Source organism: Pseudophryne corroboree, chromosome 2 (genome assembly GCF_028390025.1).
Source record: "Pseudophryne corroboree isolate aPseCor3 chromosome 2, aPseCor3.hap2, whole genome shotgun sequence".
Taxonomy (NCBI): domain Eukaryota; kingdom Metazoa; phylum Chordata; class Amphibia; order Anura; family Myobatrachidae; genus Pseudophryne; species Pseudophryne corroboree.
Genome location: NC_086445.1, coordinates 988,661,091 through 988,767,753, shown reverse-complemented (window position 1 = coordinate 988,767,753; position 106,663 = coordinate 988,661,091). Strand labels below are relative to the sequence as shown.

The following is a 106,663-nucleotide window of genomic DNA, read 5'->3' as shown; positions in this document are numbered from 1 at the left end:
GTCCCCCTCTGGGGATAGGGAAAAGTGGGAGTCACCCCCCACTGTGGACAAAGCCCTATCACAGCTGTCCAAAAAGGTAGCGCTTCCGTCCCCTGACACGGCAGCCCTAAAGGAACCTGCGGATCGTAAGCAGGAAAATACATTGAAATCCATTTATGTCACTACGGGTACGCTGCTCAGACCTGCCGTTGCATCAGCGTGGGTGAGTAGCGCTATTGAAAAATGGGCAGATAACTTGTCATCTGAGATAGATACCTTTGACGCTGGGTTATATCAGGGACTACCTAAAGGAAGCTGCAAGGGATATTGGCCTTTTGGGATCAAGGGCCAATGCCATGGCATTCTCAGCTAGGAGAGCATTGTGGATTCATCAATGGAATGCTGATGCTGACTCTAAGAAGGCGGTGGAGTCTCTGCCGTATAAAGGTGGTGTCTTATTTGGTGACGGCCTCGCTGACCTGGTATCATCCTTTTTACCTTATGTTCCTACACAACAAAAGAAACCGCACCACTATCAGATGCAGTCCTTTCGGCCCAATAAATTCAAAAAAGGGCGAGGGTCTTCCTTCCTTGCTTCTAGAGGAAGAGGAAAGGGAAAGAGGTCACCGGCTGTGGCAAGTTCCCAAGAGCAGAAGTCCTCTCCGGCTTCTGCCAAATCCACCGCATGACGCAGGGGCTCCTCTGCGGGAGTCCGCACCGGTGGGGGCACGTCTCAAACTCTTAAGTCAGTTCTGGGCTCGTTCGGCCCTAGACCCATGGGTTTTGGAAATAGTGTCCCAGGGGTACAAGCTAGAGTTTCAAGACGTTCCCCCTCACCGATTTTTCAAATCGGCCTTACCAGCTTCTCCTCCGGACAGGGAGGTGGTATGCGAAGTAATACGGAAATTGTGTAAAAATCATGTCATTGTCAGGGTTCCTTTGTTACAACAGGGAGAAGGCTTCTATTCGAGCCTGTTCATGGTCCCGAAGCCAGACGGCTCAGTCAGACCGATCCTGAACCTCAAATCCCTCAATTTCTACCTACGGAAATTCAAAGTCAAGATGGAATCTCTCCGGGCAGTGATATCCAGTCTGGAGGAAGGGGATTTTATGGTGTCGGTAGACATAAAGGATGCCTATTTGCATGTTCCCATTTTTCCTCCACACCAGGCTTACCTGAGGTTTGCATTGCAGGGTTGCCATTATCAGTTTCAGACCTTGCCGTTTGGTCTGTCCACGGCTCCGAGAATTTTCATCAAAGTAATGGCGGAAATGATGATTCTCCTGCGCAAGCAAGGAGTCACAATTATCCCATACTTGGACGATCTCCTGATAAAAGTGAGGTCCAAGGAACAATTACTGCATAACATTACGCTCTCCCTGACAATTCTGCAACAACATGGTTGGCTCCTAAACTTGCCAAAATCGCAGTTGGTTCCGACGACATGTCTGTCGTTCTTGGGTATGATTCTGAACACGGAATTACAGAGAGTTTTGCTTCCAGTGGAAAAGGCTCTAGAAATTCAGAACCTAGTCAAACAGATTCTGAAACCAGCAAGAGTGTTGATTCATCAATACACTCGGTTGCTGGGGAAGATGGCGGCGGCCTAAGAGGCCATTCAGTTTGGCAGATTCCATGCCAGAGTGTTTCAGTGGGACCTGTTGGACAAATGGTCCAGGTCCCATCTGCACATGCACTGACAGATAATCATGTCTTCCAAGACCAGAATCTCACTCCTGTGGTGGCTGCACAGCTCTCACCTCCTAGAGGGACGCAGGTTCGGGATCCAGGACTGGATCCTGGTGACCACGGATGCGAGTCTTCGTGGCTGGGGTGCAGTCACACAAGGGGAAAATTTCCAGGGAAAATGGTCAAGCCAGGAAGCTTGTCTACACATAAACATTCTGGAATTAAGGGCCATTTACAACGGCCTTCAAGAAGCAGAACATCTTCTTCGCGCTCTGCCCGTCCTGATTCAGTCGGGCAACATAACAGCAGTGGCGTACATAAACCGCCAGGGCAGAACGAAGAGCAGAGCGGCAATGGCAGAGGCCACAAAAGTTTTCCGCTGGGCGGAAAGAGATGTAAGCGCTCTGTCAGCGGTCTTCATTCCAGGTGTGGACAACTGGGAAGCAGACTTCCTCAGCAGACACGATCTCCATCCAGGAGAGTGGGGTCTTCATCAAGAGGTCTTTGCAGAAGTGACAAGTCGTTGGGGAATTCCTCAAATAGACATGATGGCGTCTCGCCTCAACAAGAAACTTCCGAGATATTGTTCCAGGTCGAGGGACCCTCAAGCAATAGCGGTGGATGCCCTAGTGACACCGTGGGTGTTTCAGTTGGTATATGTGTTCCCTCCGATTCCACTCATTCCAAAAGTGTTAAAGATCATAAGAAGAACAAGGGTTCATGCAATCCTCATTGTTCCAGACTGGCCAAGGTGGGCCTGGTATGCAGATCTTCAGGAATTGCACGTAGGAGATCCCTGGCCTCTTCCTCTATGAGAGGATCTGTTACAGCAGGGGTCGTGCGTGTACCAAGACTTACCATGGCTTCGTTTGACGGCTTGGAGGTTGAACGCCGGATCCTAGCCCGAAAGGGTATTCCCAGAGTGAAGTCATTCCCACACTTCTTCACGCTAGAAAATAAGTAACGGCAAAACATTATCACCGTATTTGGAGAAAATATGTGTCTTGGTGTGAATCCAAGAAGGCTCCTACGGAAGAATTTCAGCTGGGCCGTTTTCTCCATTTTCTGCAAGCAGGTGTGGATGCGGGCTTAAAATTAGGCTCAATTGAAGTACAAATTTCAGCCTTGTCAATTTTCTTTCAAAAAGAATTGGCCTCCCTTCCGGAAGTTCAGACTTTCGTGAAAGGCGTGCTGCACATCCAACCTCCCTTTGTGCCCCCGGTGGCACCATGGGATCTTAACGTGGTGTTGCAGTTCCTGCAATCTCATTGGTTTGAACCTTTACGTAAGGTAGAGTTGAAATTCGTCACTTGGAAAGTGATCATGCTGTTGGCCTTGGCCTCTGCAAGGCGGGTGTCTGAATTGGCGGCTTTGTCTCACAAGAGCGCCTATCTGATCTTCCATGAAGATAGAGCAGAGTTGAGAACTCGTCAGCAATTTCTGCCGAAAGTGGTGTCATTGTTTCACATGAACCAACCTATTGTGGTGCCAGTGGCTACTGACGCCTTAGCGGAATCAAAGTCTCTACATGTGGTCAGAGCTTTGAAAATTTATGTAGCCAGAACGGCTCAGATTAGGAAAACGGAGGCTCTGTTTGTCCTGTATGATCCCAACAAGATTGGGGCTGCTGCTTCTAAGCAGACTATTGCACGCTGGATCTGTAATACGATTCAGCAAGCTCATTCTACGGCTGGATTGCCGTTACCGAAATCGGTGACTGCCCATTCTACCAGAAAGGTGGGCTAATCCTGGGCGGCTGCCAGGGGGGTCTCGGCATTACAGCTTTGCCGAGCAGCTACTTGGTCGGGTTCAAACACTTTTGCAAAGTTTTACAAGTTTGATACCCTGGCTAAGGAGGACCTCTTGTTTGGTCAATTGGTGCTGCAGAGTCATCCGCACTCTACCGCCCGTTCTTGAGCTTTGGTATAAACCCCATGGTTCTTGAAGTGTCCCCAGCATCCTCTAGGGTGTAGGAGAAAATAGGATTTTAATACCTACCGGTAAATCCTTTTCTCTTAGTCCGTAGAGGATGCTGGGCACCCGTCCCAGTGCGTACTGTATCTGCAGTCATTGGTTATGGTTACACACGTGTTGTGTGTTGCGTTTATAGTTAGCCTGTTGCTGTCGTTATTCATGCCGTTGCATGCGTTGGGTTAAATGCCATGTTGTACGGCATGCTTGAGGTGTGAGCTGGTATGTATCAAAATAAATCCTTTTTCCTCGAAATGTCCGTCTCCCAGGGCACAGTACCTATAACTGGATTCTGGAGGAGGGGCATAGAGGGAGGAGCCAGTTCACACCCCTTTTAAAGTCTTAAAGTGCCCATGTCTCCTGCGGATCCCGTCTATACCCCATGGTTCTTGAAGTGTCCCCAGCATCCTCTACGGACTAAGAGAAAAGGATTTACCGGTAGGTATTAAAATCCTATTTTTTAATAACTTTGAGCATTAAACAAAGTGTGTGTACATTCACACAAATCATTTATGTTTCATATACACCTTATACACACAGCCTGAAGGTCATTTAACTTTGTTTGTGTACATCGAGCTATCAAAAAACAAAGGTTTCACTATATCAGTCTCACTCAAAAAATTCCTTATTTCGGAATATTCCGTATTTCGGAATATTCCGTGTTTCGGAATATTTGGATATGGGATACTCAACCTGTAATTAGTTACATTTGGGAACCAGCACAGTGATGTGACTGTGAAATATGCTCATCATGCTCCTTTCTGGTTTTTTAGGCAGATAAATCTCACAAATTGTACAAAAGACACCCTTATTTTAGTAGCAATAGTGCCATGTGGAGGAGGAGAGATAAGAGGGTGCGCCCTCTTTTGTCTTTGTCTATCTATTGTTACACAGTCTTGTTTTATGACTTCTAGTGACTTCACCTTGCGTACACCACTCCTCACTTTTCTTTATGGTCATAACTTACACAAATGTTACGAGGAGACTCTTCCAAGGCTGCTGCATCAGCTACTAGATTGGCGTATGCAGGCAGTGCCATCATTCCAAATATTACTCTGGAATTGCAAAGACTTTCTACCCTTGCTATTAAGTGCTCTACTGTTGAAATTCAAGGCTATTTTAAGGAAAGTTGGGTTTTCTGTAACCACAGAAAAGTTTTTAGAAGAAGACAAAATAAAGAGGCAGTTTTCACATCAGCATAGATAACATAATACAGGTTGAGTATCCCTTATTATTTATTTATTTATGAACAGTTTCTTATATAGCGCAGCAAATTCCGTTGCGCTTTATAATTTGAAATAACAAACTGGGTGATAACAGCCATAGAGGTAGGAAGGCCCTGCTCGCAAGCTTGCAATCTATTCCTTATTCAAAATGCTTGGGACCAGAAGTATTTTGGATATCGGATTTTTCTATATTTTGGAATAATTGCATACCATAAAGAGATATCATGGTGATGGGACCCACAAAGGTTTCACTATCTCAGTCTCAGTCAAAAAAATTCCGTATTTCGGAATATTTGGATATGGAATACTCAACCTGTATAGGCCTTCATTCCGAGTAGATCGCTCGCTAGCTACTTTTTGCAGCCGTGCAAACGCATAGTCACCGCCCACGGGGGAGTGTATTTTTCGCTTTGCAAGTTTGCGATCACATGTGCAGCCGAGCGGGACGAAAAAGTTGTCTGCAGTTTCTGAGTAGGTCTGAACTTACTCAGCCGCTGCGATCACTTCAGCCTGTCCGGACCCGTAAAGGACGTCAGACACCCGCCCTGCAAACGCCTGGACACGCCTGCGTTTTCCCTACCACTCCCAGAAAACGCTCAGTTGACACACATAAAAGCCTTCTTTCTGTCAATCTCCTTGCGATCACCCGTGCGAATGGATTCGTCGCTAGAAGCATTGCACAGCAACGATGCTGTTTGTACCCATACAGTGCGCGTGCACATTGCGGTGCATACGCTTGCGCAGTAGTAACCTGATCGCTGCGCTGAAAAAATCGGCAGCGTGCGAACAATTCGGAATGACCCTCATTGGCAGCAGAACAGATTATACAGTATAATATTAGAGATGAGCGGGTTCGGTTTCTCTGAATCCGAACCCGCACGAACTTCATGTTTTTTTCACGGGTACGAGCAGACTCGGATCCTCCCGCCTTGCTCGGTTAACCCGAGCGCGCCCGAACGTCATCATGACGCTGTCGGATTCTCGCGAGACTCGGATTCTATATAAGGAGCCGCGCGTCGCCGCCATTTTCACACGTGCATTGAGATTGATAGGGAGAGGACGTGGCTGGCGTCCTCTCCATTTAGATTAGGGTTGAGAGAGAGAGAGAGAGATTGACCTGAGGCTGTGATACTGTAGAAGAGAGTGCAGAGTTTAGTGACTGACGACCACAGTGACCACCAGACAGTGCAGTTGTTTGTTTTATTTAATATATCCGTTCTCTGCCTGAAAAAAACGATACACACAGTGACTCAGTCACATACCATATCTGTGTGCACTGCTCAGCCCAGTGTGCTGCATCAATGTATATATATATCTGACTGTGCTCAGCTCACACAGCTTATAATTGTGGGGGAGACTGGGGAGCACTGCAGTGCCAGTTATAGGTTATAGCAGGAGCCAGGAGTACATAATATTATATTAAAATTAAACAGTGCACACTTTTGCTGCAGGAGTGCCACTGCCAGTGTGACTAGTGACCAGTGACCTGACCACCAGTATATATAATATTAGTAGTATACTATCTCTTTATCAACCAGTCTATATTAGCAGCAGACACAGTACAGTGCGGTAGTTCACGGCTGTGGCTACCTCTGTGTCGGCACTCGGCAGCCCGTCCATAATTGTATATACCACCTAACCGTGGTTTTTTTTTCTTTCTTTATAGTCATACTAGTTACGAGTATACTATCTCTTTATCAACCAGTCTATATTAGCAGCATACACAGTACAGTGTGGTAGTTCACGGCTGTGGCTACCTCTGTGTCGGCACTCGGCAGCCCGTCCATAATTGTATATACCACCTAACCGTGGTTTTTTTTTCTTTCTTTATACATACATACTAGTTACGAGTATACTATCTCTTTATCAACCAGTCTATATTAGCAGCAGACACAGTACAGTGCGGTAGTTCACGGCTGTGGCTACCTCTGTGTCGGCACTCGGCAGCCCGTACATAATTGTATATACCACCTAACCGTGGTTTTTTTTTCTTTCTTTATACATACATACTAGTTACGAGTATACTATCTCTTTATCAACCAGTCTATATATTAGCAGCAGACACAGTACAGTGCGGTAGTTCACGGCTGTGGCTACCTCTGTGTCGGCACTCGGCAGCCCGTCCATAATTGTATATACCACCTAACCGTGGTTTTTTTTTCTTTCTTTATAGTCATACTAGTTACGAGTATACTATCTCTTTATCAACCAGTCTATATTAGCAGCAGACACAGTACAGTGCGGTAGTTCACGGCTGTGGCTACCTCTGTGTCGGCACTCGGCAGCCCGTCCATAATTGTATATACCACCTAACCGTGGTTTTTTTTTCTTTCTTTATACATACATACTAGTTACGAGTATACTATCTCTTTATCAACCAGTCTATATTAGCAGCAGACACAGTACAGTGCGGTAGTTCACGGCTGTGGCTACCTCTGTGTCGGCACTCGGCAGCCCGTCCATAATTGTATATACCACCTAACCGTGGTTTTTTTTTCTTTCTTTATACATACATACTAGTTACGAGTATATCTATCTCTTTATCAACCAGTCTATATATTAGCAGCAGACACAGTACAGTGCGGTAGTTCACGGCTGTGGCTACCTCTGTGTCGGCACTCGGCAGCCCGTCCATAATTGTATATACCACCTAACCGTGTTTTTTTTTTCTTCTTTATACATACATACTACTACGACATCTCTTTATCAACCAGTCTATATTAGCAGCAGACACAGTACAGTACGGTAGTTCACGGCTGTGGCTACCTCTGTGTCTGCACTCGGCAGGCAGTCCGTCCATAATTGTATACCACCTAACCGTGGTTTATTTTTCTTTCTTCTTTATACATACATAGTTACATAGACATCTCTTTATCAACCAGTCTATATTAGCAGCAGACACAGTACAGTACGGTAGTTCACGGCTGTGGCTACCTCTGTGTCTGCACTCGGCAGGCAGTCCGTCCATAATTGTATACCACCTAACCGTGGTTTTTTTTTCTTTCTTCTTTATACATACATAGTTACATAGACATCTCTTTATCAACCAGTCTATATTAGCAGCAGACACAGTACAGTACGGTAGTTCACGGCTGTGGCTACCTCTGTGTCTGCACTCGGCAGGCAGTCCATAATTGTATACTAGTATCCATCTCCACTGTTTACCTGAGGTGCCTTTTAGTTGTGCCTATTAAAATATGGAGAACAAAAATGTTGAGGTTCCAAAATTAGGGAAAGATCAAGATCCACTTCCACCTCGTGCTGAAGCTGCTGCCACTAGTCATGGCCGAGACGATGAAATGCCAGCAACGTCGTCTGCCAAGGCCGATGCCCAATGTCATAGTACAGAGCATGTCAAATCCAAAACACCAAATATCAGAAAAAAAAGGACTCCAAAACCTAAAATAAAATTGTCGGAGGAGAAGCGTAAACTTGCCAATATGCCATTTACGACACGGAGTGGCAAGGAACGGCTGAGGCCCTGGCCTATGTTCATGGCTAGTGGTTCAGCTTCACATGAGGATGGAAGCACTCAGCCTCTCGCTAGAAAAATGAAAAGACTCAAGCTGGCAAAAGCAGCACAGCAAAGAACTGTGCATTCTTCGAAATCCCAAATCCACAAGGAGAGTCCAATTGTGTCGGTTGCGATGCCTGACCTTCCCAACACTGGACGTGAAGAGCATGCGCCTTCCACCATTTGCACGCCCCCTGCAAGTGCTGGAAGGAGCACCCGCAGTCCAGTTCCTGATAGTCAGATTGAAGATGTCAGTGTTGAAGTACACCAGGATGAGGAGGATATGGGTGTTGCTGGCGCTGGGGAGGAAATTGACCAGGAGGATTCTGATGGTGAGGTGGTTTGTTTAAGTCAGGCACCCGGGGAGACACCTGTTGTCCGTGGGAGGAATATGGCCGTTGACATGCCAGGTGAAAATACCAAAAAAATCAGCTCTTCGGTGTGGAGGTATTTCACCAGAAATGCGGACAACAGGTGTCAAGCCGTGTGTTCCCTTTGTCAAGCTGTAATAAGTAGGGGTAAGGACGTTAACCACCTCGGAACATCCTCCCTTATACGTCACCTGCAGCGCATTCATAATAAGTCAGTGACAAGTTCAAAAACTTTGGGTGACAGCGGAAGCAGTCCACTGACCAGTAAATCCCTTCCTCTTGTAACCAAGCTCACGCAAACCACCCCACCAACTCCCTCAGTGTCAATTTCCTCCTTCCCCAGGAATGCCAATAGTCCTGCAGGCCATGTCACTGGCAATTCTGACGAGTCCTCTCCTGCCTGGGATTCCTCCGATGCATCCTTGCGTGTAACGCCTACTGCTGCTGGCGCTGCTGTTGTTGCTGCTGGGAGTCGATGGTCATCCCAGAGGGGAAGTCGTAAGCCCACTTGTACTACTTCCAGTAAGCAATTGACTGTTCAACAGTCCTTTGCGAGGAAGATGAAATATCACAGCAGTCATCCTGCTGCAAAGCGGATAACTGAGGCCTTGACAACTATGTTGGTGTTAGACGTGCGTCCGGTATCCGCCGTTAGTTCACAGGGAACTAGACAATTTATTGAGGCAGTGTGCCCCCGTTACCAAATACCATCTAGGTTCCACTTCTCTAGGCAGGCGATACCGAGAATGTACACGGACGTCAGAAAAAGACTCACCAGTGTCCTAAAAAATGCAGTTGTACCCAATGTCCACTTAACCACGGACATGTGGACAAGTGGAGCAGGGCAGGGTCAGGACTATATGACTGTGACAGCCCACTGGGTAGATGTATGGACTCCCGCCGCAAGAACAGCAGCGGCGGCACCAGTAGCAGCATCTCGCAAACGCCAACTCTTTCCTAGGCAGGCTACGCTTTGTATCACCGCTTTCCAGAATACGCACACAGCTGAAAACCTCTTACGGCAACTGAGGAAGATCATCGCGGAATGGCTTACCCCAATTGGACTCTCCTGTGGATTTGTGGCATCGGACAACGCCAGCAATATTGTGTGTGCATTAAATATGGGCAAATTCCAGCACGTCCCATGTTTTGCACATACCTTGAATTTGGTGGTGCAGAATTTTTTAAAAAACGACAGGGGCGTGCAAGAGATGCTGTCGGTGGCCAGAAGAATTGCGGGACACTTTCGGCGTACAGGCACCACGTACAGAAGACTGGAGCACCACCAAAAACTACTGAACCTGCCCTGCCATCATCTGAAGCAAGAAGTGGTAACGAGGTGGAATTCAACCCTCTATATGCTTCAGAGGTTGGAGGAGCAGCAAAAGGCCATTCAAGCCTATACAATTGAGCACGATATAGTAGGTGGAATGCACCTGTCTCAGGCGCAGTGGAGAATGATTTCAACGTTGTGCAAGGTTCTGATGCCCTTTGAACTTGCCACACGTGAAGTCAGTTCAGACACTGCCAGCCTGAGTCAGGTCATTCCCCTCATCAGGCTTTTGCAGAAGAAGCTGGAGACATTGAAGGAGGAGCTAACACGGAGCGATTCCGCTAGGCATGTGGGACTTGTGGATGGAGCCCTTAATTCGCTTAACAAGGATTCACGGGTGGTCAATCTGTTGAAATCAGAGCACTACATTTTGGCCACCGTGCTCGATCCTAGATTTAAAGCCTACCTTGGATCTCTCTTTCCGGCAGACACAAGTCTGCTGGGGTTGAAAGACCTGCTGGTGACAAAATTGTCAAGTCAAGCGGAACGCGACCTGTCAACATCTCCTCCTTCACATTCTCCCGCAACTGGGGGTGCGAGGAAAAGGCTCAGAATTCCGAGCCCACCCGCTGGCGGTGATGCAGGGCAGTCTGGAGCGACTGCTGATGCTGACATCTGGTCCGGACTGAAGGACCTGACAACGATTACGGACATGTCGTCTACTGTCACTGCATATGATTCTCTCAACATTGATAGAATGGTGGAGGATTATATGAGTGACCGCATCCAAGTAGGCACGTCACACAGTCCGTACTTATACTGGCAGGAAAAAGAGGCAATTTGGAGGCCCTTGCACAAACTGGCTTTATTCTACCTAAGTTGCCCTCCCACAAGTGTGTACTCCGAAAGAGTGTTTAGTGCCGCCGCTCACCTTGTCAGCAATCGGCGTACGAGGTTACATCCAGAAAATGTGGAGAAGATGATGTTCATTAAAATGAATTATAATCAATTCCTCCGCGGAGACATTGACCAGCAGCAATTGCCTCCACAAAGTACACAGGGAGCTGAGATGGTGGATTCCAGTGGGGACGAATTGATAATCTGTGAGGAGGGGGATGTACACGGTGATATATCGGAGGGTGATGATGAAGTGGACATCTTGCCTCTGTAGAGCCAGTTTGTGCAAGGAGAGATTAATTGCTTCTTTTTTGGGGGGGGTCCAAACCAACCCGTCATATCAGTCACAGTCGTGTGGCAGACCCTGTCACTGAAATGATGGGTTGGTTAAAGTGTGCATGTCCTGTTTTGTTTATACAACATAAGGGTGGGTGGGAGGGCCCAAGGACAATTCCATCTTGCACCTCTTTTTTCTTTTCTTTTTCTTTGCATCATGTGCTGATTGGGGAGGGTTTTTTGGAAGGGACATCCTGCGTGACACTGCAGTGCCACTCCTAAATGGGCCCGGTGTTTGTGTCGGCCACTAGGGTCGCTAATCTTACTCACACAGTCAGCTACCTCATTGCGCCTCTTTTTTTCTTTGCGTCATGTGCTGTTTGGGGAGGGTTTTTTGGAAGGGACATCCTGCGTGACACTGCAGTGCCACTCCTAGATGGGCCCGGTGTTTGTGTCGGCCACTAGGGTCGCTAATCTTACTCACACAGCTACCTCATTGCGCCTCTTTTTTTCTTTGCGTCATGTGCTGTTTGGGGAGGGTTTTTTGGAAGGGACATCCTGCGTGACACTGCAGTGCCACTCCTAGATGGGCCCGGTGTTTGTGTCGGCCACTAGGGTCGCTAATCTTACTCACACAGCTACCTCATTGCGCCTCTTTTTTTCTTTGCGTCATGTGCTGTTTGGGGAGGGTTTTTTGGAAGGGCCATCCTGCGTGACACTGCAGTGCCACTCCTAGATGGGCCCGGTGTTTGTGTCGGCCACTAGGGTCGCTAATCTTACTCACACAGCTACCTCATTGCGCCTCTTTTTTTCTTTGCGTCATGTGCTGTTTGGGGAGGGTTTTTTGGAAGGGACATCCTGCGTGACACTGCAGTGCCACTCCTAGATGGGCCCGGTGTTTGTGTCGGCCACTAGGGTCGCTTATCTTACTCACACAGCGACCTCGGTGCAAATTTTAGGACTAAAAATAATATTGTGAGGTGTGAGGTATTCAGAATAGACTGAAAATGAGTGTAAATTATGGTTTTTGAGGTTAATAATACTTTGGGATCAAAATGACCCCCAAATTCTATGATTTAAGCTGTTTTTTAGTGTTTTTTGAAAAAAACACCCGAATCCAAAACACACCCGAATCCGACAAAAAAAATTCGGTGAGGTTTTGCCAAAACGCGTTCGAACCCAAAACACGGCCGCGGAACCGAACCCAAAACCAAAACACAAAACCCGAAAAATTTCAGGCGCTCATCTCTATATAATATACATAGATTTTTATTTGGAATATCAATGTTATTATTTTAGTATATGCTGATGAATAGTAATCTAATACCCCTTTCACACCGCAGCTTGTACCCGGTAATTTGCCGTTTTTACTGGCTTCCTAAACGGTTCGAGCTGCGATGTGAAAGGGTCACCTTCAATTTACCGTTTACAAAATACTGGTATTTTGAAACGGTAAAAAAGCAGGGTCCTACCCGTTTCAGGCCCGTTTAATTGTGCAGTGTGAAAGGGTCTGAAACGGTATTTGCAAGCCCCAGAAGGTGATAGGCTGTCTCCATGTGTGATCTCACCAGGCAGAAGCAGGAAATAAACATTTAAAATGACAACCACTGTTTTGTATGGGTGAAACGGGTTCAGTGTGAAAGGTACCAAAACGGTAATGAAATGGTAATATATTGGTTACAACATGCGATGTGAAGGGGGTTTAACTGCTCAGACCTGTTTTAAGAACCGTTTCAAAAGCAGGTTTTGCGATGTGAAAGCAGCATAAGCTACATCGGCTTCTTCCAGTCAGTGCTGCTTGCTCTCCAGTGCAGCTCCTTGTTTTATTTCTGCTGGTGTTGGAGTTGCCAATTCTTCATCTGGGTACAATAATGTTGTCATTTACTTTTACTTGAGTCCCCATACCCATAAAGCTCTGCCCCAGGGCCGTAACTGGGGGTGTTTAAGCGGTGCCATCATACAGCGTGCAGGATTCTGGGGGCAGCACCCTTACTGCCCATTGGTTCCTGCATCTGGCTAACAGGATGCTGCAATTCATACTTGCCGGAGAGGAGACGCAGCGATCACTTTGGGGCGGGACCAGACTGTCATGTCAATAGGCCCCACCCAAAACCAGATATTTGCATCTTTTAGCTCTGCCCCCTTTCTGCAGCTGATGTTTTTTATAATTTTATTTTTGTACTGCCCGCTTTAATAGGAAGCGGGCAGGATGCGGGTGTTTGTGGGAGACTCACACACCCTTCCGGGGCTGCGGGGGACTACACTAATCAGTAGTCTCCCACAGCTTTTGGGAGGGTTGGCAAGTATGCTGCAATTGCAACCTGCAGTCAGTATTACTACTGGGTTCTTTGGGTGTTCCAGGCTTGCACCCTACACTCTGTGTACTGTAGCTGCTCTGAGAATCCTCAGGAAGCTCTGGGTAGCTCTGCACTTCCTGGCACTGGTGACCCTGCCCACTCTGATGTCATGTGGTCAGGGGCAGCAGAGGGTGCATTGCTGCTCTGTTACGCTGCTGCTCTGCTTCCCCTTACCTGGTAAACTAGTGAGGTTCTGATGTGGAAGTTTCTGGATACCAGCACTCCGACATATTGCAACTAAAATTATCTGCATGTTGACCATCTATATCTCCTGTAAATAGTTTTCCCCATATAAATAACAATTAAATACTTATTATTATATTATTTATTATATATCAGTAATTTATATGATAGATCCTGATAATATATTCATAGCAGCGGACAGTGCTGTAACTAAACATTTTAGCGCTGAGTGCAGGAAACAGCATCGCCCCCCCCATTATAAAACAGGGCCAATGCGCGCCTTAGGCGCGTGCCACAATATAGGAGCGTGGCTTTATGGGGAAGGGCGTGTCCACATAGATCCCTTTTACACAGTACGGCAGGTAGAGTCCCCTTTTACACATTACAGCAGCATAGTCCCATTTTACACATTACAGCAGCAGAGTCCCGTTTTACACATTATAGCAGCAGAGTCCCGTTTTACACATTATAGCAGCAGAGTCACCCTTACATATTACAGCAACAGAGAGAGAGTGAGTGTGTGTGTGTGTGTGTGTGTGTGTGTTTGTGTGTGTGTGTGTGTGTGTGTGTGTGTGTTTGTGTGTGTGTGTGTGTGTTTGTTTGTGTGCGTCTCAAGTCACCTGTTAGGGGCGATGTGGCATCCAGGACTACCAGGTACAGACACTCATTTACTGGCGCTCACAGTCCCCTCTCCAGTGCTCAGGCTGCGGCGGTATCAGTAGAGGCAGCAACGGCTCCTATACAGGACTAGGAGTCTGAAGGAGCGCTCTCTCTCTCCACTTCAGAGGCAATGGCAGCGGGTCTAACTGGCGGCATCAATAGAGGCAGCGGCGGCTCCTGTACGGGACCAGGCAGCTGAAGGAGCGATCCCTCTCCACTACAGAGGTGGCGTCGACGGGTCTCCCTGGCGGCATCAATAGAGGCAGCGTCTGCTCCTGTACGGGACCAGGTGGCTGAAGGAGCGATCCCTCCCCACTTTAGAGGTGGTGGCGGCGGCGTGTCTCCCCGGTGGCATCAATAGAGGCAGCGGTGGCTCCTATATGGGAAGGAGCAATCCCTCTCCACTTCAGAGGTGGTGGCGGCGGCATGTCTCCCTGGTGGCATCAATAGAGGCAGCGGTGGCTCCTATATGAGAAGGAGCAATCCCTCTCCACTTCAGAGGTGGCGGCGGAGCTCACAGCCAGAATTACCGCACGACGGGTAACACCAAATGGCACCATCCCCGTCCCTTACAGAGGCAGGGGCCGGCAGACAGCGGAAATTTCACTACTCCATCATAAAACAGTCGTAGGTAAGGGTGTGCTGCCAGATGATGCACCTTCACTGCACTTGCGCTGTGAGCAAGGCACCATCGGCACACACCTGGCAGCAGACATCCGATGCATATGAAAAAGTCCTCGGCATGCCACCAAGAAAGAAGCCTGGCCTCGAGTGAAGTGGGCATGGCCTCACAGCCAACCCATTTCTCCACTGTGGTGCCATGCCCAGCTCCTGCACTGTGACAGGCACCTGGCTCCTGCCACTAAGGAGGAGTCAGCATTTTGGTGCCACCCCATGGAGTGTGACACACGGGTGCTGCCCGCACCCCCTTTGTGACGTCACTGTTTACAAACAAAATGTTATTTTCTACCATGCTAAAAATTATTTTTCTTACAATGCAAAATACTGCAGTATCTCTACGGAATATCGCTTCCCATGTGACGGCGGTGTCAAACTAACGTTCCCTTTAATTGTATGCAAGTGCTACCTGGCCTGCATGAATAAACTCTGCCCCTAACAAGCTCTGCAATTGGAGCGCGAATACAAACCAGGCAGAAATGCTGGCAGTGTTTTTTGCAGAACAAACAAAATTGTATCATTAATGTACATGGGCTCTGCAAACTTTTCTTTCCTCGTTTTTGAGTTTTGAAAAAAAAAAATCTGTACCTCGTGTGAATTTTTATGTGCTGTCTCAGACTACTCAATGTGGGATGTGTTCAGCATACATGAGCCACAAACAGAAAAAAAAAAATGCATTCTATGCACTTACTGTATAATGAAATCGGAACGTGACTTTCCAAGAGTTGGTTTTCAAACTTGTGAATAATTACCTGAATCTTTGCTTGTTACAGTAAGTTCTATAGCCGCATGCATGTATGCAAAACTTTTAACAAAAGATGTCACTGGAGAACGCAATTTAAATACGAATGAGAATGATTCCAAGTTGCATGTAATTCGGTTGCAATTCCAGGTGCCTACAGCAATTCACAAATTCTATGCAATTGTCCGCCATTGTTCTGTGCGACTGTACCGCCCCCAGCTGTCCAGCCATGAGGGCACCCGCCATCACTGGTAATGTCGCTTACTACTGGCTTCTGCATGTCCGCAGGAACTGGAAGCCTGACTCACACTTTTCAGTTTATGCTACAAAAATGTTAAATTTAACAAAATGAATAATAAAAAACACCTTTATTTTAACAATAACATTTTTAACTGTGGGCACCCATGGCTAACACCATCCTGAGATGGTGTTAGCTATTGGAGGACAGCAGACTTACCTTTGCATGGGAAAGCATAACAAAAGTTCCCAGTGAAGGCTATTGTGAAGATACCGAGTTCCAAATCACTCAGACACCGTGGTAAATAAAAACCAACAGTGGATTATTGAGCAGAATGGGTTATAATAAACAGTTCAGCACACATTCTATATTCCAATTCCACACAACAATTCCCACCAGAGACTCCTGACAGAACATTACTTCCTAGCCTAAGAGCAGAGAATCTCTTCCAGCAATGCAGAGTCCCAGATAAATCCAATATAATGGGTTCCACAGCAGATACCTGGCAGAATATTACTTCTTAGCCTAGGATCAGTGAATCTTTCCTCAGCTCTCTGGGTAGCTCTACTTATACCCTCAGAACATTGGCGTTTCTATAATGGGTGCAATATGTGTGGTGCACACGGGCCCCTGGGTCCAGGGTGACCCCCAGTGCACACACTACACCCATATTTTAACATTTACCTTTCCGGAGTCCTACGTCGGGCGCTGCAGCTGATGCAAAAATCAACCCCAAATTGGCTGTTGTGCATGCGCAGTGGTGAAAATGGTATCTGGAACATGCTGGACGCCATGTTTCCAGAGACCTGCACATGCGCAGTAGACTTCGGCACAATGTGACTACTACGCCATACAGAGGAGGGCCCCCTTCCTCGGAGTCTGCACCTTGGTTAAAAAGCCCATGCCCTAGAAGCCTCAGATTGCAGGGGTGTGTCTTACTTTATTCTTTGTCTTAGGATCTAAAGGCATTGGAATAGAATACACATTCTAATCAAGGTGATTACATCAGCCAGAGAGCCACCCTGTCTGGCCAGCTTACTGTTGGACAATAGAGAGTACACAAAAGGGACAATGGTACCTCTGAGTGTACACTGTGGTGTAAGAAAACAATAGAAAATGATAGCTAACATAATACATTACCTGCATATACAGTATTCCCAATACCATGGCTGCTTCAAACACAGTATGAGGGATGCAGGGACATGCTATGGGGTATAAACAAACAGACAAACTGAATGTACGGGGACATAGGGATAAAAAGTACATATTTACTTAGGAAATGTGGCATACCTATATTGTCACAGACCTCTCGTTTCCTCACAGGTATCATTTGAGTTAGCTGGCGATAGTTATCCCTAGGAGAGGGCTTTGGTACATAGCATGCCCTAAACCTTGGTAAAACTTCCTGACTTTCATAAATAGACCCCTTAATCTCAAGAATCTTTAGCACTGATCATGAATTCAGGGGCATATTAACGTATGACGTGAATTGTGTACAGCGAACACCCTTCTCCTCTGAGCAGCATTCCCCCCCACCAGGGCCCGTCTAGCTATCTGGCACTTATGGCAAATGCCAGAGGGGCTGATGGTCCAGTCTAGGCCACACAGAGAGCGGGGCTGTCTGAGCAGAGCAGCCTCCTGACACTCTGCTCCGACGCCTGACGTATATATACAGTAGATGGGGGCATGCAGTGAGGCCAGGTCTCGTGGCACTCCTCTTTAGCCATGACCACACCCCCTTTAGCCGTGGTGCGCACAAAGTGATCTGTGCCAGGGCTGTTACACAACCCTAGTCCTTTGCTTTCACTGTACACCGCCATCTTCCCAAAGATGTCACTGGGAAGATGGCGTCGCAGAGGAGGAGGGACCCGCTTCCTAGCGCAAGGTAAGTATAATCTGGATGCAGTGTGTGAAGTGCGGAGCCACCTGGACCCAGACACACGTGTGCACTTCACACCTGCACCCATTAGCATTACATATCTGCAGTTGTAATGTTATTAGCTGCTCTATTTTATTACTTGTATTTTAGTTGGTTTTGTCCTGAATTATAAATGCTAGGCAGGACTGTAACTACCGGCTGTCTGCACATCCATTTCACACATTCCAGAATGAATACACTTGTCATGTATAATTCCCAACACGTGTGATTTCATTCACATTCTGTGCTGCGCTGCACATTCCTGTCTCCTGACTACCTGATGACAAGCAGGTCACAGCCCTGTGATAAAGATGTCTACTGCCGGCATTTATCTCTATGGGAGAGAAAGGTAGATGCTAGAATCAAGTGGGCTAAGGGACCTTTTCCATAAGGGGGAGGAGTTATGACACAAGGGGGAGGAGCTAGGCCAGCGGGATAGTTCCTCTACTATCCACGCCACCAACTATTACCTTTTGTAATCAGGTGGCGAGCGAAGCGAGCCACCGAGCCCGAAGCGTGGCGAGCGAACTTTTCGGGTACCCTGTTCGCCCGTAGCTCCTCCCCCTGGTGACGTGTCTCCTCCCCTAGATACGCCAGAAGGTCCCTTCTCCCACTCCGAAATAGAATCAACCGTGGATCAAGAGAGGGGAGACCCCCAGTGCAGCCTCAGTACAATGACGGATTCCTCAGTAGACTCTGGCACTGCAGAACTGTGCATGCACTGATCTCCAGGAAAATGGCACAGGTGCAGGGGCGTAGCCAGAACTTTGTGGGCCCCATAGCAACATTTTGAAGGACCCCTGTCCCAATGCTTCTAGAGAGACATTTCTCTGCAGCAGTTGTTAATTTTATGCCCTATAATAGTGCCCTAGTTCATTTTCTGACCCATAGTAGAGCCTTATTTAATGTTATGCCCCATAGTAGTGCCCTAGTTTCTTTTATGAATCACAGTAGTGCTTAAGTTCACATTTCAGAGCCCCTAATTCACATTATGCCGCACAGTACCCCCAATTCACATTATGATATATACAGTAGTGCTCCCCATTCATATTGTGCATCATTACAGTGCCCCGGTTCATATTATATAATATTAAAATGCCCTCCAGTTAATTTTATGCCACACTACAATGAGCAGGTTCAGGGGCATACCTAGATATAATGCAGGCCCCAAGAAAAAAGTTTGAAAGGACCCCTACATACCACCCAATAGCGAAAAATGTATATAACACAAGTAACTGTGACAGGGAAGGTGGCCTCTCTCGACTCTGGGCCCCATAGCAGCTGCACTCCCTGCATCTATGGTAGCTACACCCTTTTATATAACACATGTAACTGTGACAGGGAAGGTGGCTCCTCTCAGCTCTGGGCCCCATAGCAGCTGCACTCCCTGCACCTATGGTAGCTACGCCCTTGTATATAACACATGTAACTGTGACAGGGAAGGTGGGCCCCTCTCAGCTCTGGGCCCCATAGCAGCTGCACTCCCTGCACCTATGGTAGTTACACCCTTGTATATGACACATGTAACTATGACAGGGAAGGTGGCCTCTCTCGGCTCTGGGCCCCATAGCAGCTGCACTCCCTGCACCTATGGTAGCTACACCCTTGTATATAACACATGTAACTGTGACAGGGAAGGTGGCCTCTCTCGGCTCTGGGCCCCATAGCAGCTGCACTCCCTGCACCTATGGTAGCTACACCCTTGTATATAACACATGTAACTGTGACAGGGAAGGTGGCCTCTCTCGGCTCTGGGCCTCATAGCAGCTGCACTCCCTGCACCCATGGTATCTATGCCCTTGTATATAACACATGTAACTGTGACAGGGAAGGTGGCCCTTCTCAGCTCTGGGCCCCATAGCAGCTGCACTCCCTGTACCTATGTTAGCTACGCCCTTGCACAGGCACCATTTTTCCTGTGCTCTATGTTCCTGGTGATATCTGCAGCACCGACAGAGAGGTAAGAATTGTGAATGGGTGCAGGGAGTGCCATGTGGGCCACATACTCTGCATCCATTATAGATACACCCATGAGTGTCTTCATTCTTCACATTCTCCCCTTTAGTATGTAAGCTCTCACGAGCAGGGCCCTCTCCCCTCATGTGTTTTGCCTTCCCTACAACCAGTGGCGTATCTATAATGGGTGCACACAGGTCTCTGGGTCCAGGGGGGCTCACCCTGCACCCATTTCTTGAATATTTACACCACCGGAGTTCTACATGGTGGCAGCAGCAATGCACAGATCACTGGGAAAATTCCACAGAGTTTTGCTGATGTGCAGTAGAAAAATTGTCAGAAAAATGGCCACTGCGCCATTTTGCCAGAGACATGCACTTGCGTACTGGACTCTGGTACAGCGCTAGGGTCTCCAAGTGACCTTAGTGCTCAGTGTTCCACTGTGCTGCTGGGCCGGCTAGAGTGTAGGGAGGAGGGGACCCGTGGACGGAGACGGCACACGGGTCCACTCCTCTATTAAGATGCCCCTGCCAACAACTGCCTATCCCTTGGTGTCTGCCGCCCTACTGCTTATTTCAGTGCCAGGTCAGCTGATGCAGAAATATTTATATACCAAGTACTTGTCCTACATTGTCTTGTACTGTAAGTTGCTGTTTTCTTGTTTTGCTTTTTCGTATATGTTATTTGTTAGGCGCTGCGGGACCCTTGTGGCACCATATAAAGAACGGACAATAATATTAATAATAATATAAGGGGCATTAATATCAAACCTTTGTGACAGATAAAGTGGCAAAGTTGCCCATAGCAACAAATAAGCTTCTGTAATATTATAAACTGTGCAAGATAAATGATAACTACAATCTGATTGGTTGATATGGGCAACTAATACACTTCATCTCTCTCTAAGGTATAAAACATCTCGTCTTAAATCCGTAGAGAAAGTATAGATACAGATATATTACGAGCCATAGTGGCACTTGAAGCAAATAAGAAACTGGAAAGTATATTGATGTAATGAGCAAAACATTTATACATGGTTAATAGTGCTGACTGTAAAATACATGTAGCCCATCAATAACAGGTTAGTAATTCAGGGTTAGTTTTGCTTTTACTTTCTTTGTTGGTTTCTGTCAAAGGGAATTCCATTATGTACATACATGGATAGGCTTGGCTAAGAATGCCACGTTCAGGGTTACATTTTCATTTTCCAAGTCTCTTATTTGTGAGACAATCAGACTTTCAAGGTTTGGCCTCCTTCATAGGTATGTGTGACCACTGGTAATGAGAAAGATCCAAGCTGGACATTTTCTGACACCTGCATCAGAGGTGGGATTGGGCCAGCCAAACTACTTTATATTTCCCATAAGCTCATGTTCCATTTACTATTGTATCCTTCTAGTAGAGCTTAGTAGGTGGAAAATTAAGAAACCTCTAGTTCCAGTCTGTTTTGTAGGACATGAGAAGTGGTGGTCCTGGGAAATTTGAATTCCTCAGATGACACACTTACATGTTCCTCCTTGGCAGAAGATCATCAATACCTTTTCACTTGAATGTCTATAGATGTGGATCGATACTTGTAGGTGGTGATCGTGGTATGGCTGTATAGGAGCTGTGGTGTGGTCCATAGATGGTGGATGCAGATGGGGTTCGGTCATTTGTGGATGAGGTAGAATGGTGGCAGAACTATATACGGATCCAGAAGAGAAGTATTGGAGAAGTTCTAGGTGGTGTACAAGGTAATACTGTTAGTTATTGAAATTGAACTTGACTATTTTGATGGTTTGGGTTGTAGATGTAGTATTAGTAATATAATACAGACTTATGAATCTAGCAGAGATGGAAAGGTATGAAATGGTGAATAGTAGTGTTTATCTACAGGTGAGGAAGAACTGCAGCCTGCCGATAGTGTTCAAATAATGGAGTGAACTAAGTTATTTGGGATTTGTAGGGGTACTATTACAAGACAGAGATTATTTGTCAGGGTGATTGGATGATACGAGTAATATTATAAGATAGATTGGACTAAAATGTAATAATGCAATTGTAGAGAATAAATAAATCAATAATATTCAGTGTTTATTAGATGCCAGGAATAATGGTAACCATAGTATTAGAATAATAACAGCAGTAATTGTACGGGGTGAAATTGAACAAAAATGGAAAAATTTAAAATTAATAAAATAATGACAAAGGAGTAAAAAAGTTGGAAAAGAATCTACTTAGGAAGCGAAATGCATTTGCTCCAATTCCTGCACATCTGCTGTCTCACTGAACTTTATTTCTCCTTCCTACAGTACATTTCCACGTAGAACCAGATAGTGGTGTAGGCATTCTACCTTCTACATACTGTACCCTCAAAGTCCATCCCCCAGAACCCTCATTCTCTTCTGTTCAGACACTACTTCTCTCCACATTACTGTTATTGGTGGTCATTCCAAGTTGTTCGTTAGCTGTATTCGTTTGCTGGGGGTAATTCCAAGTTGATCGCAGCAGGATTTTTGATAGCAATTGGGCAAAACCATGTGCACTGCAGGGGAGGCAGATATAACATGTGTAGAGAGAGTAAGATTTGGGTGGGTTATTTTGTTTCTGTGCAGGGTAAATACTGGCTGCTTTATTTTCACACTGCAAATTAGATTGCAGATTGAACACACCCCACCCAAATCTAACTCTCTCTGCACATGTTATATCTGCCTCCCCTGCGGTGCACATGGTTTAGCCCAACTGCTAAAAAATTTCCTGCTGCAATCAACTTAGAATTACCCCCGCTGTGCAGCGATGAGGCAAAAAAATGGCACTTCTGCGCATGGTATGTGGCGCAATAAATAGTGGAAAACTGCTCTAATCAAGCTGGTAACAATCCCCAGGTGCTGCGGGAGGAAGTTACTCTAGACAAGAAATACAAAAGGGATTTTTCCCACGCACTCTGCTGGCTGTTAGTAAGAAGAACTATATACTATGTAATAATAGGAAATTTAGAGCTCTTCGTTACATATGTTTTGCAAAAGATATGATAAGCCTCCAGGCCACTTCACGGCTGCTCTATTACTGGAGGTCCCTATCTAAGCATAGGTCCAGGGCTTGGACCCCACAAAGTCGGCTCAGGCCCGACCACCCCAGGGCAGCACACCATTGAAATACTAAAGTGTTAATATGTGTTAAGAAAGAAGCAGAAGCTATGGGTTAGAAAGTGCTACAAAAATAAGGGTGTTAATAAAATACTCAAAAGAGTAATATTAGTGAAAAAATAGGAGTGTTACATAAGTGCTAAATAAATAATATGGCATGCTACCCCAAGGTGGCCCAGCCCCACCAGACCCGGGGGGTACCACTCCCCAAACCCATACACAGCATAATAATAACATCCACTATGGGTCATACAATTGCTTAATGTATGGCCACATGATAATGGCACATACAGAACATATCCAGATTGAGAGCTAGTTTACCTGGAGGCACCCCTGTATCCTCCAAATGGCACCACAGGACCCAGCATGCCCTCCTAATGCTGGCTCCATCTATGCCTCTCTGAACTGCAATAAATAGTGGAAAACTGCTCTAATCAAGCTGGTAACAATCCCCAGGTGCTGCGGGAGGGGGTTACTCTAGACAAGAAAAACAAAAGGGATTTTTCCCACGCACTCTGCTGGCTGTTAGTAAGAAGAACTATATACTATGTAATAATAGGAAATTTAGAGCTCTTCGTTACATATGTTTTGCAAAAGATATGATAAGCCTCCAGGCCACTTCACGGCTGCTCTATTACTGGAGGTCCCTATCTAAGCATAGGTCCAGGGCTTGGACCCCACAAAGTCGGCTCAGGCCCGACCACCCCAGGGCAGCACACCATTGAATTACTAAAGTGTTAATATGTGTTAAGAAAGAAGCAGAAGCTATGGGTTAGAAAGTGCTACAAAAATAAGGGTGTTAATAAAATACTCAAAAGAGTAATATTAGTGAAAAAAATAGGAGTGTTACATAAGTGCTAAATAAATAATATGGCATGCTACCCCAAGGTGGCCCAGCCCCACCAGACCCGGGGGGTACCACTCCCCAAACCCATACACAGCATAATAATAACATCCACTATGGGTCATACAATTGCTTAATGTATGGCCACATGATAATGGCACATACAGAACATATCCAGATTGAGAGCTAGTTTACCTGGAGGCACCCCTGTATCCTCCAAATGGCACCACAGGACCCAGCATGCCCTCCTAATGCTGGCTCCATCTATGCCTCTCTGAACTGCAATAAATAGTGGAAAACTGCTCTAATCAAGCTGGTAACAATCCCCAGGTGCTGCGGGAGGGGGTTACTCTAGACAAGAAATACAAAAGGGATTTTTCCCACGCACTCTGCTGGCTGTTAGTAAGAAGAACTATATACTATGTAATAATAGGAAATTTAGAGCTCTTCGTTACATATGTTTTGCAAAAGATATGATAAGCCTCCAGGCCACTTCACGGCTGCTCTATTACTGGAGGTCCCTATCTAAGCATAGGTCCAGGGCTTGGACCCCACAAAGTCGGCTCAGGCCCGACCACCCCAGGGCAGCACACCATTGAAATACTAAAGTGTTAATATGTGTTAAGAAAGAAGCAGAAGCTATGGGTTAGAAAGTGCTACAAAAATAAGGGTGTTAATAAAATACTCAAAAGAGTAATATTAGTGAAAAAATAGGAGTGTTACATAAGTGCTAAATAAATAATATGGCATGCTACCCCAAGGTGGCCCAGCCCCACCAGACCCGGGGGGTACCACTCCCCAAACCCATACACAGCATAATAATAACATCCACTATGGGTCATACAATTGCTTAATGTATGGCCACATGATAATGGCACATACAGAACATATCCAGATTGAGAGCTAGTTTACCTGGAGGCACCCCTGTATCCTCCAAATGGCACCACAGGACCCAGCATGCCCTCCTAATGCTGGCTCCATCTATGCCTCTCTGAACTGCAATAAATAGTGGAAAACTGCTCTAATCAAGCTGGTAACAATCCCCAGGTGCTGCGGGAGGGGGTTACTCTAGACAAGAAATACAAAAGGGATTTTTCCCACGCACTCTGCTGGCTGTTAGTAAGAAGAACTATATACTATGTAATAATAGGAAATTTAGAGCTCTTCGTTACATATGTTTTGCAAAAGATATGATAAGCCTCCAGGCCACTTCACGGCTGCTCTATTACTGGAGGTCCCTATCTAAGCATAGGTCCAGGGCTTGGACCCCACAAAGTCGGCTCAGGCCCGACCACCCCAGGGCAGCACACCATTGAAATACTAAAGTGAAATACTCTCTCTGCATATGTTATATCTGCCCCACCTGCAGTGCACATGGTTTTGCCCAACTGCTAACAAATTTGCTGCTACGATCAGGTCCCTTTGTTGGCTCTTATATTTCCTGTCTTTGATCCGCCTACTCTCATAGTAGGTTATATCATCATTGCTATTGACAACTTCATGCCAGAAAACGACTTACATTTACTTTCTGCTTTGGTCTCTCCCAGCAGATTTCATCTCCCACACACTGCAGTGGACACTCCGTTGACCTTGTCTTTCCCCCTCTATAGTTTCTCTAAATTGGCTTCCCCTCTTCACCTTTCACCATGCTTACCCCTGCACTCAAACGGTATCCGTTCAGATGGTCGACCATGTTATGGTCGACAGTCATTAGGTCGACCACTATTGGTCGACATTGACATGGTCGACATGGACACATGGTCGACACATGAAAATGCTCGACACATGAAAGGTCGACACGTGAAAAGGTCGACATTAGTTTTTTTACTTTTTTTTCTTTTGGGGAACTTTTCCATACTTTAAGATCCACGTGGACTACGATTGGAACGGTAATCTCTGCCGAGCGAAGCGAAGGCACCATGCCCGAAGCATGGCGAGCGAAGCGAGCCATGCGAGGGGACGCGGTGCACTAATTGGGGTTCCCAGTCACATTACGCAAAAAACGACACCAAAAAAAGGAAAAAAACTCATGCCGACCTTTTAATGTGTCGATCGTTCATGTGTCGACCATTTTCATGCGTCGACCATGTGTCCATGTCGACCATGTCAATGTCGACCAATAGTGGTCGACCTAATGACTGTCGACCATAACATGGTCGACCATTCATACCGGAACCCACTCAAACACCCATGCACACCACAGCACCAAGAGGAGTGCCAATATTCATTCCTCTACATGCCAATATCATTTGTGTACTCTATTGTTCTAAAAGGACATCAAGGCAAGCCAACCGCTTTTTATGGACTCTCACTAAATTCACATTTTCTCCTTAATATTGGACTAATTGATACCTTGTAGAACCTGTGCAAAAGAGATGCCTGGTGTCTGCCAGGGCTGATCCGCCATCTTGGTCTCAAAACTGAGAAGTGAAATTGTCTCGTTGCCATTATTTCTTTTTACTCAACAAACATATGATAGATACATGGCTGAGTGACTAAGTGCCTAATTCAGACCTGATCGTAGATGTGCTAAATTTAGCACACCTACGATCAGTCACACAGACATGCGAGGGGACGCCCAGCACAGGGCTAGTCCACGCTGCATGTCAAGCCCCACCCCCCCGCACAGCGGCGATGCTTTTTGGTAAGCGAGTTTAGACTTTGGCGCCCCTTGATGGGATCAAATTTTAAAAGGGGTGTGGTCTCACAATAAATGGGTGTGGCCACACAATAGTACCCCCAAGGATACAAGGAGTTAGTGTGTGATTGGGGTGGCAGAGGTGATGGAGATAGTGGGTGACTGAGGAGGTTGGCGTGACAGGGAGACACACACACACACACACACACACACACACACACACGTTACATGGACCAGGGTCACACATACACTGTACAAGGGCACACTGACACACACATACACTGTACAGGGAACCCCCCTCTCCAGGATGAAAAGTACCTCTGGTGTCCTGGAGTGGAACCTTCATGCGGTCAGTGGGATTTGTGACCCTTCCAAATACAGGACATGGCACCCTTGCCAACCTGGCACCATACGCGAATGCATACTTTGCCTAATGAGCCGGCTGCATCTAATTGTTATTACGCATTGCTCCTTCCTCCTGACACTGCTGCCTACTGAGACCTGACACCACTACCGCCTGAGACCTAGCACTGCTGCCCCCAAAACCTGACACTACCACCCCCAGAGACCTAGCACTGCTGCCCCCAAAACCTGACACTACCACCCCCAGAGACCTAGCACTGTTGCCCCCTGAGACCTGACACTATTACCCCTTGAGACCTGGCACTGCTGCCCCCTGAGACCTGACACTAGCATGGGAGAAGAAATCCTCAAGGTTGAATATTAAGTTTCAGTACCTGTGACAGTTCCAAGCAGCAGCAAGAAAGTCCGGGGCAGCAGAAGGAGAACCACGGAGGTCAGCATGGTACCCGTGCATCTGCAGGCTCTCGCCTTCCCAGCTCCACAAGTGAGATGTCCGATTTGGTGCACAGAATGCAGCGGCAATGGGGGCGCCTCCCATGCACTTTCCAAGGACTGATCATGACAGCGGCGCACTCCGCCTGCCCCCTCCTGCTGTCACTTACAACTATGCCCGGTTACATGGGGAATGGCCTGTCACTCGTCGCCATACAGTCCCCCTCATCAGCTGGCGCTCCTCACGCTGGTACCTGGCAGGAGCAGCCACTGCCAGAGCTGGTGGTATGTATGCAGCATGGGCTTCCGGGTAGGCATGATCCACTCCAGGCTGCCTGAGCCCTCCTCACTGTGGCACCTTACTCGGCCGCGTACCCCACGTAACTCCCCCTTCACCCCTTTCCCCCCATAGGCATAAGAGGCAGAGGCCTCTCTGGCTCCACGGCAGCCCAGCACACAGCAGCATGTGCTGAGCTGGGGAGACACAGGATGCCGCTGCTGCACTGACCCAATAATTTGCATGTATCACCAATGTTTTCAGATCTGCGTACGTGCAGAACTCTGTCTGCGTCAAAAGTCGCAGTGCCCCCTAAATTGCATGAAATGCTGCAGCCCTCGGGGGAAGATGGAGGGGCCTGCAATGGGCGCCATCTCTGAAACACCAACCATCCTGAGTAACCTGAGGGTCCGCCATATTCCTCAGCAGTCCTTAGGACTTGAATTACTGCCTTGGGGGGCAGGGGGCGGGAGGGGGGGGGGGTTATATATATAAATATATATATATATATATATATGTATATATATATATATATCATGCATGGTAAAGAGTGGATAAGTCGACACCAGTGGAGAAGCTGCCTATAGCAACCCATCAGCTCTGATGTAGCATCTGTCAAGTACATCAGTGTTTCCCAACCTCAGTCCAGAAGGTACACTAACATACCCATGCTTGAGCACAGATGGTTAAATTAAAATAACTGGGGTGATAATTAAGTCACCCGTGCTCAAAAATGGATATCCTTAAAACTTGGATTGTCAGTGTGCCTTGAGGAATGTGGTTGGGAATCCCTGACGTACAGTACAACCTATAAATGATAGGTAGAGCTGATTGGTTGCTATGGGAAACTAGAGATGAGCGCCGGAAATTTTTCGGGTTTTGTGTTTTGGTTTTGGGTTCGGTTCCGCGGCCGTGTTTTGGGTTCGACCGCGTTTTGGCAAAACCTCACCGAATTTTTTTTGTCGGATTCGGGTGTGTTTTGGATTCGGGTGTTTTTTTCAAAAAACCCTAAAAAACAGCTTAAATCATAGAATTTGGGGGTCATTTTGATCCCAAAGTATTATTAACCTCAAAAACCATAATTTCCACTCATTTTCAGTCTATTCTGAATACCTCACACCTCACAATATTATTTTTAGTCCTAAAATTTGCACCGAGGTCGCTGTGTGAGTAAGATAAGCGACCCTAGTGGCCGACACAAACACCGGGCCCATCTAGGAGTGGCACTGCAGTGTCACGCAGGATGGCCCTTCCAAAAAACACTCCCCAAACAGCACATGACGCAAAGAAAAAAAGAGGCGCAATGAGGTAGCTGTGTGAGTAAGATAAGCGACCCTAGTGGCCGACACAAACACCGGGCCCATCTAGGAGTGGCACTGCAGTGTCACGCAGGATGTCCCTTCCAAAAAACCCTCCCCAAACAGCACATGACGCAAAGAAAAAAAGAGGCGCAATGAGGTAGCTGTGTGAGTAAGATAAGCGACCCTAGTGGCCGACACAAACACCGGGCCCATCTAGGAGTGGCACTGCAGTGTCACGCAGGATGGCCCTTCCAAAAAACACTCCCCAAACAGCACATGACGCAAAGAAAAAAAGAGGCGCAATGAGGTAGCTGACTGTGTGAGTAAGATAAGCGACCCTAGTGGCCGACACAAACACCGGGCCCATCTAGGAGTGGCACTGCAGTGTCACGCAGGATGGCCCTTCCAAAAAACCCTCCCCAAACAGCACATGACGCAAAGAAAAATAAAAGAAAAAAGAGGTGCAAGATGGAATTGTCCTTGGGCCCTCCCACCCACCCTTATGTTGTATAAACAAAACAGGACATGCACACTTTAACCAACCCATCATTTCAGTGACAGGGTCTGTCACACGACTGTGACTGATATGACGGGTTGGTTTGGACCCCCCCCAAAAAAGAAGCAATTAATCTCTCCTTGCACAAACTGGCTCTACAGAGGCAAGATGTCCACCTCATCATCATCCTCCGATATATCACCGTGTACATCCCCCTCCTCACAGATTATCAATTCGTCCCCACTGGAATCCACCATCTCAGCTCCCTGTGTACTTTGTGGAGGCAATTGCTGCTGGTCAATGTCTCCGCGGAGGAATTGATTATAATTCATTTTAATGAACATCATCTTCTCCACATTTTCTGGATGTAACCTCGTACGCCGATTGCTGACAAGGTGAGCGGCGGCACTAAACACTCTTTCGGAGTACACACTTGTGGGAGGGCAACTTAGGTAGAATAAAGCCAGTTTGTGCAAGGGCCTCCAAATTGCCTCTTTTTCCTGCCAGTATAAGTACGGACTGTGTGACGTGCCTACTTGGATGCGGTCACTCATATAATCCTCCACCATTCTTTCAATGTTGAGAGAATCATATGCAGTGACAGTAGACGACATGTCCGTAATCGTTGTCAGGTCCTTCAGTCCGGACCAGATGTCAGCATCAGCAGTTGCTCCAGACTGCCCTGCATCACCGCCAGCGGGTGGGCTCGGAATTCTGAGCCTTTTCCTCGCACCCCCAGTTGCGGGAGAATGTGAAGGAGGAGATGTTGACAGGTCGCGTTCCGCTTGACTTGACAATTTTCTCACCAGCAGGTCTTTCAACCCCAGCAGAGAGATCCAAGGTAGGCTTTAAATCTAGGATCGAGCACGGTGGCCAAAATGTAGTGCTCTGATTTCAACAGATTGACCACCCGTGAATCCTTGTTAAGCGAATTAAGGGCTCCATCCACAAGTCCCACATGCCTAGCGGAATCGCTCCGTGTTAGCTCCTCCTTCAATGTCTCCAGCTTCTTCTGCAAAAGCCTGATGAGGGGAATGACCTGACTCAGGCTGGCAGTGTCTGAACTGACTTCACGTGTGGCAAGTTCAAAGGGCATCAGAACCTTGCACAACGTTGAAATCATTCTCCACTGCGCTTGAGACAGGTGCATTCCACCTCCTATATCGTGCTCAATTGTATAGGCTTGAATGGCCTTTTGCTGCTCCTCCAACCTCTGAAGCATATAGAGGGTTGAATTCCACCTCGTTACCACTTCTTGCTTCAGATGATGGCAGGGCAGGTTCAGTAGTTTTTGGTGGTGCTCCAGTCTTCTGTACGTGGTGCCTGTACGCCGAAAGTGTCCCGCAATTCTTCTGGCCACCGACAGCATCTCTTGCACGCCCCTGTCGTTTTTTAAAAAATTCTGCACCACCAAATTCAAGGTATGTGCAAAACATGGGACGTGCTGGAATTTGCCCATATTTAATGCACACACAATATTGCTGGCGTTGTCCGATGCCACAAATCCACAGGAGAGTCCAATTGGGGTAAGCCATTCCGCGATGATCTTCCTCAGTTGCCGTAAGAGGTTTTCAGCTGTGTGCGTATTCTGGAAAGCGGTGATACAAAGCGTAGCCTGCCTAGGAAAGAGTTGGCGTTTGCGAGATGCTGCTACTGGTGCCGCCGCTGCTGTTCTTGCGGCGGGAGTCCATACATCTACCCAGTGGGCTGTCACAGTCATATAGTCCTGACCCTGCCCTGCTCCACTTGTCCACATGTCCGTGGTTAAGTGGACATCGGGTACAACTGCATTTTTTAGGACACTGGTGAGTCTTTTTCTGACGTCCGTGTACATTCTCGGTATCGCCTGCCTAGAGAAGTGGAACCTAGATGGTATTTGGTAACGGGGGCACACTGCCTCAATAAATTGTCTAGTTCCCTGTGAACTAACGGCGGATACCGGACGCACGTCTAACACCAACATAGTTGTCAAGGCCTCAGTTATCCGCTTTGCAGCAGGATGACTGCTGTGATATTTCATCTTCCTCGCAAAGGACTGTTGAACAGTCAATTGCTTACTGGAAGTAGTACAAGTGGGCTTACGACTTCCCCTCTGGGATGACCATCGACTCCCAGCAGCAACAACAGCAGCGCCAGCAGCAGTAGGCGTTACACGCAAGGATGCATCGGAGGAATCCCAGGCAGGAGAGGAATCATCAGAATTGCCAGTGACATGGCCTGCAGGACTATTGGCATTCCTGGGGAAGGAGGAAAATGACACTGAGGGAGTTGGTGGGGTGGTTTGCGTGAGCTTGGTTACAAGAGGAAGGGATTTACTGGTCAGTGGACTGCTTCCGCTGTCGGCCAATGTTTTTGAACTTGTCACTGACTTATTATGAATGCGCTGCAGGTGACGTATAAGGGAGGATGTTCCGAGGTGGTTAACGTCCTTACCCCTACTTATTACAGCTTGACAAAGGGAACACACGGCTTGACAAATGTTGTCCGCATTTCTGGTGAAATACTTCCACACCGAAGAGCTGATTTTTTTGGTATTTTCACCAGGCATGTCAACGGCCATATTCCTCCCACGGACAACAGGTGTCTCCCCGGGTGCCTGACTTAAACAAACCACCTCACCATCAGAATCCTCCTGGTCAATTTCCTCCCCAGCGCCAGCAACACCCATATCCTCCTCATCCTGGTGTACTTCAACACTGACATCTTCAATCTGACTATCAGGAACTGGACTGCGGGTGCTCCTTCCAGCACTTGCAGGGGGCGTGCAAATGGTGGAAGGCGCATGCTCTTCACGTCCAGTGTTGGGAAGGTCAGGCATCGCAACCGACACTATTGGACTCTCCTTGTGGATTTGGGATTTCGAAGAACGCACAGTTCTTTGCTGTGCTTTTTCCAGCTTGAGTCTTTTCATTTTTCTAGCGAGAGGCTGAGTGCTTCCATCCTCATGTGAAGCTGAACCACTAGCCATGAACATAGGCCAGGGCCTCAGCCGTTCCTTGCCACTCCGTGTGGTAAATGGCATATTGGCAAGTTTACGCTTCTCCTCCGACAATTTTATTTTAGGTTTTGGAGTCCTTTTTTTACTGATATTTGGTGTTTTGGATTTGACATGCTCTGTACTATGACATTGGGCATCGGCCTTGGCAGACGACGTTGCTGGCATTTCATCGTCTCAGCCATGACTAGTGGCAGCAGCTTCAGCACGAGGTGGAAGTGGATCTTGATCTTTCCCTAATTTTGGAACCTCAACATTTTTGTTCTCCATATTTTAATAGGCACAACTAAAAGGCACCTCAGGTAAACAATGGAGATGGATGGATACTAGTATACAATTATGGATGGACTGCCGAGTGCCGACACAGAGGTAGCTACAGCCGTGGACTACCGTACTGTACTGTATCTGCTGCTAATATAGGCTGGTTGATAATGAGATGTAGTATGTATGTATAAAGAAGAAAGAAAAAAAAACACGGGTAGGTGGTATACAATTATGGACGGACTGCCGAGTGCCGACACAGAGGTAGCTACAGCCGTGGACTACCGTACTGTGTCTGCTGCTAATATAGACTGGTTGATAAAGAGATGTAGTATGTATGTATAAAGAAGAAAGAAAAAAAACCACGGGTAGGTGGTATACAATTATGGATGGACTGCCGAGTGCCGACACAGAGGTAGCTACAGCCGTGGACTACCGTACTGTACTGTGTCTGCTGCTAATATAGACTGGTTGATAATGAGATGTAGTATGTATGTATAAAGAAGAAAGAAAAAAAAACCACGGGTAGGTGGTATACAATTATGGACGGACTGCCGAGTGCCGACACAGAGGTAGCTACAGCCGTGGACTACCGTACTGTACTGTGTCTGCTGCTAATATAGACTGGATGATAATGAGATGTAGTATGTATAAAGAAGAAAGAAAAAAAAACCACGGGTAGGTGGTATACAATTATGGATGGACTGCCGAGTGCCGACACAGAGGTAGCTACAGCCGTGGACTACCGTACTGTACTGTGTCTGCTGCTAATATAGACTGGATGATAATGAGATGTAGTATGTATAAAGAAGAAAGAAAAAAAAACCACGGGTAGGTGGTATACAATTGTGGATGGACTGCCGAGTGCCGACACAGAGGTAGCTACAGCCGTGGACTACCGTACTGTACTGTGTCTGCTGCTAATATAGACTGGATGATAATGAGATGTAGTATGTATAAAGAAGAAAGAAAAAAAAAACACGGGTAGGTGGTATACAATTATGGATGGACTGCCGAGTGCCGACACAGAGGTAGCTACAGCCGTGGACTACCGTACTGTACTGTGTCTGCTGCTAATATAGACTGGATGATAATGAGATGTAGTATGTATAAAGAAGAAAGAAAAAAAAAACACGGGTAGGTGGTATACAATTATGGATGGACTGCCGAGTGCCGACACAGAGGTAGCTACAGCCGTGGACTACCGTACTGTACTGTGTCTGCTGCTAATATAGACTGGATGATAATGAGATGTAGTATGTATAAAGAAGAAAGAAAAAAAAAACACGGGTAGGTGGTATACAATTATGGACGGACTGCCGAGTGCCGACACAGAGGTAGCTACAGCCGTGGACTACCGTACTGTACTGTGTCTGCTGCTAATATAGACTGGTTGATAATGAGATGTAGTATGTATAAAGAAGAAAGAAAAAAAAAACCACGGGTAGGTGGTATACAATTATGGATGGACTGCCGAGTGCCGACACAGAGGTAGCTACAGCCGTGAACTACCGTACTGTGTCTGCTGCGACTGGATGATAAATAATGATATAAAATATATATATATATCACTATTGCAGCCGGACAGGTATATATTATATAATGACAGACCTGCTGGACACTGTCTGTCAGCAGAATGAGTTTTTTATAGAATAAAAAAACACCACACAAGTCACACGACGAGTGTTTAACTTTTTCAGGCAATCACAATATAGTATACTATACTGGTGGTCAGTGTGGTCAGGTCACTGGTCAGTCACACTGGCAGTGGCACTCCTGCAGCAAAAGTGTGCACTGTTTAATTTTAATAATATGTACTCCTGGCTCCTGCTATAACCTATAACTGCTCCCCAGTCTCCCCCACAATTAAGCTGTGTGAGCACAGTCAGATATTATACATAGATGATGCAGCACACTGGGCTGAGCACAGATATGGTATGTGACTGAGTCACTGTGTATCGTTTTTTTCAGGCAGAGAACGGATTATATTAAATAAAACTGCACTGGTGGTCACTGGTCAGTGGTCAGTCACTAGTAAACTCTGCACTCTCTATTACTCCTAAGCTCCAGTAAATCAAGTGTCTCTGTCTCAATCTCACTCTCTCTCTTCTAATCTAAATGGAGAGGACGCCAGCCACGTCCTCTCCCTATCAATCTCAATGCACGTGTGAAAATGGCGGCGACGCGCGGCTCCTTATATAGAATCCGAGTCTCGCGATAGAATCCGAGCCTCGCGAGAATCCGACAGCGTCATGATGACGTTCGGGCGCGCTCGGGTTAACCGAGCAAGGCGGGAAGATCCGAGTCGCTCGGATCCGTGTAAAAAAAGCTGAAGTTCGGGCGGGTTCGGATTCCGAGGAACCGAACCCGCTCATCTCTATGGGAAACCTCTCTTTTCACTGCTTAATACATCACCCACTGTATTTTAAATTCATTAAAATATGCATATAACTCTATTCTTCCCTCAGCACTCTACTGTATGATATTTAATTGTTGCACGAATGTTATTTCCTCTAGAAGGCAACAGAAATAAAGCTATTTCTATTCAAATTAACTTAAATAATGTTCACTTAATTAAAAAATCATTTATAAACTTTTTGTTTACAAATGTTTTCTTTTTGAATAACGGCAATACCAGGACTGGTATAGCGGCGGTGCAATGACCATAATAATAATAATTGTAAAAAGGAGAGTTATGGTAGACATACCATTGTTAACTCTCTTTCTGCAAGATACACTGGGTTCCACAGGAAAACATCGGGGTGTAGAGTGGATCTTGATCCAGAGGCACCAAAAGGCTAAAGCTTTGGGCTGTCCCAGGATGCATCGGGGCCTCCTCTGTAACCCCGCCTCCAGGCACTGTGAGCTCAGTTTCATTAACCAGTCCAAAGTAGGAGCAGGTAAGAGAGAAGGCAGATGTTAAGTCACATAGAACTACATTCTCACGAAAGTAGAAGGGACCAGCGGCTAATGCCATACAAACCCATAGAAGCTAGGTGCGTCAGGGTGAGCACCCTGTGGAACCCAGTGTACCTTGCAGAAAGAAAGTTAACAATGGTAAGTTTACCATAACTCTCCTTTTCTACAGCGGGGTACACTGTGTTCCACAGGAAAACATCGGGGATGTCCTAAAGCAGTTCCTCAAGCGAGTATGAGAACCCGTCATCCAAAGGAAGCATCCTGGGAGGCGGAAGTATCAAAGGCATAGAACCTAATGAACGTGTTCACTGAGGACCACATAGCTGCCTTGCACAATTGTTCTGCGTACACGCCACGGCGGGCCACCCAAGAGGGTCCAACAGACAGAGTAGAATGGGCGTTAACAGCAGCAGGAGCTGGGAGTCCAGCCTGCGCTTATGCTTGTGCAATCACCATTCTAATCCATCTGGCCAAGATTTGCTTATTCGCAGGCCAGCCATGTTTGTGGAAACCAAACAGTACAAAAAGGGTATCTGACCTCCTGATAGAGGCAGTCTTCTCCACATATATACGGAGAACCCTTACGACATCCAAAGACCGCTCTTTGGGGGGCAAATCCGAAGAGATAAAGGCCGGGACCACAATCTCTTGGTTAAGGTGAACAGATGACACCACATTATGTAAAGAACCTAGGTGAGTTGTAAGAACTGCCCGGTCATGATGTATTATTAGAAACGGTGGACGACAGGACAAAGCGCCTAGGTCCGACACCCTTCTAGCAGAGGCAATAGCCAACAGAAACAGGACCTTGGCTGTGAGCCATTTAAGGTCCACTGACTCAAGAGGTTCAAATGGAGACTCTTGCAGGGCATTCAGGACAACAGACAGATCCCATGGAGCCACCAAAAGGGACATAGGGAGGCTGAATCCTTAACACACCCTGAGTGAATGTATGAACGTCAGGTAGAGACGCAATTTTTCTCTGAAACCACACCGACAAGGCAGATATGTGAACCTTGAGGGAGGCCAGACGAAGGTCTAAGTCCAGGTCTTGATGCAGGAAAGCCAGGATTCTGGATGCTTTGAATCTGTACACATCATAGTTCTTATCAGCACACCAGGTGAAGAATTCCAAACACTGTAATAGTTCTGGGCAGATGCCGGTTTGCTGGCTTTCAACATAGTTTGGATGACCACCTCAGAGAATCCTTTGGCCCTCAGGAGTGATGCTTCAAGTGCTACGCTGTCAAAGCAAGTCTGGCCAGGTCTGGATAGACACAAGGGCCCTGTACGAGGAGGTCTGGGCACTGAGGAAGTAGAAGAGGACGCTCTGTTGATAGACCCTGCAGGTTTAAGAACCAATGCCTACTGGGACACGCCAGAGCGACTATCAGCAGTATTACTCCTGCTTGCTTGAACTTCCGCAGAAGTGACACTGGAGGGAACACCTACGGCAGCCGAAAGTTCCATGGAATGGCTAGTGCGTCCATGAACGCTGCTTGAGGTTCCCTGGTCCTTGATCCAAAGACCGGTACTTTGTGATTTTGTCGAGACGTCATCAGGTTTACATCTGGTAGGCTTCACATGTACGGGTGTAATACTGGTGACCGGCGGTCTCCTGACCGCCGGTCACCTTACCTACGCCGGGATCCCGGCAGCATACCGACGCCGAGATCCCGGCGGGGAGGGGCGAGTGCAGCAAGCCCCTTGCGGGCTCGCTGCGCTCGCCACGCTGCGGGCTCGGTGGCGACCTGCGGTCGCCACGGGTTCTATTCCCACTCTATGGGTGTCGTGGACACCCACGAGTGGAAATAGTCCCTGTTGGTCGGCATGCCGACCATCGGGATAGTGAGCCGTCGGGCTCACGGAGGAGGTCATGTGACTGTCGGTCAGCTGACCGGCGGTCACATGAATACCACCCCACGTGTACACTAGGAGTTGAAAGACTTCCGGATGAAGACTCCACTCTCCGGCGTGTACTCAGAGGCGTAACTAGGGTAGGGCGAGTGGGGCACGTGCCCTGGGCGCCTTGGCAGGCCCAGGAGAGGCGGCGCTGCCGGCAGCCAGGGCATCATGCCCCACTCGCCCCCGTCACACCGAAATGTGAGGGGAGGAGAGCGCAGCGTCTCTCCCTCTCCTCACCGTCGCTGCCAGCACTAGCAGCGCTGCGTGTGTCCGGTCTCCGGCGGCGTTAGCCAATCAGAGCTTGCGGACCGGCTCCTGATTGGCTGCCGGTCCGCGAGCTCTGATTGGCTAGCAAACTGGCGCCACACAGCCACCGGAGACCTGGAGCGGTGAGGGGAAGGAGAGGCACTGCGCTGCGCTCTCCTCCCCTCTCATATCAGAGGCGAGCCAGTGGAGCCACATGCGGTGAGTGACCGGGGGGGGGGGGGGGAGCACAGTGGGGCATGTATCTGGCACAGTGGGGCATGTATCTGGTACAGTGGGGCAATGTATCTGGCACAGTGGGGCATGTATCTGGCACTGTGGGGTATGTAACTGGCACTGTGGGGCAATGTAACTGGCACTGTGGGGCATGTAACTGGCACTGTGGGGCAATGTAACTGGCACTATGGGGCATGTAACTGGCACAGTGGGGCAATGTAACTGGCACTGTGGGGCATGTATCTGGCACTGTGGGGCATGTATCTGGCACAGTGGGGCATGTATCTGGCACAGTGGTGCAATGTAACTGGCACAGTGGGGCAATGTAACTGGCACAGTGGGGCAATGTAACTGGCACAGTGGGGCATGTATCTGGCACTGTGGGGCATGTATCTGGCACAGTGGGGCATGTATCTGGCACAGTGGGGCAATGTAACTGGCACTGTGGGGCATGTATCTGGCACTGTGGGGCATATAACTGGCACTGTGGGGCAATGTAACTGGCACTGTGGGCCATTTTCAGTGACCACACCCCTTTCTGGTGTGTGTCCACACCCCTTTCTGGTGTGTGGCCACACCCATTTTTTTGACGCACATGCTTCTTTTGGTGTTTTTTTTTTTTTTTTGGGGGGGGCGCCATTTTCCATCTTGCCCTGGGCTCCGAAAACCCTAGCTACGCCTCTGCGTGTACTTCCTGGCAACTGAGGAAGTCCGCTTCCCAGTTTAAGACACCCAGAATGAACACTGCCGATATTGCTGGCAGATGGCATACCACCCATCGAAGGATTTTTGACACTTCCAACATTGCCATGCGGCTTCAAGTGCCGCCTTGATGAATGATGTATGCCACTATGGTAGCGTTGTCTGACCGTACTTAAACAGGCCTGTTCTGTACCAGAGGCAGTTGGGAGGCCCCTGTCACTGCTGCTCTGCTTAGCAGAGCAGTGGAGAATAGATGCTGTGCGCATGCACACGGCGTCTATTCAGTGGAGACAGAGAGAGAGGGGGCATGCCAGCAGCTCACAGAGCGCTCGGTGTGCCCCCTCAGTGACGAAAACAGGGGCGTGAATCGCGATCGCGGGCCCTCCCACGAAGCCACGCCTCTTTTACCTAAGGCCATGCCCCCTTTTCTGGCAGGTGCGTGCTGTGTGCGCGAAGGTGTCCCTCTTCATGAAGTTCTAATGTTGGGAGGTATGGCAATAGGGCTTTTTGAACTTTCAGAAATTTGTCCCTGACTTTTTTTTTTTTATAAATACTGGTCTACGGCATTTTAATGAAGTTAAAATGTTGTTCAATAGTAGCTAAAAGGGCAGACTAGATGGGCCAAGCAATACTTGTGCCGTCAAATTCCAGGTCTCTTCGTTACAAGGTACAGATATGTCTGACTGCAACAACCATATATTTACAGTTTGTCTGAAAGTTATGTTGTGTTCACTCGCCTTTAAAACAGAACCCATCGGGAGATGTCTTTTGAAGTGAAAGACCGGTGACCACTTCATGTTTACTGGCAGGCCAAACACACAGAGGCCTTTGAGGATTTGGTGCATCCGCGCTATTTGATATCCAGCCAGAAGTAAATAGATCAGCGTATAATTCGGCATCGCAGTGTATTCTTTCTATTTCTATTTTTTTGCAGGTTGCTTTGTACTGTTAGTCAAGAGAGAGCTTTTCATGTCCTCCCCGGGGACTCTGACTGGCCTAGTTGTAAGGTTGTCTGGGAATTAACAGTAATGTATCTTAACCGATTACCTATACAGTTTTTTTTAAACAAGAGACACGACCAACGGTGTAAAAATTTCAGATTTTCAGAGATGCCAAATGTTACATTCTGTTTGGAGTAAACTCAGGGTTCTTTCCCCCTCCTGACACATTTTAATGATGAAAAAGTTTCTTTCCAGTTCCACAGTTATAAGACAATTTTGGAACTTTAAAAAAAATAAAAAAATTCTCAATCTTTCTACCAAACAAACGAAAAAAAGAAACATATGTTTTTTTAATTCTTTAAAAGTATTGACAAAGATCTATTATGGCAAATCTGTCAGTCTGTCAGAATAAACTTATTCCGCAGAGTGATGATCACTTCTAGATCGGATTTGTGTGTATTACGTGAGTTTTAATTCAAATGAATACATGGAAACATTCAGATACTGTATAATCACCTCCAACTGTAAAAGCATCAACTTACTGTATTATGCATGGTTCCGGTATGAATGGTCGACCATGTTATGGTCGACAGTCATTAGGTCGACCACTATTGGTCGACATTGACATGGTCGACATTGACACATGGTCGACACATGAAAATAGTCGACACATGAAAGGTCGACATATGAAAAGGTTGACATGAGTTTTTTAACTTTTTTTGGTGTCGTTTTTTGCGTAAAGTGACTGGGAACCCCAATTAGTGCACCGTGTCCGCTCGCCATGCTTCGGGCATGGTGCCTTCGCTTCGCTCGGCACACTTTACCGTTCCAATCGTAGTCCATGTGGATCGTAAAGTATGGAAAAGTTCCCCAAAAGAAAAAAAAGTTTTAAAAATCGTGTCGACCTTTTCATGTGTCGACCTTTCATGTGTCGACCATTTTCATGTGTCGACCATGTTTCCATGTCGACCATGTCAATGTCGACCAATAGTGGTCGACCTAATGACTGTCGACCATAACATGGTCGACCATGTGAACGGATACCATCATGCATAATGATAGGCCACATCAATGTGATGAATACGACACGACTATCACAAACTTGGAGGCAGTTGCGTATTAATATTGGCCAATGTATACAAGCCCCCAAGCCTGAGGGGCACCGTGCAACCCACCCTGTACCCACTATTTGTCTATGGTAAGAAGAAATATATAAATGCAAGAGGATAGATAGAGTAGTCCATATCGCGTCGGTGCACTTTTGGCTCTGCCCCATTCTGCTACCAGGGCTGGACTGGCTCACAAGGGTTCAGGGGAATCCCCCAACGGGCTCCACTGCCTAAGGGCCAGGGTTTAACGTGAGCCGGAATGGAGCGGAACTGCATTCCGTCAGTTCCACTTGGAGATGGAACGCAGTTCCGCCTCCTCCGGCTCACCTCACCCGATGTGTGCCGGTGCCGCAGGGAGATGCCGGGTGCCCGCTTTTACCAGCGGCGTCCAGCTCTCCCCGCACAGTGAGCTCCTGCTTCCGGCTCCCGGCTCTAGTGTGCGCTATGAGAGAGACGTCATGACGTCTCTCTCATAGTGCAGGGAGCCGGACGCCAGGAGGATCACAGCGGTCGGACGCAGGAGCGGGGCTTGGTAAGTATGGTGGTTTTTTTAAGGCACATCTACTGGGGGCAAGCTACAAGGGATAAACTACTGGGGGGGCATTACTACTTGGGGCACACTACTGGGGGCATAACTACAGGGGCTAAGCTACCAGGGGCATTACTATTTGGGGACTAAACTACATTGGGGCTAAACTACACGGGGCATTACTACAGGGGGGCTAAACTACAAGGGGGCAAACTACAGAGGGCATTACTACTGGGGGCATTACTACTTGGGGCAAGCTACATGGGGCTAACTGCTGGGAGCAAGGTACTGGGGGCAAACTACAGGGGTGCATTACTACTGGGGGGCATAACTGCAGGGGCGCATTACTACTGGGGGCATAACTACAGGGGTGCATTACTACTGGGGGCATAACTACAGGGGCACATTACTACTGGGGGCATAACTACAGGGGCATTACTACTGGGGGCAAACTACAGGGGCATTACTACAGCGGGGCTAAACTACAAGGGGGCATTACTATTGGGGACTAAACTACTGGGGGCATTACTACTTGGGGCAAGCTAGAGGGGGCTAACTACTGGGGGCAAGCTACATGGGGCTAACTACTGGGGGCAAACTACAAGGGGGCAAACTACTGGGGGCAAACTACAGGGGGCGCATTAGTACTGGGGGTATAACTACAGGGGCACATTACTACTGGGGGCATAACTACAGGGGGGATAAACTACATGGGGTCAAACTACAGGGGGGCATAACTACAGGGGATAAACTACTGGGGGCATTCCTACTTGGGGCAAACTACATGGGGCTAAAATACAGGGGGCATTACTACTGGGGGCATTACCACTGGGAGGCTAAACTAAAGTACGGGTAAACTACTGGGGTCATAACTGCAGGGGCATTACTACTGGGGGCTAAACTACTGGGGGTATAACTACTGGGGCTAAACTACAGGGGGCTAAATGACTGGGGACATTACTATAGGCAACATTACTACTGGGGGCAATACCACACAGAGGCATTACCATTAAGGGCATTACTAATGGGGGCACTACTAAGGAGGGCATTGTAAAGGGGGCATTTCATAAGGGGCATCACTCCTGGGGACATAAGGGGCACTACTACTGGGGGCATTGCATAAGGGATGCCACTACTATGGGCTCTATATAAGGGACACTACCAGTACAGTGGACATTGCATAATAGCACTAATACTGTGGTCATTGTAAAAGGAGCGCTACTGCTCTGGGCATTATGTGTATTAGGGGTGCCACTACTGTGGGCATTATTACTATTGTGTGGTCACGCCCCTTTCGGTTTGAGACCACACCCTTTTTTGGGGCGCATGCCTACGGCGTGCGCAATACTTTTATTGCATGGGCGCTGGGGGTGAGGGGGGGGGGGTGAGTTCCACCACCTCTCTAGGACCACTTTAAGCACTGCTAAGGGCCCACACCCTCTTCTAGGTATTAGGTTCCAGGCTGTGCACTTGAATTATACATTATATATATGTTACATTATACTGTACGACTATGGTTTATTTTCTACAGTGCAATGCTGTTATTAATCTAGTACATTCATAGTACATTCATAGACTAGCAGTATGTACTATATATATTTATCAAAGAGCTCAGACCATGCACTCTCTAACGGTTTGGAAAGTCTCTGGGGTGGCTGGCCACACCCCCTCTGGAGGAATACTACACCCCTAAACCTGGGCCCCTACTACTGCATTTCGCAGTGGGCCCTTCATGCCTCCAGTCCGACTCTGCCTGCTACCCATACTGCAACTCTCTTCCTGCACATCTAACGGGTACGGACAACTAGTGGGCCTTGTACACAAGCTCAGTAGTTTAATAACATGTATACTGGATGAGTCAGTGGTCTAACTACTGCAGGAGTAGTCCATGCAGATGCTACAAGGCCAGGGGGATATTTATCACAATCTGCACATGTCCTAAATATTTATAAGCCTAAGGCCCAGATTTATCAAGCCTTGGAAAGTGATAAGTTGCACGGTAATAAATTGCACCAACCAATCAGCTCCTAACTGTCATTTTTCAAACACGGCCTGTAACATAGCAGTTAGAAGCTGATTGGCTGGTACTTTATTAACGTGCAATTTATCACTCTCCAAGGCTTGATAAATCTGGGCCTAAGTTCGCAATGTGAACATGTACATTTGATATGAATTTAGCAAAAGTCCCTTTGCGAGGTGACGGGGGTCCAATAAGAGCTGGAAGCGGAGTGATAGTTTAGACTATTATGCTGCTTAATGGTTTGGCTCCAGATCGTGTACTGCGCATATGTGGGCGTTGGCTGGTGCATGCGTTAGTGGGGAGCAACGGCAAGGGATTGAAAGATCAGTCCATAGGCTACTATAGAATAACGGCATCTTCAGATTATATTAACTAACACTACAACCTTCAGGATACAACATTGACATTGAATTAAATGTATTTTTATAAAGAACTAAATGTCACACTCATATTAAATTTTTTACATAACTTTATACATAACTGCTCTCCATTGTTAGTGGCACCTGTAGTATAATTTTTTTATAGAAAGAACTATTTTTACTAAACATGTGGTTCCCACTGTTTTTAACCTCACTTCCGGACCGGAAGTTCCGTTTTTCCCGGATGGGACAATAAAGTTTTAGGTATAAATATCTGGAAAAAGTTAATGGAGTCAACCTTGAAAAAGTGCTTTTAGCACGAAACGCGTTGGTGGACAAGTGGAACAACGAGGACATTTAGAAGCTGCCGCACGGAAGGCTCGGTGCCGCCGAGTGACACCAACCTCCAGGCTCACCAGCTGGACGCAGCAGTGGTGTAGCGTAAACCAACATCGAGAGGACGCGGACAGCCATCCCTGCACCGAGGCTGAGGAATCCCGCGCTGACTGGTAGGTAGGGACAGTTAGGTCTGCTGAACTCGGACTTCCACAAAAAAGCCAGAAAAGGGCTGTAAACACATTGCTGTTTTCACAATTTGTTTTCTCCACAGGTGCCACAACATTTTAGCGCTCAATTTTGTATTTTATATCTATATTGTTAATTTGAGCTGCTTTTCATTTTCATAGCGCAGAAATTATTTTATATTTTTTACTTAGTATTAACTAACACGGCCAAGCACCAGAATGCTACGCCTCACATCTACAGTAGCTTGTCTCCTCACCTCATGACACTGCCCCAATTATATGCAGACCTGCCCTACTCATTCTCAAGAATGGACAGGTCACTGCTCTCCACAAAAACAGCACCCTCGTCTCCTAAAATATTCTGTGCTGCCGTGAAGATTCCAGTGATCTGATTGGACACATCTTGCTCTATTTCAACCTCCTTCAAAAATGTGGACACTCGGACGACTGGGAAATTAATCAGACATTGATATGCTAATTCATGAATATGAATTTAGGCCGCTACATACAGACCTTCATTGAAAGTCTGTCCTGTCAAACATTGCACTGTGATTAACCTTAAAAATCGACTCACAAAGGTGAACTGGCTTAAATGTGACACCTGCACAGTGAGGCCTAAAATCCTCTCCACCTACAATAATTTCTATTACGGCAGCAGGCTGCAAGACCTGATATTAGATTCATAAATTACCAGTCTCTTTGCTTCAGCCGTGTAGGCCATACATAGACTGGAAATTAGATTCAAACAGCGTCTGCTACTTTACTAATCATGCTTGGAAAATCCACAGCGCTGAATCAGAAACAGTGTTCCACCACGTCTGTAATTGACTTTCAGGCAATCATGTACATTGCAATATCTGTTGATTAGTTATATATTGTACAAACTGTGTGCAGACTTTAGCTGCTAAATTAAATCAAAGTGTATCAGCGCAGCAGGAATTTCAAAGTTTGACTGTAGCCCGACTGTCACATTAGCATCAAGCCCTTCAGCGATGTGACGTTATCTTCATAGAGGCATGTTACTAGCAACTAGTCATCAGGCACAGACGGAATGTCACATCTTACTATACTATTACCATGTGTCATGTGACTTTATTCTATGTATTGCGTCATGTAACTTTGGGGGTCATTCCGAATTGATCGCACACTGACGATTTTCGCAGCACAACGCTCATGTAAAAAAACGGCAAAACTGCGCACGTGCGTCGTACAGGTACAAACAGCATTGTTGCTGTGCAATGCTTCTAGCAACAATTCCATTCGCACAGCCGATCGCAAGGAGATTGACAGGAAGAGGGCGTTTATGGGTGTCAACTGACCGTTTTCTGGGAATGGTAGGGAAAATGCAGCCGTGACCAGGCGTTTGCAGGGCGGGTTTCTAACGTCAATTCCGGGACCTCCGACGCTAGAATTATCGCACAGGATATGTAACTACAGGGCTGGTCTTGTTTTGCACAAAATGTTTTTGTACCGCTCGGCTGCACATGCGATCGCACACTCGCAAACCGAAAATACACTCCCCCGTGGGCAGCGACTATGCGTCTGCACGGCTGCTAAAAGTAGCTAGCGAGCGATCAACTCGGAATGAGGGCCTTTATTCCAAAGCATATAGCAGGGGAGATGTTTGCCTTATATACAGGCCTAGATTTATCAAGCCTTGGAGAGTGATAAATTGCACGGAGATAAAGTACCAACCAGTCAGCTCCAAACTGTCAGGTTTCAAACACAGGTCTATTCATGAAGCAGTGAAAAGATTGGAGAAGTGAGCCTGTGAAGAAGATGCCCATGGCAACCAATCAGCTGCTCCGTACAATTGTATAGTATGCAAATTATAAATGTTACTTTAACGTTGATTGGTTGCCATGGACAACTTCTCCACTAGCTCACTTCTCCACACTGTTCACTGCTTCATGAATAGACCCCACAGCCTGTGACATTTAGGAGCTGATTGATACTTTATCACCGTGCTATTTTTCACTCTCCATGGCTTGATAAATGGGAGCCGTAGTACCCTTTTCAGGCTGCCAGCAATAACCCGGGTTATCGCACATGAATGCGCTGCAACCCAGGTTGTGGCGCAATCTGAAAGGGACAGTTGAAGCAACCCGGGTTGAGCGACCTGGTATTTCAACTCGGGTAGTGTACAGGGTTGAACATGAGTTCAACTTGGCTCGCAGTGCAGTGTGAACGGGTAAGCCAGGTCAGTGCGGTCCAGCATCCATTCACTACATAGGAAGAGGCGGCGCTTGGATAACATCTCGTCTTCAAGTGCCGCCGTGGCACACGTTGGCGGTGACATCACCAACCTGGCAATAAGCCAGGTTGGGCCGCTTGTCTGAAAGGTTTCTCAGCCGGGTCGCTCCCTGGTAGGACCCATGTACTAATCTGGGTGCGACAGTGTACTAATACCCAGACCCATATACTGTAACTGCAGACGCCACTCTTTTTGGTTGGGGAAGGGGGGTCAGGGGCAAGATGTCATTTAATTTTAGAAAACCATCCCAGCAATGTGCAAGCTAGAGTGATTGCATCGGGGATCGCTTTACTTTGTGCTGCGGACATACTGCGCATGTGTGGTCATTAGACAGCACACGCACCAGTTGCAGCTACCGGGGAGGGATCCAGACAATCCCTCTCCTGCTAAATTGTGTCATGTACAGATGGAGCCACGCTAGTCATGGCTCCGTCTGTGGCTCTGTCTCTCAGCCCAGTCACTAGAATAAGAGAGCGTCTCCGTCCAGGGCGCACGTGCGTCCGTGGTGGAGACGCTAACGGAGACGCGTCCCATTCAGTAAAATGGGAGAGTGACTCTGTGCACTTCCGGCGGGGCTAGGCGGACGGCTCGCCTAGTCACGCCGGAAGTGCACGCCTGCGATGGAGCCGCCTCAGATGAGCGCGGCGCCACCTGTAGCCCACAGACTATTGTTTTGGGGAAACAGGGAAAGCTCAGCAGATACAGTATATTTGATATCTGCTGCAGAACCCCTGTAATACTTTCAGGGGATACTTACATTTTAAGGGTATCCTGATTTGTCGCGTGATTTCCCACAAAATGTGTATAATAAATATGTCCCAAAAACATAACTGTAACATAACATGTGAGTGACTTTATGAAGAAGACAGGATCCACTCATAGCTTACACCCTGGCTGAGGCTGTGCAGGGAAGGTACAGAGTATATAATCAACTGAGCCCGGTTGGAAATTGGGGTGCCACGAGGGAAGGGGGTGGGAGGACAAAGGGGAGCTGAGGGGGAAGAGGTGAGGAACATATGAAGTGCGAGGGGCTGGTACCAGGGGAGGGGCCATCCCATAGTGACTATCCACACTCTGTAGGGGTGGAGCTGGGTGCAAGGGGGCGGAGAAGGGTTGTGTAGAGGGAGGAGGTGGAGCAGCCAGAAAGGGTATTATCTCCATCCTGACACTACCCGTATTAACTGTAGATGGCAGCCATATTGCTCCCTGTGACCTAGGAGACGAAACACGTTGACATCACTTTTGCCTGTGTGTCTGGTCTCTCCGTGTCCCGGCTGATGAATTATACACTGCAGTCCAGTCTGCCACCACGCCATTTGCAAACCGGAGTGACAGATTCATTCTCCCTCCGGGTACTGCGCCTCCATCTACTTATGTGCACACCACACTGACTGCACCTGTGGGGTGATCCTGGAGTTTATAGAAAAGCACATGAACAGCATATTACGGACCAATCAGCCGGAACCTTATACTGCAGGATGCAGGTCTGCCCCATACAGGAGCCCTGACGTATATTACCACCGGGATAAGTACACTGGTAACTATACATAGGTCCTATGCTGCTATAATCACGTTTCTGTTGCTTTACCATCTGTGGCGATTATAATCACAAACGGAGACCTATTACCCCTCACTTCCTTCCATGCCAGTTTTGGGGTTTATTCATCTACTAATAGAAAGACACTCACACCCGTTAATTGTTTGTGGATGACACATAGAGTTTGACACAATTTCTTATTATTAGACCTGCCTGCGTGAGCTTTGCATTGTTACTAACTCGATTCATTGTTTTAAATACATGTTTGTTTAACCTATATAGAAGCAATGTGTAAATATTGTTTCTTTTATATGAATTGCTATTTAATGTACATTGGGGGTCATTCCGAGTGGATCGCTAGCTGCATTCGATCGCTGTGCAGCGATGAGACAAAAAAGGCACTTCTGCGCATGCGTATGCAGTGCAGTGCGCACGCGCGACGTACTAGTACAACGAACAATGTAGTTTCACACAGTGTCTAGCGAAGCCATTCAGTCTCACTGCTGGCCGCAGAGTGATTGACAGGAAGAGGCGTTTCTGGGTGGCAACTGACCGTTTTCAGGAAGTGTTCGAAAAAATGCGGGCGTGCCAGGAAAAACGCAGGCGTGGCTGGGCGAACGCAGGGCGTGTTTGTGATGTCAAAACAAGAACTGAATAGTCTGAAGTGATCGCAAGCGCTGAGTAGGTTTAGAGCTACTCTAAAACTGCACAAAATTAGTTTGTAGCTGCTCTACGATCCTTTCGTTCGCACTTCTGCTAAGCTAACATACACTCCCAGAGGGAGGCAGCATAGCGTTTGCACGGCTGCTAAAAACAGCTAGCGAGCGATCAACTCAGAATGACCACCATAGTTTAAATTGGCTTTTGAAGTGGTAACTTAAAATATAGAAATTTAGCCGGAGCCAGTGTGTGAATTTCTCACCTAATGGATAGCAGACCTATATACTAATCATTATTTTATTATTCTAATGATAATAAAAACCCAAGTGCAGTGAATATTGGTGTTGTTTAATGGTGCCTCTCAAATATTTATTTATTATTAGTAGTAGTTTCTAGAGGGGGGGGGGGGTGAGTCACCCCCTTGTGCCCCTGTTCCAGTGCCTATGAATTGGAGAGAGATAAAGTACCAAACAAACAGCTCCTAACTATCATTTTTTAAACACCTGTAAAATGACAGGAGAGCTGCAGTCCTTTACGATTTTCTAGGTACATAACGACTTTATAAAAGATGAGGTCCCATAGGGGCTGCTTTTGGAAGCCAAAACAGGGACCACCGGAGATATCTAATTTAAAAAAAAAGTTGTGTTTACTGTATATTTTTCGTACAACTTGTTCGATCAATAAAGCCCAGTAGGTGTCGTAACTATAAGCACTGTGAATAACTCTTCAGTGTGAATTTGTAATTTTTTGTCTTGTGAATGTTTATTTTTTTTTACAATTGTGCATGCATTCAATAAAGCCCAGTACGCGCCGTGCCCCACTGCGTTAATAAATATAAGCACTGAGTCGATATTGATCACAATCATTCGATAGAAGGGCAGGCCGCAGCCATATTGTGAGGTCTACCTGAGCACCCATCAGCCAAACCGCCACCCGTCACCACTTAGCTAAGCTGCAGTGCATTACCCAGCTACCTCTTCTCACACAGGTGTCTGGGCTATGCTGCAGCTCCCAGCTCCTCCTATGCTTCCCCCTTCCCATGTTATGGGAGAGATGCCGTCTTTCCCAGCCCATCCCCAGCCCACCCACAGTGCCCTGCGCTGCGAAGGAAGGAAGGGAGGACTGCCGGCTGGTCAAAAGTAAGTATAACACACACGTAAACTGTCTCACTCTCTCTCTCTCACTCTCTCCCTCCTGTCATAATTTGTAAAAAGGGAGACTCTACTGCTGTAATGTGTAAAAAGGGGACTCTGCTGCCATAATGTGTAAAAAGGGGGCTCTGCCTGGCGTAATGTGTAAAAAGGGGCTCTGCCTGGCATAATGTGTAAAAAGGGGACTCTGTCTTTAGTAATGTGTATGAGGAGCTCTACTTGGCATAATGCTTATAAGGAGCTCCACCTGGTGTGATGTTTATAAGTGGCACTACTGTGTGGAGTAATTTAAATAATGGAGGCTACTGTGTGATGTAAGATGAATTGGTATTATTTTGTGACCACGCCCCTTGCCCATTAAGCCGCTCCCCTATATTTTATTGCACGCACCTCAGTCGCACACTGTCCAGATTTTAAACATGGGGGGGTACCAATTCTTTCTGCCACAGGGCACCAAACTGTCTAGTTACGGCACTGACGAGAACACCCTTGATTGAAACCATTGATGGTTCCCTTGCATTTGTTTTTATACCATCAAGATTAATCATCAATGGTTAACCCACCAATGGCCATCTCTAAGACGGGTTGGGTATGGAATCCCGGTGGCCGGGATCCCGACAGTCAGAATACTGACAACAGGATCCCGGCCGCCAGAATGCCAGCAGCAGAGTGAGAGCTACAAAGCCCCTTACAGGCTAGATGCGCTCGCCACGCTATGGGATCGGTGGCTCGCTAGGTTCACCACAGGTTCTATTCCCACTCTATGGGTGTCGTGGATACCCACGACTGGTGATAGCCATGACGCAACTCTCGGCATTCTCAACGTTGGGGATCCCGGTCGTCAGTTTTCTGACCGCTGGGATCCCGACCGCCAGGATATTAACTACAGGGATACGATCGTTAGGTCGACACAGCTTAGGTCGACAGTCATTAGGTCGACCACTGAAGGTCAACATGCATTAGGTCGACGTGGCCATTAGGTCAACATGTACTAGGTCGACAGGTCAAAAGGTCGACAGGTAAAAAGGTCGACATGAGTTTTTCACATTTTTTTTCTTCATTTTTTGGATTTTTCCATACTTGACGATCCACGTGGACTACGATTGGAACGGTAACCAAAGCATGGCGAGTGAAGCGAGCCATGCGTGGGGACAAGCTGCACTAATTGGGGTTCCAATTAAAGAAAATGACACCAAAAAAAGTAAAAAAAAGTAATGTCGACCTCTTCACCTGTCGACCTAGTACATGTCAACATAATGCCCATGTCGACCTTCAGTGGTTGACCTAATGACTGTCGACCTAACTTGAGTCAACCCAACGACCCATACCCTAACTACATCCACCTAAGATAAGATGCTTCCTGCGGCATTAGCCACTGCATAGAAAGTCGCAGTGTCTGTGCAATAGTGTCCATCTCCGGCCCTTAATACTCTCATGCCTCTCTCTTCTCTCTGCCACTCTTTATGTCTGGGGGGTCCTGGTTCAGACTTTGCATCAGGACCCAGTAGCCTTTATCTATAACTAGGAGACTTAATCGTCAATCTTTTTTTTCTATTTTAATTGCTTAGAACACCAGGTTGGCTTCACCCACGCATGTCCAGGTAATGCAGTATATGTGACCCTGTGACCTATTGTTTATATCTGTTTTGCACCTATGATACCTTTCAGATTGTTCCAACCTTTATTAACACTGTGCATTTATTCACTCCCTGTCTGCTAACTTCCATGAATACCATTAAATCATTTATTAAATGAAAACACTAAATATAATGCAGATCAAGCAAGTTGTTTTAATGAAATAAATAAATTCCTCTTACATAAATTATTTGAACAGTTATAAATAATAGTGTAACTCCTCCGTATGAGGATGCAATTTGAACACTGATGTATGATGCAGTGCAATTACAATAACATGGTGCCAATAGTAATGATGTTCTGGAACCCATAGCAACCATCCGTAACCGTATTAGGCTAGATGAAGAGGACATCTGACTGGTTTAAAGTTACAGCCCTGCACAGTGTGTAATATATTTACATTTAACATACCATACAATTAAACATTTTATACAGCTTTTGGACCATAAACAAGCATTACACATGTATATGAATGCCTCCTTCCCCATGATTAACATGGCTAGCATTGATTCAGATCGATTTTAAATATATAACATACAGTGTATATTGCATATCTACCTACGTTCACATTTTAAGGAAATGCAGGTCAAATAAACCTCATTTTGTTGTAAATATGCGTATCGTGTCCATTCTCAAACCTCCTCTTGTTTTAAATATACTGTACGTGTCAAGTCCATTCACAAAACAAAAGTTCATTAAAGCGCCGGTAAAGGCAGTCCTTGACTTTTATATGTATTCGCTTCTGCTTCTGCAGATTGGCCGCACTTCCGGTTGATTCATGCAAGCCATCTCTTGATCTATGGGTTCTTTATAGTCGCAGCAGCTCTTCTGGTACTTACAGGAGCATAGCCAGCACATTATAATGCCTCCGACGAGGATGAAGACTAGGGTTGGCCATGCCAGGAAGAGGGCTTCTCCCATCTCTATCCTTAAAGCCCCTCTGCATACGGAGGCATCATAGGCCTGTCGGACAATGTTGCTGGTTGTCCAAGCCACAGGGATAATGATGAGTACAGCGCTCATTATATACAGGACTCCAGATGTGACGATCATGCAATGCCTTGTCTGACGACCCTCCTCGTGGCACCTGGTCAACAGAACCCCCACGATTGAGAAAATGAAGGCAATAGAGGCCATTGCAAGAGCAAAGCTCATCAGAACCCTTCCAGATTTTAAGTCTGTGGTCAGCGACACCATGGACTCGTAGCCCTGGCACTGTAAAGAGGTCCTGGCTTGGGTGACACATGTGTTCCATAAACCATCCCAACGACTGATCCACCGGCCATCAATGCGACCATTTACAAGTCCGTTGTTTTCGGCCAAGACGGACACCCTCCACTGAGGCATGATGGTCACGATCCACGTCAGTACCATACCGATGCCTCCACAGATGATCCCAATGATCTGGATTAAGAACCAAGCCATGCTTCTTCCAAGTAGTAAGGGCACCGGTACTTTGTTGCTGATAAGGTGTGAGGCTAAGGACCAGGTTCCAGCTTGTGTGCCAGTGTGAGAAGAGCTGCCTGGAGCAGACATATATATTAATCCGCTCACGTGCCACACACGAGGATGAATGGCTGAAGTATGTCATAATTACAAAAGGAAGCTGCTAATTATTGCATTCAGTGGAAGGTAATGTGCTTTGTAATTCATAACAAAAAAGTGACTTGTTCCCTGTTGTTGTTGTTACCCTGCAGCTATTGATAAGTGTTGATTTCGGGGATATGGTGAACATCAAATTTCAAGTAAAAAAGCACTTCTGTCTCTAAGTACAGTATAGTAATTATTACCACCACGCCTAGAAGCCTCAGGCAACACAAAGCATAAAGTAACCAGAACATCATGTTTGTTCCTTAGCAAAATTATTTCAGCAGTAAATGACAAGATTTGCAGCTATTTATTTGCTAAAGCAAATAACAACTAACGTAAGTTTACTTTAATAATGAATTATTATGCTGCATTTGCATTTATGTATGTATGTATTTATGTATGTATGTATTTATTTATGTATGTATGTATGTATGTTTGTTTGTATGTATGTATGTATGTATGCATGTATGTATGTAGGGTTTTATTTTTTATATTTCTTTAGAAGTCTTATGATTTCCCAATACAATTTTTTATTATTTGACATCTACCGGTAAGCAGTACTCCAGAAATCTTGCAATCTATAACGTTTCATAATTCCGTATGTACTACCGTACTATAATGGGACTGATCCGGATTGGAAGGCAAACCATGGTTCTCATACAAATTTGAAGTTTGGGGTCTGTGCATGCACTGGTCCCATCATGTCTGATTGCCCGAATTCCCCCATAGCTGCATTGTGCTGCATGTAAGGGGCAGGGGTGGCGACTGTGTCTTGGGGGGAAGAGGGGGGGGATTTTGCCTATGTTTTGTAGGAGTACCAAACCCAAAGTCTGCGATGTCTAACACAGACTTGCTGGCAGAGGGGCTCTGATGGCCAGTCTGAGTACGCTGCAGCTTACACACATTGACCTAGTGCTGCGACCATCGGTGATCTTCATGTGCAGCCTACGGTCAGCAGATGCTGGTAGGAGGTATCTATTTCCTACAGACGCCTCCTGCTACATAGGAATTTTAGTTGTAAGGTATTGCACAGCCACTTCCCTGCGGCTGTGCAATACCAACCAGAACCGAATCAGGCCATATAAACAAAAATACTAATTACTAATTATGTAGATATATATATATATATATATATATATATATATATACTACAAAGGTACCGGCTCTCCCATAAACTGTTCCAATATTGCGCCGGGTGCCCGTGTTGTAGAAAGTAATACACTAATCCTCGATGGCACAGCACTCCAGACGGCTTGTCAGAACAAATAATACACAGCAATTTGATCAGCAACGTTTCAATGTATTGCACATTGTCCTCAGGCTTACAAATCAAACATAAAACATACTTACATATATAGAGACCTCACCAGGTGTGAAACGCCGTTGATCCGGACACGGGACAGAAAACCCGCCCAGCGGCGTGTCCGTCAGTGATGACGTCATCCATGTGCTCCCCATCACCATGACAACCTTATAAACTATGCTTAAGACAACTGGTTCTGTAATGCATAAAGCAAAAAACGTCACATATCAAAATTGCTAATTCAGGAAACAGCATGCACATCATTAAACCCAATATCCAACATATGCACAATCACAGGATTATATTTATCTAAAATGACTCAAGCCCAGATATTCATTTAAGCCTCTAGGTGACACAGTATCCAACCGTTGGATCCACTGTGCCTCCCTCTGCAGTAATTTTAATCCCCGATTACCTCCTCTCAATGAAGGCACAATGTGATCAATCATTCGATAGCGGACTGTCGTCAGTGGATGGCGAGCAGTACTAAAGTGCCGTGCAACCGGTTGCTCACTTTTACCTGTATTAATCGCTGCCTTAATGGCCGACCTGTGAGCTGCCATACGTTCTTTGAAAGTTCTCTCTGTCTTTCCAATGTATGACAGCCCACAGGGGCAGATCAATTGGTACACCACAAAGCGAGACCCACATGTTAGACGGTGTTGGATTTGATATGTCTTCCCTGTGTGTGGGTGTTGGAATTTGTCTCCTGCTATCAAGAACTGGCATGTAGTGCATGTACATCTATAGCACCCTTTTCTCATGCCAAAAAATACTGATTGCGGTGTAGGGTCAAAGATATCTGTTCTAACTAGAATATCTCGGAGGTTTCTAGTTCTTTTGTAGCAGGGCATAATCCTGGTATCTACCAATTTCAAATCAGGGTCCGTCTGTATAAGCTCCCAATGTTTTTTAACTGAGCTTTTGATGGAATTACTGGCTGAGTTAAATTCCTGCACCCAAGGTATATGGGAGCTTTGTGACCGATTCTTATGTGAGTATAAAAGTTGTTGCCTATCTAGGGCAAGGGCCTTACTTTTGGCTTCCTTTAATAATTTAGGGCAGTAGCTTATACAGACGGACCCTGATTTGAAATTGGTAGATACCAGGATTATGCCCTGCTACAAAAGAACTAGAAACCTCCGAGATATTCTAGTTAGAACAGATATCTTTGACCCTCCACCGCAATCAGTATTTTTTGGCATGAGAAAAGGGTGCTATAGATGTACATGCACTACATGCCAGTTCTTGATAGCAGGAGACAAATTCCAAGACCCACACACAGGGAAGACATATCAAATACAACACCGTCTAACATGTGGGTCTCGCTTTGTGGTGTACCAATTGATCTGCCCCTGTGGGCTGTCATACATTGGAAAGACAGAGAGAACTTTCAAAGAACGTATGGCAGCTCACAGGTCGGCCATTAAGGCAGCGATTAATACAGGTAAAAGTGAGCAACCGGTTGCACGGCACTTTAGTACTGCTCGCCATCCACTGACGACAGTCCGCTATCGAATGATTGATCACATTGTGCCTTCATTGAGAGGAGGTAATCGGGGATTAAAATTACTGCAGAGGGAGGCACAGTGGATCCAATGGTTGGATACTGTGTCACCTAGAGGCTTAAATGAATATCTGGGCTTGAGTCATTTTAGATAAATATAATCCTGTGATTGTGCATATGTTGGATATTGGGTTTAATGATGTGCATGCTGTTTCCTGAATTAGCAATTTTGATATGTGACGTTTTTTGCTTTATGCATTACAGAACCAGTTGTCTTAAGCATAGTGTATAAGGTTGTCATGGTGATGGGGAGCACATGGATGACGTCATCACTGACGGACACGCCGCTGGGCGGGTTTTCTGTCCCGTGTCCGGATCAACGGCGTTTCACACCTGGTGAGGTCTCTATATATGTAAGTATGTTTTATGTTTGATTTGTAAGCCTGAGGACAATGTGCAATACATTGAAACGTTGCTGATCAAATTGCCGTGTATTATTTGTTCTGACAAGCCGTCTGGAGTGCTGTGCCATCGAGGATTAGTGTATTACTTTCTACAACACGGGCACCCGGCGCAATATTGGAACAGTTTATGGGAGAGCCGGTACCTTTGTAGTATCTATTCTAGCTGCACCGGTGGCAGTGGTGCAGCTATCTATACAGGGCTCCCCAACTAGTTATTGTCAGTCCGCATCCAGGCATCCATGGCTCAGCAGATTATTGCTGAATTTTAATTGTTGCACATTTTTGCACCTTTTTTTGAATATTTTGCACGATTTAACTTAGGGGATTTTACATTGCCATCCAGCTATTATACCCTATCTTGCACTGGCACTTTAAGCAATATTTTGGTTCTCTTTCCAAATTGCACTTCATGATGACTGCACCCACTGCAATGGATGAAAATACCAGTGGCTTCATGCCCAGGGTTAGTCCATTAGGCATAATACATATGTACTCTGAGTCTGAAGCAGAGGGGATACTATATGACGCGGTACTACAGGATCAGGCAGAAGCAAGCTCTTTGGATAATGTTTTCCGTAGATTGTTAAAATACAAACGGAAGGAGATTGACTTTTATTACCATTGCCTATCCCTCAGCGAGTATTATAGGTCTAAAAAGATACCCCGCGGACTCAGAATAAGAAATGCGCCAACGATTGGCCGACATGATCCTTCCTTCTGTAGGAAGTGGGTAGGCATCATGAACCGATGCTCTATGGACCTCATGTTGCTTATAATTGAACAAAGCACAAAAGAGATGAACTTAATGAAAAAGAAAATTGCAGAAATTGAAGCCACACACAAACCTGCCATGGAAGCTGATGAAGAGACGAAATGGTATGAGAAATTAAATAACCAACTGCAGACTTACAAGAGAGAGTTGATTAAATTTAAAGCGGAGAAAAAAAGCAAGATGGAGCAGGATTATGAAAATAATAATGTATATCAGTGGAATGACAGTCAGCCGCACTATGGCCAAAGAAAACCATTTTTCCGTCGCCGTCAAGGTAATAGACGAAATCCGGAATCATCCACTGAATATAATTCAACTGCAAGTGAATCGGATACATATGCTTCATCGTCACAGACGAATGTCCCTTTAGGGGCAACTACAAGGGCCAAAGAACGAAGCGACCACGATGGCGAGCCCATACGCGACGGGGCCAACAATGGAAGAGGCAGAGCTGCAAAACCACCCAAGGCGAAGAAAGCTCCATAATCAATCTCTCTGATTATACATTTAATGAAGTGGAACTGCAGGTTCTATCAAAAGGACTCTCGTTCGTCCCATTATCTAAACCACAGCAGTTACAATGGAAAATTGAAAAATACAATTTGAACAGAACTTTAATATTGAAAGAGTTTTTTGCAAAACAGCCACCTAAAGCTACCCCCAATCCAACTCCGGTAACTATGGAAGTTCCCGATAAAGTGAAGAAGCTGTTGCCAAAATCAACGTTTGATCCACAATCAACTAACGCCTCCATACGTACTTTCATGCGATTAATTGAACAAGATTGTGATCAAGTAGTGGACAAACCACCCTATGTGAGAGACAATCTTACCAAAGGCCAGCGAGAGGCCCTGACACAATTGGCTGCAAATAGAGACTTAATATTTCGACCTGCTGACAAAGGGGGTGCTCTAGTGGTGCAAAATCTCAAAGACTATAAATATGAAATTGAGTCACAGCTGGCTGATAGTTGCACGTACTGTCGACTAGCTAGTGACCCCACTGTTCAATTTTCTAGAGATCTGACTGATTGTTTGGATGCAGCAGTACAAGCTAACCTCATTCCAGTAGATGTCCGGAATGCGCTGATTCCCTCATATCCATTGGTCCCCATTTTATATACGACTCCCAAGGTCCATAAAAGTTTGGTCAAACCTCCTGGGCGACCAATTATTTCGGCTAGAGGGTCACTACTCCAGCCGGTAGCCATCTTTTTAGATGAAATATTCCAGCCGTATATACAGCGCATGCCCAGATATCTACTGGATACGAGTACACTTTTGAGACATATGGAGAGCTTACCCACCCTACCAGCTAATACATTACTCTGCACAATAGATGTGCAGAGCCTGTATACATCTATCCCCCATGAGGGAGGCTTGGTAGCGGTGGAAAAGTTCTTAAAAAATCAAAAAGATTTCAGTGGACCTGACATCACTTTATGTCTGCGTCTATTGGAGATGACACTCAGCAAAAATAATTTTCTGTACGTCGGCAAATTTTATTTGCAGCATCGGGGTTGTGCGATGGGGTCCAATGTGGCCCCATCGTACTCTAACATTTACATGTTTGACGTAGAGGAAGAATTGTTTTTTGCGGATATGGAGATATCAAAGAATGTCATTTTCTTTTGCAGGTATATAGATGATTTGCTAGTCATCTGGCAGGGTGCCAGAGAATCCTTTATTGCCATCATAGATGCACACAATAGTAGAGAACACCCTATCAAGCTTACATATTCTATTGATGCAGACACTATTCAATTCCTTGATGTACAGTTAACCATTTGTGAAGGGAAAATTACTACATCTCTTTTTTCAAAACCCACAGATAGAAATAACCTGTTACACTTTAAAAGCTGTCACCCTTTACCTCTTAAGCGGGGGCTCCCGTATTCCCAATTCCTTAGGGCCAAACGCATCACATCAGATCCTGTGTTGGCAGCCAAGCAGATTGACATCATATCACAAAAATTTTTGGAACGAGGCTACTGCCCTAAATTATTAAAGGAAGCCAAAAGTAAGGCCCTTGCCCTAGATAGGCAACAACTTTTATACTCACATAAGAATCGGTCACAAAGCTCCCATATACCTTGGGTGCAGGAATTTAACTCAGCCAGTAATTCCATCAAAAGCTCAGTTAAAAAACATTGGGAGCTTATACAGACGGACCCTGATTTGAAATTGGTAGATACCAGGATTATGCCCTGCTACAAAAGAACTAGAAACCTCCGAGATATTCTAGTTAGAACAGATATCTTTGACCCTACACCGCAATCAGTATTTTTTGGCATGAGAAAAGGGTGCTATAGATGTACATGCACTACATGCCAGTTCTTGATAGCAGGAGACAAATTCCAACACCCACACACAGGGAAGACATATCAAATCCAACACCGTCTAACATGTGGGTCTCGCTTTGTGGTGTACCAATTGATCTGCCCCTGTGGGCTGTCATACATTGGAAAGACAGAGAGAACTTTCAAAGAACGTATGGCAGCTCACAGGTCGGCCATTAAGGCAGCGATTAATACAGGTAAAAGTGAGCAACCGGTTGCACGGCACTTTAGTACTGCTCGCCATCCACTGACGACAGTCCGCTATCGAATGATTGATCACATTGTGCCTTCATTGAGAGGAGGTAATCGGGGATTAAAATTACTGCAGAGGGAGGCACAGTGGATCCAACGGTTGGATACTGTGTCACCTAGAGGCTTAAATGAATATCTGGGCTTGAGTCATTTTAGATAAATATAATCCTGTGATTGTGCATATGTTGGATATTGGGTTTAATGGTGTGCATGCTGTTTCCTGAATTAGCAATTTTGATATGTGACGTTTTTTGCTTTATGCATTACAGAACCAGTTGTCTTAAGCATAGTGTATAAGGTTGTCATGGTGATGGGGAGCACATGGATGACGTCATCACTGACGGACACGCCGCTGGGCGGGTTTTCTGTCCCGTGTCCGGATCAACGGCGTTTCACACCTGGTGAGGTCTCTATATATGTAAGTATGTTTTATGTTTGATTTGTAAGCCTGAGGACAATGTGCAATACATTGAAACGTTGCTGATCAAATTGCCGTGTATTATTTGTTCTGACAAGCCGTCTGGAGTGCTGTGCCATCGAGGATTAGTATATATATATATATATATATATATATATATATATATAAAATATACATATATATATGTAGATATATATATATATATGTAGATATATATATATATATATATATATATATATATATATATATATAGGGTGATCCAAAAGTAGGTGGACATAACATTTATTTTGAGATTACATATACAATTATATTTACTAATACGATATAAAAGCACTAAAACTTTTATCAACGCAGGTGCTCAAACTGCTGTCCATCACAATTTACTTTGAAGCTTTGAAGTCTACCTTTCACAAACCCTATTCCATCTACTGTCCACCTACTTTTGGTTCACTCTGTATTCTGTATATAAATGCGAAAGCCTTCATTCACTCACTCACTCACTCACTCACTCACTCACTCACTCATTCTCTTACTTCCCGATACGTTATGGAGCTGTAATTTAACATAGGGATTCTTCAGGTGTGAAATAGGAAAATTACGTAATTAGAATTTTAATAAATCTCCCCTAAGGGGATGAAAAGGGGGTTGACATAATGACGTCATTACCAATGTGTGGCTTGTGTTGCGTGAACAATAACGCCCAAACGGACAATAGGATGAAAATTTGGATTGCACCTCCAATGTGTACAATTTAATAAACTACAAAATGGTCCATCACTTTTTACCATATCTGCTACGGGTGTAACGCCAAGAACCATGGATTAATACTTACTTACATTAAGACGTCTCATATTTACAGCTCCATAGATTTACCAAATTAACAACACTCTTGTATATGTACAACTGTGAAAATCAGAAATTCCAGTGTGAAGAACAGGTAGAACAGATAGTATTAAATATTTGTGTGGGTCCCCAATGTTCTTTTCATACATTTTAATAGTACAGAAAACAAAGATTTCACTATCTCACTCTCACTCAAAAAAGTCCGTATTTCGGAATATTCCGTATTTCGGAATATTTGGATATGGGATACTCAACCTGTAATCTATTTACAGTAGAATTGTAATGTAATTACTAACAGCTGAACCGTGCCTAGCTTCTTCAAGCGCATCATTTGGCTCACGGTCCAAAACAAAGAAGATCCCATATTGTACATGGGAAGTACTTACAGGGTCTCCTGTCAGGTTTTGGAAGGGTTCAACAGCTTTAGGGACACTCGCTAGTTATCATTTCCATGACCTGTGATGTCTAACACCAGGTATCACAGGGCTCTCATGCTGTCTGTACCCCCACTGTGCTACCACGCTGTCACAGGATGGTGAAACCAGATGCGATACCATTTATTATTCCAATAAAGCAATTTTATTATTACACTTTTTTCCAAGTTATGGTCCATACACACTTGCCGAGAAAATGAGCGACGGCGCTCATTTCCCCGTTCCTGAGCGACGGCGCTCATTTCCCCCTTTCTGAGCGACGGCTCTCATTTTCCCCCCTTCCTGAGCGACGGCGCTCATTTCCCCCTTCCCGAGCGACGGCGCTCATTTTCCCCCCTTCCTGAGCTACGTTGCTCATTTTCTCGGAAGTGTGTATGCCGCCAGCGACGATCAATGCGCGGCCCCCCGACATCGCACACCCTGCACCCATTATTTTTAATACTTACCTTCCAGAGTCCCGTGGCGCAGCAGAAGCGCTGCAGAAATCACTGGGAAAATGGAGCCATTTTTCCGGGCACATGCTCTGTAGACACTGGGACAGAAATACAGAGCTGCCGGCTAGAGAGGAGGGGGCCCAGACAGAGCTTGCACACGGGTCTCCTCCTCTCTAGAAACATCCCTGTCGATGGGGTAAGTATGGCAGCGGGATAAAGCAATGGGGGGGGGGGAGTGACTAGTGGGAGGGGGATCATGATGGAGCCACAATAGAGCGTGAGGGAAACAACAAAGAGGTGAAAGGGTGTGGCCAAGTAGGCAGGCCAGGTGGGTTGGGGGGGTGTCTAAGTGTACAGCTGTACCGGGACCGAAGGTACCCACAGACAAGCATACAGTATTGTAGCAGTGGTGGGTGTTTTTTTTTAAAACTGGTGATGTTGCCCATAGCAACCAGATTCTATCTATTTTCTTCTAGAAGCAGCTAGATAAATGTTAAGCAGAATCTGATTGGTTGCTATGAGCAACATCACCAGTTCTCAAAAAAACTCCCACTTTAATAAATTTACCCCCATGACTAATGATGACTCCCTGTATTTCCTATCATTATTCCTGGAGTGGCATCCCGGATATATATATATGTACTAGCTGAATACCCGCGCTTCGCTATGGAATTTTAAGTATACTAACAAAGATTTTATTGTAAGAGAATATGTAGTCTCTGTGTCTTATTTTCACAATGGATTATACCAAAAGTTAACTGGTTAGTTTATCACAGAAGATCCGCAATTAGACTTAAACAGGACATGCTCCGACTGCCCCTGCCAATCTGTCAAAAGGCGCCGAGGAGAATAATCCGCCTCCTTCTCTGCCTCGTCCCGCCTCTGATGCTGCCCTGCTCAGTGCTGTAAATGCTGGGACGACAGACCAAGCTCCGCCGCTGTATGTAAGGTCTCCTTGCTTAGCTTCTCGCTCTACTTATGGCTCCTCCTTTGAGGTAAAAAGGTAAAAGATTTTTGCACAACGCTTAAGGTCACTGGGACATTTAATTTTTCACCACTTTGGGGGCTGAACTTGGACTGAAAGGGCATCGGGAGTGTCACTATTCATCTCAGAGACCCCGACAACTATGGATTTTTACATGTCACCCCCTCCCACCCACACCCCTAGGGGTGCGAGGAGTGTCTTACCCCCACAGTAGTTTTTTTTCCAGATTGTAAGACACATGTGCACCAAGTTTGGTGTAAATTGCTCCAGGCATTCCGGAGTTATGCTGTAACATACATACATACAATCAGCTTAGCGACCCCAAAAACTATGGATTTGACACTAAATGACGGTAATGACGGTAATTTTGAACATTTTATTTTTCACCCCTCCCCCCCCCATGCTGATGGGGGCTGAACTTGGGCTAAAACGGCACCGGGAGTGTCACTATTCATCTCAGCAACACCAAAAACTACGGATTTTTACCACCCTCACAACTAGGCAGTGCCGGCCCTAGGCATAGGCAAACTAGGCAAATGCCTAGGGCATTTGGTATGCCTATGGGAACAAGCAGGTTTTGCTGATTAAAATGCAGCATGCCTATATTCTGTGTGTGACTGTGGCTGTATCTGCATATGAAATGCTATGTTACGGTTTATTCCTGGAAATCACTGTAACGTACCATTTCGTATGCAGATACAGTTACAGTTGCACACAGAATATAGGCATGCCGCATATCATTTTAATCAGTAGAAGCTGCTTGTGCATCCTAGCCACATAGTAATGCAAATAGGACGTATTTTCATCAAAAAAAGGCACCCGACGTTAGCAGAGCTGCCAGCTGACTCATGCTAGGCATCTCCTGCTGCATGGTGTATTGGGGCAAGATGTATAAGGACACATCTGCATCCAAGCAGAGGCAGAGGTCACAGTGTTAGCAGCCATGTGAGTGCTGTGTGCAGGTGGGTTGGTTGTGCAGTAGTGTTCGGCATATGTGTAAGGGGCATTATGTGTGTCGTGTATAAATGCATTAATAATGTGGGGCATATGTGTAAGGGGCATTATGTGTGTCATGTGTATAAATGCATTAATAATGTGGGGCATATGTGAAAGGGACATTGTGTGTGTCTTTATGTGTAAAAGGGCATTAATATTGTGGTCATATGTGTAAGGGACATTATGTGTATAAGGGCATTAATAAAGGTAGTCATAATGTGTAAGGCTCATTATGTTTATAAGGACATTAATAATGTGTTTCATATTTGTAAAGGGCATTACTGTGTGGTATTATATGTATAAAGGCATTACTAATGTGTGGCATTATGAGTATAAGGTGCTCTACTGTGTGGCGTAACATATAGAAAGGGCACTACTGTGTGGTCTAATGTGAATAAGGAGCATTACGGTGTGGTGTAATGTGAATAAGGAGCAATTCAGTGTGATATAATGTGAATAAGGGACACTAGTGTGAGGAGTAACGTATAGAAGGTAAAGTGGTACTTTTGTGTGATGTAACATGAATTAGGGACACTATCGCATGATAAAATGTGAATAAAGTTGCACTACTATTGTGGTATCATTTGAATTGGGGGTACTATTGTGTGGCCATGCCCCTTCCCAGCGAGAACACACCCATTTTTGGGCTGTGCGCCGAATGTGTGCACTGTTCCTATTTAAAATATAGGGAATAAGAACACAAAAACGAGGACTGCTATGGATGAGGGGTGATGGTGCTGGGAAAGGGGTGCAGTGTCAGAGGCGGAACTGGTGGCGGTGATAGGGGGCACCAGCAAAAATCCTGCCTAGGGCATCATATTGGTTAGGACCGGCTCTGCACCTAGGGGTGCTAGGGATGTCTTACCCCACAGTATTTTTTTCCAGATTGTAAATGATAAGTGTACCAAGTTTGGTGTAAATTGCTCCAGGCATTCCAGAGTTATGCCTGAAATCTTTGGATTTTTACATGTCACCCCGTTCCCACCCCCACCCCTAGGGGTGCTAGGGGTGTCTTACCCCCCACAGTATTTTTTACCAGATTGTAAGTCATATGTGTACAAAGTTTGGTGTAAATTGCTTCAGGCATTCCATAGTTATGCCCGAAAACTATGGATTTTTACATGTCGCCCCCTTCCCATCCCCACCCCTAGGGGTGCTAGGGGCGTCTTATCCCCATAGTATTTTTTCCAGATTTAAACTCCTAGGTGTACCAAGTTTGTTGTAAATTGCTCCAGGCATTCCAGAGTTATGCTGGAACATAATTACACATACATATATATATATACTGTATATATATATATATATACATAACACAAATCCGGCACTCCACCTTTACCATCAATCAGTACTGGCCAGGGTGCTCTCCTATGGGCCAGCCAGCCCCATATATCCACACATGCAATAAGGTGGCTCTCCTGGACTCCTCTCACAAAGTGACAGCAGGTGCTTTGATGGACCATTAAAGCACCTTTTGTCACTTTGTGAGAGGAGTCCAGGAGTGCCACCTTATTGCATGTGAGAACCGGACTGACCCGAACTTCCGGATCAGACTCTGGATCTGAGTGCGGCTCGGGGTTTTCCACCAGGCTCGGATACCATTTTCCCGCTGTTGGATTCTCCCAGGGTTTTAGATTCTATAAAGGTCCCGGTGATCTGTGACATTTTCACTTTGCCTGTTCAGAGTGCACTGAGCGGAGGTGTCCAACCCAGTGCTGGGGTTGTGTGACTTGGGCATTGGCGTTGGGCTGCTGGCTGTTGTAGGGCTGATATATCAGTCAAGGGGTGCTCTGTCTGTCGTTAAGTGGCGAATCTGACAAGGGGTGAATTGTCCATAATTCATATACATCCAGGGGCTCTGCCCCAGTGTTAAAAAACAAACAAACAAACAAACAAACAGTATACTGTATGTACATCAAGGGGCTGGTGTGTCCTATGTATCAGTATCAGTCCAGGGGTGCTCTGTCTGTTTTCTGGTGGTGTATCTGACAAGAGGTGATCTGTCCATACACATCCAGTATACTGTGTGTGTGCATCCAGGGGCTGGTGTGTCCTACTCCTATCAGAATCAGTCCAGGCTGGTGTGTCCTACTCCTATCAGAATCAGTCCAGGCTGGTGTGTCCTACTCCTATCAGAATCAGTCCAGGCTGGTGTGTCCTACTCCTATCAGAATCAGTCCAGGCTGGTGTGTCCTACTCCTATCAGAATCAGTCCAGGCTGGTGTGTCCTACTCCTATCAGAATCAGTCCAGGCTGGTGTGTCCTACTCCTATCAGAATCAGTCCAGGCTGGTGTGTCCTACTCCTATCAGAATCAGTCCAGGCTGGTGTGTCCTACTCCTATCAGAATCAGTCCAGGCTGGTGTGTCCTACTCCTATCAGAATCAGTCCAGGCTGGTGTGTCCTACTCCTATCAGAATCAGTCCAGGCTGGTGTGTCCTACTCCTATCAGAATCAGTCCAGGCTGGTGTTTCCTACTCCTATCAGAATCAGTCCAGGCTGGTGTGTCCTAATCCTATCAGAATCAGTCCAAGCTGGTGTGTCCTACTCCTATCAGAATCAGTCCAGGCTGGTGTGTCCTACTCCTATCAGAATCAGTCCAGGCTGGTGTGTCCTACTCCTATCAGAATCAGTCCAGGCTGGTGTGTCCTACTCCTATCAGAATCAGTCCAGGCTGGTGTGTCCTACTCCTATCAGAATCAGTCCAGGCTGGTGTGTCCTAATCCTATCAGAATCAGTCCAGGCTGGTGTGTCCTACTCCTATCAGAATCAGTCCAGGCTGGTGTGTCCTACTCCTATCAGAATCAGTCCAGGCTGGTGTGTCCTACTCCTATCAGAATCAGTCCAGGCTGGTGTGTCCTACTCCTATCAGAATCAGTCCAGGCTGGTGTGTCCTACTCCTATCAGAATCAGTCCAGGCTGGTGTGTCCTACTCCTATCAGAATCAGTCCAGGCTGGTGTGTCCTACTCCTATCAGAATCAGTCCAGGCTGGTGTGTCCTACTCCTATCAGAATCAGTCCAGGCTGGTGTGTCCTACTCCTATCAGTCCAGGCTGGTGTGTCCTACTCCTATCAGAATCAGTCCAGGCTGGTGTGTCCTACTCCTGTCAGAATCAGTCCAGGCTGGTGTGTCCTACTCCTATCAGAATCAGTCCAGGCTGGTGTGTCCTACTCCTATCAGAATCAGTCCAGGCTGGTGTGTCCTACTCCTATCAGAATCAGTCCAGGCTGGTGTGTCCTACTCCTATCAGAATCACTCCAGGCTGGTGTGTCCTAATCCTATCAGAATCAGTCCAGGCTGGTGTGTCCTACTTCTATCAGAATCAGTCCAAGCTGGTGTGTCCTACTCCTATCAGAATCAGTCCAGGCTGGTGTGTCCTACTCCTATCAGAATCAGTCCAGGCTGGTGTGTCCTACTCCTATCAGAATCAGTCCAGGCTGGTGTGTCCTATTCCTATCAGAATCAGTCCAGGCTGGTGTGTCCTACTCCTATCAGAATCAGTCCAGGCTGGTGTGTCCTACTCCTATCAGAATCAGTCCAGGCTTGTGTGTCCTACTCCTATCAGTATCAGTCCAGGGGTGCTCTGTCTGTCATCTGGTGTATCTGTCCACCTAGGCGTGATCTGTCCGTCCATCCAGGGGCTCCGCCCCAGTATAGAATAAAAATAATAAAAGCCAAAAAGCTTAAAATAAAATTATAAAAAATATTTTGTTTCAGCGTATATTATTATTTCATACTCATACACGTATTGTGCCACACTGCTGGTGAAATTAAACTGCAGTGTTTGATTACTATTTCATACTCATACACGTATTGTGCGACACTGTTGTTGAAATTAAACCGCAGTGTTCGATTACTATTTCTGACTCATACATGTATTGTGTGACACTAGAGGTGAAAGTACACCGTAGCGTTAGATTATTATCTCTTACTCATACACGTATTGTGACACTGTAGGTGGTACATATTTTGTACAAATTGTACAAAATATGTACCACGTACAGTGTCACAATACGTGTATGAGCAAGAGATAATTATAAACCTGTGTAATTAATACAGTATGTGTCCAGAATTAAAGGGATGAGGTGGTAACTAGCTGTACCCCAACTGATTCGTGTTTGATGATAGATATGGAGGACGAACAATTGAGAGGAGAGGCATAGACGACTTAAGTCAGGGCATGTAAAATGAAAGAAAAACGAAAAGTCGGATTAGTAAAAGTCAGATTAGTGCAATAATATAACCAATAAAAATTGTTGTCTATGCAATATAGACCGTCACCAATGCCCCCAATGATTAATTAAATTTTTTTAAATCAAACAAATTAAATTAAATTACTGATCAATCCTTCCTTCCACTACATACATACTCTACCTCCCTCGGGCCCCTGATCTAGTTATCTAGCGATAAAAAAAGTTGATGGATTTTTTTCTCCCAGTTTGGCCTTGCGCATGCGTACTACGATCTGTACTCATGCGCAAGGGCGGTTTTGGCAAAACCAATACAGATCCAAAACACGAAGGAGATACAGATCAGATCCAAAAACAAAACCCAAGATTTGGGCCGGAGCATCTCTGGCAGAAGGGGCCTCAATAGAATTCTTCATAAATTATTTACAATGCTGCTCTTGTTCTATCATTTTAAAGCTCTTTGTTGCAAAAGGGGGGAAAAAGAAAACCCTACTTCTAACAATTTAGGAAAATAGTGATCGTCAGTCTTAACCTCTTCCCTCTCATCATCATTATTTTTGTCCAAAGCTAAGGGACCTTGGTCTAGTCAGTCTCCTAAACATACAAGTAGACTACTGTAGCTGTCAATGACAGTCTTGGGTTCCAGGTAAGGGACAAAAAAAAGTTGCATACAGTATGGTTTTCTATGTGTTACTGGGGAAGTGTACACAGGGCCATCTTAACAGCATTGCAGGCCATGGGCAAAGCAATGCACTGGGGCCCCTACATACCCATTCATGGGAATAAATGTAATATATATATATATATACAGTGGTCGAAGTGGGGCAATATGCGGCGGTATGGCATACCGCCACTTCTCCCCAGACCCGGAAGTTGTTTTTGGGTTTTTTCATAGCAGCAGCATGCAGGACTCTGCAGCGCTGGTGGCCCGGTAGGACGTGGTGGCGGACAGCGCTGGGATCAAGTGTCTGATCCCAGTGCTGATGAGGCTGCAGCGGTGGAGGCATTTAAAGATTGGAGCCAATCGCGGCTCACGGATTGGCGGCCAATCACAGGCGGCCGCAGCGAGCCAATCAGCGCTTGCCGCGTCATAGGCCCCGCCCCGGCATCTGACGTCAGATGCCGCTGGGAAGAGGAGAAGAGTGGAGGCCGCCCGGAAGAGCGGTGAAGAGCTCCGGTGGCCGCGGAAGAGGCCATAAGACGCGCTTCAGGAGGAAGATTTCCTGCGGCAGAAGAAAGAAGAGGCGGCGCCGCTGGCCAGGATGGGCCTGCGACAGAAGACAGAAGCTGGGGACCGGAGAGGCCACCAGGGGTGGAAAGAAAAAGAGCTAACGAAGCTCCCCCCTGGTGCCTCTCCCACCAGGACAGGTAGGCCCTCGGTGAGGGCACCTGTCACCCCCTCCCCCCTCCCTAGACTATCAGGGTTCGGGCACTAGGCCCGTGGGCACAATCAGACTACAGCCATGTGGCACAGTAGGCGGGCACTAGGCCCGTGGGGTTAATTCAGGCATTAGGCCTATCCCCATGTAGAGGGCATAAGGCCCTAGTTCAGAGTGGCCCTTTAGGTAAATAAGGTGACTCTGGGCATTAGGCCCAGGTCCCCCCAACTGGCCCCATGTTAGGCGGGTGCTAGGCCCGTGGGTGAAGTTAGGCCTCTGGCCTGTGCGCAGTTAGGGGGCGCTAGGCCCAGTTAATAAGTGCCCCCCTCAGGTGATTAAGGGTGATCTGGACGCAAGGTCTAGGTCACTCCAACCTGTCCCTGGGGCAATGTGCCTATAATCAATAGGGATAGGTAGGGGTCTCACTCTCCCTGTGACTGCTGTCACTCTCTCTATCACTGTCCCTGCTGTCACTCTCCCTGTCACTGTCCCTATGTCCCTGCTGTCACTCTCCCTCTCCCATAATTGTGGATCATACCAGGGGGTATATTTACTAAGGTCCCGATTTTGACCGAGATGCGTTTTTTTCTTCAAAGTGTCATTTCGGTAAGTTACTAAGCAAAAATCTCGGCAGTGATGAGGGCATTCGTAATATTTTGGAAGTCCTAGGAAAAAATCACGAATCAATACACCATCGGTCAAATACGCCTGCAATTTGGTAGAAATCAGTAATTTACTAAAAAGTGCAAATCACAAACACTGCCGACAATTGCCAAACACTGCCGTGCAGAAATACAATTCGTAAAAAAGTGCTAAAAAAAAACAGACCTGCTTTTTTTATCCCGTGTTTGGATAGGCATGCAGGGATCCATGAGATCCATGCATGTTTATCAGTGGGAAGGGGATGGGAAAGTGTGTATTTTTTGAATAAAAATTGCGTGGGGTCCCCCCTCCTAAGCAAAACCAGCCTCGGGCTCTTTGAGCCAGCAGTGGTTGCAAAAATATGGGGGGAAAAATGATAGAGGTTCCCCCATATTTAAACAACCAGCACCGGGCTCTGCGCCTGGTCCTGGTTCCAAAAATACGGGGGACAAAATGCGTAGGGGTCCCCCGTATTTCTGAAACCAGCACTGGGCTCCACTAGCCAGATACATAATGCCACAGCCGGGGGACACTTTTATATAGCTCCCGGCGGCCCTGGCATTACATAACCAACTAGTCACCCCTGGCCGGGGTACCCTGGAGGAGTGGGGACCCCTTCAATCAAGGGGTCCCCCCCCTCCAGCCACCCAAGGACCAGGGGTGAAGCCCGAGGCTGTCCCCCCCATCCATGGGCTGCGGATGGGAGGCTGATAGCCGTTGTGTAAAAAAATGAATATTGTTTTTAGTAGCAGTACTACAAGTCCCAGCAAGCCTCCCCCGCAAGCTGGTACTTGGAGAACCACAAGTACCAGCATGCGGAGGAAAACCGGGCCCGCTGGTACCTGTAGTACTACTACTAAAAAAATACCCCAATAAAAACATAAGACACACACCTTGAAAGTATAACTTTAATACATACATACACACCTCCATATACACATACTTACCTTATGTTCACACGAGGGTCGGTCCTCTTCTCCATGTAGAATCCATGGTGTACCTGTGGAAAAAATTATACTCACATACTCCAGTGTAGAAGCCTCTTCTTCTTTTAATCCAGTTGTAATCCAGGTACTTGTCAAAATAAAAAAACGGACACCCGACCTCGCACTGAAAGGGGCCCCATGTTTTTACATGGGACCCCTTTCCCCGAATGCCAGAAACCCCCTCTGACTTATGTCTAAGAGGGTTTCTTCAGCCAATCAGGGAGCGCCACGTTGTGGCACCCTCCTGATTGGCTGTGTGCTCCTGTACTGTATGACAGGCGGCACACGGCAGTGTTACAATGTAGCGCCTATGCGCTCCATTATAACCAATGGTGGGAACTTTGTGGTCAGCGGTGAGGTTACTTTCGGTCACCCGCTGACCACAACCAGGACCGGCTCAAAGAGCCCGAGGCTGGTTTTGCTTAGGAGGGGGGACCCCACGCATTTTTTTTTTTAAATTTAACACTGATTTTTTTTTTTTTTAAAGTGCACAATGAAGCCCAGCACGGATCTCTCAGATCCGGCTGAGATTCATTGTATTAAAGTCGGCAGTGTTTTACAAGTCACTCACGTAAAACACTGCCAAAAAAAACGAATGACATCGACATCGGTAAAACGGAAAATGCAGAATACGACAGCTTAGTAAATTAGCCGTAATAAATTCAAAAAGTTGCAAATTTACACTTGCGATGTCATTCGTGATTGAACTTTGACCTCAAACGTGAAAATACGATTCTTAGTAAATATACCCCCATGTGTCATAATGTGAATTGTGGATCATACCGTGTGTCATAATGTGAACTGTGGATCATACCGTGTGTCATAATGTGAATTGTGGATCATGCCATGTGGCATAATGTGAATTGTGGATCATACCGTGTGTCATAATGTGAATTGTGGATCATACCATGTGCTATAATGTGAATTTCAGCTCATTCTGTGTGCTATAATGTGAATTTTGGCTTATTCAGTGTGCTATAATGTGAATTTTGGCTCGTACCGTGTGCTATAATGTGAATTTCAGCTCATACCGTGTGCCTTATTGTGAATTTCGGCTCATACCGTGTGCTATAATGTGAATTTCGTCTCATACCGTGTGCTATAAGGAGAAAGGGGCACCAGTACTAGATAGTATAAGGGGTTCTACTACACTGGACACGCCCTCTTTTGAGTGGCCAAGCCATCTTTTCTGGAGCGCGTGCGCACCTTTCGCGTGGGCATAATTGCATCCTTAACTTTTCCATGCCCCCACTTCAAAATTTCCACTTCGACTACTGTATATATATATATATATATATATATATATATATACGCCTGTATATACTGGCCACTCCTATTGTGTGTAATTCACATTCTCTACCTGCCTCCCAAAAAGGTCTGGAGAACCAGCTTTGGGATCAAATGTTCTCCCAGCCCAACTAGCCCCTGTTCAAAGGCCCCAAGAATCATGGGGCCCTGGGCAGCTGCCCAGTCTGCCTACACGTCAAGATGGCCCTGAGTGTACACTTGATAATTTGTCACAGATGCCACATTATTTATGTCATCAGGGAAGTGTAGGGAAGCCCAGTCAGAAAACCGATAGACTCTGTATGTGCAGGAGTAGACAATTCTCCTGCAACCATCTCCAGCTATGAATCTCGTTTATAGCAGCACCAACCCCAGTGACATCATCCACTGAGAACTGGTCACAAAGACCCAGTTTAAAGTGCCACACCCCTACTCGGACCTCCATCTTTTTTTCTCCTGTATATTTTATCTGTGTCTTGCTATATTTGCATTTCACTAACCTACCAAAATAAAGCCCCCTATCCATATCAAATAATAAGATATGTGAAATTTAGTAGCATGCACAAGCAGTTATAGGCTTCAGTTGTCTGGTCACAAACATATAAAACACAAAATCATCTAACTACATACAGTCACTAATTATTAAATGGTGCCAGACATGCTGCAGATAGCTGTGTACAACTACTGTACACATCATTAGCAGGCAGAGGTTTTGTCACGTGTTATCCTGACATGATGACTAATTCTCATCTTGTCATCTAGCACGTTTGTTCATCTCCTCACAGTTTCAGTGTAGCCAATCCTGGACGGTTCTCAGCAGTACTAAAAACACACATACTGTATATGTATGAAGTGTGAAGATGAACTGGATAATAACGTAGAGACACCTACAGTACAGTCATTATTATGGAATTCTCACCCTGGTGAGCTCTGCCGGGCATCGGAACCTCCTCCTGCTGCATACTTACCTACTCTCCCGGAAGCTGCGGGAGGCTCCCGTTTTTTGGGGTAGCCCCCCGCATCCCCGGAAGAGTGGGCAGGTCTCCCGCATCCTAGTGAAGCGAGCAGGATGGAGAGATAACCTCCCGCGGGTACGTCGGGTGGAGAAGGGGTTAAAATGACGCAAATCGCGCAATTTTAGCCCCGCCCCCTTCCCGCGGACCCGCAAATTGCGGCATTTCCCACTGCGGGGGCGGGGCTTAGTGATGTCACAGTCCGCCCCCGCCCCCCGAAGACACCTGCAGCGTCTCCTCTTCGGGCTTCTCCCGGAGAGGAGAAATACAATGTAGGTAAGTATGTCCTGCTGTGCTGTGATCACTTTACAGCACCGCGGGTCACAGCACAGAAGCAGGATCTGGCACTCGGCAGCCTCCAGGAAGCAGCGGCCACCAGCTCCGGGATCTGACGCCCCACTTTCCTGTACTGAATTGGGGGTCTAGCCAACATGTGGTGGCATGTTACATTTGAAAAGAAACAATATTTTAAAATCCTAAATTGGTGACAGAGCTGGTTCTAGACCTTGTGGAGCTCAGGGTGAAAGTTTCCTTTGGGTGCACCCCATATTTAAAATAGGGTCAGTGCGTGCCAAAAGTTTGCAACATCAATATAGGGGCATGGCTTCATTGGGAAGGTGCGTGGCCACAGAATAGTACCAATTTACATTACACCACACAGTAATGTCCGTTATTCACATTACACCACGTAGTAGTACCCCTTATACACGTTACACCATGGAAGAGCCGCTAAGAAAATAGCTGTATTTAACTACAGTATTTAGTGGTTTTCAAAAAAAATAAAACCACTATATATTCCCCGACTGACCTGACCTCACAACCCCCCAATTCCTCAATGAAAATAAAGCACCAAATATAACCCCCCCACAGACCTGATAACCCCCCCCCCCATACCTGAATGAAAATAATTCCCCCAAAACTGACCCCTCGAGATCCGATAATCTCCCAATGCCTCATTATAAATAATGCCCCAAATTTGACTCCCCGCAGACCTGAAACCCCCCCAAACTCTTGATGAAAATAATGCCACAAAATTGCCCCTCCCCCACCAATTTGATGATCTTCCAATGCCTCAATGAAAATACAGGTTGGGTATCCCATATGCAAATATTCCAAAATACGGAATATTCCAAAATACGGAATTTTTTGAGTGAGAGTGAGATAGTAAAACCTTTGTTTTCTGATGGCTTAGTGTACACAAACTTTGTTTAATACACAAAGGGGGTCATTCCGAGTTGATCGTTAGCTGTCATTGTTCGCTGTGTAGCGATCAGTGAAAAAAAGGCTAATCTGCGCATGCGCATGGTCCGCAATGCGCATGCGCATGGTCCGCAATGCGCACGCGCGTCGTACGGGTACAAAGTCTATTGTGGTTTTGCACTGGTTCTAGCGACGACTCTAATCGCACAGACGGCCGCAAGGTGATTGACAGAAAGTGGGCGTTTCTGGGTGTCAACTGACCATTTTCAGGGAGTGCTTAGAAAAATGCAGGCGTGTCGGGGGAAACGCAGGCATGGCTGGCCGTATGCTGGGCGGGTGTGTGTGTCAAAAGCCGTCCCTCCGTCGTTAGAATCAACGCACAGGATAAGTAACTACAGGGCTGGTCTTGTTTTGCACAAAAAGATTTTGCAGGCGCTCTGCTGCACAAGCGTTCGCACTTCTGTAAAGCGAAAATACACTCCCCGGTGGGCGGCGACAAAGCGTTTGCACGGCTGCTAAAAACTGCTAGCGAGCGATCAACTCAGAATGACCCCCAAAGTTATTAAAAATATGGTATTAAATGACCTTCAGGCTGTGTGTATAAGGTGTATATGAAACATAAATGAATTGTGTGTATGTACGCAAACTTTGTTTAATGCACAAAGGGGGTCATTCCGAGTTGATCGCCAGCTGCATTCGTTCTCTGTGCAGCGATGAGGCAAAAAACGGAACTTCTGCACATGCGTATGCGGCGCAATGCGCACGTGCGTCGAACTATTGCAACAAAAGTTGTAGTTTCACACAGGGTCTAGTGAAGCTTTTCAGTCAGAGTGATTGACAGGAAGAGGGCGTTTCTGGGTGGCAACTGACCGTTTTCAGGGAGTGTTAGTAAAAACGCAAGCGTGACAGGAAAAATGCAAATGTGGCTGGGCGAACGCAGGGCGTGTTTGTGACGTCAAAACAGGAACTGAACAGTCTGAAGTGATCACAAGCGCTGAGTAGGTTTTGAGCTACTCTAAAACTGCACAAAAAAACTTTGCCGCCGCTCTGCAATCCTTTCGTTCGCACTTCTGCTAAGCTAAAATACACTCCCAGAGGGAGGCGGCATAGCGTTTGCACGGCTGCTAAAAACTGCTAGTGAACGAACAACTCGGAATGACCACCAATGTTTTTAAAAATGTTGGGTAAAATTACCTTCAGGCTGTGTGTATAAGGTGTATATGAAACATAAATGCATTCTGTGCTTAGACTTAGGTCCCATCGCCGGGATATGGTCGTTAGGTTGACACATTAGGTCGACCATTGAAGGTCGACGTGCATTAGGTCAACATGGTCAATAGGTCGACATGGTCACTATGTCGACATGTACTAGGTCGACAGGTAAAAGGGTCGACATGCGTTTTTCATATATTTTCTTTTCATTTGTTGGAGTTTTTCATACTTGACGATCCACGTGGACTACAATTGGGAATGGTAACCTCTGGCGAGCGCAGCGAGGGGAACACGGTGCACTAATTGGGGTTCCCCGTCACTTTACGAAGAAAACGAAACCAAAAAAAGTCCAAAAACTCATGTCAACCATTTCACTTGTCGATCTAATTCATGTCGACCTAATGACTGTCGACCTAAGTTGAGTTGACCCAACGACCCGTACCCCCATCGCCATAATATCTCATTATGGTAGGCACTTATTCCAAAATACGGAAAAATCAGATATCCAAAACACTTCTGGTCCCAAGCATTTTGGATAAAGGATACTCAACCTGTAATACCCAAGAACTGCCATCCCAGACCTGATAATCCCACTATGCTTGAATGAAAATAATGCCCCAGAATTGCCTGAGGGGCAGAGAGAGAGAGATCGAGAGAGCTGTGCCGCAACAGCCTGAGGAGCAGAGAGAGCTGTACTGCAGCAGCCTGAGGGGCAGTGAGAGCTGTACCACAGCAGCCTGAGGGGCATAGAGAGCTACACTGCAGCAGCCTGAGGAGCAGAGAGAGGTGCTGCAGCAGCCTGAGGGCAGAGAGAGCTGTACCACAGCAGCCTGAGGGCAGAGAGAGCTGTACCACAGCAGCCTGAGGGGCAGAGAGAGCTGTACCACAGCAGCCTGAGGGGCATAGAGAGCTGTACTGCAGCAGCCTGAGGGGCAGTGAGAGCTGTACCACAGCAGCCTGAGGGGCATAGAGAGCTACACTGCAGCAGCCTGAGGAGCAGAGAGAGGTGCTGCAGCAGCCTGAGGGCAGAGAGAGCTGTACCACAGCAGCCTGAGGGCAGAGAGAGCTGTACCACAGCAGCCTGAGGGGCAGAGAGAGCTGTACCACAGCAGCCTGAGGGGCATAGAGAGGTGCTGCAGCAGCCTGAGGGGCAGAGAGAGCTGTACCACAGCAGCCTGAGGGGCAGAGAGAGCTGTACCACAGCAGCCTGAGGGGCAGTGAGAGGTGCTGCAGCAGCCTGAGGGGCAGAGAGAGCTGTACCACAGCAGCCTGGGGGGCATAGAGAGCTACGCTGCAGCAGCCTGAGGGGCAGAGAGAGGTACTGCAGCTTCTATTGCTGAGAGAGGTGCTGCAGCTGGGGCAGAAAGAGATGCTGCAGCATCAATGTAGAGAGAAGTGTTGCAGCAGCCACGGCCATACCTCCCAACTTTTAATCCTCATCAAGAGGATTAAAGGGACGTGGTCTAATAAAAAGGGGCGTGGTTCCGCGGAGGACCCGCGATCGTGAGCCAGGCCCCCATTTTCGTCACTGAGGGGGCATGCCCAGCGCTCTGTGAGCCGCTGGCATGCCCCCTCTCCCTCTGATTCCAGGGAATAGACGCTGTGTGGGAGGTATGGCCAAGGCAGAGAGTGGTGATGCAGCAGTCAGGGCAGAAAGAGGTGCTGCAGCATCAATACAGAGAGAAGTGCTGCAGCAGCTGGGGCAGAGAGAGGTTCTGCAGAAGCCGGGGCAGAAAGAAGTGCTGCAGCAGCTAGGGCAGAGAGAGCTCTTGCAGCATCTGATGGAGAGAGACATGTACTGTAGCTTCCAGGAAAGAGAGAGGTGCTGCAGCAGCAGCAGGGGCAGAGAGTGGTGCTGCATGACAGTAGTAACTCTGCTGCACAGCTACAAGCAGAGAGTGAGACAAACAGTATAAAGAGGGAGGGCAGAGCATGTGCCGGCTGTCAGTGTCTCCTGCTCTCACCTCTGGCCTGCTCTGTTCCCTACCTAGTCTCCAAGTCAGCGTGCACCTCTCCGCTTCTCCTCCTCCTGCTCTGCGACTGCCAGTACGGGGGGGGGGGGGGGGTGGCAGCGCGCCCTCAACTTTGTCAGCAACTAGAGCTCACGCTCCACTGGAGCCACCCTCGCTACACCCCTGCACGTGGGCAGTCGCAATGAGGGGGTACGCAATGAGGAACATGAGGAGGTGGCATGCGTAGCAGGACATATAAGGGTATTTTTTGCAAAAATACCCCTATAATGCTGCGGAGGGCATTTGCAGGGACAGAGCTTTCTCGAAAGCTATGTTGCTGCATACGATAATTGATACATCCATGCGATGTACTCAATTATGGCACTGCATTAGGTGCGGATGGTGATAAATGTGACCCTTAAAGGGGTATTCAATTAAGTGTCGTTTTTTCAACTGGTCGAAAAAAACGGCACTAATTCTACACAGGGTATTCAATTGCGGGCATTTTTGCCTATTTTTTAATCCATTTTCGCCCATGCCGTTTCACTTTTTTATTTTGTCGAATCGGCATGGGTGAAAATTGCGCCAAAAACAGGTGAAAACGCATGTATCAGTGGCGACTTCACCAATACACATGGTTTTCACCAGTGCCGGATTTTACGACCAGTCAAAAAAACTGCACGGGCATTGAATAGGCACTAATTGAATACCCCCTTAGTGTGATAGGGAAGGATTTAAGGGTTAATAAAAATAAAAATAGTCTGGATTTACTGTATGTCTCTTATTTTGTATTATGTTTAAAAATGGTTGATTTCTTTTTTGAAAAGGGGGAATGTAATAGGGTGTGAGAATCAGGAAGTGGGAGATTTTGTGAGAGATCTACTTTTTTAAATTGGCAATCATTTACATGGCATAAATAGGGTCATTTTGCCATGTGAACGGTCAGCATGCCGACGCCGGAATCTCAAACACTCTGAATGCCGCCAGACGCCGTGTCGGCCCGCAGGGACTATTCCCACAGGTGGATGGGTGTGGTATGGAAGGTGGATAGTAACTAGGTCGACAGTGTCTAGGTCGACCACTATTGGTCAACAGCAACTAAGTCGACATGGTCTAGGTCGACAGGTCAAAAGGTTGACATGAGTTTTTTATGGGTTTTTTTGTGTCGTTTTCTTCGTAGAGTGACGGGGAACCCCAATTAGTGCACCGTGTCCCCTCGCATGGCTCTCTTTGCTCGCCATTCTTTGGGCAAGGTTACCGTTCCCAATCGTAGTCCACGTGGATCGTTAAGTATGAAAAGTTTAAAAAAAAACAGGATTTTAATACCTACCGGTAAATCCTTTTCTCCTAGTCCGTAGAGGATGCTGGGGTCCACTTCAGTACCATGGGGTATAGACAGTTCCGCAGGAGCCATGGGCACTTTAAGACTTTTTCAGAGTGTGAACTGGCTCCTCCCTCTATGCCCCTCCTCCAGACCTCAGTATAGGAACTGTGCCCAGGGAGACGGACATCTCGAGGAAAGGATTTACTTTTTACACACATGGCATTCAACAAAATACATGCCAACGGGCATGAACATTACAGCAACCTTGCTGAAAACATTTTTAACAAATTAACAACTGCAGGCAAAGTACGCACTGGGTTGGGTGCCCAGCATCTACTACGGACTAGGAGAAAAGGATTTACCGGTAGGTATTAAAATCCTGTTTTCTCATACGTCCTAGAGGATGCTGGGGTCCACTTCAGTACCATGGGGTTATACCAAAGCTCCAGTACAGGCGGGAGAGTGCGGATGACCCTGCAGCACCGATTGACCAAACTGTAGGTCCTCATCGGCCAAGGTGTCAAACTTGTAAAACTTAGCAAACGTATTTGCCCTTGACCAAGTAGCTGCTCAGCAAAGTTGTAATGCCGAGACCCCCCGGGCAGCCGCCCAGGATGAGCCCACCTTTCTAGTAGAATGGGCAGTCACTGAATTCGAATAAGCATGCTGAATCGTACCTCTGATCCAGTGCGCAATAGTCTGCTTAGAAGCAGGACCCCCAATCTTGTTGGGAGCATACAGGACAAACAGAGCCTCTGTTTTCCATAACCAAGCCGTTCTAGCGACATAGATTCTCAAAGCCCTAACCACATCAAGGGACTTTGAAGCAGCGATGGTGTCAGTAGCCACTGGCACCACAATAGGCTGGTTTATATGGAAAGAAAAAAACACCTTTGGAAGAAATTGTTGACAAGTTCGTAACTCAGCTCTATCTTCATGGAGAACCAAGTAAGGGCTCTTGTGAGACAAGGCCCCTAACTCGGACAACCTTCTTGTGGATGCCAAGGCCAACAGCATGACCACGTTCCAAGTGAGAAATTTCAACTCAGTCTCCTGGAGAGGTTCAAACCAATCCGATTGAAGGAAACGCAACACCACGTTAAGATCCCATGGTGCCACAGGAGGCACAAATGGAGGTTGGATGTGTAACACCCCCTTCACGAATGACTGAACTTCTGGAAGGGAGGCCAATTGGTTCTGAAAGAAAACGGACAAGACCGAAATCTGGACCTTGATTGAACCCAATCGTAGGCCCGCATCCACACCCGCCTGGAGAAAATGGAGAAAACGTCCTAACTGAAACTGTTCCGTTGGAGTCTTCTTGGTTTCACACCAAGACACATATTTTCTCCAAATACGGTGTAATGTTTAGACGTTACTCCCCTCCCTTCCTGGCCTGAATAAGAGTGGGAATGACTTCTTTTGGAATACCCTTTCGGGCTAGGATTCTGCGCTCAACAGCCATACCCTCAAACGTAGCCACGGTAATTCTTGATACACGCACGGCCCCTGCTGCAGAAGGTCCTCGCGGAGAGGAAGAGGCCGAGGATCTTCTATGAGCAACTCCTGAAGATCTGGATACCAAGCCCTCCTTGCCCAGTCTGGGATAATTAGGATCGCTCGTAATCCTGTTCTTCTTATGATTTTGAGAACTTTCGGAATGAGTGGAAGTGGAGGGAAGACATATACCGACCGAAACACCCACTGGGTCACTAGTGCATCCACTGCTATTGCTTGAGGGTCTCTTGACCTGGAACAATATGTCTGAAGCTTCTTGTTGCGACGAGACGCCATCATGTCTATTTGAGGAATTCCCCAAAGACCTGTCAACTCTGCGAAGACTTCTTGGTGGAGGCCTCACTCTCCTGGATGGAGATCGACACGATCTGCTGAGGAAGTCTGCTTCCCAGTTGTCCACTCCAAGAATGAAAATTGCCGACAGAGCTTTTGCATGTCTTTCTGCCCAGAGGAGGATCTTTGACACCTCTGCCATTGCCGCTTTGCTTTTCGTTCCGCCCTGACGGTTTATGTACGCGACTGCTGTAACATTGTCCGACTGGATCTGTACGGGTTGATCTTGAAGAAGATGTACCGCTTGCAGAAGGCCATTGTAAATGGCTCTCAACTCCAGAACGTTTATGTGAAGACAAGCTTCTTGACTTGACCATCTTCCTTGGAAGCTCTCCCCCTGTGTGACTGCTCCCCAGTCTCGGAGACTTGCATCCGTGGTCACCAGGATCCAGTCTTGAATCTTGAACCTGCGTCCCTCCAGGAGGTGAGAACTGTGTAGCCACCACAGGAGCGAAATTCTGGCTTTGGATGACAGGATTATCCTCTGATGCATGTGTAGATGGGATCCGGACCACTTGTCAAATAGGTCCCACTGGAATACTCTGGCATGGAATCGGCCAAACTGTATGGCCTCGTAGGCCGCTACCATCTTTCCCAACAACCGAATGCATTCATGAATCGACACTCTTGTTGGTTTCAGAATTTGTTTGACCATTCTCTGGATTCCCAGAGCCTTTTCTACTGGAAGAAATATCCTCTGTACTTCTTTGTCCAGTATCATCCCCAGAAAGGACAATCTTGTTGTCGGTTCCAATTGTGACTTTGGAAAATTTATGATCCAACCGTGATGTTGGAGTACTGTCAGGGAGAGTGCAATGTTCTGCACCAACTTTTCCCTGGACCTCGCTTTTATCAGGAGATCGTCCAGGTAAGGAATTATATTGACTCCTTGCTGTTGAAGGAGGACCATCATCTCCGCCATAACCTTGGTGAACACCCTCGGTGCCATGGAAAGTCCGAACGGCAACGTCTGAAACTGGTAATGACAATCCTGCACTGCGGATCTCAGATAAGCTTGATGCGTAAGCTTGATGCGGAGGATAAATGGGAACAAGTAAGTAGGCATCTTTTATGTCCACTGACACCCTGAATCCCCCCTCCTCCAGACTGGAAATCACTGCCCTAAGAGATTCCATCTTGAACTTGAACCTTTGCAGGTGGAGATTCAGATTTTTCAGGTTTAGAATTGGTCTGACCGAGCCGTCTGGCTTTGGAACTATAAATAGACTTGAATAAAAACCTTTCTCCATGTTATGACAAGGGAACCAGGACAATGGCTTGATCCTGACACAATCACTATATTGCTGCTGCTACCACTTCCCTGTCCGGGACAGCAACTGGTAAGGTCGATTTGAAAATACAGCCTGGGGAAATGTCTTGAAACTCCAGTTTATACCCGTGGGACTCTATTTGTACTGCCCACGTGTCTAGGCCAGATTGAACCCAGAACTGATTGAAGAGTTTCAGACGTGCCCCCACCTGAGCGGACTCCCGCAAGGCAGCCCCAGCGTCATGCTGAAGATTTGGCAGAAGCAGAGGTTGATTTCTGCTCCTGTGATCCTGGAGACACTGTGGACTTTATTTCCTTTCCCCCCTCCTTTACCCACAAAGAAAGGGGAACCTTTACCCTTTTTGTATTTATTGGGTCGAAAGGACTGCATCTGAGAGTGATGTGTCTTTTTCTCCAGCGCAGGAGCATTAGGCAAGAATGTCGACTTACCTGCGGTAGCTGCAGAAACTAAAGCATCCAGCCCATCTCCAAATAAGGCCTCGCCTTTATACGGGAGCCCTTCATATTCCTTTTGAAGTCTGCGTCAGCATTCCATTGGCTAATCCACAATGCCCACCGTGCTGAGATTGCCATGGTAGCGGCTCTTGATCCCAAGAGACCAATATCTTTCATGGTTTCTAGCATATACGCAGCAGCATCTTTTATATGACCTAACGTTAGGAGTATCTCGTCTCTATCTATTGTGTCAATGTCTAATGACAAGTTTTCTTACCACTTTCCAATAGCACTACTCACCCACGCACAGGCAATGGTAGGCCTGAGTAGTGTCCCATTGGCCACATCAATAGATTACCTCTCCAACTTGCGGTCTGCCGGCTCCTTAACTGAAGCCGTCCCAGGCGCAGGGAGAAACACCTTTTTTTCTTTTTTTACCGTGACAGGGCACTGTCTAAAATGGGGAGTGACTCCCACCTTTTGGAAAAAGGTAAGCTGCCTGAATTCTTTTTGGGAATCTGAAATTTCTTTTCAGGTTAAACCAGACTCCCTCCAAGAGACTGTTCAGTTCATGAGGTGGAGGGAAAGTTACATTACTTCTTTACTGAAGTGGTAAAGGAGGGGGCTCCGTAACTTCTAACACCTCCTTTATAGCTAAAACATGTTTTGAATGCTTTTCGCTAACTTAGGACCTATTCCCCTGAAATCACTAGTGTCGACACAGGAATCAGAGTCCGTGTCGGTATCAGTTTGTACTATTTGTGCAAATGTTTATGTGACCCAGAGGGTCCCCTGCGGATAAAAAGCAAAACTGTTAAAAATCACATCTTCAACAGATTATGGGGGTGATTCCGAGTTGTTCGCTCGCTAGCTGTTTTTAGCAGCATTGCACACGCTAAGCCGCCGCCCTCTGGGAGTGTATCTTAGCTTAGCAGAATTGCGAACGAAAGATTAGCAGAATTGCTAATAGAAAATTCTTAGCAGTTTCTGAGTAGCTCCAGACTTACTCCTACACTGCGATCAGCTTAGTCCTTTTCGTTCTTGGTTTGACGTCACAAACACACCCAGCGTTTGCCCAACCACTCCCCCGTTTCTCCAGCCACTCCTGCGTTTTGCAACTCGAACGCCTGCGTTTTTCCGCACACTCCCATAAAACGGCCAGTTTCCACCCAGAAACACCCACTTCCTGTCAATCACACTACGATCAGCAGAGCGATGAAAAAACGTCGTAATGCCGTGAGTAAAATACCTAACTTTTGTGTAAAATAACTAGGCGCATGCGCTCTGCGAACATTGCGCATGCGCAGTTAGCGGATAATCGCAGTATAGCAAAAATCGGCAACGAGCGAACAACTCGGAATGACCACCCATTTTCAGTTTTCTACCTGAGACTCAGTCCAATCTCTTACTGATATGATTCACACTATCACGTAAATCTTTCACCCAGTCAGGCTCTTGGTGTCATATTACAACTCTGTGTCCCTAACATGGCTCCCACAGAGGAAGAGCTCCCTGCCTCAGACATGTCACACACGTGCACAATCACACCACAGACACTCCGGGGCTTATAGGGGTCAGACCCACAGTAAAATCTGTCAGTGGGACACAGAAATGAATTGCCAGTCCACAACTCAGCGCTTGAATCAAAAATCCCTGTGTCGTGTACTTTGTACACAGAGACTTTCCGCTCTCTCTATATATATATATATATATATATATATTGGCAATAATAGATTATAATATCACAATATACACTTTCCCCCCCTTTTTGTACTCTGATACTAAAAACAGAAGCTGAGAGGAGGATCAGCGTTTCTTCCCCTGCTTTTTGCTGGAAGAAAATGGCGCTGAGCAGTGTGCTGGCTGACTGAGGAGGAAGCCCTGCCCCCTGTAATGGCGCGTTTCTCCTCAGAATGTTTCACAATATCTTTTATTCTGGCGAGGGTGTAGGACTGTGCCTCGGCATCATATGCCACATTTAGCCAGTTTAGAGTAGGTTTCATGCTTCCCAGGGCGCACCCCCCCCCCCCCGCGCGCCCTGCACCCTGCTGTGCCTGTGTTATGGCTAACATGCTCACGCAGAGTTCCCGCCTGCTGCGCGGTACCTTTTGCCGTCACGATGACCGGAGCTCCTCTTTGGTAATACACTCACCTGTCTTCTGACTTCTGGCTCTATGAGGGGGGTGACGGCGTGCTGTGGGAGTGAGCGCATAGCCGCAGCTAGTGTTCAGTACCCTTCAGGAGCTAATGGTGTCCTGTCAGCCAGAAGCAGAGCCATGAAACTATTCAGGAAGTTGGTTCCTACTTCTTCCCCCTAAGTCCCACGAAGCAGGGAGACTCCCTGAAAATAAAAAACATAAAGTTTTTCAGTGAAACTCAGTAGAGCTCCACTAGAGTGCAACCAGTCTGCCTGGGCACATTTTCTAAACTGAGGTCTGGAGGAGGGGCATAGAGGGAGGAGCCGGTTCACACTCTGAAAAAGTTTTAAAGTGCCCATGTCTCCTGCAGAACCATTGGTACTGAAGTGGACCCCAGCATCCTCTAGGACGTATGAGAAAAAGAAAAAATTGTTAAAAAGTCATGTCGACCTTTTGACCTGTCAACCTAGAACATGTCGACCTAGAGACCCTGTTGACATAGAAACCCTGCCAACCTAGTTACTGTCGACCAATAGTGGTTGACCCAGATAGTGTCGACCTAGTTACTGTTGACTTAGAGACCGGATCCCCTTGTGTAGAGTGTGAGTAGAACCTGTGGGGAGTGCAGCGAGCTACCGAGCCCGCTGAGTGGTGAGCGCAGCGAGCCTGCAAGGGGCTTTGTTGCAATCGCCCCCCGCGCCAGCATTCTACGCCCAGGAACCCGGTGTCGGCATGCTGCACGTTGGGATCCCGGCCGACCGGTCTCCCCTACCCAACCCTTGCTAAAGGTATTGGCCCATTTAAAAAGAAAAATGCCTCCAACAAAAAAAATTAATGACCCCCTAACTTAATGCTTTCCTGTCTTCCCATTCCTGGCTGATTCAACGTAATCCAAGTAAAATTCAATTGTCCCCAGTTATCGCACTGATTGAGCCCATATAACGTAAAGCGGCAAAACCTGACTAAACAAATGTGCGTGACGCGAAAAGTCCAGTTTGAGTGCCCATACGGGTCACTTTTTGCACATTTCAACTCGCCACCCATGGGGTAGCGTGCTAAAATGAAGGTACCATTTCCCCACCACCACCACCACCACCACCACCACCACCCACCATCACTAAGTCCTTCAGATCTCTCTGATAAAAGCTGAACACTGTTTCCATTTTGATTCGCTAACCTACATCTGCATGGTAAAGCCACAAAACCCCTTCCTCTACAGTAGTACCACAAAAAGACCAGTTCCCCGTTTTAAATCGCCCCTTTCTCCTACGAAATGTCTCTCATTAACACCTCTTGAAGAAGTTAGTAACAGGAGTTCCCCTATTCTGGCAGCCATTGCTCGGCACCTCTGAGGGAGAAACAACCAGAAACCTTTATGTCCTGATGTCTGCTGTTCAGCATGCCACACGTTTTCCTTGTCCCAGCATGTGTGTTTCATGGAGATACAATCACACCCTCAAATATTGTAAAGTTCTTTGGTAAATGGAAGATAATGCTGCCTGCCACGATCTGTCAGAGTCATCAATGAGGAGCATGCAAAATACTCTCCCTGCTAGCTGCTGCTATGATAAATGCCACAAGGGGGAGTGAAACTGAGACTGCTAGTGAGTGGCCTGTGTAACCGAAAGCAAAAAAATAACATGAAAGTGCAAATGCTACAGCGTCCTTTACAGCACACAGAGGAACACTGGTCTTGTCAATCCGTCTGCACTGCTGCAAGGCCAACTGCATACCTCCCAACTGTCCCGACTTTCGCGCTGTTACTCCCATGGGCCGTAGTGTCCCGCAGTGGGGAGGGGAGCAGTTGGGAGGCTCTGTCTCTCGCGGTGAATAGACGCTGTGCACATGCACACAGCATCTATTCATGATTGTCAGAGGGAGAGGGGGCATGCCAGCAGCTCATAGAGCCCCCCCAGTGACAAAAACGGGGCGTGGCACGCGATCACGGACCCTCCTGTGAAGCCACGCCCCCTTTTACGTAGGTCACGCCCCCTGTTTCGTGCACGAGCGCGTTACGAGATTTCCCTCTCTGAGATACTTAAATGTTGGGAGGTATGCAACTGGCTCATCAGTTAATGTGTCATAGACCTGGAAGCACACAAGTAAGGGTATGCCTGTAGGTTATGGCTCAATGGGTCGACCTACATTAGCTCGACAGTCAATAGGTCAACCACTATAGGTGGACACTGACATAGTCAACACAGGGAAAAGGTGACACAGGAAAAGGTCGCCGTAACATTTTTAAACTTTTTAGGTGTCTTTTTTTGCGTAACATGACCAAGAATCCCAATTAGTGCACCGTATGCCCTTGCATGCGCTAGGAACAGGTTACTTTTCCCAGTCGTAGTCTACGTGGATGGTAAAGTACGATTAAGTTAAAAAAATCTATTTATTTTTTAAAAGCCATTTCGACATTTTCATGTGTCAACCTGTCCTGTGTCGGCCATTTTAAAGTGTTGTCCTTTTTCCATGTCGACATACCACCCAGATACCATGGCTGTAGGCTGGGGACTTCACCCGAAGTGACAAAAGGGGCCTGTTTACATGACTGGTCTTCATCAGATGACCAACAGACATTGCACTGGGCTGACTGCCAGACAAACACTCTGACACCTTTACTGGCTTGTAAACCATACTTGCCTACTCTCCCTGAATGCCTGGGAGGCTCCCAAAGATTGGGTGGCGCTCCCGGCCTCCCGAAAGAGTGGGCAAGTCTCCCGGCTGGACCCCCCCCCCCCCCAACCCGAGTCCCCAGAAGTCTGCTGCAGTTGGCGCTGTCTGGCGGGGGGGCAGATTACATGATTCACGCTGAATTGCGTCATAAAGGCTGCTATGATGTGATTCCGCTGTAACGCCCCAGGCCCGACCCCATTTGGTGTCACTGCCACATGCCACAACCCCTCATGCCGTGGCCGCACCCCCCACTTTGCCGTCCTGGCTGTATCCTCTCAGTGGAGGCAGCCAGAATGTCAGCATGAATATACTAAACCCAACACCAAAATTATACTGTACAGTAGTTTTACCCTATGTTGGAAGTGACAAGGTGCTGAAATCTATTGCCCAACACCTAATTTTTGTGAAAGCATCTGTAATTTTGACAGCTCCCAATTTGGGCCTTATCATCTCACCTGCACCACAATGCTAAAGGGACCAAATAGTGCAGCAGCTGTCACTAGCTGACAACATTGTCCTCTTCTGTACAGCCTAAGATTTGGGGACAACCAACGAGTTCCCCTTTGAAGCAAGAACAGCATCCTCCACCACAACCAGAGCCCACTGCAACCAAACTTGACTGCACATTCCGCAAACTATCATGTAGCTCCTATGCTGTCATCAACAAGAACCTTAGTGATCTGAATATTTAATCAAGTTGGATGCCTGGGTCCATTAGTTGCATTCCTCTCGTACTGTACTGTACTTCATCCATATGACTCTGGACTTCTGCAATATGGTTTATTTTATTAGGATAACCGGTAACCATCATACAGTTCATGTTCATATGAGCCAATGACAATGGTTCTCAGCTTCACACAGAGACTTCCCAACTGGCCTTATCACTGTCTAACAGAGACCATGGGGCATATCTAATAGGGTCTGAGTTTGCCAGAGGAGCGGGATGCCGGATGAAAACGGATGGGTTTTTTTAAAGCGGCAATCATTTACAAAGCAAAACCATGCATGATTGCCTCTTTAAAAAAAAGTTAGAGATTGGCCAGCATCCTGCAACCTCTGGCAAACTCGGACCTTATTACATATGCCCCCTTCTCTCTAGCACGGGTCAGCATTTCCGGCGTCGGTCATCCAGATAAATGCTCCGTAAAGTCTTTTTATACCTTAACTCCTCATTCCCCTTCCAGACTGACAGGCAAATTACACTCTCACCTTAACTTCTTAAGGGAGTTCCTCGCAGCTGCTCTGTTGATTAGTCACATGCCTTCAGCTGCACCAGGCTGCAGGGGAGAAATGCAGTGAAGTCAATCAAGCAGGTAAGACACACATTTTCTTTCCCCCAAATGCATGACTTGCCTGGCCTTAACAGCTAAACACCACTGGTTCCTCAGTAGCGAGCTCCTCCTATTGCCACACCACTTTTTATAGCAGCACTCTTGCTCAATTGCAAAAACAAGATCTTATGCATCCGCTCCTCAGCTGTAATATAGCCGAAAGAGGCGAACAAGCAGAGCCGGCGCTAGCCGCTCAGCAAAGGGATGCAGTGCAGGGAGGCGCCAAACTGAATAGGCGCTCAGCCTCTCCCTGCTCTGCATCCCTGCTGCTGCCAGCTGCCGCTGCACCTGTCCCCCTGGATGACAGGTAGCGGCCCTGGCAGAATGCAGCGCAGCGGCTCCCCCTCCTCCCCAGAAAGTGTGCACACAGGGTTGATTCTATTTCGGAGTGGGAGAAGGGACCTTCTGACGTATCTAGGGGAGGAGACACGTCACCAGGGGGAGGAGCTACGGGCGAATAGGGTACCCGTAAACTACCCTTGCGGGCTCGCTTCGCTCGCCACGCTTCGGGCTCGGTGGCTCGCTTCGCTCCGCTCGCCACCTGATTACTAAAGGTAATAGTTGGTGGCGTGGATACTAGAGCGACTGTACCGCTGGCGTATCTCCTCCCCCTTGTGTCGTGGCTCCTCCCCCTTACGGAAAAGGTCCCTTAGCCCACTTGATTCTAGCATCTACCGTGCACACAGTGTGTGCCTGTGTGGCCTCAGCCTAAACAAAGCGCCGCTGCCATTCAAGAGAGACCTAGAGGGTTGGGGGCGTGGCCTAATCGCGGGAGCCGTGGCCACGCCCCTTTATGGGAAAAATTGTTGTAAAAAAAAAGTCTAGGGCCCTGTACAGAGCAGGGTAGGTGTAGTCCCTGATCCCTGAACCCCCAGCACTCAGCCCCTGAACCCCTCAGCCAGGGTCAATTCGAGGGGGGAGTGTGATCACTGTGATCACACTCCCCCCACCCACCCATACATGAACAATAACAATAGCAGCAGCCTCTCTGCCCCACTGCAGAACAGCACACTGCAGCATGTGCTGTGCTGCCAAGATGAGAGCTGCTGCTGCCCAGTAAGGTGGGAGGGGGTTGGGAGTGCAGGGGACCAGGGCCCCTCTGGGCCCCTCCATCAGTCCTAGGCCCAGGTAATTAGTTCCCGCTTCCGCCCCCTCTCGGGGTCACTGACAACATCCTACAGAGCCACTGGAGTAACGGAGCCTGTGAGAAACCGGAAAAGAAGGGAGCGGATGAGCAGCGCCCGAGTCGGGACCTCCTGCAGGTACCGGGCCCGCACTGTGGAGGGAATGAAGGCTGTACCTGGCATAGGGGGTAACTCAGAGATGAACGCAGATCACTGCATACGCAGCCGGATCTGCGTTCACCTCTGCACATGCCCAAGGACGACCAGCCGGACACTACTGTGCAGTGTAATGTAACTAACGGACACTACTGTGCAGTGTAATGTAACTAACGGACACTACTGTGCAGTGTAATGTAACTAACGGACACTACTGTGCAGTGTAATGTGACTATCGGACACTACTGTACAGTGTAATGTAACTAACGGACACTACTGTGCAGTGTAATGTAACTAACGGACACTACTGTGCAGTGTAATGTGACTATCGGACACTACTGTGCAGTGTAATGTGACTAACGGACACTACTGTACAGTGTAATGTAACTAACGGATGCTACTGTGCAGTGTAATGTGACTAACGGACACTACTGTGCGGTGTAATGTGACTATCGGACACTACTGTGCGGTGTAATGTGACTATCGGACACTACTGTGCGGTGTAATGTGACTAACGGACACTACTGTGCAGTGTAATGTGACTAACTGACACTACTGTGCGGTGTAATGTGACTAACTGACACTACTGTGCGGTGTAATGTGACTATCGGACACTACTGTGCGGTGTAATGTGACTATCGGACACTACTGTGCGGTGTAATGTGACTAACTGACACTACTGTGCGGTGTAATGTGACTAACGGACACTAGTATGTGGTGTAATGTGACTAACGGACACTACTGTTTAGTATAATGTGACTAACGGACACTAGTATGTGGTGTAATGTGACTAACGGACGCTACTGTACAGTGTAATGTAACTAACGGACACTACTGTGCGGTGTAATGTGACTAACGGGCGCTACTGTGCGGTGTAATGTGACTAACGGACACTACTGTGCGGTGTAATGTGACTAACGGATGCTACTGTGCAGTGTAATGTGACTAACGGACACTACTGTGCGGTGTAATGTGACTATCAGACACTACTGTGCGGTGTAATGTGACTATCGGACACTACTGTGCGGTGTAATGTGACTAACTGACACTACTGTGCGGTGTAATGTGACTATCGGACACTACTGTGTGGTGTAATGTGACTATCGGACACTACTGTGCGGTGTAATGTGACTAACTGACACTACTGTGCGGTGTAATGTGACTAACGGACACTAGTATGTGGTGTAATGTGACTAACGGACACTACTGTTCAGTATAATGTGACTAACGGACACTAGTATGTGGTGTAATGTGACTAACGGACGCTACTGTGCAGTGTAATGTGACTAACGGACACTACTGTGCGGTGTAATGTGACTAACGGACACTACTGTGCGGTGTAATGTGACTAACAGAAACTACTGTGCGGTGTAATGTGAGTAACGGACACTACTGTGCGGTGTAATGTGACTAACGGACACTACTGTGCGGTGTAATGTGACTAACGGACACTACTGTGCAGTGTAATGTGACTAACGGACACTACTGTGCAGTGTAATGTGACTAACGGACACTACTGTGCGGTGTAATGTGACTATCGGACACTACTGTGCGGTGTAATGTGACTATCGGACACTACTGTGCGGTGTAATGTGACTAACGGACACTACTGTGCAGTGTAATGTGACTAACTGACACTACTGTGCGGTGTAATGTGACTAACTGACACTACTGTGCGGTGTAATGTGACTATCGGACACTACTGTGCGGTGTAATGTGACTATCGGACACTACTGTGCGGTGTAATGTGACTAACTGACACTAGTATGTGGTGTAATGTGACTAACGGACACTACTGTTTAGTATAATGTGACTAACGGACACTAGTATGTGGTGTAATGTGACTAACGGACGCTACTGTACAGTGTAATGTAACTAACGGACACTACTGTGCGGTGTAATGTGACTAACGGGCGCTACTGTGCGGTGTAATGTGACTAACGGACACTACTGTGCGGTGTAATGTGACTAACGGATGCTACTGTGCAGTGTAATGTGACTAACGGACACTACTGTGCGGTGTAATGTGACTATCAGACACTACTGTGCGGTGTAATGTGACTATCGGACACTACTGTGCGGTGTAATGTGACTAACTGACACTACCGTGCGGTGTAATGTGACTATCGGACACTACTGTGTGGTGTAATGTGACTATCGGACACTACTGTGCGGTGTAATGTGACTAACTGACACTACTGTGCGGTGTAATGTGACTATCGGACACTAGTATGTGGTGTAATGTGACTAACGGACACTACTGTTCAGTATAATGTGACTAACGGACACTAGTATGTGGTGTAATGTGACTAACGGACGCTACTGTGCAGTGTAATGTGACTAACGGACACTACTGTGCGGTGTAATGTGACTAACGGACACTACTGTGCGGTGTAATGTGACTAACAGAAACTACTGTGCGGTGTAATGTGAGTAACGGACACTACTGTGCGGTGTAATGTGACTAACGGACACTACTGTGCGGTGTAATGTGACTAACGGACACTACTGTGCAGTGTAATGTGACTAACGGACACTACTGTGCGGTGTAATGTGACTAACGGACACTAGTATGTGGTGTAATGTGACTAACGGACACTACTGTTCGGTATAATGCGACTAACGGACACTAGTATGTGGTGTAATGTGACTAACGGACGCTACTGTGCAGTGTAATGTGACTAACGGACACTACTGTGCGGTGTAATGTGACTAACAGACACTACTGTGCGGTGTAATGTGACTAACAGAAACTACTGTGCGGTGTAATGTGAGTAACGGACACTACTGTGCGGTGTAATGTGACTAACGGACACTACTGTGCGGTGTAATGTGACTAACGGACACTAGTATGTGGTGTAATGTGACTAACGGACACTACTGTTTGGTATAATGTGACTAACGGACACTAGTATGTGGTGTCATGTGACTAACGGACGCTACTGTGCGGTGTAATGTGACTAACAGACACTACTGTGCGGTGTAATGTGACTAACAGACACTACTGTGCGGTGTAATGTGAGTAACGGACACTACTGTGCAGTGTAATGTGACTAACGGACACTACTGTGCGGTGTAATGTGACTAACGGACACTACTGTGCAGTGTAATGTGACTAACGGACACTACTGTGCTGTGTAATGTGACTAACGGACACTAGTATGTGGTGTAATGTGACTAACGGACACTACTGTTCGGTATAATGTGACTAACGGACACTAGTATGTGGTGTAATGTGACTAACGGATGCTACTGTGAAGTGTAATGTGACTAACGGACACTACTGTGCGGTGTAATGTGATTAACAGACACTACTGTGCGGTGTAATGTGACTAACAGAAACTACTGTGCGGTGTAATGTGAGTAACGGACACTACTGTGCGGTGTAATGTGACTAACGGACACTACTGTGCGGTGTAATGTGACTAACGGACACTACTGTGCAGTGTAATGTGACTAACGGACACTACTGTGCGGTGTAATGTGACTAACGGACACTAGTATGTGGTGTAATGTGACTAACGGACACTACTGTACGGTATAATGCGACTAACGGACACTAGTATGTGGTGTAATGTGACTAACGGACACTACTGTTCGGTATAATGTGACTAACGGACACTAGTATGTGGTGTAATGTGACTAACGGACGCTACTGTGCAGTTTAATGTGACTAACGGACACTACTGTGCGGTGTAATGTGACTAACAGACACTACTGTGCGGTGTAATGTGACTAACAGACACTACTGTGCGGTGTAATGTGAGTAACGGACACTACTGTGCAGTGTAATGTGACTAATGGACACTAATGTGCGGTGTAATGTGACTAACGGACACTACTGTGCAGTGTAATGTGACTAGCGGACACTACTGTGCGGTGTAATGTGACTAACGGACACTAGTATGTGGTGTAATGTGACTAACGGACACTACTGTTCGGTATAATGTAACTAACGGACACTAGTATGTGGTGTAATGTGACTAACGGACGCTACTGTGCAGTGTAATGTGACTAACGGACACTACTGTGCAGTGTAATGTAACTAACGGACACTACTGTGCAGTGTAATGTGACTAACGGACACTACTGTGCTGTGTAATGTGACTAACGGACACTACTGTGCGGTGTAATGTGACTAACGGACACTACTGTGCGGTGTAATGTGACTATCGGACACTACTGTGCGGTGTAATGTGACTATCGGACACTACTGTGCGGTGTAATGTGACTAACGGACACTACTGTGCAGTGTAATGTGACTAACTGACACTACTGTGCGGTGTAATGTGACTAACGGACACTAGTATGTGGTGTAATGTGACTAACGGACGCTACTGTGCGGTGTTATGTGACTAACGGACACTACTGTGCGGTGTAATGTGACTAACAGACACTACTGTGCGGTGTAATGTGACTAACAGACACTACTGTGCGGTGTAATGTGACTAACAGAAACTATTGTGCGGTGTAATGTGAGTAACGGACACTACTGTGCAGTGTAATGTGACTAACGGACACTACTGTGCGGTGTAATGTGACTAACGGACACTACTGTGCAGTGTAATGTGACTAACGGACACTACTGTGTGGTGTAATGTGACTAACGAACACTAGTATGTGGTGTAATGTGACTAACGGACACTACTGTTCGGTATAATGTGACCAACGGACACTAGTATGTGGTGTCATGTGACTAACGGACGCTACTGTGCGGTGTAATGTGACTAACAGACACTACTGTGCGGTGTAATGTGACTAACAGACACTACTGTGCGGTGTAATGTGAGTAACGGACACTACTGTGCAGTGTAATGTGACTAATGGACACTACTGTGCGGTGTAATGTGACTAACGGACACTACTGTGCAGTGTAATGTGACTAACGGACACTACTGTGCGGTGTAATGTGACTAACGGACACTAGTATGTGGTGTAATGTGACTAACGGACACTACTGTTCGGTATAATGTGACTAACAGACACTAGTATGTGGTGTAATGTGACTAACGGACGCTACTGTGCAGTGTAATGTGACTAACGGACACTACTGTGCGGTGTAATGTGACTAACAGACACTACTGTGCAGTGTAATGTGAGTAACGGACACTACTGTGCGGTGTAATGTGAGTAACGGACACTACTGTGCAGTGTAATGTGAGTAACGGACACTACTGTGCGGTGTAATGTGACTAGCGAACACTACTGTGCAGTGTAATGTGACTAGCGAACACTACTGTGCAGTGTAATGTGACTAACGGACACTAGTATGTGGCGTAATGTGACTAACGGACGCTACTGTGCAGTGTAATGTGACTAACGGACACTACTGTGCGGTGTAATGTGACTAACAGACACTACTGTGCGGTGTAATGTGACTAACAGACACTACTGTGCGGTGTAATGTGACTAACAGACACTACTGTGCGGTGTAATGTGAGTAACGGACACTACTGTGTGGTGTAATGTGACTAACGGACACTACTGTTCGGTATAATGTGACTAACGGACACTAGTATGTGGTGTAATGTGACTAACGGACGCTACTGTGCAGTGTAATGTGACTAACGGACACTACTGTGCGGTATAATGTGACTAACAGACACTACTGTGCGGTGTAATGTGAGTAACGGACACTACTGTGCAGTGTAATGTGAGTAACGGACACTACTGTGCGGTGTAATGTGACTAGCGAACACTACTGTGCAGTGTAATGTGACTAACGAACACTACTGTGCAGTGTAATGTGACTAACGGACACTAGTATGTGGTGTAATGTGACTAACGGACGCTACTGTGCAGTGTAATGTGACTAACAGACACTACTGTGCGGTGTAATGTGACTAACAGACACTACTGTGCGGTGTAATGTGACTACCAGACACTACTGTGCGGTGTAATGTGAGTAACGGACACTAGTGTGCGGTGTAATGTGAGTAACGGACACTACTGTGCTGTGTAATGTGACTAACAGACACTACTGTGTGGTGTAATGTGAGTAACGGACACTACTGTGCAGTGTAATGTGAATTGGTACTATTCTGCGGCCCCTATATTGTTGGCTCTTGAAGTGGCATGTGTAAAAGGGTGCTCTACCTGGCGCAAAGTGTAAGAGGGAACTCTACCTGGCTCAGTGTGTAAAAGGGTGCTCTATCTGGAATAATGTGTGACTGGCTCTACCTGGTGCAATATGTAAAAGGGGGCTGTATCTGGCGTAATGAATATAAGGGGCACTACCTGGCGTAATGTATGTAAGTGATACTATTGTGTGGTGTAATTTTGAATAATGGAGACTACTGTGCAACATAATTATTTTACGCCCCTATATTTTAGGTAATTTTTTTATGACCGTATGTTTATGGATCTTGAGGGGGGCACCAAAATGTGTAGTTACAGCTCTGAGGATGAGATCGTTCACATTTGTATTTGTAAAAAGGCGCAAAATTGATAGTTTGCAGGAGGGCGCCGAACACCCTAGCACCGGCCCTGCGAACAAGGGCAGACTTACCCTGCTCACAGGATGCAGTTTCAGACTCACCAATTACCTGCACACTAAAGGCCTGATTGTGAGTTGGACGCAGTGTCGATGTTGGACACAGTTAAGTAATTTGGTGCTACTGCACATGCACCTAAATAGCACTGTGCATGTGCGCAGAGTCTTGGCTCACAAAGTCACAGGGGCATATACAATTAAAGTCGGATCCATTCCGACATGTATTTGTCGGAATGGATCCGACAACCCCTATTCAATCCCATCTTAATTCGACTTTTTCAAGTCCAATTGAGATGGGACCAAGAGGAGGAGAAGGGGGTGGGGGCTGCGGGGAGACCATCGGGGGGACAGCCGGCGGGCATACAGGGAGATCAGCGCTACAGTAGCGCTGCAGCTGGATGTCACTCAGCCGCCCGACCTCACGGCAGCTTCCACCCGGCTCCAGCAGCGTGCTGGAGCCGGGTGGAAGCTGCCGTGAGGTCGGGCGGCTGAGTGACATCCTGCTGCAGCGCTACTGTAGCGCTGATATCTCCTGTATGCCCGCCGGCTGTCCCCCCGTCTCCCTGCGGCTCCACCCCCCCCCCCTCTCCTCCTCTGGGTCCGCATCTCAGTCCGACATCATTTTGATGTCGGACTGAGATGGTCGAAAATGGGGCCAAAACCGTTTTCGACACAAGCACGTGGATCAGCAGCTATTCCACCGATCCACGTGCTTTTTGACAAGTCGAATTCATTAACTTGTCGAAAAATTTGGTTAAATATTGAATAGGTCGAATCAGGATTCGACCTTAAAAAGTCGAAAACTTTTTTCGACAGACGGCAGTTATCGACTTCAATTGAATATACCCCACAGTTGCTATTGAGATGCACGGTCTCAGAAATGACTTGAAAATGTATTGGGCATTCCTAGGCGGTGACAGGAAGGTGGAAAAGATAAAGAGAACTTGTCTCTTGGTGGTATGCCAATTCCACCCTCCCGGCGCTAATTAAAGATATCTCACAGGTGAATAAGTAAAGAGAAGAATTCCACACACTGCAGCGTATGTTTTTAAGACTTAGTTAGAGTCTTAGGCATACAAGTACATACATGGATAGATATTTAAAACATTGCGCTGTGTGTTACTGATTTTTTTGTTTTCCTAAATATAGGCAATGTTGAATTATATATATATATATATATATATATATATATATATAGTTTTGCAGTATGTCCTGCACTCCCATGTAATGTATTACCTTGACCCGGTGCCCTTACTGTATGGATCAATGTAGACAGGCAAAGGTACGGCACTCGTGGCTCAGGATAAGCAAATGAAAATAGGCGACCACCATGTCAGCAAACTGTTTGCTGACATGGTGGTCGCCTATTTTCATTTGCTTATCCTGAGCCACGAGTGCCGTACCTTTGCCTGTCTATATATATATATATATAAATAAAAATATAAAAATATATATACATGTACTGTAGGAGTGGCTCTGTATATATCAGTGAAGAGATCGGGAGACGTCCGCAAATATCTCAAATAACATTTATTACGTATACATACACAAAAACATACATCTAAAATCTAAAACAATAATCACCTATCAAATATGCATATGGCCAGTTTGAACAAGGGAATATCCCTAATTAGCAAAAAATGTGTGAGGTTGATTAAATAACTGTCTTAGTGACACTTTATATAGTTAAATGCTAAAGTCCTGAATAAACAGTGTATAACACTGTAATAGGCAGTCTCTTAATACTGGATCCACATACGGAGTTGTTACTTTGTATGCCGGCGTCCTGGCTGTAATGGAAACAGTTCAGTGTGAAACTGAAAGCAGTATAAATAGTTACCACTAGTTCTCCTTGCTGGGCTGACGTATCCGTCCCTTTTCTTCACTCGGTGGTGAGGCCGTCACCGCCCCGTGTGATGTGCGCCGGGATGGGATATCCTTATAGGTGGAACTGCAGGCTCTCAGCCAGGATATGCTCACTGCAGGCTCCGATATTTGCTGATCGGCCAGATAGCTGTAACACTGGATTGCCTGTGGCTGCAGAAGTTCACCACCTCTCCCGGATGAATGTATTGGCAGGGTGAATAGTGGACGATAATCAATGCTCCCAGCTTCCCGTGGTGGTATACCAGTATAAATTTTCAGGAGTGCAGTATCAACGCGTTTCGTCCCACAATGCCTTGGGACTTCCTCAAGATTGTTATACACTTTATTCAGGACTTCAGCATTTAACTATATAAAGTGTCACTAAGACAGTTATTTAATCAACCTCACACATTTTTTGCTAATTAGGGATATTCCCTTGTTCAAACTGGCCATATGCATATTTGATAGGTGATTATTGTTTTAGATTTTAGATGTATGTTTTTGTGTATGTATACGCAGGGCCGGTTCTTAGTCTTGTTGCGCCCCGGGCAAAATATGGGGGCGTGGCTTTGAATGGGGGCGTGGTCACGACGCTGAAAGAAAAAGAAAAAAAGGTATACTTACCATCCCCGTTCCTGATCCAGACCGCTGCAGACCCCCATCCGCCGGCGGCGCCACTCTTCTCCTCTCTTCGATCTATGGGAGAGACGTTATTACGTCTCTCCCATAGAACAGCATAGACGCTAGAGGTCAATTATGACCCCTAGTGTCTGTGCCACTATGCTGTGCGGTGCGCGATGACGTCATCGCGCATCGCACAGCAAAGGTCCTCTACATGAAGGGAAACTAGACCGTAGCGTCTAGTTTCCCTTCATGGAGAGGACCTTTGCTGTGCGGTGCGCGATGACGTCATCGCGCACCGCACAACTAAGGTCCTCTCAATGAAGGGAAACTAGACGCTACGCGTCTGGTTCCCTTCAAAGCGGGGGGGGCACAGCAGGGCACTGCGGGGGGCACAGTGGCGGATCTTGCCCTGGTGCGGCGCCCTCCGGAAGGCGGCGCCCCGGGCAAAAGTACCGCTTGCCCGTGGCAAGAACCGCCACTGTGTATACGTAATAAATGTTATTTGAGATATTTGCGGACGTCTCCCGATCTCTTCACTGATATATACAGAGCCACTCCTACAGTACATGTATATATATTTTTATATTTTTATTTTATTTATATATATATATATATATATATATATATATAATTCAACATTGCCTATATTTAGGAAAACAAAAAAATCAGTTACACACAGATGTTTTAAATATCTATCCATGGGTGACAGGAAGGTGGCTAAGCGGAAGCATGGAGATGGCATATCTTATGGGCAGGGGCGTTTCAACAGAGGAGAGGGCCCATGTGCATCTTCGGGTGGGCACTCTCCTCTGTACGGTGCTGCACAGGTCTCCGGAAACATGTCGCATGCGTGGTGGCCATTTTGGCAGTGCTTTCTGCCGCGATCGCTGCACCCACCGCTGGACTCCGGTAAGGTAAGTATTAAAATGAGTGAAATGTGTGCGGTGTGGGCCCCCCCTGGACCCAGAGGCCCGTGTGCACCACACACATTGCACCCATTATAGAAACGCCAATGCTTATGGGCGTGTTATGGGAGCTTTGCGGGCGTGACACATTGGGGGCCATACTCCCATAATCTGCCCCTAGCAAGGGGCTGGTGCAGGTTTCTTTAGTGTGACTGATGGTTGTGTCTAAAAGACACCCCATGCAGTATTTGAGCATCTGAAGACGCTTAAAGTGGCCATCCCAGTCCTTACACAGTCAGACACATGGCTGAATACCAGAGAAGGGCTTGTAAAAAGTCACAGAATCAAGACGGGTAAATTTCTGCGGAGCTCTCAATCTGCTCTGCAGTCGGCACACCAGTGTCTCTTAAGGTGGCAATAAAACAAACAATGTCGCTCATTTTCATTCTTCCTGAGCGACGTTCACTTTCTCGGCAAGTGTATATGCCGGGGATGACGACCGATTCGCGGCACCCCGGGTCGTTAACGACCCTCGTACCGTTGGTGCATGCATGCTCAATCTTGACTGTCGTCCAGGAGCTGCCTGCACGGCCCGACCGCTGTGTGACGTCACTGAGCGATATGAACGGCCATATCGCTCAGTGTGTACGGCTCACAGAGCGACGTCGTCTAGTGTGTATGCACCTTTAGTCTTGCAATATTATCCTCATCTTGTGAAACCAGGAGCTTCCCTGCACACCACACGGATGCGCAGAATGAGAGCTCAGCGCACTGTAATGACAGGCAGCAATCTGATTTGTTGCTAGATGGCCTGTCATACATAAAGCCACTGCTGTAGGACAGGCCCTGGTGAGTACTGACAGACGCCCCCAACCGTGTTTGAATAAAATAATTTCTCTGACGTCCTAGTGGATGCTGGGAACTCCGTAAGGACCATGGGGAATAGCGGCTCCGCAGGAGACTGGGCACAAAAGTAAAGCTTTAGGACTACCTGGTGTGCACTGGCTCCTCCCCCTATGACCCTCCTCCAAGCCTCAGTTAGATTTTTGTGCCCGGCCGAGAAGGGTGCACACTAGGGGCTCTCCTGAGCTTCTTAGTGAAAGTTTAGTTTTAGGTTTTTTATTTTCAGTGAGACCTGCTGGCAACAGGCTCACTGCATCGAGGGACTAAGGGGAGAAGAAGCGAACCTGCCTGCTTGCAGCCAGCTTGGGCTTCTTAGGCTACTGGACACCATTAGCTCCAGAGGGACCGAACACAGGCCCAGCCTCGGAGCTCGGTCCCAGAGCCGCGCCGTCGGCCCCCTTACAGAGCCAGAAGCAAGAAGAGGTCCGGAAAAATCGGCGGCAGAAGACATCAGTCTTCAACAAGGTAGCGCACAGCACTGCAGCTGTGCGCCATTGTTACTCAGGCACACTTCACACTTCGGTCACTGAGGGTGCAGGGCGCTAGGGGGGGGCGCCCTGAGCAGCAATGTAAACACCTTGGCTGGCATAAATACACCACATATAACCCCCAGGGCTATATGGATGTATTTTAACCCCTGCCAGAACTCACCAAAAAGCGGGAGAAAAGGCTGCCGAGAAGGGGGCGGAGCCTGTCTCCTCAGCACACGGGCGCCATTTTTCATCACAGCTCCGCTGGAAGGACGTCTCCCTGACTCTCCCCTGCAGTCCTGCACTACAGAAAAGGGTAAAAAAGAGAGGGGGGCACTAATTTGGCGCAGTTTTGATACTAACAGCAGCTATAAAGGGAAAAGCACATTTTATAGTGGTATTCCTGTCTATATATAACGCTCTGGTGTGTGCTGGCATACTCTCCCTCTGTCTCCCCAAAGGGCTAGTGGGGTCCTGTCCTCTATCAGAGCATTCCCTGTGTGTGTGCGGTGTGTCGGTACGATTGTGTCGACATGTTTGAGGAGGAAAATGAGATGGAGGCGGAGCAATTGCCTATTATAGAGTTGTCACCCCCTAGGGAGTCGACACCTGAGTGGATGAGCTTATGGAAGGAATTGCGTGACAGTGTCAGCTCTTTACGACAGACAGTTGACGACATGAGACAGCCGGCTACTCAGCTTGTGCCTGTCCAGGGGTCTCAAACGCCATCAGGGGCTTTAAAACGCCATTACCTCAAATGGCAGACACAGACACGGATACTGACTCCAGTGTCGATGATGAGGAGACAAACGTGACTTCCACTAGGGCCACACGTTACATGATTGAAGCAATGAAAAATGTATTGCATATCTCTGATAATACAAGTACCACTAAAAAGGGTATTATATTGGGTGAGAAAAAACTGCCTGTAGTTTTTCCTGTATCCGAGGAATTAAATGAAGTGTGTGATGAGGCGTGGGTTTCCCCCGATAAAAAAACTAATAATTCCTAAAAGGTTATTGGCATCGTACCCTTTCCCGCCAGAGGATAGGGCACGTTGGGAAACACCCCCTAGGGTGGATAAAGCGCTCACACGCTTGTCTAAACAGGTAGCACTACCCTCTCCTGATACGGCCGCCCTAAAGGAACCTGCCGATAGAAAGCTGGAGAATATCCTAAAATGTATATACACTCACACGGGTGTTATACTGCGACCAGCAATCGCCTCAGCCTGGATGTGCAGTGCGGGCCTGGCGTGGTCGAATTCCCTGACTGAAAATATTGATACCCTAGATAGGGACAGTATATTACTGACTATAGAGCATTTGAAGGATGCATTTCTATATATGCGTGATGCACAGAGGGATATTTGCCGACTGGCATCAAGAGTTAGCGCGCTGTCCATTTCTGCAAGAAGAGGTTTATGGACGCGGCAGTGGTCAGGTGATGCGGATTCTAAAAGGCACATGGAAGTATTGCCTTATAAGGGGGAGGAGTTATTTGGGGTAGGTCTATCAGACCTGGTAGCCACGGCAACTGCTGGAAAATCCACATTTTTACCCCAGGTAGCTTCTCAACCTAAGAAGACGCCGTATTATCAGGCGCAGTCCTTTCGGCCCCATAAGGGCAAGCGGGCAAAAGGCGCCTCATTTCTGCCCCGTGGCAGAGGGAGAGGAAAAAGGCTGCAACAAACAGCCAGTTCCCAGGAACAAAAGCCCTCTCCCGCCTCCGCAAAGTCCTCAGCATGACGCTGGGGCTTTACAAGCGGACTCAGGCACGGTGGGGGCCCGTCTCAAGAAGTTCAGTGCGCAGTGGGCCCACTCGCAAGTGGACCCCTGGATCCTTCAGGTGGTATCTCAGGGGTACAAATTGGAATTCGAGACGTCTCCCCCTCGCCGTTTTCTAAAGTCTGCTTTACCGACGTCTCCCTCAGACAGGGAGGCAGTATTGGAAGCCATTCACAAGCTATATTCCCAGCAGGTGATAATCAAGGTACCCCTCCTACAACAGGGAAAGGGGTACTATTCCACACTATTTGTGGTACCGAAGCCGGACGGCTCGGTGAGACCAATTTTAAACCTAAAATCCTTGAACACTTACATACAAAGGTTCAAATTCAAGATGGAGTCACTCAGAGCAGTGATTGCAAACCTGGAAGAAGGGGACTATATGGTGTCTCTGGACATCAAAGATGCTTACCTACATGTCCCAATTTACCCTTCTCACCAAGGGTACCTCAGGTTTGTGGTACAGAACTGTCACTATCAGTTTCAGACGCTGCCGTTTGGATTGTCCACGGCACCCCGGGTCTTTACCAAGGTAATGGCCGAAATGATGATACTCCTTCGAAGGAAGGGAGTTTTAGTTATCCCTTACTTGGACGATCTCCTGATAAGGGCAAGATCCAGGGAACAGTTGGAAGTCGGGGTAGCACTATCTCAGATAGTGCTGCGCCAGCACGGTTGGATTCTCAATATTCCAAAATCGCAGCTGATCCCGACGACACGACTTCTATTCCTAGGGATGATCCTGGACACAGTCCAGAAAAAGGTGTTTCTCCCGGAGGAGAAAGCCAGGGAGTTATCCGAACTAGTCAGAAATCTCCTAAAACCAGGCCAAGTCTCAGTGCATCAATGCACAAGGGTCCTGGGAAAGATGGTGGCTTTTTACGAAGCAATCCCATTCGGCAGATTCCACGCAAGAACCTTCCAGTGGGATCTGCTAGACAAAGGGTCCGGGTCGCATCTTCAGATGCATCAGCGGATAATCTTGTCACCAAGGACAAGGGTGTCTCTCCTGTGGTGGTTGCAGAGTGCTCATCTTCTAGAGGGCCGCAGATTCGGCATTCAGGACTGGGTCCTGGTGACCACGGATGCCAGCCTGAGAGGCTGGGGAGCAGTCACACAGGGAAGAAATTTCCAGGGCTTGTGGTCAAGCCTGGAGACGTCACTTCACATAAATATCCTGGAGCTAAGGGCCATCTACAATGCTCTAAGCCTAGCAAGACCTCTGCTTCAAGGTCAGCCGGTGCTGATCCAGTCAGACAACATCACGGCAGTCGCCCACGTAAACAGACAGGGCGGCACAAGAAGCAGTAGAGCAATGGCAGAAGATGCAAGGATTCTTCGCTGGGCGGAAAATCATGTGATAGCACTGTCAGCAGTGTTCATTCCGGGAGTGGACAACTGGGAAGCAGACTTCCTCAGCAGACACGACCTCCACCCGGGAGAGTGGGGACTTCACCCAGAAGTCTTCCACATGATTGTGAACCGTTGGGAAAAACCAAAGGTGGACATGATGGCGTCCCGCCTCAACAAAAAACTAGACAGGTACTGCGCCAGGTCAAGGGACCCGCAGGCAATAGCTGTGGACGCTCTGGTAACACCGTGGGTGTACCAGTCAGTGTATGTGTTCCCTCCTCTGCCTCTCATACCCAAGGTACTGAGAATCATAAGAAGGAGAGGAGTAAGGACTATACTCGTGGCTCCGGATTGGCCAAGAAGGACTTGGTACCCGGAACTTCAAGAGATGCTCACAGAGGACCCGTGGCCTCTACCTCTAAGAAGGGACCTGCTCCAGCAGGGACCCTGTCTGTTCCAAGACTTACCGCGGCTGCGTTTGACAGCATGGCGGTTGAACGCCGGATCCTGAAGGAAAAAGGCATTCCGGATGAAGTCATCCCTACCCTGATCAAAGCCAGGAAGGATGTAACCGTACAGCATTATCACCGTATTTGGCGTAAATATGTTGCGTGGTGCGAGGCCAGGAAGGCCCCTACAGAGGAATTTCAACTGGGTCGTTTCCTGCATTTCCTGCAAACAGGACTGTCTATGGGCCTAAAATTAGGGTCCATTAAGGTTCAAATTTCGGCCCTGTCGATTTTCTTCCAGAAAGAACTGGCTTCAGTTCCTGAAGTTCAGACGTTTGTCAAGGGGGTACTGCATATACAGCCTCCTTTTGTGCCTCCAGTGGCACCTTGGGATCTCAATGTAGTTTTGGGGTTCCTAAAATCACATTGGTTTGAACCACTCACCACTGTGGACTTAAAATATCTCACATGGAAAGTGGTAATGCTGTTGGCCCTGGCTTCAGCCAGGCGTGTCTCAGAATTGGCGGCTTTATCCTATAAAAGCCCTTACCTAATTTTTCATACGGACAGGGCAGAATTGAGGACTCGTCCTCAATTTCTCCCTAAGGTGGTTTCAGCGTTTCACTTGAACCAGCCTATTGTGGTACCTGCAGCTACTAGGGACTTGGAGGACTCCAAGTTGCTGGACGTAGTCAGGGACCTGAAAATATATGTTTCCAGGACGGCTGGAGTCAGAAAATCTGACTCGCTGTTTATCCTGTATGCACCCAACAAGCTGGGTGCTCCTGCTTCTAAGCAGACTATTGCTCGTTGGATTTGTAGTACAATTCAGCTTGCACATTCTGTGGCAGGCCTGCCACAGCCAAAATCTGTAAAAGCCCATTCCACAAGGAAGGTGGGCTCATCTTGGGCGGCTGCCCGAGGGGTCTCGGCTTTACAACTTTGCCGAGCAGCTACTTGGTCAGGGGCAAACACGTTTGCTAAATTCTACAAATATGATACCCTGGCTGAGGAGGACCAGGAGTTCTCTCATTCGGTGCTGCAGAGTCATCCGCACTCTCCCGCCCGTTTGGGAGCTTTGGTATAATCCCCATGGTCCTTACGGAGTTCCCAGCATCCACTAGGACGTCAGAGAAAATAAGAATTTACTTACCGATAATTCTATTTCTCGTAGTCCGTAGTGGATGCTGGGCGCCCATCCCAAGTGCGGATTGTCTGCAATACTTGTACATAGTTATTGTTACAAAAATCGGGTTATTATTGTTGTGAGCCATCTTTTCAGAGGCTCCTCTGTTATCATGCTGTTAACTGGGTTCAGATCACAGGTTGTACGGTGTGATTGGTGTGGCTGGTATGAGTCTTACCCGGGATTCAAAATCCTTCCTTATTGTGTACGCTCGTCCGGGCACAGTATCCTAACTGAGGCTTGGAGGAGGGTCATAGGGGGAGGAGCCAGTGCACACCAGGTAGTCCTAAAGCTTTACTTTTGTGCCCAGTCTCCTGCGGAGCCGCTATTCCCCATGGTCCTTACGGAGTTCCCAGCATCCACTACGGACTACGAGAAATAGAATTATCGGTAAGTAAATTCTTATTTTTTTTAACAAGGACCCTCAAAACACAACATTTACTTTATCCAAGGGGAAGCAGAACCTATTCTACTGAGTCATGCATAGGGGTCACTTTAAACACTGTAATGGTAGGGGCGTAGTTTCAATAGTGAGGGCAACATTAAAGTGCTATGGGCTGCAGGGACAGAAGGGGGCGTGTCTGGTGCCACCTAGGGGGCATTGTGAGTGGTGTATGTATTATGTTTCTTCTCGCCACTTAAAATTACATTACGGGGGTCATTCTGACCCGATTGCACGCTGCAATCGGGTCAGAACTGCGCATGCCAGACGGCCGAGGGC

General features: G+C 47.0%; 1 long non-coding RNA gene across 1 annotated transcript; it reads right to left on the bottom strand.

Moving 5' to 3' along the window:
• Nucleotides 1–20,935: 20,935 nt before the first annotated feature.
• Nucleotides 20,936–99,022, bottom strand: LOC134987473 (uncharacterized). Its single transcript, XR_010193125.1, has 3 exons — nt 98,890–99,022; nt 88,505–88,572; nt 20,936–21,649 (listed from the first exon to the last, which is right to left on the bottom strand). It is a non-coding gene; the product is annotated as an uncharacterized LOC134987473 (long non-coding RNA).
• Nucleotides 99,023–106,663: the final 7,641 nt, after the last annotated feature.